Raw genomic sequence first — 141,974 nt, forward strand, 5'->3', positions numbered from 1 at the left:
ACCTAAGCAAGTGCTGGTAGAATACGACAATTACCCTCCGAACAAAACCATTGGACCGGAGATGAAAGTGGTGATCCCTCCCATCCCAACCCAGCTTTTCAGGAGATCTTCGCCAAAGATCCAACATCCTCAAGTGATGGCCAAAGCAGACAATTTTGGCCACTTCTCCCCGATCCATGCCAGTGAGGCACAGGAGTTTTCTGACTCCGATTCTGATTGGGAAACCATGGCGCCCATGGCCGGATTCGGTTACATGTGACATGTTACTTTTGTTGATACCACTTTGTACAAGTTGTTAGATAGCTTATAAAGTTTTAGTTTGTTCCCAGAAAAACGCTTATTTATTGTAAACATGTTAATAAACATTTCATTGCTTTAAAAATATAATTTGTAGTTCTGGTTTATTAATTCAGCTGTAGCATACAGCTGTTAATGATGAGGACCAAAACTACTTATCCAAAACTTGCTTTGCCATGTTTAATATAAAAAGACTGCAACACTTATGTACATGTGCCCTGGCACTTTCATATACAATTTTACAAAACTGAAAATGAAATTGAGATTCTCTTGGAGAAATTTCTTGTTTTAAATTTACGTTACATCAGTGATGTAGGCTTACAGTGAAGTGCAGCAATAGCCATGCCAAATTTTTAAAGGTAAATCCTAGGGAGTCAAAAGACATCGAAACCCAGAGTTCTCCTTTATAAAAAATACCAAAATCTCTTTTCAGTGCACACAAAATTACAAAAGCCATTTCTGGATACATAGCAGAAATGTTGATGATAAATCCTAGCAATCAGAGGTATTGTACAAATATCTACAATAAACAATTTTACAAAACATTCTGTCGTCTCCCCCGTGCTTACCAACAGTGGAGTCAAGAAACACAACACTTACAGATGAAAACCTTAGAAATAGTAAAATATCACTTTAGAACCTCACACCTCCTACTCGAAAAATAAATAAGTATATAAAAACTGCAAGAAGTACTGTTTGGCACATGAAACCAAATGATAATCGCCAGGAGCTTGGAGAGGTGAATTGTAGCAACAGCTGTTTGACTGGGCACGTGAAACATTTTCCTAACACAGAAATGGATGGGTAAAAACAGATCAGATCCTCCTCACTATTTCTGCATCCTCACAGCTGCAGGAAGGTGGACAGAATTACTGGCCTTCTTTCTACTGGATGTCAGAACAGCATCCCACACAGTCATGTTGTGTTCTTTTTGCAGCCATAAGTTAGTGTAGGTGAAATCACTGTTTCAAAGGTATTTTCATGGATGCTGCCACTGTTGTGCATCATTGTGCCTGGTTATGGTGCGGATGCAGGTGTTTTTAGATTGTGTTGGTGTTGTTGGCAGCGAAGGCGTGCAGGTTGCCCAGCTGACTAAGGCCACTCTGGATGTGGGCCACGTGGATTTCTACGTTGTTCTGGAAGGAACTGCGAATACAGGGAAGATACATTTCGGTCAGTATAGCACATAGACATGTGCCATATATGTATATAATCATATTCGACAAATTATATTGTTTATTATATTGTTATAATGTATATTCACTGAGGGAGACACTTGAGGAGCAGGGGTATCAAATTAGGATTTCCATTACGGAAAGAACACAATAATTCACAACCATTAGGCTATGCTATGGTCTACTCTGTATGACAGCTGATCTCAGGCCGTTCTCTCGCTGCTGTCACTCACTGGTGTTGTAGACTAGCAACACACACGTTTGTTTTTTGCACCCGACATGGGTTAAAAGATTGGGAGTTGTGTGCCGAGCTAGCCGTTACAGTCATCAGAGGGGAAAACAAGTGCAATTGTGTAGCCTACATTTACAATTTGTTCTGTTATTTCTACATTACACATTCTTTTAACTACAGATGCAGGGTATCTCTGGCTCTGCTTAATTGGTTTAGATCCTATGTCAGGCAGATCTATCCAAAGCGCTTTACAATGTGCTTATGTGCATTACATTCACCCTTCCATGCACACACCGATGGCAGAGGAAACCATCTAAGGCACCAACCTGCTCATCGGGAGCAGTTAGAGGTTCAGTGTCTTGCTCAAGGACAGTTCAACAATAACCCATTCCCAAGCAGCTGCTCCCCTACCTGAGCCACGGCCGCCTGCCCCTCTGTAATGCTTGTAATCCTCATCCTCCACTGCCCACATTACATGTGGTGAACCACAAGGTTCAATTTGGCGTCAAATTCTCTTCTCTGTAAATATGCTCCCACTAGGTCACATAATACCTAATTATCATTTCCATTGTCACACATGATGTGCAGCTATATGTGCCCATTACTCCCAATTATCCTCATAGACTAGCCTCCCTTCACAACTGCCTAAAAGACATTAAACGTATGTCCCTCACTATTTATTTACATCATACAAATGATAATGGGTGTGATATACTGCTTCTAGATCAAATTAGATCGAGTATTTGCTGTCATGAACCCTGGACTATTGAATGCGCTTCCCAAAGAGCTCAGATAAGGTAATTCTGTATTGACTTTAAAAACACATTTTAATGCCCACTTTTTAGACTGACTGTTCTGTAACAAAATTGCTTTATCCACTTTAAGTTACCATTTTATTACTTTTATTGTTTTACTGTTGTATTGTTTACTGTGTTCTATTAATACTTTTTAATTGTGTGAAGCACTTTCTAACATCCGTTTTGAAAGGTGTCATTATATTGAAAGGTGCCATCATTATATTATTACTATACACAATGATTCCAAACATCACATAAGAATTGTAAAACAGTAACTAAACAGGATATGCCATGCAAGGTCTCTTCACCTGAGGTTGGAGGGGTCTAGCGAACTCTTGATGTCATTAAGGGAGTCCGTTAAAGATTTGAACTCAAATGAATTCAGGTCGCCTCCCTCTGCCAGACTCTGCAACCAAAGCAGAGGACATGGACAAAGATGAGTATCAGTCATATCGATTGTTGTGTGAGTGTATGTTTATCTGTTGCATAATATAGTATATAACAGTCATAGTACAGTATAACAGTTTAGTCTCTATTATTTCACCCCGCTTAGACCAGGCATTACAATGCATCCTGGGTGACCTGGGTGATCTGAAAATGAACAGACAGAACGCACTAAAGACGTCCTCAAGACATCTTGAGACCTTGATGCTAGGCCACCTTTGGAGGGGGCTATGTACACATACTGTATTATGGATGGAAAAAGATGCTGGGTGTAGAAAGAAAGTTACCTGTTCCTGCAGTACCAGAGGCTGTAGTTTTAGAACCGCAACCATTTCTTATTCATAAGTTATTTATAATGGCTAAATTCCCAGTGAATTCCTGGTAAAGTTTACAATTTCTGTACTATTTCAAAGTTTGTTACACTGTAAAATATCCTGCATCCATAGCATACCATGTTGTCAAAATGTTAAGAAATAAGCAGGAGTGAAGCAGGTACCCCAGACATCTTTGTTTACCTTGATCTGTAGCAGCAAGGCTGTGAGGCGTGAGACAAGCTGTGTGAGGCCGGGGTTGGTCACATTCTGCTGTCCGTCCCGGAGAGAGTTGGTCTGCTGTACCATCTCCTGGGCCTCCTCATCACAGCGTCGCCGGAGCTCTGTAGGCTGATCAGCTGGAGCCATGCCCTGGTCTGGAGCCAGCTGGGAGGGACACAAATACAAAGCTGACTTAAGGTCAATTTATGCTTTGCGCGAGAACTGTTGAAGGACGTGTCGCACGTAGAAAGTGACGTCGAAACTACAAAAATGTTCTCTGGATTCGTTTGGAAGACAAAGAAAGCTCCCTTATCACAGGAGGTGCATGAGACTACATCCACTTCCTTCTTTACATTTCATGGCGACGGTCGGTGAGTCGCAGATACTATGAATGTTCAAAACTCAAAGAACGTTTTCAGACACGTAGTGAGACATGTCGCTTGACACTCACAAATCATAAAATGACGTTTAGACACAAATCATAAAATGACGTTTAGATGGACTAGAAAAAATGAAAGCTAGACAGGAAAAGTGTTATCATCTACTGAGCTGCTGGTCAGCCATGAATGACTATACGTTGTTGATGTTTAGCTACCCATCTAATCTAATCTAATCTAATTGGATTTCAAAACATATTGATAAGGGGTAGAATATTCAACTAGAATAAGTGCTCCTCGGAGCACAGGTCTCCGTCAGGTCAGGTAGGTTATTGTGGGCTAGCAATGTTGGGAATGCACTAATCAGGATGGAATATGGAAAATCGGACAGAGCCGTCTTGATCACTTGACTATCAAGATAATGTGTACCGATTTGCGTGATGTTTGGAAAAAAATTGTAGGAGTAATATAGAAAAAAGCAAAAGCAAAAATCGGCTTCCTGGTGGCGCTGTAATAGGGAAATGTTAAATGGGTGGCATTTCTTCCTACTGTAAGTGTAGTGCGAATGTGTTTCACAGCAATCGGAGGCAGCCTTCATGATTTGCGCATGCACTCCTGCAAACTTTGGATGTCAATCTTAGCCAATCATGATGGAATATGAAGAATCAAACAGATTCGTCTTGATCAAATGACTATAGAGATCATGTGTACCGATTTGCGTGAAATTTGGATAAAATCTGAAGGAGTAATATATTTTTTACATAAGTTGGCCTCCTAACGGTGCTATAAAAGGCAGATGTGAAAAAAGTAGGGCAACGGTTTGTCCTTGGCCTCTAGGGAGTGCGCATACAAAGTTTTACACAGTTCGGTGCAGTTATAGGTAAAACACAAATCGGCCTGTTATAGCGCCACCATGAGGCTGATTTGAGGCATTTTGTTCAAAACGGAGCAGTCCTGCAAACTTTGGAAGCCAATCTTAGCCAATCAGGATGTAATATGAAAAATCTGAAAGACCCGTTTTGTTTACTGCGTGATGTTTGGACAAAATCTGTAGCAGGCATGCAAACAGCCCCGAGGTGAAAAAGGTGACAACATGTTGTTTTCTTTCGGGTCAGGTGTCACACAATTGCCCTATTTGGGTTCAAAAAGGTGACTGTAGCTGAAAAGTCACACTTTTGCATGTCTGTGTAGGAGTACTATCAAAAAATGTGTTTTGCAAAAATCGGCCTCGTGGTGGTGCTATACCAGGCCCATGTGAAAAATAGAGGTTCTGCTCTGGCATTCAGGGAGCGTGTGCACAGTTTTGCTGCGATCAAGCCAACGGTGCCGGAGATTAGCTGTTCAAAGACGGAACCACACACACGGACGGACAGGGTTCAAAACATAGTCTCGGCCATGCCTTTCGGCCTGGCGGAGTAAATGAACAGGAAAGTGCGCAAGTGCATGCCCATCCCCTTACCTCACAGCAGAACTGCTGCACTTCATGCAGCACTTTGTTGAGGTCTTTATTGAGTTGCTCAAGTTCCAGCACTGTGGTGGCATAGCGCTTCTGGAAGTCCAGACCAACGGGCAAGGAATATGACTTCTGAACACGAACACACAAAATTTATGTTTAGCCAACATTTTGACAATTGCACATTAGTAAAATTCCCTGTGTTATGGAGCTAAAGTGAATATTTTATTCTGTTGAAGACTGTACCTGTTTTTCAGCCTCTGTGTTCATATCTTTCAAATGCCTGATGTGCTCCTTCTTGCTCATAAGAATCTTAGACAACCTTGTCTATGAAACAAAGCACCATAAACAAGAGTCAGTTATTATTTTAAGACGTGAAAAAGTGAAAAGAAAAGTGGAAAAAAATCTGACTGGGGTATTCCACTTAGAGAGGAAGTACTTACCACTTGGATTAGGAACTTTACAGGAAAACCTCCAAGTGTCTCCCCCTCTGCGCCGGGCAGTTTATTCTTCCATGGAGAGCTGATGAGAGGGTCATTGTCCTGATGAAATTGCAGACAGTTATATACGACAGCTTTGTTATAGTAGAACAGTAAAAGATGTGTACATTTGTATGGGCTGTAAACAGAAAAACATTTACATTATGATACATTGTGCAAGCTGAAATATTGACTTTTTAACTACCAAGTGAAATGACGTTTAATTGATTGATGCAGGTTTATCAAATATATGATCCAGGCTGTGTGTATGTAGTATAAAGTAAAGTACCATGAGGACAGGAGTGGTAGCGGACGGGTAAGGCCCTCTGGGTGGAGTCATTAAGTTCTGTAGATAGCGTGCTGGCCGGTGCTTCTGGGCAAAAGCTGAGATGGGCATGGTCTCATTGGGCTCATTACTCTGAAAATACGAAAATAATCATTAGACATGTCCTCGAAACCAAACAGCCAAGTGTGTGCAGGGCGAAGCAGGGCTCTCAAACGCTTACAGTTGGCAGGTCTTACCAGTACTTCATAGTCAGGTACAGTGTGCGTGCCCAGCCCGTTGCGGTCAAAGGTGACACGGTAGGTTGCAGCAGTGGTGTCCACTGCATCAATCTGTCCAGTAAATAGACCATCGTGGACACCTCGTAGTCGAGCTGCAAAACAGTGTTTGTACCATCTGGTCATTTATAATGTGCCCATCTCAATTGCATACAAGGATGTCAAAGAAAATGCAATTTGTCTTAAGAATTTAAGTTTGGTTCAAAACATCACTAATAAACAAGGAAGCTTTCATTTCAGTGTGTGGATATGCCTTCTCATCCTTTCATGTATTGTTTTTTATCAAGCACCCGGCCAACTGAGGTTTTTGCACACGGCTGTTCTTTATACAAATACAACTGTGACACAGTTCTGGCACTGCATTGTGCTTGGCTGAGAAGCATTGTAATATTATTAATATGATATTGGTGTGCTGGTCTATGAACACAGCACACCAGTCCCAATACAGAATTCCCTCTCATGTGCTATTGTATAATGAAGACTATAATACAAGGCATTGACTGAACCAAGTCCATGTCAAAGTTACACCATGGCTCCATGCCATCAGCACCATAGTACCATTTAAGAGTTCGCCAGGAACATTGTACCTTTCCTGATGTGTAAAAGTCAGCGGAGAATCAGACATTCAGACACCAAGTACAATACTGTGCATGTAATCTGGTTGTTATAAGACTACAAAATGTAGTCACTGGTCATCTCACCAGTGACTTTGGTTCCTATGATGAGTGGCAGAGGGATCTCGTCAGGAAGGTCTTTGCAGTGCGATACATCAGAAAGTTTCCTTTGCTGCAACAGCCTCATTTTGTGCCTTTTTTGTTTCAATGCTGTCCGCTCTTCAGAGAAAAACGCAGATGAACACCTGGAACAGACATCACCCGAATATCAAAATCTGACAGAGGCATTGTCTTCATTTAATGGAAAACACAACATAACTAGATACTATAGCTGTATTTAAAAAAAACTCAAAGATGTACCAATAACAAGGCAAAGTATTGCAAGGCAATCCAATATACCACACAATGTACTCTGTGTTCACAGAAAGCGCTTTATGATATTTGGATTATCATGTCCACAGCACCTGCCGGCAGTGTTTATTGGCACCTGTCATCTGCGTTATTAGCGCACATAACTTCGCTGAAACCAGGTTAACATGGACTTGTGATATGGTTGTGATAACGATTCAACGTCAGGTCGTAAATTACCGGGTTGTCAGACATGGCGATCAAAAGAGCAGCGCTCGACTCCAAAAGTTGAAAAAGTCTCTACTTGAAGTGCCCAGGGCGCCGAGCCAAAAATGGTAGACACAGAGCAGTGAAGTGCGATGTTTGGGCGCTTGGAAGAGGAGCGCTCCAGTGCTTCGTCACTATAGAAATGCATGGCAGACAGGTGCTGGCAGCTCAAAAAAACGCTGTTGAGTGTGGACACGGCCCCTAATGTAGTTGTATTTTCTATTATGTACGTGACATCAACCCACCTCACACACCTATGTACCTACTCACAGGAGACTATGTTTGGAAAAGGGCCATTAGCTGAAACCACCATATACAAAGTTTGGTCATCCCAGGCCTTATGGTATAGGAGATATGCTCTGTACGGCCGAACAGATGGCAGGGCGGACGGATGAAGAGTGAATCTATAGTTCTCCCTGGAGGTTTAGTGGGGGCTAAAACACAAAGTTAGAAAAGCAGTAGAAAGTCTGCTGTGATGTGGCATACCGTCGTGGTTTGCCCATTAGTCTCCTGATGGTGCCCCACTCCACACGAGTTAACTTCCTGGTTTTCAAGTTGGGGAAAGACTCCTTCAGACACAGGCAGAAGTCATTGTCACCCTCAAAGAGCGGCCTAAAAGTCAAAAGAAATAAAAAACATTTTGTAAGGGTAAAGACATCTGTCCATAAGGATTATGGACAGATAATCCTTATGGTATTGATAATCAGAATTCAATGCATCATCTTTGAGTTCAAAGTAAACAGAGCTTTACCTGTCAATATTGGAATAAAACCATTCATAGATGCACCATTTGTGAGCTTTGGGGAGTTTAAGGAGGTTTCTTAATCTCAACCCAATTTTCTGCGAGGCTTTCTTATCTGGGGTCGTCACACTGGTAAACTTCTGCAAAACCAATACATGAAACAAAAATATAATCAGCATTGCATGTGCTCTGAATTATTTTTTTAAACACATTTCTTTACCAATCGTTAAAATAAAAGTACTAAATGTATATTATTATCCAAGCCAAAGGTATATGCAGGTATCTGCACTTTCAATGTAAGACTTTAAGACCACAAAGTTTGCACTGAAATAAGTAATCATTAGTCATCATCTGCAATCCATTTCACTCATAGCAATTGGTTGCCAATTTTCTGGGATTTGGTGAAGGGGGAACAGTTGCACACAGTGTATTGCTGTCGCAGAAACCTCTCCATGTTTGTTTTTTTGTAAATTAATGCCCTACTTTGTCATACTACAGTGTCACACAAAAGTCGCCAAAACAGCCCATCGACAAGCTCAAAATGTGCCATGATGCGTTGTGCGCTTGTAGATGTTATTTTCACCCCATTTGAAACATTTTGAGTGAAAGTGATTAATTCTGTCAGTGGGTTTTATAAATATAAGAGCTAAGTTGTGACTAAATAATAACTACTTAAAAATCAGAAGGAGGAAGCGCTGTCTGTGTTCAGTCACTGTAACACTAACGTGTTTCGACACTGGAGACCAAAGACTTTGTTGAAGACAAGAAGTGTCGTAATGTGTCAGTCATCCTCCAAGTTATTATTTTTCACCAACAGCCTGAGTGCCTCAGGGCTTACAGTCTGCCTCACCACAAGCAGAACTTCCAGTTTTTTTTTATATTCTAAATAATAACATCATTAGATCCATTGGAACACAGGTTATTTTCCCCCCATTTCCTGAAAAGTAACAATTAAGATTTCCACCCGGCAGAGATGATATGTATTATGTTAAAAAGGTCATTTGTACCATTTAGTATTTTATCCAAATTTAAGTCTGCTTTGCGGTTTTGTTTATAGAACAACGTGTTATAAACTGTGAGTGACCAGCTGTGTGTTCCTTTGAAAAAGCTGGACCGATGAACTCCCTTCCAGGTCGCAGCTAAATATATAACAAGCACAGCATGTGTTGATCATCATTTCAAGTTTTACTGAAAAGATTCATATTATATGCGAGTCACATGTTTTAATTAGAGATACGCATCTATACGTTTCTAAATAATGGTGCTGTTCAATGGAGGAATGGCATTTGCCTGCTGCTTTCCTCGTCTCTCCATTCTCGCTATGTTTATCTGTGTTGTCCTTCAGTCTCTCAGAATTAATCTGTTTCCCCATTAATTGACTCCCATTAGATCGTGAATCAGCTGCCGTTCTTGCACCTTCTCCTTTAATCCTTCTTTAGAGTCTCTGTTCCCTCTTTCCACAACGTTCCTCATCTCTTCCTCCATTGTTTATAAGCATCATATAAGCCGCACTGTTAAAATCTGACACAATCACTTTATATTTTGTGTGTGTGTGTCTCTTTCTGCGTCCGTATGAGTCTATTTGTATCCATGTGTGTGCGCACACGCTGTGCGTAAAGCTGCGTTCCATAGTGGCCCTGGTTTAATCCCGACCAGAGAAGTGTAACTCGTAGAATTTCTGAGCTTTCTTTTACTAGTATTAGCTTAGTTCATTATAATAGATTACTGACATATGACCTTGTTATCCTGTGGTATTATCCTGTGGTATATTAGAGTAAGCTGAAAACTGCAATAATTTGGTTTAACTAGTAAAATGGATCTGAAATATCCATGGCGGCTCATACAGGCCGATTCTCGTTCTAAAAGGTATCATTTGGTGCAGCATGTTTCAATTATTGCTGTCAAGCTTTGCTCAAGTAGGCTATCCGTCTTGCCTGTCTGCCAGGCACAGTCAGCGCTTGTGCTGAAAGCAGCAACAAAAAAGGGGAGGGAGAGCTTGTGTTTCACCCTGCCTATCAAGAGTGGGTGGTGACTGCTCACAATATGATCCATGACCAAAATCTGTCCATAGCTGAAGATTAAAACAAGCAACTCTGAGTTCCCAAAAGATACAGTGCAAATGGAAATCCAGCTAGCACAAACTATAAGCACTCAATAAGCAGTTTAAACACTACTTCTGAATTAAAGAGGTAAATTCCTTCCCGTTTAGCTACTGTCTAGTCCAGTCAAGGCTGTATTTGCTGGCATTACTTTCAGATTTTTTAAAACTATCTGTGTATACCCTGCAAGACAATTATCAAACCTATAAGCCTTTATTATCAGTTTTTAATTCAACATGACCATCATTAGTGCTCAAGAAAACCTTCAGTTTGCAGTCAGACAACATTGCAGAAACCAAGAACATAACTTGTACTGATTTAGAAGCAAAACATGGGCAAACTACCTGTTCAGTCGATTTCATTGTTTCATTGCAATGTGAATTTTCCCCACCATACAGCCATGTGTAAATAAAGTGGAGGTGGTTTACCTGTGGGGTTGTTGAAACCCTCTGACTCCTCCTGGGGGATCTGGAAGAAACTCGTGGTGGTGGCTGCTCCTCCTCCTCCCGGAACAGACGGCTCCGCTTGGAGCTCCGCGTGGGCTGGTCAACAAACATATACGTCAGATGGTTATTATATCGTCACCTTTACATGTACTAAGACCAGAACACTGTGCTTAACTTTCTAGGCATGACAACTAGGCCTGTCACAACTACTACATAATCGCCTAATCACAATAATTTGAGATAATTGCAATTATTTTGCATAATCGTCTACATGTAAAAAAAATGTTCATACATTTCAAGAAATAGTGGAAATAGCTGATCTACAAGCTCACAACGGGTCCCGCTGCGAGTTTGTAGATTGGCTATTTCCACTGTTTTTATGATTAAATATGGCCTACTTTGACCATAGTACATTATTTAGATTATTGGTATTGGTCATTGTCATTTCTTTGTATATTTGAGTATTTGCAATATCTCCGCAGTGCAATTCTTGTTTACAAAGCCGAAAAGCCAAGCAGAAATAGAATTTATATTCTAATGTTCAATGGAAAAACAATGAAATCAAACATTAATCGCAATTATTTGTATGACAATTAATCATCACAGTGACAAACTGGCTGAGCTAAATGAAGAGGGGTAAGATAATCACAACAAATACAAGGAAAATTAAAATAAATTAAACTATCAGAAGACTTTATAAGGCAAGCAAACTTAATTTCTCTCACCGTGTCCATCGTCAGGGACGAGTGACGTCCTCGCGTATTGTGAGCTCTTGGGAAACTGTTCTTCTCATTCAGAGAGTTGGACAAACTGCCCTCTGGAGGAACAGCAGTGGCCATTTATTCAACACATCCATTAAGAAACAAAACAAGATAGACCTCAAGTCAGTACAAATTGTCTGTACTGACTCAAACGTCATACTAAACAACTTGTGAAAAGATACTATGTACATGACACCCGTTTTCCTTACATGCGAAGCTGGAAGAAAGCAAGTAAAATGTTCAAACAAACATGAACCTAACCCTTGCTGTCTCACATAGTACATAATAAGTCAATAGGACAGAAAACAGAGTGAATAATCAATTTCTACTATATCACATTAGATGTTAACCATCAGATGTTAATAAAAACTCAAGATATTATAAATTCAATTTAGCACTGTGTATGAAATAACATGTGCTGTCGGAGTAAGCCCTTCACTTTGGAGGTCAATAATAGAGAGGCACTTAATCCAAAGAAGTGAATATCCAACCAGGTGAAATAATGCCAATCAAGGTGGATGTCTGCCAGTGCAAACAAACACACAAACATTGCATGCTTTGGACAATACCTTTCAGACTGACAAGAGCCTCTGCCGAAGAGCCTGCAACAAAGGGAGAGTAAAGTCATTTAAATGTTACTGTAAGCAACACCACCAAACTGATTTCTAAACCTTTCACTTGTGATGAAAGGGAAACACTGCCTTGTTGTTATATTGCAGATGTGATAAAATGTACTGTTTATAGGTGCAAAAGCCTGATCGTTATGAAACCGTGTATTAGACCAGGAGTCTTCAACAGGGGGTCCTCAGAGTTACTACACTGGGGCCACCAAATGCTTGTGTGATAGGAACTACATTAACCACTTGATCCCTAGAATTCCTTTTCTGAGGGGAACATTAGCCGAAAATAGCAGATCTACAAGTGTGAGCTTGTAGATCTGCTTTTTTCTGCAAAGGTTTGGTGTAGGGGAAAAAAATAGCAGATCAAGTACACGTTTTCTAAGTATTGGGGGTTTAAGTGGTTAACTGTCTGAAAATACACATTCTTTTTAGAGTAGACAATTATTTTTTACCCCTTTTTCTCCCCAATTTGGTCGTTATGCCAATTGATTCCTCCCCACACATATTTCTGTGTTGTCACTGCTGTCGTATCCTACTGACTCACTTTCCAGTGAGGAGCCCCCACCGGGATGAAAATACACATTAACATGAATCCAACACTGATGATAGTGCTGTCAAACAAGTCTATGAAGCCATTTATGAAATCTATGAAAAGGTGTAATCTGCAACACAATTTTATACAATATGTAGTGGGGAGGTCCCTGCAACACAATTGTATACAATATGTAGTGGGGAGGTCCCTGCTTCATCCCTTTCTCAGCTAGGGGGTCCTTGGCCTGTTGAAGACCCTAGTATTAGACAATCATAGCAGGTGACTTCATGTTATCGCAGTTGGGCCTAAACCCCACTGAGCTGTCAAGTACGGAGATAAAAACCTGATCAAATAAAGACAGTTCCGACTCAAGGAAATAAGCTAATAAGCTGACTTTATCTTGCCAACATTAGTCACATTCACCACCACTGAGGACAGACGTAAGAGAGACTAAACCAGCTCATTTAGCATGTCATTCATTACTACCCTGTCAAACTGGCAGAATAAGCGTTACGTACTTAACGTAAGACATAACGTTATAACTAAACCTACGTTATAACCAATCAAGGTGTCATCATGCGAGCTTAAAAATAACACGCCACGCTAAATAGTGAGTGTTTTGTGCATGTTGTTCAGTCAATAATTGTTCACACTGACACATTCGTGTCATATTTCTTGTTAGAACTATACTTAGTAAACGTTAGCTTCTTGGCTAAGCTAACCTTATTTGTTTACCCAGCTAGGCTAGCGACGCGACACTCGCTTTAACTCCAGCGTTAGCTATCGTCGTTAGCTCAACTTGCTAAGCTGTTAGCTGTCTTGGGGTAGACCGGTAGCGCTTTATATATATATATAAACACAATGTAAACTCTCAACGAAAACTTGCGCTATCGGTCTAGTAACTAATGTAAACTCCCGCACATGTCTTTTAAAGGGACCGGAACGAGCGGTAGTTGTTGTTGAAAACTACTATAATTGTGTCGCTACTCACTCTCGTCTAACAGCTGGTCCATCTCCGCCATCTTGAATTAGCCGCGCCGCTTTTTCAAAGACCTTGTCAGTGTTGCCATATTTTGTGAGAGAAGTAAGCAACCAGGGTCTAAGATAACAAGCCCAAAAGAAGCAACTTATTAGGCCACATGAGCACTTTAAACCTATTATGCGTCGGCTATTTGAAAATAGCCAATCTACAAGCTCACAACGCATCGCAGCTTGTAGATCAGCTATTTTCACTCTTGAAATAAAATGCTTGAAATATATATTTTTTACATTCTAACAACACAAATGCTCCCCTGGCCCTGGGCACAACATTTTCATAAAAATATTTGAGAACAATTGGTTTAAATAATAAATAAATACAAATTTGGAAGCAAGCCTAAACAAGCAAGTACCTACACTTTGGAAACAAGCCCACAAAATCGCTAACTATCAATTTTTGCAAGCAACTTTACAGAAAAACAAGCCCAAAGTCGCTTATAATAAGCCGACATGGCAACACTGAGACCTTGTCAGAATGCATTCTGGGTCGGGACAGTACCTGGAGGCAATTTGATTAAATCAATGTACTACGTTTTAACAAATCAAAATATATATTTTTGTATCACCTTGTTTTACAGTCATCTGTACTTATTATGCTTAATTCATTGAATACTAATACAACCTTTAATTATGTGCATACACTTTAAGTCCTAGGACAATATCTCACATAAAACAAAAGCATATGGGCTTTGCTTCACTAACAGGACTTCCCAATTATAATTACAAAAATATTTAATATAATAAGTAGAATATTTTAAGTCATATGGTCATATTTCCAATTACGTGTATTGTATTTATATTGTAGTACCCCTTCATTCTGCCTCAGGAAACATGTCTAAAAAGCTGTATGAAATACACTTTATTAGGAAAAGAATATATAGAATACAATACATCATTATCTACGATCAAATGAGAACAGAATACAATTGGATAAACTTGCTCAAGGTTTCTCAAATGTTTCTTTATTCTATTTGTGATAACAAACTCAAGGGAAATGAACCACATCTTTTAATGTGAAATATTTTTGAGAATGTCTAACCATAAAAGAAATATTTTTAATGGAATCAACCAAGTGACTGAAGGAAAACATTCAGGCGAACATTAAACAGATATACAGTATCTGTCAAACCAACAGAATATTTGAATGGAACTGTCTTCAAAATGTTCATAACAGTTCTACAACTAGGACGTTCTAGTACACTGTTCATGTATGTCCACAAATAATGGTTCATTTACCAACACCTGTCACCTCGTAATTGTCCGTTTAACTTGAACTTTCTAAACGTAGTGTAGGCTATGCCTTATCAATGGCACAGAATCAAAGAATGAAGAAATAATATCACTCATATGAAATACTACCTAGAGGCAGAAAGCCACTTGCCATACGCCTTTTTCAATCGAACATCTTTCCTTTTTATGTGCCTCCCTTCAACAACTGTATTGAGCAATAAATTCAAGCCTTAAGAACGAGTCTGAAATAGCTAACGAAGTGCTTGCCACAATATAGCAATACTAAGGAAGGATGCCAGCTATGAAACAAACCTGACGTGTACAGTGATAAAGTGACCAATATATAGCATTAGTCCACTGCCAACCATCTTCTGTTGCAGAGAATGAGTTCTGAAGCCCTGTTGATTGCAGGCAGCTGTTCTTTGTTATCCATTTGGGAGAGTTGATCACAGACTCTTTCACCACAAGGAAGTTTGGTAGTTGAACTTGAGCTTCAGCAGGTATTTCAGGTTCACCTGTGCCACATCGTACACAATGTATCTGGAAAAACATAGCTTAAGGACAACTAACAGAAACAACAGCATAGTGAAAAGCCAAATAATGGATTAATAATAATTACATAAAAACATAGTCAAATAGCCTTTAGTTTACAGAAAAGCAAATGAAACAAAACAAAAACATTTGGAATAACTTCTGATAAATTCATAAACCCAATGGTGAATAAAAAAAGGATACTCATTGTACAGAAGACTTGTGTCATCAATGTTGGTGTTGCTTCCTTTTCCAATTGGCACTTGCACCCCATCTAAAGTGACAGTGCCACTTGGGTCTGGGGCAGTTCTACCCAAACCTAAGAGTAAAAAGATAAAGACACCAAGGTAAATATAAACACTGGTTTACAAACCGTTGAAACTACTTTTTTTTATTATCATGATTAAAATCTAAAAGAAGTAAAAAATAACAACTTTATCACCTTTAACACTGTGCTTGCCCTTAGGTAGCTTCGAAATGTGAGTGGCCTTTTTCAGTTCATGCCTGTTCATTAAAAAAAAGATACCGTTAAACACTTATTCATGGATTTATACTTTGGTTAAGAAACAAAAAAATCCAACAGCATTCATATTTCAGCAGAGAGACCGTAATGATACTCACACGTTGCCGAGGGCGACCTCTCCCAACAGCAAAAGACCAGTAGGATCGGACTGGGAAGTGTGGCAGTAGTTTGCACTCTTGGACACCATGTCGGCAAAGTACACACCTTTGCCGAACATGTAACCAGTCTAGAGAGAACAGAATGAGAGAGAACAGAATGCAAATGAAACAAAATAAAATGTGTGCATGCATTGTCAAATTCTAGAAGAAGACCTATATACGTATATAAAAATAGGCCCCCCAAGCACCCCATCATCCTGTTTCATGAGCGCAGGTTGCCCCCTGTGTCTTGTAGCAAACTAACCGTGACCATTACTAGAAAAAGCTAGTCCATTATACACGCTCCAACCAGCATTTGGTGCTGTAGTGCAGGAGGCGTACTCACCACTGGGGCTTCAGGAGGTGCAATGCGAAGACCCTGAGACAAGATACCAGCGTAGTTGGTGACGCGTGAGCCGTGCCACAAAAGCTGACGGTTGGGCAGGTCCTGGAATGGACGGTACCGTTGGTACTCTCCCTCCCGAACAATTTTGAAGATCTGAGAAGGAGAGGGGGGGGGGGGGGGGGGGTGGTCAGGAGGTTGGTCACAAGAATTTATGACCAACACTAGAGTGTTCCAGAGACATTTCTGGAATTAATTTGTGGCTGTCAATGTAAAAGGGGGGGGGGGGCATTATTAATCACCTACCTCTTGCACTTCCAGTGTGTAAGTATTATGGGTAGCAGCGTGTGTATTCTTCACGTATTCCGTGAGAATCTTTGCCTCTTCTGAGCTTTTATCAACAACCTGTGAGTTAAATAAACAAAATTTTTTTTACAAATCTCCCCTAAACTATGATTATAAGATGATACAAAATAAAAAAGTTAAATATAAAAGATTCTTATAATATTTTTATTACATGTTACTACAAATCAAAAACAATGGACAGGTATATGACCCTCACCTCAATCTTGGTATTGAGTTTCTCATAGTTGATGTCGATAGGGTCTTTCTTGTTGTCATCAGCACCTCCTCTCAGCAGGCTGTAGGCCACCTCTATATCCAAGAGGTTGTCCAGCATCTGAACTTTAGCCTGCACACACAGCAGAACAGACATGGTTCAACACACTCCCCACTTGAGTCAAGACAACCAATGAAAATATACTTGGGTGGCCGTGAGCATACTAGACAAGCCTTTGTGAAAAAGACCTCACAAGTATGCTCACGTTAACTCTTGCAGAACAAAATATTTTTACAGACAAGGCTGTGAAAGGAGTGCTCTTACCTGAATATAGTCCAAGTTGCTGAGAAGTGGAGGTTTCTTCATGCCGAAGTCATGAGGTATGAGGGTGTAGAAGCGGTTAGACAGGTCAAGGACTTGAGACTCTGGGACAGCATCTGCCACAGCCTAAGATGGTGAGAGAAGGCAACATATAAGTCTTTACACTGTAAAAGGTCTGCTGGTTTACAAACCAAGGTGTACCATGCACACCTTGGAATAAGTTTGAATACTGGTTCATGATTCTTCATTGTGTGCTCTGGCTATGTACAATATATTTTATGCTGCTGAGAATTATTTGTTGTGCAATATATTTTAAACTTTATATTTACAATTATGTGGATTTATATTGTTGTCACCTATATTGTTATTAGCAGAATTTAGTATTTTAGTGTCTTAAATTTCATTAGGTACTTAATCTCAAGCCAGTGGAACAAAATCTTATCTATCCTATTATTATTATTCCGTCAGTACCATATTTCTGTTCCATGTCAACTGCATAATCTAATGTAGCTGGGATGCCTACAAACATAATCTGTGTCCGACTGATGTTTTGGGGAACTACGGATGAGAAGTGGTGACAGATCAAAAGAATTGCTTGTGTAAACATTTCCACACATAATAGTATTGAAAAAGTATTGAATTAGTCACATGAAGAGAGAAGAGTCGCTGGAAAGCTCCATATTAGGATGTCCCCATATTAGGATGGGAGCACTGATGGTTACTGACCTGCTGAACCTCACTAAGGAGAGCATAGGCACTCTGGATCTGCCTCTTGCTCAGCTTTCCCAGGGGCATCTTCTGGAGGTCAATCTGAAGATCGAGACATATAGTACATCTCATTTATTAAGGAAATAGTTTCAACAGACACAAGGAGGGCATCTCATGCACACTGTCTGTCTGTCTCACGTGTGTGTGTGTGTGTGTGTGTGTGTGTGTGTGTGTGTGTGTGTGTGTGTGTGTGTGTGTGTGTGTGTGTGTGTGTGTGTGTGTGTGTGTGTGTGTGTGTAATCTCTTGGTCTCATACATCTGCACACATCACACAATGTTACATACCTCAAACTCCACCATGGCTTTTTTCATGCTCTCTACATCAAAGATCAACTTGATGAGATCCTGGACAGGTTTAGCCAGCAGAGAATTGGTTCCGGCGCTGGCTGTAAGCTTCTTCACTGCCTCCTCATCCTGCACAGCAACACCACCACAGGCACAAATCAGGTAAATTAAGCAGACAAAAAGGGCAGACAAAAGATCCACAGACAGGACACACTAATGGCCTACTTTACAAATACTGTATACTTGTGCATTTGCAAAAAAATGATGTATTCACCTCTCCACAGTATGCACTTTAAAATATTTACGCATACACAAAGTACATGTTTGTACCTGTCCATAGTCGATCTCCAGTGGGTAGAACTTATTGGGGTACTTGGTGAAGTTGGAAGATGCCCAGGCGTTGCCCGTCTTCTCCTCATACAAGCCCTGGAAGTTATCCATGGCAGAGTTCTTGTCATGAAAATTGTCCTTCTTATTGCCTCCGATGGTGGTTCCCACTCTGCCCCATGATCTGAATACCCAGTACCTACCCATGGTAAGAGATGGAAGAATGGGTTAAACAACATGACATATTACCGTAAATGGTCTGATGGATCAATTGTAGAAATCGAGTCAATGAGCAAGCAAGTTAAACCTATGGGAAAGAGGAAAAAATATAGTAAATGTTTCTAGAGAAGAAAAACAAGTCTAGACTTTTAGCCTACGAGTCTAACAACCTTGCTCATGTACATTGCTCTTACACCCAACATGAAAATGTTGGTCAAAGTGTGGGTCTAGATAAAAGGCCATGGGGTCACCAAAATGTTTAGGGTTCATGCTGATTATGACATATATTGTACGTTAAGTTGGCATTTTGGACTGAGGAGGGCGCTATAAGACAGATCATGGTGTCACTCAAATAGTTGGGTCAAAATCACACTGAAGTGTGTGGCTTTACCATCATTATCGGCACTCCAGTGATGCTCGTGGAACTCTACACAAGCACCTTGTTCCCAACCACATCACTGTCTTGTCAATAATAATGGTAGAGCACACTCTCATGTAATATTGCTTAATAAAATTGCAGAACTTGATCTGGGAAGTACCGTCTGGTGGTAGATATTGTATGAATTATGTTGTATGAATTCATTAGTTGTAGTAGTAGTATTTTGATGTATATATTCTCCATTATTATTATGAATTAGTTTTTTTTTTCGTTTTTCATTCATTTTCTTTTATTTCTTCTTTTTTTGTCTTAAGTTTGGGGACAAATACAATTATTGGAAATAATACAACAATATCAAAATGCATCTCAAATCACTTCTCTGCTAAGACGGTTATAAATCTAGGTACAAATTCCCTGCAGTGACACTGACCGTTTGTGATGATCATCCTCCAGCAGCTGGAGTTTGTAATAGGAGTTGGTTCCCCTGACAATGTCCACCAGGCCCAAAGTAGCACTGTAGATCTTCCCGTTCTGGTCCAGAACATGGGCACTGTTTTCCAGACCTAAGTATGTCAGGTTAGAAACAAAAGAACAATCATAGTATTAGGCTACAAAACTTTAAACAGATATGAGACACACACACACACACACACACACACACACACACACACACACACACACACACACACACCTGAGTCTGGATCAACAGCTGCTCCTCCTTTGACTGTGAGCTTCACCTTCTTGGTCTTGCTGCCACCTGCAACAGAGCATATTAGATCATATACCAATCACCACAAGGTCTTATCATTCCATCTATACTATTGGCCATATCACAAAATCAAACCTCAAAATCTTTAACACAAGTCATTCGCAACAACCCCTTGCCTTTACCTTCTTCCTCCTTCACCTTGCCTGAGCTCTTGGAGGCCATAGTCCCAGACTTGGACACAGTGGGAGCCTGGGACTCAACCTTGACCTCTGCCCCCCATGGAGCGATGGCATGCAGGGCGACAAGCTCCTGGAGGGCCTTGCCTGACGACTTGATGTCTGTGAGGAAATCCTCAGACACCACGCGTACACCGGCCCCCTTCGCCTCCTCCATCTTCTTACTCATCTTCTCCACCTCCTCTGTGAAGACATGAACCAGACAGATAGAGGAGAGTAATTAGTCTTAACCTGCCTCGACACACCAAACTGACTTACATCCAGTGTAAAGGTGTTACAAATTAGCTGTGTGTGCATGCAGAGTACACACCTCGCAGACAGTAGGTTGACGGCACACTTGTGCGCCTGCTTGAGTAAATAACACCATGCTAGGAGGTGGCAGTAGTCTGCAGGGATCTGCAGTGTAACGGTTGTATTTATACTCGACTGCGTTGTGAACTTGCACGTTCATGCGTCTGTCTCACTCTCTCGCGCACACACACACACTTGCTTTGTGCCTAGCTCGACATTAAACCTGCAAGTTCATGCGTCTCCGTCGCTCAATCCCTCACACACACACAACCAGTGAGCTCATCTTATCGATGCCGACAGCAATTGTGCTTGAGTGTCAGGTGAACGACCACCAACAGCCGTGTACACACCAGATATCCTACAACAGATTTTCGGCCACACACATATATACTCTGACGTTGGCTTGGTGTGTCTTTACTACTCAAATGCATTCCATTATCTTTTGTTCAAAGACACAAGCTATTGATACCATTTGGTAGTTCTCACTGTCCCATCTCAATGTCTTTCTTGTTGATTGGCTACTCACTCTTGGTGCTGAGGCAGAGAGAAGCCTTACTGGCCGTGCCTGTTATCTTCCCACCCAGTTCCTCCACAACATCTTTTAATTCATCCTTGTTCTTGGTCAGCTTCCCCACAGCAAACAGCTTCATACCTGTCAGAGGTTTGTCTGCAAGCACAGAAAAATACCCCAAAGCTGTTGTCAATGGGAGTTCCCTGTATAGGAGAACAGTATAAAATAATAATAATATGTGGTTTCTATATTTTTGTGTAGTACAGTACTTTCCCCGACCAATGTTAATCCATTGACCTTGTTGTCATGCAGTAGGTGCCAACATTCTCTCTAGTGCAGCGGTTCTCAAACTATGGGTCACGACCCAAAGTGGGGTCGCGTGAAGGTGCCGTTGGGGTCGCACATTGGCAATCAAAAAAAAGGAGAAATATTTTATTTGATCAAGAAACGGGTTGTGATGGGGTCGCCAAAAACATTCCCTCATAATATGGGGTTGTGGTTGGTATAAAAATGTTTGAGAACCCCTGCTCTAGTGTACTTATAGAGGTTTGCTCACTAACCTGCTGGGGCTCCCTCTGGGAGGGGTTTCATGGGGGCGCTAGAGGCACTAGGGACAGTAGCAGTGGTGGCCGTGGAAGGGGCAGGGGCTTCATTGGGGAAAACCCTGTCCTGGCGCTTAAACTTGAATTTTTTCAGGAAGGGAACCTCATGGAATTCCTGAAAGGACAGCCATTGGATGTTAGTTCAAATACAACATACTCATGATGTACTATGCTTCTGTTCTATTTACTTCCACTATGACACATTGCCATAAACGATACATCTGGTGACATCTAAATTCCTACCTTTGGTGTTATCCAGTCTTTACGGGTGGGGCACTTGGTTTTGAACACACACTTGGTCCAGGCAGATATATCTCCGTTGCAACAGTATGCATCACTTTTGAACACCAGCTGACCTGTGCACTCCTTACAGGGCTGAAGAGCCCCAAAGGCCATGCAGTCCGCCAGGCAGTCCACCAACTGTCAATCAAACAACAAGTGAATGCATCTTAAACCTGCAACTTAAGATTCTGCAAAGACAACGTAAACAACTTTGCCACTGATAAAAAATAGGTCCGAAAATGGTGTTGGTTGACACAAAAATGTACCACGTCCGACATGGATTTGATCCCGTCGCTAGATACTACCACTTAAACCCTATATATAATTAGTTGACTGAGGTCCCCCACAGCTCTATAGACGAATCCACAGAGCGCTGCAGTGTCAGACTCCTGCTGCGGTTTGATTCTGACACCACAGTTATGATTGCGCCAGGGGAGCGCTCTGTGGATTCGTCTACACTAGGCCTGCTGTCCCTAATACTCACAAGAACAAGACCCAAGATTTGTGGACAACTTACAGACAAATTTCATGTGGGGCCCCAATTACATTATGATTTAAAAAGGCTATGGACAGCATTTAATTTGAATTCATTTTAGACAGATGTGCAGGCGTATTCACATCCAGATCAGGAACGACTGCTATACACTAACCAACGATAATACAGGCCAACTACCCACAATGTGCAAACCACCTACAACATTATCCATTATATCCATAGAAAATGGAAGGACTAGATAGAGACAGCCTCCTCACATTGGTCTCCCCAGAGGGAACATCCTGGCCATTTGCTATAAGCAGCTCTTTCATGTCGTTGGTGGAGCAGTGGTTTCTCAGCTTGTCCTTGATTCCCCATATCACTTTATTTTGTTCCTAGAGAGAGAGACACACACACGTTATTTCACAAAACTTGGATGGATTTAAAGACAAATATACAGAAATAAATAACAAGACAGGTTTTCAAAAAAAGATGAGTGTAAGGTGATACACAAAAAAAAAGCTAATTACTGAAGCATTTAAGTAAGGCTTTTTTAATAGAGGCTTCATAGCTGTTTGCAGTAAATCTGTCACTAACACTCAATTCACACAAGCAGCGTCGACGCTGGTCCACGAAGGTAAAATGCAATAAATTGGGCATGTGCGATGGTTTTGTGGTATTGGCCTTAAATTAAGTAATTTGTGTGTGTTCAGTTTTTTGTTGATGGCTTGGTGGAGAGGAGTTCAGCGGCTATCAGTGGTGAGGGGTTTGTCAGTCTTTCAACAGCAGCAAATACGTTATTTTTGGTAATTATGTTTACGAGAGTTTATAATTATAGTAAAACAAGAGGGCAAACCTTCAACTGATCTTCAAGTTTCTTGGTCTCCTCTGCCTCCTCTTTCTTCTGCTTCTTTGATACTCCATCTAGTTCATCACCCTTCCTCTTTCTATAAGGGCAAAGAAAACGTTCACAACAGTTCTCATGAAGTTTGCCTTGTCAAAAAGGTCCATGAGGAGGAAAACATAAATTAACTTTCTAAATTAGGTCTGATGGAACCACAGAACCCTAATCTGACAGCTTTTTTCCATTAGGACAATAGAGACCCATCAGATGATGGTACACACAAGTCTCCATATCCCCAAGGGTTGTTACTATTACCCATTCTGCCATAAAGATGGCAAGAAGAAACAAATCTGCACCTCATGAGATTACAATGCTCCCTTAGTTTGTACCCATGATTTTTCCTCTCTCTTTCTCTCTCTCTCTCTGTCTGATCATTTGGATCATTTGGATCCTTCAACATCCATCTTCAAAAAACAGCTGACACCCAGAGGGAGGCCAGGAATTACATTAAAAAAAATACAATATCCTTCTCCAGCCTCACTCAGATAAATTAGTTTGTGTCTGTTTACTTGTGGTGAAGGCAGCATGACTTGGCCAGTTCAGCTGCTTTCAGAGATAGTGATGCATTCCCTCTAGAGTCTAGAGAAACAATCCGCTCCAAGCATTAGAAGAGCATTTCCATTTATGCGAGTGCTTTTGGGTGAGTGATTCTACTGACTTCACAGCACTTGCATTTCATTATAATTTTTCAAAAAGTGAAAAAACACAGCAAAATAGAGAACTTCTGACTGGTCTCATTTCTATCTTTGGGGTAATTTTGAAGAATACCAATGTGTTGCTACACTTCTATTGATATCAAGCGTTTTAGGGCAATCCAGAACATTTATTTACCATAAATGTGTGTGATGCACTGTTGGCACTACAGCTCTGCAAGAAGATCTAAATAGCTGATCATTACAACATTATTCTCTGGCACTGTTCCTTCATGTCCGAGGCAAAGATACCAACTTAAACCATGTTACGGATGTGCACAACTAAAAATGTCATGGTAAAACAACAAATAAACCATTATTCGATGTGCAAGATTCACAGACAGCCATTAATCATTAGAAAGATATCACTTAATATCCTAAACGTGACAAAATAAGCGTAACAGTTAGAAATCTCCTTTTTGGTATAAATCCTCATGAATGTCTTCTTATAAATACTACAACAGGCTAACATAACAATACAGCAGAATAAACAAAAAAACATATTGGTGCATCCCTGGTGATGATGTATAACCTGGCAGCTCTCTAATCTAGACATATAATCCTGTATGGAACTTTTATATTTCCACTATACAATGAAGCAGTGCTACTGTGACACAGCATAATGGCACCACTACTAAAAACCATAGCAGCACCTCCCGTATCTCTTGCTCACCCTTCAGATTTGATAGCTGGAAGCCTCTTCTTCAGGTCCTCCTTGTCTTCAGCCCGCAGTAGGTTGAAACCCTTCAACTGGGCAGCATTGAACTCTGGCTTGAAGACCAATTCTTCCCTGCGGCTAACAAAACAGGGTGTGTGGTACCAGCGATCTATCAAGCCCAACTGGGGCTTCTCCGGGTCCACTGTCTTTTTTGAAACACGGATCTGGTCCTGGAGAAGATGGAACGTAAAATGGTGAGAGTGGTCAATATGAGCACAGTGGATTAATTCTGTTGAATTTCGTGTTGATAAAATGTTATGGATAGTGTCTATTCACAGTGACAGGATGTCCTAAACCTTTATTTTATAGACAGAGGGTATTAATCTATATTTATACTTTTAGTTCCTACTCTGACTGTATAAATATCTCAATAGAGATACAGTATGACTATGGGTTCTCTCTTATTTTATATTTTAAGAGTAGCAATAGCGAAAACTAAACATTCTTCAAAAAACAGCACAATACAGGGCCATAGTGGTATGTTTTTCTGACATTTAGCCTAGACTGAACCAACCGGTCTGGTGGAATCCCTGGTATGTAAAGTACTCAGTCATGGAAAAGTGGTATTGATTTGGTGCGCCCCTAGACACTGTAGACTACTATACTGTATGTGAAACAGGTTTCAAGAGACACCATATATTGTGACATATTATCCAAAATGCAGGTTAGCTGTGTGTGCAAATAAAAGTCTTCTCTCACCTTCTCTATTTTCAGCTCACAGCCTTTGCAAGTACTGCGGTTAGACTTGGCATACTCCACTGCAAATTCATTCAGAGTTTTCTCTCCTTTGGCTGCACCTTTCTGGCCCGCTTTACCTTCAGAAAAGAACAAGTTATTCTCATACAATTCAGTCAAATTGGTGACATAGGTGTCAAGTGCGGTCAACAATGTTATGACATATATATGGTTCAGCAAGTATCCAAATAATTCAATAGACTGTGATGCGGCTGATAACAATTCCCAATAAAATGATCAGCCGGCAGGCTAAGCCTGGGAGATAAAACTGTCTGTATGACGTGCATATAAAAAGACCAAACGAATGCCCAAGTTAAAAATGCTTTACTTTCGAGTTCAGTGTCACCAATCATTACAATTTACAATAAATAAATAATGTAAAAAATATGTGCCAAGAAATCGAATAAGTTAAACAGTGAGCAATAACCAATAATACAAATGCGGTCAACAAAATATAGCTCTCCCAGCTCACCCTACCTCCATGGTCAAACCAGCCTTAGGGTGAGCAGGTGAATGCCATTACTTTATAGACGCTGAGGCCACCCACAGCGACACTCCCACCACCAAGGTGCCTACATCAATCGCATACCAATAACCCAATCCAGTGCACATTTGGCTCCTACAGACTGTATGATCTTTGTTTGTGTGCAACAGTTACACTGTGGTGTGGTATTTACAGATGCTTGGAGAAAATGGACATGTCGAGAGTTAAGGTTGAATACTGACCCGCCACGGCTCCTCCACTTTCAATGGCTTTCTTGACTTTTTCTTGGTCATCCCAGCGGAGGTCTGAGAAGCCACTGATGTCAGCGGTGGACTGAGCTGCTGCTCGTAGCCAGAAACAAGAGAAGTGGTGCCAGTGGGGGACCTTTCCATCAAACATAGGTGACTGAGGAAACAGGACAGAATGACCATAAGGGAGGCAGTTTAAACTACTGAACTGTAAGAAAAAAAATAAAAAATAACACATTTTATAACTAAGTGAGGGTTTTAGATCAACATTGGGGCTCATGTCCTCATCCAAATGCACAGACACACAGACACACACACACACAATGATTAGCACAATAACACAGGCTAAATTGTTCTGGCGCTGGATGCCACACAGAAAACTGGACAATAAGTCCACTGTTTTATATCAACATGGCAACAACATTGCAGGCAGACAGTATGACCACTATAACAATACAATAAACATAAAATACAAAAAGGCAACAACGAAACTGTGCAAATAGCATGTGGCTGCAAAAAAAGAATAAAATAAAGAAAATAGAATCACACACAACCATAGATTCATTAGATTGTGATGCCGTCGTCCTGTACAATCTATAACGTCTCGAGTATTAAGGAAAATTATTCTCTCTCTCACACATACACACACACAGCCTATAGAAACGTATTAGTGTATTTATGTATACACTAATATATGTGTGTGTGTGTGTGTGTGTGTGTGTGTGTGTGTGTGTGTGTGTGTGTGTGTATATATATTTTTTGTTTCGACATTTAATAATGGGCTGTATCAGAGCCACAATTATTGTATGGGGGGTATGCTGCACCCAGTACAGCGAACACGTTTGGTGGATGTGACCAATGACTGCAAAGAAGTAATTAACCAAAACATTTAAAATTGATAATAATATTCATCTAGATTCTGTGTGCCTACTACTTTGTGTCGTCACTTTTAATTTCACTTATTTATCCTGTATGAGTTCTCTCTCCTGATTGGATACAATTGGTATCTCGGCCTGAAAACGCCTTTTCTGTTTATTAAAGAGCTGGAGAGACATTGAGACCCCTACTGAACAAACATAAATAATGAATAGCAATGAGTACTATCAGAATATACAGCTATTTAACACTTATTTTAAATTGTATCCTAATATATGATCTACGGACCAGCTCTAGTTTTATATTTCTTTATCGAGTCTGACTTTTAGTTTAGTATCTATGATATGCAAATGTAAAAATCTATAAAATACATCTATGGTAGTCTTGTTACAAGGCTAATCAAGCCGGCTCTTCTGATATCTTTGTAATTATTCACCATACACACTCTGAACTGTACTAGACAATAGAACACTTCATGTGGCTCTGGCTCATTCAATCCAACGGCCGATGCATGCATCGTCTTCTTGCAGCGCCGTTGAGTCAGCAGCAATAACGTTATAATTTGCAATGGCACCACAATCACTTCATCATAGAAGATAAGATCAGAAGAATCGACATGCAAGACAAGACAGAAGAATCCAGAAGCAATGGTCAATGAATCACCCATCCTTTGTCGTTAGCCATTCAGATGCTAGCTCAAGGGCCTGCCATCTTCAACACAGCTCATTTAGAACACGACAAATGATCAGTTTACACCAGCTTCATGCTGAATGAACAAGCAGACCCTCTGCGGCTGAATTCATACTAAAGCACATGTTTTATTAGGTTGATCATGGATAGTGCTACAGTAGCCGTTAGCTCAGCTGCAGAGCAGAGAGCAGACAGACAACAAGACGTCGTCAAACCCACCTGCACCATGATAGCCATCCGCAGCGAGTCTTTAGCAATGTTTTCCTTGCACTTCTTGCACGACGCGCGGCCGCTTTTCGCGTATTCCGCCTTGTAGAGCTTGTCTTCCTGAGACTCTGCCATTGTTATTCTTTAATTGTGATACTAATGAAGCACAATGGATAAATAACAATGACCCGAGCGAGCACAACTTTTTTCCCAGACGTGGTGAAAACAATCCCTGCAGCAGCAGCTCGCTCATCAACCCGCATGCGTTCTCTGTGGTTCACACAGGAGTTGGCGCGCTGCTGGCAGCCAGGCAGGAGCAATCGAGTGTCGTTCGTGACTAGTGGTTCTCAAACTTTAAGATTTCAAGGACCCGCCCCTTAACTCTGTCTCTGACAGTGTACAAATGGAACCAAATGGACCCGTTAGGGTTCATTTGGTTCCATTTGTATACTGTCAGAGTGACAGACTTGTACGGCCAGTACGGGTCAATTTAGAACCCCCTATAAAGAACCCAGAGAGTCCCTGGAAATCCACGCTTGAGAACCACTGCCATAGGCCATACTGAGGAGACGGATAAATCAATCAATCACCCCTACATCAAGGGTTCCCAAACCTTTCAGGCTGTGACACCCCAAAATATTCATATTTTGAACTGGGGACCCTCCAAAATATTCATATTTTGAACTGGGGACCCTCCAAAATATTCATATTTGAACTGGAGACCGCCTCACCCTGACAAGCTCAAGCATATTTTCATTCTTATTGATACAGTCAGTGGTGGGAAAAGTACTCAGTTTTCCCTACAATTTTTTGCTTAAGTAAAAGTATCAATACTGCAATGTTGAAATTACAAGTAAAAGTGTGGAATTCAAAATGTATCTGAGTAAAAGTACAAAAGTAGAAAGTCATTATGCAGAATGTCCCAGATCACAAGTTTTCTAATGTATAAAATGTACAAAAAATTTTAAGATGTGAGCTTGTAGATCGGCTTTGTTAATGTATGTTTTGTAATAATAATCAAAATCTACAAAGTAACTAATAACTAAAGTTTTCAAATAATTGTAGAGGAGTATAAGTACAGTATTTCCCTCAGAGATGTAGTGGAGTAGAAGTAAAAGTATTGAACATTGGAAATACTCCAGTAAAGTACAAGTACCTCATAATTGTACTTCAGTACATGTACTTAGTTACTTTCCACCACTGGATACAGTAAACTATTAACTGTTGGTAGACTCAGACTGTACTACTACAGACTCAGAGGCTACCTGATCAATCATGTACGGTCTCACTTCAGGGATCATGCCTCTAGATGGCAGAATTGGTACAATGCAACATTAGGCATAAGGCATATTGGCCATTCCATAGGTCTCGTTCAGGAATTTTATTTCAATCAGTTACATAAATGTGATGCAATGGGAATCTGTATTTCAAAAACCGGTAATGTTTTCCTTCTGTCCTAAAAAAAAAAAACTTGAAATAAACAACCTCTTATTCCAGTAATTACTGTGACAAAACATATAGACAGATTTATTTTCATAAACTGGTTTTATTAGCAGAAAATGAGAACATCAAATATGTTGTAGAAATTGTGGAAAAAAACACAGTTAACCACCTAAAAATAGCATAGTTTTTCTAAAATATGTACAACAGACCTAAAAAGACATACAATATCATCTTTACATTGAGGTAAAAGTGTTTAGCCTCCTTTCGTTTTAGGCTATAAATGACATGTCATGAGTATGAAGTGAGATCAGTGTCACTGTCAGATTATGACTGTGTTTTTGGCAATCAGATGGGGTTCAATTAAGGTCAGGTTTTTAGCCATTAACCACTAGACAAAAGCAACATGGTTAACTGCTGAATGTGTCACTAGTCTGAAGAAGAGCGTGCTCGAAACGTCACTCAACCCACTCAGGTGGTACCATAAATAAATATGCAAAAGGGGAGCTACAGAGTGAGAACTTTGATTTTTTTCTCTAAGTTTGTGGTTTGAAGTTCAGCACCCTTTAAATAGAAAATGGATGTGCGCCTCTTCTGATCCTCAACTGCTGAATGTGGAAAGCTGTATGGATATGGATGTCTACCAGAACAGACCGTGTTGACTCTGGCATAGACAGTTGCCATTATAGACTTAGGATCACAGCTAAATGTGTGTACATTTAATTGTATATGGATCTATATAAGGGTCGGTTTTTAAACTAACTTACACTGAGAATCTTGCTGTGTAAGTTGTATTTGTATTCACTGTCTCTGACTAATTATGCGCAGTGAGAGAACACAAACTATGTTGCTGTAGATAAAGTAGCAGTTTTTCTTATATTGACCTTTTGTAACATCAATAATACAGTGGAAAAAGCAGAATCTAAGAATCAATAATTGTTTGAAATAATGAGTTAGAATATACAATAGTAATAATGATACTGTAATTTACAGTACAGAATAGGTATTCTGTAAGCCATTGGAGAGCTGTCATGCAAACAAGGTTGCACAGGATGTGAGGTACTGTGTTTGGCTTAGAGGTACACGGGCTTAGTGGTAACATATAATCACAGTATTGTCGCAGTATTATACAGTACATGTTGGCCTTTGTTATAATTGTATAAAATGAAACTCCAATATTCATGGAAACAAGACTCATAGCGTGTAGATACAATACATACAGGTTCTATACTGTGTTCATATGGGAACCAGAAACGGATTCTTCAAAGTTGGTGAAGCTCAAGAGGTCCATTAGGTCCTTTCAATGGAAAGAGGCATAACATATAGTACTCCAGAGGCCGTCAATCTCTGACACCGTTTTTGATCCTGTATAGTTTTAGTTCGGCACTGTGAATCAAAAAAGTTCCACTTGGGCAGTCCACTCTCTTGATTTAGTCTTTCTGTCTTAAAAAAACTGTAAACAGACAGGTGTGAAGCTTCTGATGGGCTTCAATAGCCCGTTGCAACTCTGAACAGGTCTCTGTAATCTCTGAAGCATGTTGATCCCAATGTGTTTAGAAGTCACTTTTGTGTACACAAACAATGACAATGTGTCATACCAAAGGAATGCGAGGGGGCTGAATCCTGCACCACTGTTTTGTCACATGTCCCACCTCAGCAATGAGTAGAGTATGAGGACAGATTGAACCCCTTGATCTCCCTCAGTTTTTCTTTGTTTCGGGCCTGCACCAGACCAAATACAACACCGGCTAGCGTGTTGCGGCCTCCTGATTTCCTGTGGCCGTTCCTCTCGAGGTTGGCTTTCTTACTCCGCACGTTGCTGATGAAATATGTACGGACTTTTCCCTGGCGCTCACTCACCTAGGATAACACAAGGTAGTGGTTAGACAGATAATGGCACGATTTCCTTGTGTTCACTTCACTTTGGGATCATGCACATGCAACCCAAACCTATTATCAGAACTTCTGAAAGGATATGAATTATAACGCTTTTCTGTGCAATATTTAGTGCATCATTCTATGCTGGACAGGATGGTTAGTTCAACATCATGTTTACACCGTCTTGATTCTGTATATATTCATGCTACAAGCTGTAATAGTGACATGTGCGTACAGTATAATTCACTGTCATTTACATTTCTTATTCTTTATAAATATTTTCTTTCTATTTTAGGCTACTTGATTGTAGAACCTCTATCTGTTGGCTGCACAACTTTTGAGCAACTCACCCCTTTGACGAAGATCTCACCACGCAGATCCAGGACAAAGCCCCATTCTGTCAGGACCTTGCGCGTGGCCTCAGGAACCTGGATACGGCCAGTCACCCCTGTGCTGTCCATGCGACTAGCCAGGTTCACGGTTGTCCCCCAGATGTCGTACTGTGGCTTCGTGGCACCGATCACTCCGGCTACCACTGGTCCATGGGCAATGCCTTTTTTTCAGTCCAGAGAAGAAGTTAATGAGGTTATTAAGAGGGATTAGTACTCAATTGCTCGAAGTTATCTTTATCTATAGGAAAAATGTGAGTCTTCTCATAGAGCTCTATAGTGTTTTAGATTTGTAAGTGGATGTGTGTAACTGTAGGCTATGTGAAAGGATTGTCTACTTACCAATACGCAGTTGAAACTTTTTGGATAATTGCCTATTAATCTCTTTCAAGGTCTCCTGCATGGCCAGTGCAAACAGGACCATCTCACTCAGGTGGTTCCACTGATCCATATGCCCCTGTGTGTGTAAGAAAGTGTTTGAATAGCCAAGATTGATGAAGTACCGAATAATGTTACTGGAAAAAAGGTCTATTTCTATGTGATTCTGACAGAATTTCTGTAAATACTCCACCATCTCTACAATGTACATAACTCACTAGCATCAGATTTCTTATTCCTTTGTTCGTATTGTATTTTTATTTTCACTTAATACACATTTTTATTTCAATGTGTATTTATGCTTCTCACCCTGTTGTGTTATTGTGAGAACACAGAGACCAACCAATCAAGTCAAATTTCGATAAACTGTCACTGATTCAGATTGTTTCATGTTTGCTGTCCCACCTGTCTGTCTGGGTCTGCCAGGCCAGACGCTGCCATGTAACAGCCGCCAATGGTCTTGATTTTCTCCACCTCGTGAAAATATGACTCCTCTAGCAACTGGTGAGAAGAAATTTATTTTTAGATGTTCAATAAATGTATACATATGGAGTATATATGGAGTTGGTTTGCGTTCATTTCCAAAATGGAAATTAATGTTTTGGAAAAAACACAACAACTGAAATGTATATGGACCATTCATAATCCTATGCTCACCTCATCAAAGCCAGCAATGATCTCATTCAACATTCTGAGGCAGTCCACCCCTTCGTGTTTGATCTCCTTCTGTTCTTGGAACTCATTGAACCCAGCGATGGAGGCAAACATGACTCCAACTTCATCATAGGACTGAGCGTAAAGCTCCTACAGCAAAGACAGGAAACCATTTCAAAATTCATGCATGTTAGGACAGTAAATATTATGCGTCAAATGGTTAACATTAGTTGTTGGTCCAGCAAATGTAGTTCCAATAAGGCATGGTATCTGAAGGATCCAAGGGGGCACAGTTATCTAGAGGTCAAACAAAGGTGAGCTAATATGTCATAGTCTAGGTAAAAAAGCAAGACACTGCATTTTCCGCACATTATTATTCCTGCTCCTCTGCAGGAAGTGTCGTGCTACGTGTGCAGGCAGGATGTTGTGCAGCAGACATTCATTGTGTTCCCGGAGCTCCCTCATGTCTTCTACTTCCTGTTGAGCTTGTAGACGCCACAGGAAGTCCAGCCTGGCTGTGGCCTCCCACTGGATTTAATGAGGCAGTATGTCATTATCACACATAAACAACTGAAATGACTAGCATGTCTGCCTGCCATACAACTACCTTCTTGACTCAGTTACACTCAAACAGATTACGAGAAGATTGATAAAATTATGTCAAACTATTGCTATTGAGGTATGGAAGTACGCACTAATACAAAATTAAACTGAACAACTTTCAAGTACAACAAAACCACAACAAAGTCAAAGCAAAGAATGCCAAACCCATGCAGTGCCTATTGCCTCAACTGTTTATAGGAAGAAGTATAGGAATAGTTTAGGCTACAGTACCTGCCGTCCATTGTAGAACACAGCCACAAGAAACATGGCCATGACAAGTATGGAGATTCCTTTTCTCCTCAGATAGTGAGACCTGTGTACATTATGTGATTAAATAGATGTTCAGAATGTGAATAACAGATGACACTAGAAACTGTGTATGGTGAGTATAACAGTTTATGTGTGCTGGAGCTCTCATGTGGACGTGTGTGTATTTAAAGTATACAGAATAGACAGTACAGACCTGTGCAGCGTGTCGTGGCTCAGTGTGTAGAAGGCTAGGTGGATGAGGTAGGAATAGACAACCACCACCATCAGCAGCACCACCAGCTTCAGCAGAGAGCTGAGACGCAGGAACACTGCACATGTCACCATGGCGATCACCACGCTCAACACAAAGAACTACACCAAGGGGGGCAGACAGAGAACAGCGGATGAGAGGTTTTATTGAAGAATATTGAAGTAATAATGATTACATTAGTCATGGTGTAGCCAGTGTAAACGTTGTGAAGTTGTAAAGTTGTAAAGTTGTGTTATATATTGCCTTTTTGTCTCTGTGTTATGGTTGGAGACTGCACTATGCAGACTAACTGACTGATCCAAATGATTGTTTCACAGAGAAATGGTGACTGATAGAGGGTGGTCCAGCCACTGTGGTCCTTACCTCAGGGTATGTGCAGGCTGTGAGGGGCCTGTGGTTTGGTGAATCTGTAATGAGCTTGTCCTTAACGTCAGGCACTCCTGTGTCAGTGTCCATAAGAATGCACCACAGCTGGACCCAGTCCACAAAACATCACATATAAATGACATGAGAAAAAGAAAAACCCTCTTAACTTAAAGGAGTGCACCACTGTCAAAGTTGTAGATGTTTAGACAATTTGCGATATTACCTGTGTCAATTGATGCAAAAAACAAAACAAAAAAACGTTTAATACAGAACATGCAACACCGGCTAAGAAAACAAAATAATCGGTCCCGTTCTAAACATGATACTTCGCTGTTTGATCCTACAATACCCAGAATTCACAGCGAAGGCTTGGTTGGCACAACTGTGGTCCCGGGTTTCCTGTTCTGGTTAATTAAACCTATCCTAAAGCCTTGTTTGATTGGCACAGCAGCAGATTTGAACTGAAACACATGAAGGTGTCATATGTCTTTCCAATTCAAATCTGTTGCAGAGCCAATCAAATTAATCCATGGGAAAGTGAATCCGAACAGGAAATCGGTATGCCACCTTCTGGAAACCTGGTCGGGTCTACAGTGATGCACTGAGCTCATTAGTGGCAGAGGGGAAAATGCCTGTAGTTTTTCTGCCTCGATGACACAGAGAGTGTTGACAGACTTGTATTGATCATAACTACGCCTATTGATAAAGACATAGAGATACACTTAAAAAACAGTGGAGCATTCCTTGAAGTGCACAGGCGTAGAAGTGTAGAGGGTCATAGAGCATATTAATTAATTTAACCTCTCCCGAGTACGCTGGCTCTAGATTAGATGTCAGAACAACAGTAGGCTACTGGCTGCCTCAGATGACACCGGCAAGCACCACCTCCACTACTGAGCTTTTGCATTTCTCACCATGTCGGCGGAGGCGAGGCCAAAGTTGAGGGCGATGGCGGTTAGGGTGAGGAGGTTGCGGGCACTGTTGTTCTCGTGGATCCAGCAGCAGAAGTGCTGCAGCACCAGAGGCACTTGCTTGAACTCCTCGGCCAAGGCCAGAAGTAACAGTATCATGTAGGCAAGCAGGAAGATGGTAAATTGGACCACCACCGGGTATGGCCTGGCAGAGAAAAGACAAGGTGGGAAAGTTGTTGCAAAATGTGAATTGAAGGAGGAATTGAGAAAAAAGACAAAGACAAAGGAAGAAATGAATAAAAGGAAAGAAGAAAATGAAGAAATTAAAGTTTTTGAACTAAGTTAAAACAGTAACCCACCCCTTTTTCTGCTGGTCCTTCACTATCATCACCATGTGTGTGTGTGTGTGTGTGTGTGTGTGTGTGTGTGTGTGTGTGTGTGTGTGTGTGTGTGTGTGTGTGTGTGTGTGTGTGTGTGTGTGTGTGTGTGTGTGTGTGTGTGTGTGTGTGTGTGTGTGTGTGTGTGTGTGTGTGTGTGTGTGTGTGTGTGTGTGTGTGTGTGTGTGTGTAAGCAAGGCAAACAGCTGTGTTTTTAACCACATTAAACCTGGCTTCTATGGTTTGGGGAAATTGTCAAAAATGACTATCTGTTGTACAACAAAGTATATAGAGCCTAATTTGGATAGGATGTTAGCCAAAGGAATGTAGACATGGGACAAAGCAGTCTTCTCTACCTGGGGGCAGGGATGAGGGCCTGGGCAGCCATGAGGAAGAGGAGCATGATGAAGGAGCAGACCAGGTTGGAGTTGAACATCTCATCTCTCACTTGGGAGAACTGGGACAACAAAAGGAAGATATTGTATGTGATACTGATGTGCATCGCAACACAGACACAGTTTACTCTACTGCATATACAGTACCTGTAAATGAACTACCATGAATTTGTTTTAATATTTAGATACAACGTTATCTATAGCAATGGTTCTCAATGCGAGGTCCAGGCACCCTCTCAGGGTTCATTGAGAGGGTTCCAAATGGACCCTTACAGGTCTGTCACTCTGAGAGTGTGTAAATGGAACCAAAGAGACCCTTATAGGTACACTCTCAGAGTTATAGGAGTACTTGAAACTAAAAAGTTTGAGAACCACTGGTCTAACAGTATACCTCTGTGCACCCAATCTACTCTAATCTTAATCACACAACACCATCTAAAACTAGTTCTCCCATCTCACCTTGGTCTCAATGTGTGTGTCCTTGAACACCAGTGTCACAGCAGTGATGTGCTCCCTGTGCATGCGCTGACTGCTGCGCACCGCAATAGCATGCTCAATGCGCTTGTTAATCTCCTTGGAGGTGGACTGCCGTTCGTTAGGTAGCTGTGGCATGGAGCCGTTAGTAAAAGAGGCCAGTATCTGTGAGTATAGATAACAGGAGGTATGGTTAAAAGGGTCTGCAGGGCATAATGTAAGCATTAACCACATGAACCCTGGCGGTCATATTCTGGGGGCAAACATTCAGTGAAAATAGAAGATCTACAAGCAACTAAGTATATATACGGTTTAAGGTGTTAAAACCTTCATGTCAGGATTATACTAAACTGTGGTCTGTCTAATTACTGCATATTCCTCATATGTTGTTTTGAAACTTTTCCTAAAGTCGTGTTTATATCACAAGCTTACATTTCATATCACACACACCATATGCACTCCTGAATTTAGATACAAAAAATATATATATTTTGGGAAATCAATGAATCACCACAAAGAATGATGCCACAGATACACAGAATGGTACAACGTATGCTTCCCACCCAGTCCACTTACACAGTTCATATCAATGATGTTGCCAAATGGTAAATCTGGGTTCCAGGTGCGGATTTTCTGGGTTTTAGGGGGCGTCTGGGTTTTAGGGGGCGAAACATGATCAGCAATGTTCCCCTCCTCCAGGGGGCAGATGAGGAAGGTGTCCATCTTGTGGTTCCGTAGAAACTCGCTCCTGTCACAGCCACGACCATCCTCAGTCTTATAGACGCCTTGCAGGCAGTCCCGAGTGGCCCTGGAGATGTGTATCCGTCTGGATGACACAGAGGGAGACGAAGAGAGGCTTTTTGTTGATAAAAGACAAAAGACAGGTCAGACTCAGCACACACGCACACACACACACACACACGCACGCACGCACGCACGCACGCACACACACACACACACACACACACACACACACACACACACACACACACACACACACACACACACACACACACACACACACACACACACACACACACACACACACACACACACACACACACCCTGTACTGTACCTTTTGGTAGAAAATATAATCTTGCAATATACTATATATTGTTTTGCGTTTACACTAGCATACTCTATAATCCAAAGTGATTTAAGAAGTGCAGTATAAACTATAGTGAACAAACACCGTAGAAGCAGTCAAGCAAATAAGTGCCAGCAAAACAATTGCTACAAATAGGATAGCAGGTACGGTAGATGTCAAACACAGCCTATATGTCTAATAATACAAGTAAGACGCGCGAACGCTGGAAGCGAACGCAGCTCGAAAATATTGTGTATTTACGGACTTGTAATCCGTGTTATTTCACCGTGATGTGGAGAGAACATTGTGTGTGTGTGTGTGTGTGTGTGTGTGTGTGTGTGTGTGTGTGTGTGTGTGTGTGTGTGTGTGTGTGTGTGTGTCCGCGTTCGCAAATAACCCAGATAGTCACCATAAGGAAAGAGTGCCATTTCCTAACAGAAATATGTTCTATTGCAATGGTTCTCCAACTTTTTCATGTCATGTATTTGGCCGAGGACCCCCATCAGACAATATTTTGTGCCAGGGACCCCCATACAAGATGTGTGTTGTTAAAATGTTTTGGCACTGGGGCGCCTGCTGGCCTAGCGGTCCAGGCGCATACCACATATGCTGGTAATCCATCTTGACAGCGTCTCGTGAGTTCGACACCTTCGATCCCGACGAAGTTTGCTGTGTGTCACCCCCCCATCTCTCTCCCATTTCCTGTCAGCCTACTATCCTATCAAATAAAGGCCCAAAAATATATTTAAAAAAAAAAATATTGGCACATCTACAAGCCCACTTAAGTCAAATAGACGAATTACAGTAGGCCTAATAGGTTTACAGTAGTAATACCGATTTTTATGCTATATTAACTTATTTCCCTGGGGACCCCTTGGAACCCACTCAAGAAACCACTTTGAGAACCACTGCTCTACTGGAGAGACGTCTGGTCCACTAGCAGTGCACTTACCCAGGTATGCCCCCTGCCTCCAGCATGTTGGCGATGCCTACATCCCAGGACCAGACATCAAACTGCCACTTCTGGAGGCCCAGCACTCCACACAGGACCGAGCCTGAGTGAATTCCAATCCGCATGTCCACGTCGTAGTGCAACTGCTTTCTCACATATCTAATTTTGGCAGGACAGCAGAACATCCAAATTAACATCTGTCCACGGGTCTGTTGGCCCTCCCACACCCAAACTTTCTGAACTCTGATATGAACAACAAAGCCATCACACGCCTAGCTCACAATAGCAAATCACAGTGATCATCCCCTCAACCGTCACTTTACAATTATGCCATTTGGACGGAGATGAAAAACTTTGAGATGGGAAAAAGGTTGCTTAAGTAAGAGTTTTGTCCAATCAGCCATTGCAGCATTAAACAAACTGCCACGCTGACATGTTGTTTGTGTGTTAGGAGGTATGTACGGATGTACTCTGGAGATTCTATGTATTGTCTTTATGTTGTGTTGTAGCTATTGTTCTTATGTGTTTGATGTTGAATAGGCTGTGAAACCGAATATCCCTCTGGGACAATAGAGGTTAATCTAATCTAACATTGAGAAGGGGAAAAAGGTACAGTTTGTAGATTCATAAATAATACTACAAATCTCTGTAAAAGCAAGGATTCCAGCAGCCATATTGAAAATAATTGGGCCTCTTCCTTGCTTCCTTCACATGTCTCACCAATTATACTAATTAATGCTCTGTTACATTATGTAGCACAGTGGTTCTCAAACATTTTGATTTCAAGGACCCCCATAACTCTGAGAGTGTACAAATGGAACCAAATGGACCCGTAAGGGTTACACACCCATAAGGAGCCATTTGGGTCCCTCACTTTGGTGTAGCAGAGGTTTCCAGTGAGCAGACATGCACAATATCAGCACTCTGACTCTGTTTGACCAGAATGGAACAGAGCCTAATTAGCATCATTGGTAAGACCTATGAAGGAAGTAAGGAAGAGGCCCAATTTCTTTCCAATATTGCTGCCACGGCTCCAGTAGATGGACTAACCGTATGGTGTTAATCATAGCCAGACCCATCTCAACACAGTAGCGTGCATGTGCTTGCTGCGGCTCAGGGACTCCTGACACACAATAGTAACAGTCTCCTAGTATCTTTATCCGCAGACAGTTGTGTTCCTGTTAGGAGAAAGAGAAGAGGGACCACTAGAGACATTGTTCAGGAAATGGATGAAAAGAGAGAAGGCAAATGAACACAATATGAAACTAATAGCCTTGAGAAATTGTAGTTCATTATAACTTATGGTGTGCTGTGGTTCATAAAGGTACTCGCATATTTAAGCGATAACTGAAGAAGCAAGGGCAGAAATAATGTCTAATGTGTAGATGGGTGTTCACAGTGGAATCCTGATGGTTTCATTTTGCTTATTTTTTTATTTAACCTTTATTTAACCAGGTAGACCTCATTGAGATATAAAATCTCTTTCACAAGAGGGACGGGGACCTATACAGTATACCAGTAACATCATATTACACATAATACTGTGTGTAGAGAACTAGCAACTGCCTTTTTAACAAGTCACGTAAGAACAATTGTTCTTTCACAAATTGTGGTGCACTGAGTACGGTAACAACACTCACATTTGAAATGAATGACAAGAAAATGGGATCCGGGAATTTCCCTATACTTGTCCTGGGTCAGAATGTATACAGTATATTCCATGTACAACATGTACCAACAATATGTAAGTACTATGTAAGTATATATTCTAAGAATATGATTTTCATTACTGCTAAACAAAGTTTTGGGGTGAAATTTATGGCAGAAAGGTATATATTTTTTTTTTAAAGCTGATATTAAGTCAAACTGTGCATGCTGTCACCTCTGCCAAGCGGTCAAAGCGTCCAAAGAGTTCATTAAGGGTTTGAACAAGCTCCTGGGCCGACATGTTCATAGACAGCAGAGTAAAGCCTTTGATGTCGGCAAAAAGTATACTATAAATATAAAAAAGAAGAAAAGAGCAGGTAAGAGAAGGAGCATTTAAGAAAACAGTTACAAAAACAACAACCTATTCTGTACTGTATGTATTGCACGATAGTTCAATGAAATTCCTGTTAGACACAGCTTTGCAAAAGCTGTTTCAGCAATCATATGCAAGACTGGTTGGACATATAATTACTGAAGGCGCTCAGCAATTTATCTACATACAGTATCAATACTGATATACTAGACCCTCACCCACACGATTATGCGCATTATATGCGATTACGCACATAATTATGCAGGGGTAATTTTTTTCAAAAAGGGCGCATCGCATAATATGCGTATCGCATTGCATAATATGTGCATCGCATCGCATAATATTTCGCAACTTTCCGCATATTTCGCGACTTTCCGCATATTTTGTAAATTTCACCGCATAAAATCACATAAAAACCCCGCATATTTCATCACAAAATCTAGGATTTTAGCCTGCATAATCAAGGATTTTAGCCCGCATATTCAAGGATTTTTGCCTGCGTTTTTCTGGAGGGTCTATATATATACAGTAAGAAATAGTATGGTCATACTGTAGGTAGAACAAAAAAAGAAACGTTAAAAACAATTAACGTAGCGGCAACACTTTTAAGGGCTGTGTCTTTTGCTATAGTCACACCCCCACTAAGCTCTGAATCCAAATGCCTGAAAACATTGTTTTTCAACTCATTATTTCTAAACTTATGCTATGCAGTGCTCTGTGTGCGTGCATGCGTGTACCTGACATTCTTGTACTCTTGAATATAAATCTTGTGAAACTCTTGGGGACTGAGACTGAGACTTTCATCATCGAAAGAGCTCATGTCAGCGATCATCTCCAAGGCAACAAAGCGAGGCAGGATAGACAGCACCAGCCGCTCCTGCTCAGAGACACAACAAGCTCTCATTAAAGACACTTAGGTACAATACATATCGCATAATGATCACAGAAGGACATAACTAAATTCAGCATAACACTTGGACACAGACAATTTGCAACCCACAGATAATGTCACACACTTTGAATTTTGATGAAGTATTACTTGAAATTGAAGTAGTTCATTTGAAAGCAACACATGCCAGAGTTCCCCTTTAGATTTTACACTGAACCATACTGGATTAATATACGCTATAGTGTCTGTGTGGGTAGTATTTATATTTTATTTTACGTATTTTCAAAACTGCCCTGTCTCTTAAAGATTCTGGGATCCTTAGTAAATAACCAGCTAAAACCATTCCTCTGACAAGTCACAACAGTCTATTCTAAGTGCTCATCAGTCTGGCTTTAGAGCTAATCATAGCACTACCTCAGCTGTCACCCTAGTTCTGGATCATTTAATTAATTAGACAATAACAAACTTGCTGCAGCTATTTTTATTGACCTGGCCAAAGCATTTCATACTGTATACCACTCCTTACTCTTACTCAACTCATCTCAGGCTTTGATAAGGATGCTTGCAGCTGGTTTAGGAACTATTTGCATATGGCAGATGTCAATGTGTGTGAAGATGGGAGGTGGGCAGTCTAGGCATTCTAGGCCCTGTCCTGTTCACTATATACATTAACGAAATAGTTTCTTCTCTATGTGGCTGTCAAATGCATCTCTATGCCGACGACACAATCTTAAATTGTACCACTGACTCCACTCTATTGGCCATCCAAAAACTGCAACACTCCTTTAACTCACTACAGCACTGCTTTAACAACCTTAAATTAACACTTAACGAAAAAACTAAATTCATGGTCTTCTCTAAATCCCAAAACATAGATCACTCCAATCTCCTTATCACCACCACCAATGGATCAGCTATAGAAAGAAAGAGTCTCAGAATACAAGAATGCTCTGTAGGAAAAGGATTATCGAAGCCACATCTTTATCTGTACTGAACTATAGGGACATAATCTATCGTCATGCAGCTGCCTCCACACTCAAGACCCTGGACTCAGTTTACCACTTAGCTCTGAGGTTATTACTGGTGACAACTAAAATACTCATCACTGTGTCCTGTATGATAAGGTGGACTGGTCTTCTCTAACTGAGAGACGCAATTGGCACCTCATCATTTATAAAACCCTGGTTGGAAAATTACCACCATATATTTCAGCCATGTTATGTCAGAAACCTTGTAGCATTCTAACTCGCTCTAGTGAATGGCAGGTGCCTCTAGTTCCTTTTGCCAAATCTGAACTGGGAAAGACTGCTTTCAGCATTGGTGCACCTGGTTCTTGGAACCTCTTGCAACAAGATCTTCAACTAAATACCCTAGCATCTATTGGCCATTTTAGGAATTTACTTAATAACCGTTTATTATCTGTATGCAACTGTTTTAACTGATTTGCTGTCAATCATGCAACTGTTTTAAGTGATTGTTGTCAACATATTGTCTTTCTTTGTTGTTCTTATGTTATGTGTAATCTCTGCATCATTGTAAATGAGGGTCTCCCTCAATGATCTTTTTTGAATTTTAAATAAAGGTTGAATGAATGAATGAATTTTATTTTGTAATGTCAATGAAATAGATACTTTACGGCCTGAAACTCACACACACAGCCGTGAAACTGAATAAAACAACTAACGTATTAATTACTTTCAGAGGGAACCTACAGTATATGTGGGTGACAAAATCTTAGGCATAAAAAAACATGGGGATGGTCAGTGTTCACCAGGAAGGTCAGAATTATGTAATAACCTTTGACCTCTTGTCAACCTTGGTATACCTCAGTATCCTACACACACACACACACACACACACACACACACACACACACACACACACACACACACACACACACACACACACACACACACACACACACACACACACACACACACACCTGTCTCTGGTTCTCTTGCTCCAGCTTGAGGCGTCCCTCGATGCAGCGGCGCGTCTCCAGGAACGCCTGCCTCTGGGCACGGTCAGTCAAGTAATGAATGAACAGGCCTGCTGTGTTCATACCCAGGTATAGCAGGCCTTTGGCAAACACCTGTAGCAAACACAAACGACTTTATACATTCATTCACTTCCAGTCCCTGGAAAAACGTTTGTGAAATTCAAACATCTGTCACATTAATTGCACAGTGAGGTTTACCCATCATTGACAAGATTATTCAGGCAAGTTTAGTAACGTTTTAATGTCAGTGGAGGAAATGCAAACAAACACGAAATATAAAAATGAATCCATTAATAGGTTAATGGTGTATGTATGATATTATGGTCAAAGCTGTGAAAAGACATCACAGTCTTGGTTCTCTCACCTTCCTCAACAGCACAGCATCATTGTAGTGGCGCAGCATCTCCAGTATAAGGTGTAGCACTGAGGTGAGGGAGCCTGCGCACATGGCCCAGAGCAGGGGCAACGGGAGCAGTGTGTACGTGGCGAACAACGTGAACAGCACATACCACGACGGATCCTTCTCCAGCCCGTATGCCAGCCCGCCAAGCACCTGCGTGGTCTGAGACAGCCAGCTGACCAGGCCAGCATAACGAAGCCAGCGAGGTGAGTCTCTGCACATCAATACGAAGGCACACACTGCTAGCGCTAATGCCATGAAGATGCCTGTCAAGCAGCCACGCAGGGTGTCCGTGGCTGCATCAGGAGCCACTGCTAGGTACAGCACCAGTATGTGTAGCTTAGCAACGGCATCAATAATATTGGTGACGGCTAGCGAGGTGCGCCGTTGGTGACAGGAATGTTTCTGGTACAGTTTCTCCAGGTCACGAGACTTAAAGGTGTGTCCCAGCGTGGGCATGTAGACGCCATGCACAGTGTGGCCCCAGCGGACGAAGAAGTCTGCATCAGTAACATAGTCACTTAGGCCCCCGACACTGCTGCTGTGTGATGTGCTGGTGGAACCTCGCTCGTGACTGGGGTGGATGCGGGTTGAGGAGCTCCGCCGCTTGGTGAACCCACGCGAGGCCTTGTTGCGTATTTCCTTGTTGATCTCCTCAATGTAGGCATCCGTCACAAACATTTTACGTGCTGGCTCCACACCCACCTGTCAAAGCAAGACAGAAGAATTAATGTATACACACCATACCGTTCACTGTGACGTCATGCTCTGTTCCATTTCTGATCTCTGTCATTACAGCTAATTTATTATTATAACCAAAAGCAACACAATCCTTCGGTTAAGTTCAACTTAACATAAGTTAATATTAACATAAATGACCTGACAAGTTTTCTGCCAAGTGCGCTTAATTTGCAAAATATATTTTTTGCTACTACTATTCCAATTGACTACAATTGGCTTTCAATGTTTGCTGGAGGGGCCGTTTTGCATGTCATGCTACAAGCACCACTGGACTCATCGGCGAGAAACTTTGCATGCCCAGTAGACCAAGGAAGAATCTCCTTTTCTTCTTCTCTAACTCCACCCATTTTTCTTTTTCAAATTGGCCAGTTATAGCGCTACCAAGAGACAGATTTTTGTGAAACTAATTTTTCGTTACTACTTCTGCAGATTTTGTCCAAACCTCACACAAATCGGTATACGTTATCTCTGTAGTCATGTGATCAAGACATATGTGTCACATTTCTCACATTCTATTCCAATTGGCTATGATTGGCTTCCAACGTTTTTGGGGGTGGCCGTTTTGCACAAAATGCCACAAATAATGAATGCAGCACCCGATTGCTAGGAAACTTTGCAAGCACATACCCACTAAGCCAAGGAATAACCTCCAGCCCAAATGTTTCAAATGTCCTCATGGTGGCACTACAACAGCCCACTTCACGTTTTGGCCTATAACTATTGAACCGTAGATCGTACACTCAACATCTTTTTCCAGATGACATTTTCTGCCATAGTGTGTTTTCTTCAAAACACACTTTTTGCTACTACTCCTACAGATTCTGTCCAAAACTCACACAAATCGGTACACATTATCTCTGGGGTCATGTGATCAACATGTATATTTCTCAGATCCCATTCCAAGTGGCTATGAGGAAAGCTTGGCTGGGCAACCCGGCCTGGAGAAGACCTGTGCTCTGAGGAGCACACTTTTTTAGTTAAGTTCATGGGTCAATTATGTATCACCAGTAAATCAAAGGTGGGAATTCAATGCCTCGCCATGGCTGAATAAAAAAACAATACTTTAAATTTAACTTTAATTAGGGTCCGAGCACTGGATCAGTTTCGTGCTGGTCCAGTGCTAGGACCCTCCCTGTACCCAATTAAAGTTCAATTTAAAGTCCATAGCCTTGCAGAACGAGGTCTTTGGCCTACTGGCAGCACACTCAAAAAGTATGACGCTGATCGGCCTACTCGTATACAAGATTAGCTGCAGACTCAGAGACATCAGACACATGTATGTACAGTACTATGCATGCGCACACTCATGCACTGTACAGGGGCAAATGCATGAATCTCCAGACAGATGAATTATGTCACTCCATAGCTGTAAGAAACATATTCGTATCTCACTTGTTCACTGAAGCTCCAGAACAATGAGATGTGTGGTCTTGACTATAGTGTTTATTCACCTGCTCACTCAGCTCCTGCTGGATGATGATGTGTTTAACAGCATTTTGCCACATCATTTTTTTGCGTCGCAGCCCAGGGGAGAGGGGTGTCACGTAGCAGGAGGGCTCACGCAACTCATTTGGACTGATGTCCGACGTCTCAGCAAAAGTCACCATGATGATGACCTTAGTCGATCTTTGCTTGTTTCAGCTTACGAGAGGACAGGAACGGGAATACAGCAGGGCCACATTGTCGATGGTGGCTGAAGAAAAATGATGACGTTAGAGGTAGTAAATTTCAGTTGTTTTGCATTTCAGTGGGCCAGACCATGCTTTTCAACAACACCATAAACAGAGGGATCTTATAATAAACAACTACTACGACAACAATATTATTGTCACAAACTTACATCTCAGAATGATGATCTCCTAACACTATCATGCTGCTATATTATTACCACGGTCTGCTAATAAATAACAGCCATGATTACTACCGTAATTTCAAGTTCCTCTTTCACCTACGCTTTTTTTTTTCTCTCTACCAAGATGATTGATTATGCTATAAGCCATTGTGCTTAATGAGTATTAAGACAAAGAAGCCAAGTCGTTTGGATTTACAAACTGAGCAAACATCGGACCCTCTCGTTTTCACAGTCACAAATAAAAAATTAATTCACAAATGATTTGTCCAGTGCAAGGAAACATACTTTTTTAAATTGGGGAACTTAAAACGCATCAGTGTCATATAATCAATAAATGTTTTAGAGGGGGCTAAAGAAATACTATTGGTCCATTGATCCCAAAAGACTATAAAAACCCTTGGATGATATTATATGCCGTCAGCTTCTTTTTTAGCTTCTCAGCAGAAGTTTACACCAGGCATTTTTTCCTTTTGTGCAAGCTTACCACAAATTGCAGTTCTTTATACATTCTTATTCTTATTATATTATAATATGATGTTACTCTCTTATTCTTACTATATTATAATAAGAATAACATCAAATATCAAAACAAACATGTTTACTTTGTTTACGTTTATTTAACAGTGCTGAAGTTCTTCATACAGCCTTTTTTCAGTTATGATCTCTCCATTTCTTGTAGTGATGTGCCAAAGTAATTGTTCACAGCACAAAAAGATGCCCGTATATAGTGTTTAGCGCCGGCGTTACCTATGCTATAACAAACAAACGGCCATGCCCCCCTAATTTATGACCAAGTGGTATTCATCATTCAGCATGTGAGTAAGAGCATGTTAAAACCGTTTGGTGCATCAGTTGACTTCTCTTATTTTTTCTCTTAACAGTAAATTAAGAAAAGATATAAGAGAAATTTAAGAGAATGTTGCTGGTACTACATAGGTGAGTATTGAGAGACAGGAAACCAAAGCTAGAGAGCGAGGGAAGACGTACAAGACAAGACGGTAGTCGTATAAGAACTTGGATCCTTGCAACCCACAAGAAGTGTGTGGTCAGTGCAAAGCCACATGGTACCCCAAAATAATCTTTTATATATGTGAAGTGATACATTATCTCTGTGTTCAAATGTTTTGGAGAAGTTCCCACGTGTTGGACAATATACACAACCTTTGACAGACTCCACTCTACCTAGCCTGTTGCCATATTTAGACATGAGCTGGTTAATGCCCAGAGATAAACTCCTCATGGCTTGCACTTAGAGTCACAACTCAACATACAGTAGATCTATAGCAGGCAGACTGGATATCATTCTAAGATGTTTGAAGACAATGTTTGCAGGTCGTTTGTTAGCAAAGATTTAATTAATTGAATTATCTCCCCACCTGTAACTATAGTAGTGAATGTTAGGACGATAGGAATATTCTTACAGAGTTGTGCTTGTGAAGCTCTCTCAAGTCTATTTCTATGGCAAGATCAGTAGATTACAAACCCATTTCAGCAACTGAGAGTAAACATTATTGCAGTCGCATCAAGTAACAAACACTGATTTCCTAAAATGAATAATGAATTGTTTATAACTAAAATGTCAGAACTATATGCAGATTACTCAGACTTCGTCATTTATATTTCTCCCGATTGTACACACCGATACTTAACTACAAAACTGACCTGCATTGACTTGCACACTGTATGTCCCGTCCTCACTTGTCGAAAGGTAAATTGCCATAGCAGATACTCAAGTTGGGTACTCTTAACCTCCCCATAATCCCCTTTTGCTTGTTTCTTTGTACTTGAAAACAAGATAAAAAATAATGTAAAAAATAATAATCCACAATAGAAAAGATATGTGTCCAACAATTATGAAAAATAAAACAAAAATAAAACAAAACAAAACAAAAACATAGAAATATCCAGGAAATATGTATCAGGTTGCTTTGGCAGGGCTATGGCTCACCACCAGCATAGAGTCAGGGGATTGGTACGGAGCAAAGCTTCAAGAGTGATTCAAAGAGGATTACTTAGTTAGCAACCATTGCCATTGTGCCTTAAAGGCAGAGCTGTTTTTAAGTCTTTTGGTGCACGTCCAAGTCTTAGTCATTTGACACAAGTCTCAAGTAAATCAAGACAAGTTCAAGTCAAGTCATTTGAGACAAGAACAATCAAGTCTCAAGTCACGTCCAAGTCAAACCTCAAGTTTGTCAAAGCAAGTCTCAAGTCAAGTATGTCTTGAGTCACGTCGTTCCATGTAATCTTGGCGAACACACGTATATACCCAATGATGCAAAACGATGCGTTTGATGTCATCGTTTTACGATGTCAACATTTCATGGAGAAATATGTAGAAGACATATGGTATTTTGTTACTACATTATTGATCTCCTCAAACAACACTGGAATTTAGAGTCTTTAAAGTTTCCCTTCATGTCTCAAATGTATTGGCTACAAGACAAAACCCACCCTGCAGACCAGTCTCTAACTTTAGTGTAGTAGGACACCTTACCCTACTATAAATGAGCGAAATCTCTGTATGCATCTCAAGAACCGTCTGACCGACTGACTTCAAACTCGGCATGTGCGGCGCCGACGACCGAGCGTGCCCGCCATTGAGTCGGTCAGATAGGTGGGGTTGTCCAGAACCACCGATCTGACTGATACGCCCATATGGCTATCCGGTTGCCCAGAACCACCGATCCGACCTCTACGCCCATATAGGCATGCCCATACATGGATCAGTCCTGACTGCCCGTATATGGGTCCGACTGACTTCAACACGGCACACACTCACACATCACAGAGGAAACCCAGGGAGTGATGCGCCAAGTGAGAAGTTGGTCAGATCAGCCGATCTCCAAAAATATCGATAAAACCACAAATCCCCATATATGGAGTATACCTGATGTCATGATGTCATCAATATGACGTCATAGTACTGGTGCCATCGACTCCTGGACTCCATATTTGGGCATGCCTGACATGGAACTTCATACATGGGCATAAAAGGGACACAGAGAGACAGATACAGAAATCGCCATATGGGTAATCTGACACGGGTACAACAGGTATTGCATAACCGGGTGGGGCACGCATTCCCAACTTGCATCGTTCCCGAGTAGACTGGTGCTCAACGGGCACCAGTCTAGTAAGTAATTAAGTAAGCAAGAAAAATGGTTCTCATGACAATACATATATAAACAACTGTGATTTAGTCATACAGTATGCTGTTTGTCAATGATACAACTAGAATGTTGGTGGTGGTGGTGATTTTATACTGCACAACATGCCCATATATGGAGTCATGTGCCCAATGTAATAATTATGTTTTACTTTTTTCTCATCCCCATGCTGGGAGAAAATACTCTATCAATGATGTCATCACGTGTACCACTACCCATGTCATATATTTAATGAAATGCCCATGCAGGCTGGTCTATGTGGGAGCATAAAAGCACCATAAGGAGTGCACCTTAAGTGTCTCTAAGAGAGAGAGGTGGGAACATTGATGAAATTCTTAACAGAAGAGAAGTCTATTGGATTTATAGTCTACAAACTTTATTCCCGAAAGGATTGAATGATGAGATTCCATGGCATGTTATGCTGTAAGGAAATGTGGGATTACAAAATTGAAATTAAGGTGGTGCATATAAGATACACTTTGTACACTATGCACATGTTGGAATGACTTATGAAAGCTGCAAAGCCGATGTTTACATTTCTTAGTTGTGCATTTTTTGTAAATAATGTAATTTATACTATGTGTTGGGTTGGGCCTATAGACCATATTCACACAGCGGCCATGTTTCTATGAAGTCAATGAAAGTAGCCACCCCGGGTGGCGGCACTTTCAATGTTAAATTCCAATATGGCCGCCGTGTGAATATGGTCTATAGGCCATGATGTCACAGAATCATGTCCTGGTCTGATTGGTGTGATTAGCCACACACAGGTCACAGACAATCACTGAGAGACACTATACAGAGGAGTGTGATTGTCTCACACCTGTGAACATGAAGGGGTGTAATTTTGCTGTAAGACACTCTTGATGAAGGTCTTTTTGTTCATGAGAATAGTTTTTCATGTTTGCTTCAGTTTTCACTGTCCAAAGCACCTGCATCCAAAAGAAGTGGATGTGCAAATACTTCCTTTACATAAATGGAGTCAACCATGTGTGCCCGGATTATGCCTATATACAGTATGGATGACCCTGCCATTTCAGTGCAAATTGACATATTAGACATTGGCTTCTGTTTGTGAATGATGTCAAAGAGACAGAAAAGGAGAGGGGAAAGAATGGAAAAGGGAGGGGAAAGAGGGAAGAAAGGGGGGAGGGAGGGAGAGACTAGAGCCTATTTCAACCACACAATAACCCAACCATTGCTGGGTACGGGAAGCTGAACACGCTAATCGCTTTACAATACATTGTCAGTGGAAGAATGAAGTACCAAAGAGGTTTTTTATAACAACCCCAACAGAGAAGAAACCAAGAGAAAAGTGTGTAGGAACAACAGATACGGTGAAACTAAATCTGAAGAGATAGATAATGATGGAGACAGAAGGATGTGGTGGACTGATGGCAGCCAGGTTGTGGTCCTGGTGGGTGTAAGCTGGCTAAAGCCTCTGAGACTAATAATTAGTCTTAGGGGCTTTGTGAGTTGAGTTGCCTGTTCTGTGTTCACAATTATTGTGAACACAGAACAGGCAACTCATAAAGCCCCTAAGACTGACCTAATGAGTACCCATCTGTCTCATATGATGGTGTGTGGACTCGACTATTCCTGTTGTTTACAGTATCCACAAAGATTACTCTCTCAGTTAGTGCTAATTGATATCATAATATTGAAAGTCACAATAACTTTAATGAGATGTCAAATTATTGTGTGGCTCTATCCTGTGAATAATAATAGTTATAAAATAACAATAATTATTATTGTTATTATTATAATTATTTAATAATAAGAATAATATAATTTCCTGTACACCATCTTAGAATAATCATTGTCTTGGAAGTTCATCTCTGCATGAGGTATTTAATCAATTAGTATTCAGCTAATTTGTGAGTATTTGCTTGAGTGTACACATTCAAACTATTATTAGCAATTCCCTTACAGGCAACACCCCAGAAGCTAATTAGTATTAAGACTAAATGCTTTGGCTGTGTGCACTAATCAGCTGATTCCCACACAAGCCTCTGACACAATCACTACTGGCAAAACAGCACCAGGCTATATCGTATTAATCTCACTAATTGAGTCAGAATAAAAGCTCTATTGCCTGATTTATACTTTGTGGCATGACAGAGTCGCCGAAAACATCTAACCTACAAGAGCTTGTAGATTTGCTATTTTTGGTATGCAAAAATAATAATATATATTAAATGAACACTTCACCCATTTTCATATAGTTGGTCCTCCTCACTAATGCTCGTTATAAAACTCTACTCTTTTGGGCAGGCACCTAGGCTCCAAAGTAGCCTGACAGTGCATCGCAGGTTCGAGTCCCGTTCCAGATGATCTTTACTGCATGTCTCTCCCCATCTCTCTCTCCCTGTTGCCTGTCCATCTCTACTATATCTATAAATAAAGGCAGAAAAGCCCTAAAACATATTAAAAAAATGAAAAACTACTCTTTTTGTCCACATAATCTGTGTTTTAAAGGCTGGCTGTGGACAGTTCAGAAACCTGCCTACCAATGACATCAATGGTAGGCAGGTTTGGTAATTTCAAACAAGGTTTCAAATTATTATTTTTATTCATGCAAGATCAATCAATGGCTTCTAATTCAGCATGCACTTTTTCAGGAAGAGAAACACTGTAGTTTCTATTAGCTTGGAATCCCAATCAATGATGTCATTGGTAGGCAGGTTTCTGAACTGTCCACAACCCATCTCTGAAACACAGAGTGAATAGACAAAAATGGTACCATCTTATAATCAACATTACTAAGGACTAATTATAAAAATATGAGGTTCAACATGGGTGAAGTGCTACTTTAAACATATTTCTGACACTCTTTTTGTTATCAATAGTACTTTTTGTGTGTACGTTTATGGGGAAAGGTTGAGGGAGGGCAGTAAACATGCACATTGTTGTTGGCAGAGGCGCACACAAATATTCCACACACACGTACACATACTCAAACAGACAAGCATTTGAATATGTACTGTAAGCCCACACAGGAAGGACGAAGGGATATTATGCGTGATGGTTATATTTTACTTTCACACTACACTTTCATTCTTCACTCCACCATCCCCTATTCATTACACATAATATAAATATGTAATAAACATGCTAAAACTAAAGAAAATGTATTTTTGGTATGGCAACCAAGTCTAAGTCACACATTAAAATAAATCAGTCAATTACCAGCATTTCTGACAATGTAACAGTAATTTACAATGTAACAGTGCACACCGGTGCACCCACATCCACAGCTGGGCTTAGTGGTTGTGGGTTGTACAGTAAAAGGTGTGACAGGGACAAAAATACTACGACATAATAGACTCTCAGGGTTCATGATGGCTAAGCTGGGTTAATAAGAGACAAGGCAGAAACTGGCTGAGCAGCATGCTACGGAATATAATGAGAAGCACCTTGCTAAATACCTCAAACAAAAGAGATGTTTCAAAAACATGTCATCTGAATTGTCCATGATTTTCTTTTTACAATTAAAATGTTCTACAAGTAAAATGCTACATGTTAATAAGGAATACTGGAACTCAGGTGGCACAAAGTTAAAGTAATGTACCTGGTCACCAACGTGGTGACTACGGGTGTGAATCCTCCATGGTGCCTCCGGCTTGGCTGAGCATCCATAGAAAAACACAGTTGGCCATATTCACAGAAGGAAAGCCGGGACGGGGAGGGCAATCTTTGTCGCTGCACCTACAGGCTGGGGAGGCGACTGTCAGCAGTGGGTGTTGAATGGGATGAGTACGGAGGTGATATGTCCTCCTGGTGGAGGCTCTTCACTGTGAGGTGAGCCAGTATGGATAAAGAGCAATAACATTAAACATTAACGTCTGGGGAATTGGCATAATGAATAAATGACCTCCTAAACAAACAAACAAACAAACCTGAAAACATTTCTTCATTCAAACTACACCTGCAATAAAAACACTATTCTCATTGAAATTCTGAATGACCACATCATTTTACGAGAACTTCAAATGTGTGTTATTTTCGAGTTTTTTATGATTATATTTCATTTGCCTAAGCTATAGAGCTATAGGTCAGGGTAGGGTTAGGGCGGCCTAAACCTACCCTGACCAAGGTCTATAGCCCAACCCCACCCTTTGCTCTTACTCAAACTATTATTGTAAAACAGGTTAACCCAACAACACCTCTCAACTCTCAATCATCCCCATTACTGTATGGTTTGTATCCCACGCCCTTATAGGTTCTCATTCAACCACATGCAGGATACTCTCCTGTTTTCTCTGATTTATGTTATGTTGGGCCTTTAAGCTGCAGTAAAACTGTCAAGAAGCAACTTTTTATTTTGTCTGTCTGTCTGTCTTTTTATCTATCCACACACACGCGCACACACACACACACATATCATAAATAATATTAATAAATATATATTTGTTGCAAAGCACGTCAAGGGGGCATGTAACTTTTACATATTAAGTAGGATATTCCTTTCTGTGATCTATTATGGTAAAAGTTTATATATATCAAGGTTGAACATGGTGGATGTTAATTGTTGTGAGTTGATGGTGGCCACACAGTGACTAACCTTGAGTCATCACCAGGCTTCCCACACATTGGCCACCAACTTGCTTCTCTCCAGTGTCATGTCATGTCATGCTGTGTGACTGTGGGCTGCATTTCAGTGATAAACCTATTTATAGTGGTAGATAGCAGTGGTGGGAAAGGTACTTAAATGTTTTAAGTAAAAGTATCAATACTGCAATGTAGAAATACTCTGTTACAAGTAAAAGTCCGGAATAAAAAATGTAGGCTACTTGAGTAAAAGTAAAAGTATTGGTATCAAAATGTACTTAAAGTACCAAAAGTAGAAAGTACTCGTTATGAAAGAATGTCCCATTTCCCATATCAAGTTTTCAAATGTATAAAAATCTTTTGAAAACAGAAGCTCACAATGCATCGCAAAGCATTGTGAGCTTGTAGATCGGCTATTTTCAAATGGCCGAAATAAGGCTGAAGTGGTTAATGTGTATTTTTTTCTAATAATAATCAAAATCTACAGTTTTCAAATAATTGTAGAGGAGTGATTAAAAGTACAATATTTGCCTCTGAGAATACAGAAGTGGAGTGGTCAGTAAAAGCACAGAAAATTGGAAATACTCCAGTAAAGTAAAAGTACCTCAAAATTGTTGAGTACTTGAGTAAATGTACTCAGTTACTTTCCAGTTTCCACCGCTGCATGTCATGTCATGCTGTGTGAATGTGGGCTGCATTTCAGCAGCAATAAAGCTATTTATAGTGGTAGTTAGCAACAACACCTATAGCCTTTAGCAATAGCTTAATTGAGTCAAGTGACAACACCTGCCACCCTGTAACCTGGAATTTGAATGAATGAATGGAACTATAGCCTCCTGTCGTTCTGCTACATTATGATGGGCTTTTTACTTTAAATCTCTGGTGAGTATAATATGTAGATATTATAACCCACTAACACTACTCTGCTTCTGTCAGCTGGCTAACACAGATAGCTAGAATTAGCCTAAGTGCTCCCATGGATGGCACTATAGGCTTTATATTTGTTATCAAATGTACCTATTCCACACAGACAATGTTTAGAAATGCGTCTGAAAAGCCGCTATGAAAACCCAGTAAATGTTTAGATACCAGGAATGTGTTTACTGTTTACGTTAACGATACCAACTGAGCACTGCTGGCTTTAGTTTCCCCCCATGATGCGTTAAAACGTTAAATTAGAACATTTCAAATGACCTTTTTTGCTTCTTAGTTATGGCCATTTGTTGAAATGTAATTTCACCTACGACTGACTTCAGGGTCACGCATGTCCTTAGTGTATTTAATAATGATCTAACGTTGACTAGGATCTGAGTAGCATGTTAGCTCACCAGTGGTGGAAAAAGTACTCGCATGTTTTACTTAAGTAAAAGTATCAATACTGCTATGTAGACAACATACTCTGGTTTCACCCACCACTTATTTACTTCTGCAAACCTGTGACGTGATAATAAAGCTGATTTCTGATTCTCTGTTACGAGTAAAAGTCCGAGATTCTAAATGTACTTGAATAAAAAAAATATAAAAGTATTGTTATCAAAATGTACTTTAAGTACCAAAAGTAGAAAGTACTCATAATGCAGAATGTCCCATTTCACAAGTTTTCAAATGTATAAAATGCATTTAAAAAAAATTGAAAATAGCACATCGGCTATTTTCAAATGGCCAAAATATAATAATTTAATGTTAATAATGCATATTTTGTAATAATAAATCATACATAAATAATAATAATCAAAATATACAAAATAACTAGTAAGTTTTCAAATAATTGTAGTTACTCCACTGGAGTAAAAAGTACAATATTTGCCTCTGAGATTTATGTGTATTAGAAGTAAAAAAAAATACCTTAAAATTGTACTTAAGTACAGTACATGAGTAAATGTACTTAGTTACTCTACACCACTGTAGCTCACTGAGTTCTACCCGGGATGTTCCACAGGCCCATTGGCTATCCTGCGGGTTTCCTCATTGTGAGTCCGCCAGGAGGAGAGCCAGTTTGGGGCTGAGCAGCAGCTCTCAGCCAGCACCCAGCCTTTACTGAAGAAGAGTGAACAACACCGCCACCTTGTGACCACCATTCAACATGTCAGGTCTGTTATAGTAAACATTGTCTGAATAACCATTATCACTACCATCATGCACCTGCCACCACTTCATATAGATCAGTGGGGGGGGGGGGGGGGTGACAGTGAAAAATGTACAAGAAATAATGTGTACCAAAAAAGACCAGAAAGAGGCAAACATTATGAAAATAGCAGATCTACAAGCTCACAACGCCTCGCAACACGAGGCGTTGTGATTGTAGATCAGCTATTTTTTTTCTTTCTTGGGTACTTGTTTTATTCAATTATCTTATTAGTCCCTCTGGGGAAATTCAGTTTTCAGCTTCACCCAGCTGATGGCTGCTCGGATGGTTATGATGAGCACTCGGAGTGGGGTGGAGTAGTTGAGGGTTAAGTGTCTTGTCCAGGGACACTTAAGGGTCGGGAGGCGAAGCAATAACCCTCTGATTACCAGTCCGCCCTAAATATTATATAAGAGAGCAGCTCTTACATGTACTATGTATTCAAAGCTTTTCCGACAACATTTCTGATTTTGTGTGTGAGAGATAATGCATTCACATTATCTACTTTTGTGTGTGCTTGTTGGGTCAACGACAACATACTGTATACAGAAATGATTGTCCAGATGTTTTGCCTGTGTTGGCGTCCATTGGTTACTGAACTCCTTGAACCGTTGGCCAAGTGGCTGCATGGCTGCCACTCAATTCCCTTTAGTCATTTGCCCGCTCTCCCTCTGTTTCTCTCGTGCCCCCCCTCTCTCCTTCTCCCAGCAAGAGGGAGGGTGGATAGTGAGGTCCATTGTGTTAGTGAGATGTTTATTAATGAGCAAGAGGGACAGAGAGAGCAGAGCTGCTATAGAAGGGGTAATCGCTAATCTCTTAGTTAATGCAGCTCACCCAGCCTTCGGAGTTGGTCTTCAGCAGGGGCAGCAGAGTTTGTGTGTGAGTTTGTGCTTGTGTGAGTTTCTTTCCTCCCGCAAGTTTGACTTCGTTTCGCTGGACAGAGGACGACCAGCATGTGTGTCTATTTGTAGTTGTGTAGAATGTGTTGTTACAGCCAAACCCTATCGTGCAGAATGTACTGTATGCAAGTGAGTGAGGGAGAGGTGCAGAGTGGGTCATTTGTAATGCATTTGTGAAATTGCATCTGTCCGACTGGCAGAAGATCTTGTCAGTCTCACTTCTTAATGGGCTTTCTTGTCTGCAGAAGTGCAGCTGTGTGAAGGTCTACTTGGATTACTTTGTGTATAGCATAATACAATAGCCTCACTGATAGATGAATTTCTCTTTTTCTAGTCGTAGTCTAGTCCAAGTGACTGTGTATGTATTTTGAAATACGTGTGGGAAACCTTTTGTATGAGAGGGTTGGTGTATGTTTGAGAGAGTGTGTGTGCCTGCCATGCCCCTGCCTGCGCCTGACATCCCAGCCTCTCGCCGCCTGGCACTGGACTGCCGTACCCTCCTAGATCATCGTGTTGGCAAGGGTAGGTTCCATCGCTACCATCGCTGTTGACTCTCACTGATGTTTCTCTCTCGCTGTCTCTCTCTCTCTGTGTGTGTGTATGGTTCTGATCCATATGAACATTTAATTCTGAGCATTTGTGTTCTCTTTCCTCTCTCTTATCTCAGATGTAAAAATATCTAATAGATGGCTTGTAATTTTTGTAAGTGGAATAGAGATTTGGGTGTTCATATTTCTCTGAAGATCTTGTGTGCTTTCGAACTGCCTTGTCTCCATAAGATGGATTTGGCTTGTCCCAAGGCCATTAGGTCAATGGAGTGTATGTGATCTAAAAACGTCTGTAGCCTAACCGTTCAAATCATCTGGGTCAGTGGTGCAACAAACTGGTTTTAATTATGTGTTGTTTTTTCTCCTGTTGAGTGAATTTTCACGGCCATTGATAAATATTATGTGATGATACTGTATATATGTATGCCTTGCCCCCTGAATGTACATTATGATTCATGTAGGTTGGTTGACGCACATTTTTATTTGCTTTGTTACTGCACTACTGTAGTATGTGCCGTCCAGCTCTAGTATCTTGTGTTAGCAGACTTGGCACAAAATATCTACTGTAGTTTTCAGGAAAGGGAAGAGGAATAGAGATGGAAGGAAAGAACAGAGAAAACAGGTCACACACATTCTAAAATATTCCTGATATGAAATTGTCCTATTGTAGTAGAGTAGTATAAAATATATATATACATACATACATACATACATACATACATACATACATACATAAGGTGCATGGTTAGAAGAAGTGACAATGTAAAATATATGGTACATGCTAGCATAAAGTGCATTTTTAGAGCAAATGCCAATGGAATGAGGCAGTTATAACTTAAAATAGCAGCAGATGTAGTAGTAACAGATACATACATGTATCAATAGAATTTCAGCAGATATAGAACATAGACCTTTGTGCATATAGTCTGTCGCAGATGAGACATCATTTGGCATCATATATCAGTCATGTCAAATCAATGTAAGCATTAGGTGGCAGTTCAAGTATAGCCACAGTAGAGCGCCCGGGGGCTGTCTACACCACCCTCTGTAGGGCTTTCTGTTCGAGGGCGGTACAGTTCCCATACCAGGCGGTAACACGATGCTCTCAATGGTGCCGTTGTAGAACAATCTGAGGATGCTTTTAGTTTTTTTTTTCAGGCGGCAGAGACTGTACAGGCACTGCTGAGCCTTTTTCATCACATTAGTGGTGGGTGTATCCCATTTAAGATCATCAGTGATGTGTACCGTACGCCTAAGTCTCGGACTCTTTCCACTGCAACGTGAGGAAGAATCTAGGCCTGGGAGCTATTGTTTTGGTGCAGCCTGTCTTGTTATCGTTCATGTTATCGTTCAATCTGTGAGGATAGGGGCGTGAAATTAAATGACACCATGATGGAATACCTCGGGGGCCCCATAATCTCCATTATTTCAAAATCTGTTCCTTAATCTGTGAAAAATCTGTGGACATTTTATGTAGAATAGCAGAAAGAATTTAGTGTGGGTGAAAGGGAGCCAGAGTTGAGGAATCTGAGATGGCCATGTGATTTACAAAACAATTTGGTACTGTTAAAGTGAACAGAAAAGAGTTGACTGAAGCAACGGCAATGGTGCACAATGGCCTATTAGTGGATGAATAGGCTACAGTTTGTTTGCTGAGACTGTGTACCAGGCTGCAGCCTAGAGACCAGCCGTAGCTCTCAGTTTCAAATATTGCATTTCGCTAGGCTGTCTGAGAACAAGTTTCCACTAATCATGTCATGAAGTAGCTTAACATCTCTGAGCCTAACCTCTGAGGAAATTAAAGCTGGGAGGCTATGGCTCATTGAAAAACCTAGTTTGATGCTGGCATCTAATGCAACACACCTTTTCCATGATGTTTCTTACAATCTTATTCAAACAGATCCTGATATACACTTGGTGGGTGGGCACCAGAGCATGTGAGCGGAGCTGAGCAGGGGGAAATGCTGCTCCACGCTCCAGGGGTCTATTGTCGCGCTCGCTATCCGCTTATGTTGATCCCCCCCCCCCTGTTCCGCCCCCCCCCCCCCGCTACGCCGCTCACCTTGATTTGCACATGGCTTGCTCTGCTCAGGCCCATCCACTCAGCAGCCCCCCCCCCAAAAAACTGGTATTTTGCTGCATGTCTGAAACACTTATTTTGGCACAAATGCGTCCCCATCAGTGTAGAGAGCCTAGATGGACAGAAACTATGATGCAAAACACGCCATCCAAGTTTCCTTTTTATTGCTAGGCATTGTCTTTTTTTAATAAGACGGACAATATTAAATCCTGTGGGTTAATGATTAATCCCCAGGTTAATGTTGAGGTTGAGGATTTATTTGTCTGTCTCAAACATGTGGTGTGAGGCCCCGACTGGAGTGGCTTGGAGCGGCGGGTGGTCTGTCCCGCGCCGCTCCAGCTCCGCTCCGTTCAAATGCTCTGGTGGGCAATTGCAGGAGCTGAACCCATAATCCAATTACAAAATTGCCTTGCCAGTAAGATCAGCCATAACTATAACTATTGCCTAATAACACTGTGCATACAGGCAACCACAATATTGTTCTTGCTCAGCATTATATAGTATAGTAGCAACCCCAAAGGTTTGCTGCGCTACTCCCACAGCTTTTGCGGCAGACGCATGAATAGTATGTCAAAATCGTCCAGCTTCATCGGGAATGGTGTGCTTGTATTCTGTTACCTATCAGTGTGTTAGAAAGTCAGCTTTTGTTTGTGCTGGTTGTTAGTACTTAAGACAGAAGGGGAAGGATGCAGTGGTTTGTTTGTGATTTCTTAATGTAAATTAAAGGTATGGTAGGTTGAAGGTTTGTGTAGAAAAATGGGGCATCTCGGGGACATCTCGGGAGTAAGATTTATTATTGAAAGAGTTAGGTCTACAGTATGTACAATAAAAGAAAAGAAAACATGTTTAAATTTCCCCCCCTTTTTCTCCCAATGTAGTCGTTATGCTAATTCCCAGTTTTCCCATCACCTATAGTCCCTATCACTGCCAGTGCCAACCCGTACAGTTGTTCATGTGGGTGGGTGTAGAGTAGACAACCCTGTGTCCCCTCTGATACACATGAAGTTGCCAGCCGCTTCTTTTCACCTGATGGTGACGAGTTTCACCGGGAGGACATAAAGCATACAGAGAAAAACACACTATTCCTTTCAGTTCTAAACCCTGGTAAACAGACGCCCTGACCAACCTGTAGGAGTTGCTCCTGCCCGCCCACGAACACAGCCAATTGTGTCCGTTGGAGCGCCATGCCAAGCTGGAGGCACTGCGGAGGATTTGAGCCGCAGCCGCCAGCCGCTGCGGTGGTGAGCAGGTACTTTACCCCTGCGTCACCTGGATACCCAGAGTATGGACAGTACATACACAGATTTATGATTATAGTACTGCTGCTTCTGTGCAACTCATGTTTATTTGTATTAATATTTCTATCAGTAGTGTTTCCTCTGTAATTTGAAGAAATCGTTAATTCAACACCTGGACTACCCTTACTGTACAGTAGTAGTTTAGTTATAGATAACATTAAGGCTAAATTACAATGTTTATGTTTACAGTCATGGCAAATGTCCTTGCTGTGGTGGTGCATCACTGCTAAATGAATACAGAGGAAACACAGATCAGACCGTACATAAAACTATAATGCCTGATTTATACTTGGTTGCGCATCATGTCCTGCACGGTAAATATCTGCTACAAGCTCATAATATGTGACACATTGTGAGCTTGTAGATCTGCTATTTTCAATGCGTGACTCTGGCGCACAACCAAGTATAAATCAGGGGTAAACCTGTAAAGCCAGAAAAATAATGATGATTAATAGGAGGGAATGGGGGGCGTTGGTGAATGGATGGATAGAGAAACACGAGAGGCATGGAAAGACTGAGGAGGGAAAGTGTGATGCAGGCAGGGGGCGGGGAGATGGAGAGATGGAGAGAGAGGAAGATTGCGTGGGTGGGAGGGAGGGTTTGTCCCTCTCTACCACTCTGGTGCACGGGTTCTCTGCCTCTCTGTCTTTGATCCGGGGGAGGATTTTGCGCGCCTGCATCTCTGTGTGAAACAGCGCTACAATCTTGAGAAGGAGCGCTATTGCAGAACGCACACGGGGGAGAAGCCAAGGTCATCACATCACACTTTGCGCGTCCTTGCATCCGCGTGCGCATGTGTGTATGTAGCTCATCGCGTCAAGCCAGCCTCTGCACCAATCACGACATGTGTTTGCGTGGCTTTTAGCTTGCACATGTGCAGGCTTTCAAACCCAGAGTAGGCAGTGTGTGTGTTTGAGAAATTTTCAGTGCCCCTCTTGGATCAGTGGTGCATGCATCTGTATGAGTGTCTTCATCAGTGAGGCTGCAGGCGTCTATAGTCAGACAATTCAACATCAGGACCGATGTACGGTAAGAATGACAATTATTTCACTCTGTGTGGGTGTGCCTGTTGTGTATATATGTGTGGTTGGGTGTCTGTGGTGTCTGTCTTGGCCATTTTTGAAAGCAATGTGAGGCATCTGCTGTAGAGCGAGTTTCCCTACATTCTATAGTTGGTCCTGTGACACACTGAGGGGAACGTCTCTCTCTCATGTTGCCACATATTGTGACTTGGTCTCTCATGAGGAGATTACCGCCCTGCTGAATTGCGGTGTTATGAAGAGCAGGCTTTTATTTTGGACATGTATGTTTTCGGTGATGGTGGATTACTTAATATAGGTACACTTTTTTTTTTGTTGCTCAAATTACTGTTACTAGAGTGTGCTTGGATCTCAGCGTGTTTGTGCGTGGTGTGCTCCACTCAGACTGGGTGTTATGGTACACCTACATGTGTGATAGTGACGCTCCGTGCTGTTCTGGAAAGCTTATACAGTAGCTCTTGTGTTTTCGTACTTCATTCAGTGATCTGCAGGATTCAAGCAGTACTACAATTTCAGTTGTGTGTATTTGCGTACGTTTTGATAAAGGAGCCCATATGCTGTATGCAATAAAGGATTGGATGCTCTCTCCTTGGAAGTGGAGGTGGGTATTGGCAAATATACACTGCTGAATTTGTTTACTGCGCTCCATGGTCAAGAATATTACTAAGGGTTCTGACAGAATAGGTATTTGTCAACAGCTTGTTAATTGAATAGCTCTGATTTAATACAAAAGTTGGTCTGTGAGCTGCTCTGTGCTTGTGGATTGTTGGTGGGAAGAGCCTGTGTTCATACTTACTGTAGTAGTGACTCAACATGCGTATACTGCATGTTGCCAGATGAAGTTCAGTCATGCTTTCCACTGCAATTGCGCTATGGTCCTGGGTCCTTCACACCCAATCTGGGCGCCTGTCTGACAGTGATTCATAGCACAGTGGATTGGCCTTGCATCATGAAGATTTGTTGACAGGTGGAACTATATATCAGTGACAGTGTGGTGGTCGCCACCCACGCTGGATCTGAACAGACTTGTGTTTTGGATCCCACGCAGCCTATAGATGTGGGAATAATGTGGGAATTCTTGTCATACCCACTTGAACGCTCACTACAAGTGTAATGTGCATTTGTTTGGCTGCCTGATTCCATGCGAACAAGACGGATGGAGTAAATTCATGGCACCTTTTTTATGCAATGTTTTTGTAGGCTGGTATTCCCTGCACACCATTGACAGACAGGACAATCTATCAGTTGGAGCGTCTGTCATTCTAGCTTAAATTACTTTAGCATCCTCTTCCTCTCTCTTAACAGTCATGTCACACTGGGTGTTTTTCATCTGTTCGTATAGGTGGGCTGTTCTAATGTGCCATACCTGTTATTTATTGCACAGTGACATTTTGTAGTCCCATTGATTGCCTCTGTCTGGTAGCACATACGTATGTGAGTATCAATGCTCTGAGTCCACTTGCCATTCAGTCTACAAATCACAAGTTACCCTCTTTGGCTGCAAAATATCTGCCTCTTTCTGCTTTTCTTTATCTCCTTTTCTCCATAATATTCAGTGCCTTTATTCATCACTAGGAGCATAATGCAGGCAGTCTGCACAGGTGTGTGTGTGTGTGTGGGTGGGGGGGGGGGGGGGTGTTTGTATCATGTACAGGTACATGTATTCCTATGACTGAGCTCTTTGCTTGCTGAATTACAGTGTTATGTGGCTTTTCCGTTGGTAGGGTTATTTTTAGTGTGAGCTCACCTACCCAGCAATACAAGACCCCAGCTGTAGGTTGTGTCTCTCTCTTTATATATATATATTCTCTTATTGGATTAACTTGTTGTGAGTGAAACAATAGTGGAAATGTACTGTTCCTCATTTTACTGAGGACCCCCTGTAACCCCCTCAAGGACCCCTGGGGATCGCTGGAACCCACTTCACTAACACATACAAGATCTGAAATGTGTTTAATAATGTCCCTCTCTCTCCGCATACACTAACACATACAAACACAGATCCAAAATGTGTTTAATAATGTCCCTCTCTCTCCGCATACACTAACACATACAAACACAGATCCAAAATGTGTTTAATAATGTCCCTCTCTCTCCGCATACACTAACGCATACAAACACAGATCCAAAATGTGTTTAATAATGTCCCTCTCTCTCCGCATACACTAACACATACAAACACAGATCCAAAATGTGTTTAATAATGTCATTGTGGGGTGTCTAGGCTGTGATTTATTCACATTTGTCCGCCACATGTCTGTGTGAGCATTAGCAACAGAACAGCTTTGTGACAGCAGGTGCAGATATAACACAGCGAGTGTTATGTCCCGGGCTGGTGCGTTCTCTAGGTCTTCCATTTGACCGTCTTCCTCTGCCGTTCTCCTTTCTCTGCTGTTCGTCTGTGTCACTCGGCCTAATGTGGAAAGTTCAAGCAGGAAGGGTACCTGGGGGAACTGGAGAATGTAATCTGTTAATGCACCTGTTGTTATAGGGCTAAAAATAGCTTCTTTATTAGCTGCCTGGTTGCTGTGGTGATTGGTTGAGGGTTGAGCTGGACCCCATGTACATATTGAGAGAGAGAGAGACACACACGCACACACGCACGCACGCACGCACGCACGCGCGCGCAGAGCAATTAAATTAAACAGACAGAAAATGGTTACAAAGTTCTTAAAAGGTCACTGACTCCCATGTCAGCATGCAGGACGCAGCAATCTCTTAAGAGCAAACTCTGCGGGAGCCAAACTAAAGTGCAAGATGCTAACGGGAAATCATTTATGGCCATTCTCCATTGCATTCATTTGATGCTTGTTGCATCGAATGTGGGATTATAAAGCATTTGATGCTTTCTGTGTCAAATGGATGATTATATAACTTAATTGTCAGGAGAGATGCATTTTAACTGTAGCCTTTTAGAAATATTTGCAATTGCACTGTGAATTTGATTGAGCATGAAAAGACGTGTTGGCACTGACTGCAGGCATTGCAACTGACTCGTCCAGTGGATGTCTTATGAAATTACGTTGGTGTGTACTCGCCTGTCTGCCTGAGTTGCACCGAAACTGACACCCAAATTATCATTTCAAAGGAGCAGCTCAATAAAGCATTAGTGCACACTAGCTCTACCAATCGTTCCCTACAATTTATTGTAACCCCCTCGTAGTCAATGTTTCATTGTACAGTACTTCAGTCTGACTGTCTAATAAGGCTAATAATTGCATGATCTTATCACTGAACAGTGGCCTTCATTCATACTAATTGTCACTTTCCAGACACAATTACTAATTAGGAGTTATTAACAAGATTACTTTTGAGTGGAGCGGAGGATAGGCTCGCAAAATGCCGTGTTCTGCAGCTTTTATAGACATCAACCTACAATGCAGGGACCACAGTAGGTCAGAATTGCTTCCTTCCTAACAAACTTAAAAAAGCAAAGGGATTTTCTATAATTTCGTATTTTATGTTTAATATCTGTTCTCTTCAAGTTATCACCTCCCCCACACCCTCTGAAGGTCTCCGTGTCCTCCTGTGCAGAGGGAGAAGGGGCAGACCTTCATGTTATTCTCCTTGATGGTGACTCTACACCATGCAGTACTGTAGCACTCATCTGTGACTCACCCAACACACGGCACGACGTCTCCCCCCCTGTTCTGTCTTCTAGCTCTCTCTTTCAGTTCCTCTCTCCCCCTCTCTGTGACTCTCTCTCTTTCTCCATCATGCACCTCCCTCCCCAGCTGGGGGGTGTTGGGGCTGCTGTGTTGTCATTAATTTATCAGTGACCCCTACAGCCGGGCTCCGGGCCAATACATAGAGGGAGGGAGGAGTACGTAGAGGATGGGGGGTGATATGCATGTGTGTAGGGGGGCTCATTATCGTTTGAAGTGATGGAGGACAGAGGCTATGAATAGACCCAGAGACTATCGGAGAGCAGGCGGAGCGCGTTGTGTGGAGTTGAGCACCGGTAGAACTTTGGGGGAAACGGAGGCCTTGAGGCACACTTCGCCCTCTCCTTGTGGACACCGACGCACGCACGCACGCACGCACGCACGCACGCACGCACGCGCGCGCGCGCGCGCGCGCGCGCACGCACACACCCCTTCACCCAAAGCTGTTTTAGTCAAAACAGCGCAGATGGCTTGCTTTTCCCTCTGTTCAAAGGCTTTTATAGGGCATCCTGCCTATCGTTCGTCCTCCAACACGAAGGCCACTGATGATTTATCAGGAGACAAGTAGAAAAGAGCGTCCTTCTGATCTGTAACACACACAGTATGTTTACTCCAATGGAGAAAAGGAAGGGAATGGGGAGGAGAGGAGGAATTATTAAAGGAAGTCATGTCATTGCAGCTTTTTTTCCCTTTTTCTATGTAAGCTAACCTAGTTAGTTATTGTATAGACTTGAAGGTGCTTGAAAAACAGTGTAGCTGTTTGTTCAGGCTCCCCTGTGGGGGTGTGGGTTTGAAGGGTCAAGTTCGATTCATACTTCATATATTCTTACTGTGCATAGTCGACCTGCAATGTCGTCACAATGTGTCATGGTTGTGAGCTTGTACTGTAGGTCTGCTATTTTCGACGCACAACATCCATTAGGATTTATTCTCCTCCAGTTTCAGCTCTCCCTGGGACCCCCTATGACTCACCACTGCTGAAGATCTTAGACCAATTAGATTCCAGCTCTCGGTCAGTACAGTAGCGGTGTGGCCAGCATTATCCTCACTGCAAACTCAACAGAGCAGTTGTTACACTGCTCTCCTCAGTATATGTTTGTGTGCAAGGCCGGATTAACCCCTCGTGGTGCCCGGTGCTTCGACCATTTCCGTTGCCCCCCGGGAACTTTTTGTCAGCGGGGGGGGGGGGGGGAGGTTGGTGCGGCACGGAGAATTTATGGGACAACGGCGACTGAGGGAGAGTATGAGTGAACACGTGTGTGTAGCTATATTCATCATCTGAGCATTTTTCTTTTTGTGACTGACTGTAATTACGACAGCAATTCTTTTCTGCGTGTGACCCATCCTCTGACGTCTTTGTGTGGGATTTACCTTTTCTCAGCCTGGCTTTTCTATGTCTTCAGTGAACACTATCTTTCAGGAACAGCTTAGACTATGCCAGGGATTCACTCCTCAGACAGATTCTTTCCAGAGTCTCTCAGCAGTGCTGTGGTGATGAATATGCCTGCCCCCATTGTTCTTATTCTCAGAAGCCTCTGTCTGGGTTGTCTGGATCGGCATGCAAATAACAATCCTCTTTAGTGTGCTCCTTAGTCAACGAGGGGCTCAAAACGCAAGGTGTACTTGTTCTTCCACACCAGGTTTTCTTTTTTCACACCAACTCAAATTTTGCTTGTTTCCATCACATTTAGGCTAATCCTATTATCAGCATTTTATAGATTTTGACTTTCTCTCTCTCTGCACCCCTCCTTCCCCTTCCCCCCAACCCTCTGGTAATTTTTCCCACAGGTGTGTGTGGATGTTGCGGGGCGCTGAGGCCTCGGTACAAGAGGCTGGTAGACAACATCTTTCCAGAGGACCCAGAGGTGAGAATTTCGACTGACACTTCCTCTTCTGAGTGACTTCCCCCACTCCACGGTATTTGAGGGATTTTCTCCCCACAAGTGAACTTTCCTCCCTCTCTCTCTCTCTCTCTCTCTCTCTCTCTCTCTCTCTCTCTCTCTCTCATATACACACACACACACACACACACACACACACACACACACACACACACACACACACACACACACACACACACACACACACACACACACACACACACAGACAGAGGAAACTTCAGCCCTTTACTGCTTACGGATAAAAAGAATAACTTAAACATTATTCACTTAAACACGGTGCTTGCTGTTGGAGCTCTGCAGAATTGAGGAGGGGAGAAGGCGAGGAAGACGGCTTCACAAAGCCTCTAATCTACGCCAACCTCCTCCCTAGCTAGTGCTGCCAGCCACTGGCTTGTCACCCTTGGCTGTCGTTATCAATTATCAACTCACAAGCCAGTATGGATGAGTCACAAAGGCAGTTGGTTTTGCGCACAAAGAGGAAAACGGAGGGAGAGGGGATTTATTCCATTGGATTTACTAGTGTTGTGCAGATATAGCACATTTGACATGCTAGCACAGGCACATGCAGATCTGTGTGTGTGTGTGTGTGTGTGTGTGTGTGTGTGTGTGTGTGTGTGTGTGTGTGTGTGTGTGTGTGTGGACATGCTCATCTTGTTCCCCCCAAAAAAAGGTGTGCTAATTTGGGCTCTAAGCCGCAGACATGGAGACTGTAACTAACCTAATCCTATCAGCTGGGGAATAATAGCATTCACTCACTAACACACAGTGTGTCACAGTGTGTGTGTGTGTGTGTGTGTGTGTGTGTGTGAGAGTGACATGCATACATGCATTGCTTGTGTGAACCCAACACTCACATAATCACAGGAGACATTTACAGTAAATTCAGTATAGGCCTAGAACTGTGTGGAAACAAGTCAGAGATTTAAAAACATACTGTATTGCAGAACCAATGCAATGACTAATAGGGTGGTCCTTCATACTGGGACTGTGTCAGGATTGATTTTCAAAGCAGTGTAGATGTAGGGTTGTTGGTGCTGATTCTTTCCATTGTTCCCATTTAATTTAGATTTCCTCAGACATTTAGTAGGCGGAAATCTCCGATCATCTGTCTACGCGAGACTACTTAATATTGGCGTCTGGGCCATAAATATGCACACTTTAAAGTCACATCATCCTGCTCTGTTTAAAGGCAATACAATCATTATAAATCTGTGTGAGTTCCCTCTGTCTGCATTTCTCATTTCTGTGTGAATGTATGCGAGTATCTGTACTTGACTCTATCTCTGTCTGAATGTTAAAACGGGATCTCGGTGGACCCTAGATGTTTTTAGCTCATATCACCTTTCCCCAGTCTGCACTACAGGGAAGTGGGTCATGGCTGGGGGGGGAGTTTGAGAGTGAACTCAGTGATCTGGTTATGTTTCCAGTTGAACAACAATAATATACAGCATGAGCTACTGAGATTCATTGTTCACTACATCACAGTGCTGCTAGTAATTTACAATTACACAAACACCTTGACCCCCTCTTTGTCAGGATGGGCTGGTGAAGGCCAACATGGAGAAGCTGACATTCTACGCCCTGTCTGCTCCGGAGAAGCTGGACCGCATTGGAGCCTACCTGTCTGAGAGGCTGTCGAGGGACGTCGCCCGACACAGATATGGGTACGCATCGCCTGGTTGCTCTGCTGCCCTTCCATACACCCAACACCCACAGAAAACCGTCTATCATTTTTTTTCTTTCTTTTTTTCTTTCTTTTGGGGCTTTTATGGCTTTATTGACTGGACAGTAGGCTGACAGGAAATGGAGAGTGACATGCAGCAAAGGCCATCGGGATCGGGACTCGAACCCGCAACGTGCTGTCAGGCTACACTGAGCCTAGGTGCCTGGACCGCTACGCCAGCGATCCAGGCCACCGCCTATCATCTTTAATCTCGGCCATCTCTGTCCATGACAAATAACGTGCCCTTCACGCACAACTCATTATCTGAAGTGCCACAGTCATAAGCCAAACACATAAGCTTGATTGAATTGAATGAAGCCCAGGTGAAGGTGATACTTAGATTAGGAGTTTCATTGAATGAAAGGACACCTAGGTAATACCTAGGTAGAGGAGATATTGGGACAATTATTTCATGTTGGCTTTGGCTTGAGTCATACGATCCATGGCTGCTGTAGGGTGTATTATACTAAACATAAACATGTTATGTAATGCAATAGATGTGCTGTTAAATATGTCATTGTCTCTTCCTGACCCTTATGTTTCAGATATGTGTGCATAGCCATGGAGGCCCTGGACCAGCTGCTGATGGCCTGTCACTGTCAGAGCATCAACCTGTTTGTGGAGAGCTTCTTAAAGATGGTCCGTAAGCTGCTGGAGTCGGACAAACCCAATCTGCAGATCTTGGGAACCAACTCAGTGAGTGTTCACACTTCAGGCAAATTTTCAGGCCTCTTTGGGGAAGCCGATGCATACAATCTCTCGAACACTCAGGGCCCTATTCTGGGCGCCGCCTTACCCATTATCCCTAAACTTCTTTGCCATTTTTTACTATTTTGAAAAACATTTTCAAATAGTTCAAAAAGCCAATCTACAAGCTCACAACGTGTCAATGTAGATCTGCTAGTTGAACTATTTGAAAATGTTTTTCAAAATAGTAAAAAATGGCAAAGAAGTTTAGGGATAATGGGTAAGGCGACGCCCAGAATAGGGCCCTGTCAGTGTTTCTGCCTCTTTTTCGGACCCGGGGCCAACAGATAGGCCTATAGATATTTTCCTGTCTCGCAAACCATTGATCCGTCCGAATTACTATTCGGCTCTGTACCCCTCGGGGGTTATATGAAACACATGCCAAGTATGAGACCGAACGGTTGTACGCTGTCAGAATAATGCCATGGACAAATTGTGTGTGTAACACACACACACACACACACACATTCCATGAATTATAGTATATATAGCATGTGACGGCTTGCAATTTTGCCCGCAATCCCAGCAATATTTCAGCGCCTTGCACAAGCAAGGACAAACTTGACATCTTTGACAAGCGTGTATGATTACTTCTGTTCTTCCTTATTATACATCTTCTTTTCTCTGCTTATCTTTATTTCTTATTTATTCGTTACTGTTAACATTTGTAATGCTACAAAAATGTGTGAGGACCCAAAACAAAATAATGTTTACATTTATGTACGTACTCTTTACTTATGTAAGATGTTGAAAATCTTGAACCAAAGTAAATTTACACAAAAAGCATTTTCACACAGGAAAGGAATTCTTTCCCCTTCAAAATCCGAATTGTTTCCAAAAGATCTCCTGGGACATCAGGTGGATTCATGGCACGAAGCAACGTCGACGGGCAAGGGAAGAGACTAATATCTGTGTTTGAGAAATGAAGCCCGAGAGAGGGGGAACATCTGTCATTGTGATGTTGCAAGCTGCTGTCAGCTAGTTCAGTGGAGGACACCGGATACAAATCAGATTAGAGTCCACACTACTAGCATCACCCTGTAGTCATATACAGAGATTGAGCGTGCATCCCTCTCCAGACTCGTAATCTCCTCTCTAATATCAATCTCTCTAACAGACACACTTGTCTCTCTGTCAGACTCGGATGTGTGCTAGCAGGCCCAGTCAAGGTCAATGTAAAGTTAAGGATTTGAATGTAAATGTGTAACTAAAAAGCTTTTGTTGATAGGAATGAGTTGAATCAGCTCTCCTGTTTTGTTTTGTCAGGTTGCTCAAAGAAGATTTTGATCCCCTTTTTTCAGACTGAACTTCAGTCGTTCAGTTGTGCTGTGGCGTAATTAGATTCAAGAGCTTCAAAGACTTAATTTGTCACATACTCATATGTGTGTACATGTATCATGCCTGGATTAACAATGGTGCTAAGAGGGACTAGAGCCACAGTTAAGTGACCCTACATTGTTCCAGTACCCTATACATCTGTTGTTCATGTTTATGGTATTATCATGGATTAAAGTCCTCAGTCGCCATGATTGATTTCAGTCATTTGGACTCTATAGAAGTCTTCAATGGAAGCATGTCGCACAGAGAAAGATGGCCGATCTCACAATGGGTCGCAGTGCGACGCGTTGTGAGCTTGTAGATCGGCTATTTTCGGTTACAAGTTATTTTTAAAAAAGTGCTCAAACTATCAATAGGGTGCATGTTCCGAAGCGTCTTCCATAAAACCATAATGGTCTTGGATATGTCATGAAAGCAAAGGTTAAAGCCTCAATCTGTCATTTCTTCATTCTGCATGTAGAACACCAGGAACATGGATTTAGCACAATATTACCAAAACATTCTACATATTGTGCTAATCGTTTAGGAAACAGAGTGCTTGTGTGTGGGTGGGGGGGGTGGGTTCACAAGTTGAGACTTGTCCTAACAAACACACACACACACACACACACACACACAGCACGAGCGTGTCCCATCACGTCGCGAACCACACACACACACACACACAGCACGCGTCGCGAACACCCCTCCCCCCACACAAACCGCACGTGCTCCTCCTGTCGCCGTGTCCTGGACCCACAGTGCACACACAGACACACAACCAGAAATGTACTCGGCCCGTAAATGAAAGTCCTTTAAGTTTAAGCACGTTGTCTGTGTGTGCTTGTGCCAGACGGCAACAGTCTAACAGAGTGGTTCTGTGGATTCGACGCATGCGCAGTTTGATCATTCATCCTTATAGATCGGGGGGAATATCATAATACTGTATACAATTTTGGATTTGCACCATCCTTGGGTTACTGAGGTAGGATCTACTGTATATCTATACAGTATGTTGTATACTGTATATCTATACAGTATGTTGTATACTGTATATCTATATGTTGCAACCAAAAACTAAATATAGGCCTACAGAATATAGAATAATAGAGTTGTTTTCTCCCCATCACCCACACAAAGTACCATATACTTGTATAACGAGGCAATAAGGAAAAACCAGACTCAGAAGACAGGCAGCCATGGATGTAACGAAAGATCTTGTATTCAGGCAGAGAGAAAATAGAAGGTTACAGTATCACAGGTATAGGCATCATCGGTCGTCCGTCTCTCTGTAGTGTAACAGAGAAAGCACCAGGCTTTAACAGTGTCCAGTAACATAAACATATGACATCATAGGATGTGACATAGATGAGGTTCCGGGCGAAGGTGGACTTCTCGGATTGGATGAGAGCGATGATTACGTCGTCGTCTGATGAGGATGATGATGGTAGATGATGATGATGGTGTGACAGTTTATCTAAGGAAAAACAGCGTCCCCATGTCTGGGTCAACACGTTGACATCGGCTGACCTGTCACTGGTCAGTGGAGATTTGGGTGACACTGAAGGAAGGGATTAGCGTGGAAAAGAACACCGATATAGTGTTCTCAAAACATAGATAACCACAGAAAAAGCCTGCAGCATGGGTTTGACCTTGGCTTCCACAGACACAGAGACTGGGAATAAGAGTACATTTAACATGACTGTATTACAGGCCCAAATGGAACCATTATATTAAATTGATATTTAAAGCAGGTTTATGACACTAGACAAATTAGGATCAATCAAGATAAGAGATTAACTCTATCAACAGGATATAAATGGGTGAATGAATTAACAGACAGTAACTGTGACCGAACACTCAACACACAGGTTCATTTCAGTGTACCGCCAGTGGTGGACAGTAACGGACTAAATGTACTTGAGTACTGTACTTGAGTACAGATTCTGAGGATCTGTACTTTACTTGAGTATTAGATCTGTTTGATACTTATTACTCTTTCTTGAGTACATTTCCAAGACAAATATTTTACTTTTACTTAAGATACATTTCTAGGAAGGCTGTAAAGTACTGAGTACGGTACTTTTAAGCCCACTCCACATCCACAACTCCTTGCAACATGCAACTACTTGCAACCATTATCCCCAAGCAGTTGCAAGGAGTTGCATTGGTACTTTTGAATACTTAAGTATATTTAAAAGAAATTACTTTTTTTACTCTTCCTTGAGTAACATTTTGACTGAGCTACTTTTACTTGTAGTGGAGTAAATTTGTCCAGGAGTATCTGTACTCTTACTCAAGTACTGGGGTCGAGTACTTCGTCCACCTCTGTGTACCGCCCTGTCTCGTTTTTGCAGAGATGAGCACTTGTTAATTTATTAATTGGGAGAGTGCTGTGAAGCTAAATGTCAGTGTGTTTAAAGGATGACATTTTCTTCCCCAGTGGGACAGTGGTCTTCCCAGGGGGGGTTTTCTAAAAGGCTACGCTTTCCATTTTGTTAAATTAATACAAGGTATTCATCATGTATCTGTACGGCCCTATTAGATTGAAAATTATAACCATGTGTCCTATACATAAATATATACGTATATATTGTTGTATATTTTGTTGGTCCTTTGAGTAGCAGACTTTAAACATGGTTCTGGTGTTGATGTTCTAGAGGTGAGGTATTGATTGATTGATGTACTTTTATTTAGTAGGACATGAGAACAACAGTACAAATTCACAATATAAGGTCTACTAAACTGGAAGATTCATTAAGCGCTGAGCTTGTTTAAAATGAGATCCCCACGCACACAAATCATGATGACATATAAGAGACAGACAGATATACACACTACTATACAGAACGTCTTACAGGTTACTGGTATGAAAAAAATGTGTACAAGATAAAAAATCTTGCAGCCTCCTGAAGGTGTTTCTTTAGCCCATTAAGACCTGAGAAGATTCTAGAAATGTCTTCTAAATCCTAACAATTTTTTGAAAAAAAAAACCCAAATTTTTTTTCCTCGATTTTTCAAAAATAGCAGATCTACAAGCTCGTAGCGCGGCACTCGGTGCCGCGCTATGAGCTTGTATATCTGCTATTTTTGAATAGCCAAAGACATCTAAAGTGACACAGATGCGTTCCAGGTATCAATGGGTTAGGGCAGTTTTGAAAGTGAGTATGGTTTTACACTTCTTTATTCCTTTTGGTAGGCCATTCCACTCCTACTGTGAGCGATGAAAGATGAAAGTTCTCACTCTCTCCTTTCCTCCCCATCTTTGTCTTTCTCTCTGCCTCCCGCCTCCAGTTTGTGAAGTTTGCCAACATAGAAGAGGACACACCCTCCTACCACCGCAGCTATGACTTCTTTGTGTCACGCTTTAGTGAGATGTGCCACTCCAGCTTTGAGGACCCTGATATCCGCACCAAGTAAGTGAATGGATCAATGGATGGATTGTTGGACGGACGTATGGCTAGAGGGGATAGATGAATGGAAGGAGGGTTGGATGGAGAGGTAGCTGGATGAATGGAAGGATGGATGTATCGAAGGAAGGATGGATGGATATATGAATGAATGGGTGGCTGAGCAGGGATCTTATTAGACTACTTTTATGAGTCTGTTTTTAGCTATTCCGTGACCTGTTTTTTTATGTACTCTTTAACAAAGCAAAGTGAATGCTTTTTATAGCAGTGCAAGCAAGCAAGTGTGCAGAAATAGACCAAGTGAAGTGACAACCTTTCAACAATTAAATATAGCAGGAGCAAAACGTAGATTTTATTTTTATTTTACCCTCATGATGACGGCCGAGAGCTGATAATAAAGTAAGCGGGTACTGGCGGATATCAAACTTTACCACTCTGTAAAAGGCATTTCATTAAAAAAAACAAAAACAAAATGGCTGGTGAATGTGTGCCATTCATGTGGTATGACGATGAACGTCACATGTATCGTCTTTTCCAGGATTCGCATGGCGGGCATCAAGGGTCTGCAGGGCGTGGTGAGGAAGACGGTGAATGATGAGCTGCAGGCAAACATCTGGGACCCCCAGCACATGGATAAAATCGTCCCCTCCTTGCTCTTCAACCTGCAGACCGTAGAGGGAACAGAGAGGTGAGGGCTCTCTGCTCTTAGGTCTGTAAATTAGGCCTTGACGGTGGACTGTGTGGATGTGTGTGTGCAGTGGTGGAAAAAATACTCTCATTTCTTAATACTGCAATGTGGAAATACTCTAATAGTACTTAAAGCACCAAAAGTAAAAGTACTCATTATGCAGAAGGTCCGATTTCACAAGTTTTCAAATGTAAAAAATCATTTGAAAATAGCAAGTCCACAAGCTTTTTTCAAATGGCCGAAATGTATATAGCGCTGAAGTGGTTAATGTATGTTTTGTAATAATACAAATTTAGTATTAACTAGTAACTAAAGTTTTCAAATAATTGTAATGGACAAAAGGACAATATTTGCCTTTGAGATGTAGTGGAGTAGAAGTAAAAGTACAGAAAATTGGAAATACTCAACAAAAATTTTGAGGTATTTTTACACCTGAAGATGCATCAGATGGTTTGAGGTTTACTTCAAGTCAGATTGATAAAATATTTACTCGTATTATAATCTCTCAAGAACAGATTCTGCACTGCGTTGGAATCTGTCGGGGAGGTTCGTCATAACGTGTGCGCATTGGCTACAAGTGGGCGTGCCTTCAGATCAGGAAGCAGGCCGCGCTTTACCCAATCAAATGTAGTGGGCGGGATTCACATGTCCGTCGATCTTTCCCCCTCGAAACAAACCCAAACTAATTTAACAATAGCGTCCGCGGAGCAGACAAAACCACGGAAAGATATTCACATTTAACTTACTCTTTCATCATAGAAACAAGTGGGCTTATAACCAAAACGATCCATGTTCTCTGGGAGAAGTGGTGTTAGTGTTCCGTGTAGAAATATTGTTAGTGGGAATGAAAACATAGTGGCACCCACCGGAAGTGAAAGCTGAAGGCAGACCTAAACCCCGGTTTCCTTGCGCACTGGTGTTACGTTTTCTTCCGCCCAGAGCCAACAGACATAGAACAAACAGCAGAGGTCGCTGTTTTTCATTTTCAGTTGGATCTGGGTTCCCAGATTGCTTGTATTACAACCCCAACCTGCAGTTTGCCTGAAAATGCTGCAGGGTATCACGTTGCATAAACCCTAATTTATACTCCATCATACCTGGGTGCCCCACACCCAAAAAAGGAGATCTGTAAGCTCACAAAGAAAACAAAACAAATCAGTAAACCCAACGATTAGAATTAGCAGTCCTTGGTCAAACCTTGCCTCACCACCAGACCTGCCAACCAGTACACATTCTGTGTACCAGGTTAGATGTATGCATTTTGAAAGTATGCTGGTACGATTTGTCCCTCTAAAGTATGCAAAAAGCCTGGTGACGCCTTGAGATTTAGTGCAGTACTCAAGTCTACACTCTCAGTGCTAGGTGGCTTGCCCCAATACTGTCTGACGAAGTAAAGTCAAACAACTCAAGCTGCAACTTTCTGTATGTATATCTCCGCCAGCTTAGTGTGGTACACAAAACATTTTCCCAAGGTTGGCTGGTCTACTTCACCACGCCTCAGACACCACAGGGTCACAGAGACCTGCGATTCAGCTTTTTGTTGCAATCACTGTGTATTTTTTAGGTTAGGCCATGGCTGTTGTTGTGTATGTACAGCAGTATCTTTGTTTAGATAGTGTAGAGAGACAGGAAATCTAGGGCAGGGAGAGGAGAGACACACGAGACATTATGGGAGTTGGATTCGAACTCTGGTCCTTGCGATTCACATTACAAGGAGCATAATGATCAGTGCACTAACTGGCTGGAACACCAGGCACCCCTTGATTAGACCATGTTTGTCCTGGTAATTTTTATCCCAACTGTCAACCCCATGCCAATGCTCATCACCATCATTAGCACATCATCCCACTGACAGGCCTGCTCTACTCAGGGAGCCATGTGTCCACCCACCAGAGAGGGAGGGAGAGCGAGAGAGAGAGAAAGGAGAAAGAAATGGGGCACAGCTTTAAATGATCGGGATAAAAAGAGATGGAGAGCGAGCATTGAATGAAGAGTAAATAATCGAGAGAGAGAGGAATAAATGAGGGACAGCATAAACTATCCTGATCAAAAGAGATGGAGAGAGAGCATTGAATGATGAATAATCAGAAAATGGGTTTGAGAATTACAGAAAAAAAAGGAGCGTGCCAATGCCAGGAAGGAATGCAGTGTAAGGAAACAAATTACAGAGAGTGAGAGGGTAAATTAGAGTCTACACAGCCACCCACTCTGGGTAAGGCTGCATATGCTAAAATCCACATTGACGTCAGTGCAGAGAAGTGGAGGGGGTGGGGTGGGGGCTTTGCTGGCAGAAGGACTAAGACGTGGACAGACACAGTTCCGTAGATGGACGGACAGATAGACGGCTCCACGTAATGGCTCCACTCCTCTGTACATCTGTTATGAGTTCATCAGTAGAGGATGGTTTGTCCCCCTAACCCTCCACCCCCCTGCTATGTGTCCTCAATCATGTATCTCCTCACTCTGAACTCGGTGCCAATTAAGACTGGCCACAGCAGTTGGTACAGGGTCCAATTAAACTCTAACTTCCCCTTATTATTAAGCATCTTGTGAAAGTACAATTCCTTTTATTCAAAGATGACCTTGAATGTCTCTTTCAATTAAACAAACATTCATTTTCTTGAATGTTTTCTTCTAGAGTGACTAAAGTCTTATTCTCTTCCCTGACTGTGAAAAGATCATCGGTATTATGGAGTCAACCCCCCCCCTCGCCTCATTGCTAGTGGCTATCAAATGACATTTGAATCCCCTGGGAACGTTACTTCCATTTATTGCTTCAATCATATTTTGAAGAAAATGAAATGTATTGAAGTAGATAGTAGCCCCTTTGCATTTATGAACTCCAAACACTTATTATGTGCTTTATCGTATTATTGACCAAAATGTGTCTCGTAATTATTAACCAAAACGTGTCTCGTCTACACACCATTTCGTAAAACTAAATTGGTGTTCCCCAAAAACATTCCAGAAATAATCACACTCTGATGTTTTGCCATCTCACCCCAAGTATTAGAAACTGATATCCAGTCGGCCTTAATGGTGCTATAAGTGAAATTTTTTATTGGTTAAGACCGCTCAAGTTCCCAAATTGCTCTATTTGGTTTTGAGTTATGCAAGGTCATGAGGTCATGTGACCTCGCCACAAACTGCAAGCCTTCTTTGGGGGAAATACTAAGTTCAACCATTGGGCGTGCATACCCAGGGTGCATCAGCGCTCTAACAGTAAGTACTCTAAAATATGTTTCTGAAAACATTTGAGATGAGAAATGAGCACCAGATTCATCACAGGGTCATGGAAGTCCCCAATGCCCAAAATATGTCCTCATTGCCGGATAACAGGTGCTCAACTGCACGCTGTCTGGAAGTCCGAGGTTGATAGCTCCGGTGGTTCACATGGATATGCATCACGATACAGAAATTAAATACTTAATTCCCCTTGCGGGAATCGAACCTAGAATAATGTGTACTGGAAGCATTCACTTTAACACCACACTAAACTGAACCAGTTGTAGCTGCTAAAGCTAGCGCAATGCATTCTGGGTATGCATTTGTTATTTCCCCTTCTTCGGCCGGTGAGTGGGGGAATGGTAGGTAGGTTGTGAATAAATAATATCACTGGACGACCACCTGAGGCCAGGCTTGCTGACGTGGAGTTATAGCACACACTTTAATTATGCATGAGAGCAAAGAAAGGCTGGGCCCAGTGAATCAGAATCAGCTTTATTGTCACATCACAGGTTTACAGAAGTAAAAAAGTGGGTGAAATTCGTTTTCGTGCATAGTTCCCATCGTATCGTTATATCCATAGAAAAAAAAGAAAGAGGAGGGGGGGGGGGGGCAAAGAAGATCAAATAGGGGAACAAAAAAGAAAAAAATCTACATATTTACTCATGGTACCTGAGGTGTGTGAGCATAGCAGCAGATGTATACTGTTTAGGGATGGGACGATAATAACGATTATCGTTTATCGTGATAAAAAAAGCTCACAATAATCGTATTGTGGAGATTTTAAGTTATCGTGAAATTGTCCTCCATCATACAATAGAATGAATTAGCTTTTGTTGAGCAGCAAATTCAGTACAACTTCCAAAAATAGCAGATCCACAAGCTGTGTGTGTGTGTGTGTGTGTGTGTGTGTGTGTGTGTGTGTGTGTGTGTGTGTGTGTGTGTGTGTGTGTGTGTCATTTATTCGTGTGCGTATACAACGTGTTGGACCTAGACACACAAATATACGTAGTACAAAAACATTTATACAATATACGACAGTACTTTATTATCCGCTCTCACGGAAATGTGTCTGGTGACACAGCAGCAGCAGCGTTGTACAGTATGCAACACATAATGCACACATTTGACATAACGCAAAGAAAACAAAAAACGATTGAATTGCATCAATAAAAACATGAAGACAAGAGCTCCACCGTTAAGTCTACCCATGGCCAGATTCTAAATTAAGCCTCAAAATCCTCTGATGAACAAAGGACTTCTGTAGTCTGACCGTATTGAATTTTGGAAATGTGTATATCTCTTTGTATCTTCATGTTACCTCTGCTACTGCTACACTCGCAACACACCAATTATCCAGCCAGCAGCAGCCCTCTGTATTCACCACAAACATGTCAACTCCCACGAAAATCACTTCAAGCAAACGGAAAACAAGCACAGAGGATGAAGTCGCCCCTGGCTAAGACGCTGTGTCGTGTCGACTCGACACAGCAGTCCAGCCGCTGTGTTGGGCCACAAACAAACAAAGCTCAAATGATAGTGATATGTATTGAACAGATTTTCAACCCTGTTTTTCTCTCTCTCTCTCTCTCTCCCTCCCCCAGTCGCTCCCCCTCTCCTCTGCAGGCATCTGAGAAGGAGAAGGAGAGTCCTGTGGAGCTGACGGAGCGTTGCTTCAGGGAGCTGCTGGGTCGCGCCGCCTACGGCAACATCAAGAATGCTGTCACGCCTGTGCTCATGTGAGAAGCAAACACACAGTAGCCGCACCCCCTTCTGTTCTGCGCATACGAGCCAGCCTCTCTCCTTCTGTGCATATGACCTTCCATGTCTGCCTTTCTAGACTCCTTCGCTTCCTTCAGTGCTTATTTACTTTTTCATTTTCTGTAAGCTCTGTGCTTATAATGTCAGATTAACTACTTCTGTTCAGCCATCTGTCTCTGCGTCTCTGCGTCTCTGTCTCTGCGTCTCTTAGTTGGACATGTTCTGACACTGCAGTTTGTCCTTGTATTTGTTCACAAGGACACGTTCCTCTGTCCGAACCTCCACATTCTGCTTTTCCACATCTATCCATCTCTCTCCTCCCTTTTTATGTTTCCATATCTCTCCATACCTGTGGAGACTTTGCACCCCTGCAGCCCGGTCTGTTTAATACGATTGCCGGGTTCTTAATACTTTGATCTGTATCTGTTTCTGCAGATATTTCTGTATTTGTTGAAGTCATTTAATTCTGTGTCAAAGCAGAATGGTTTCACAGCGTGAGGTGTGTTGCACCCATCTGGACATGTTGACAGAAGTTAATGTCACACATACCCATGGGACATCTAGCTGGGTATTTGTGGGATTGTGCCACCAGTCTCCCTGTATGCCTCTTAAAATGTCTTATAATAGTTGTTTATTATGACATGTTTAGCCAGTTCCCATCTTATTTGACCGTATTAGACTATCAAATAAGTCAGAATTGTTCAAATCACAACCATTAAATAAAATGCCAAATGATTGTTATGATGTGGTTTGACAGAAAAACTAAAACTAGTGAATTCCCTTTCCTTTTACAGTTGTATATTGAAGCGCTTCTCTTTCTCTTTTGAACACTGCATCTGTCTGCTCTCTCGCTTCCTCTTCTCCCCGGTCATTTCATCCAACTGGTTCTCTTGATGAGACCTGTTCTGTTCTTTCAGCGCCCTCACTCCCTGCCAATCCATCTCCTGTCTCAGTTCTTCCTCCCTGCAGTTTCTCTCCCTACATCGTCCATCATCCCCCTTCACATCTGTGTGTATGCAGGATTGTACCATCTTTAGAAAACCTGCAAAAACTAGTGTAATTACGCTGTGAGCGCCCCTAAAATGTTTCCATTTACTGCCGCAGTTGTTGAAAGTGTTATTATAGAGTCGTTTAGGGTTCTACTCGCTTTCTCCTCTCGGTCTGTGTCTTTATCAAGCACAAATGACGTCACAATCGACCCCGTGTCTAATGACATCTGATGCCCCTCCCCTCTCTCTTTCTATCTCTGTCCTCCTGTCTGCCTCTTTCCTTCCAGGCACTTAGACAACCACTCTCTATGGGAGGGTAAGACCTTTGCAGTGCGCTGCTTCAAGATCGTGATGTACTCCATCCAGGTAAGAGAACATGAAATGCTGCTGCTTCTCTCTCTCTCTCTGTTTCTTTCTTTCTTTTCTACCCCCCAGACATGTCACAAGTATTACATGATCGCCTAATTGCAATTATGTTGCATAATTGTTTGTGTTGAAAAAATGTCATACATTCTCAAACATTTAAAAAAAAATGTGGAAATGGCAGATCACGACACGATTTTGTGTATAAAGGGATTAAATATGGCCTATTTTGGCCATTGTACATTATTTATTTTGATTATTGGTATCGGTCATTGTCTTCATTTCTTCATATCTGCCCTGTGCAATTTTTGTTTACAAAGCCTAAAAGCCAAACGGAAATAAAAGCTGTATGTTCCAATGTTCAATGGAAAAATTATAATTAATCAATCGTTAATCCCAGTTATTTGTAAGACAATTAATCGTCAAGTAAAATTCCATGATCCTGACTGCCCCGCCACCCTTCTGTTTACATATGTGAAGTACCAGTAAAATGCGAGCAGTTTACCTGTGAACTCCTGACGTCTGTGTTCTGACAGCCACACGCACACCGCTCCTGTATGTTGTGACGTCTGTGAGTGAAGATTGCACACAGCGGAAAATTGCAGATGCACTGCAAAGCTAATAGGTCTTCTCGTGGCCATTCTCAGCCAATGGAACAATGTGCACAGCTTCCATTAAGGTGGCTGTGCTGAGCTCTCTTCTCAGGGCCTTATCTCAGAAACGCAAGTCACCAAGTGCTTTATTTCCAGCCTCTACAGTAGCTTTTAGATCACTGACTGGTCGAATGGCTTAAGCCCTATTTTATACTTTGTCAAATGACTGTGTTGTACATCTGCTATAAAAAATAAATGATAACAATTTTGCCTATAATTACATTTCCAAAATGGGGACGACAGGTGGAAAGTGGATAACACACAACTTCCTGCACTGTCTGTTCTGTTTCTCTCTCTATCGATCTATCTATCACTTACTTACTTACTTACTTAAAATTAATTTATTGTTATGTCGTAATTACATTTTGTATATCTTGTTTTTGCCATGTTTCCTGCAGATCGTTAATTAATAGTAATCTTACCTGGTTAAACGTTTGCTCTTTCTGTCTGTCTTTCTATATTGTTCTGCTCTTCTACAAAAAATCTGTTTGTTCCTATTCTCTTTATTTATTCATGTCATCTACTTGCTTGTTTGTCTTCTCCCACTCCCTCCCTTCCCCTCTCTCTCTCTCTCTCTCTCTCAGTCTCAGCACTCTCATCTAGTGATTCAACAGCTGCTTAGTCACCTGGATGCCAACAGTAAGAACTCAGCCACAGTGAGAGCTGGGATTGTGGAGGTCCTGCTGGAGGCAGCTGCCATTGCGTCCAGTGGGTCCGTGGGTGAGTCTGCACGCACGCACGCACGCACGCACGCACGCACGCACGCACGCACGCACACACACACACACACACACACACACACAGGCCAGGTACCTGAAGTACTGTAAATATATACAATTTCCACATTTCATGCTGTTTGTTTCCTTTTAGTCTCAATTCATTCATTATTCTTCTTTCATCGTGTGTGCGTGCGTATGTCCAGGCCCCACGGTGTTGGAGGTATTCAACACTCTACTGCGTCAGTTGCGTTTGAGTGTGGACTATGAGCTGACGGGTTCCTACGACCACAGCAGCAACATCGGCACCAAGCCCATCAAAACACACGAGGAGAGACAGCTGCAGGAAGCAGTCATCCGGACCATAGGTATGTTTCTGTGCATTGCAGTGGTTGGAAGAAGTATTTGCAGTGGTGGAAGGCAAGGCAGTTTGAATTGCCTTGTTAAAATGTGCTATACAAATAAATGTGCTTTACACAGAACATCAAGCAAAGGGAACACGATTATAAAATGACATTAGGATACATAAAACAAAAGAAGTAAAAACTAGAAAAGGTGCTCCTCGGAGCACAGGTCTCCGCCAGGTCAGGTAAGTTATTGTGGCCTCCTGGTGGCGCTATAATAGGCCAATGTGAAAAGGCTGCCATTTATTCTTAGGCCTTTCACAGCAATCGGACACTGCATTCATGATTTGAGGCATTTTGTTCCAAAAATGTCTTTTGCAAAATTATACCTGCTGGTGGCGCTATAACAGGCCAATGTGAAAAGGGTGCCATTTCTTCCTCGGGCTAGCTAGTGGGAATGTGCGTGTGAAATTTCACGGAAATTGCAAGCTGTGTGCATAATTTGAGGCCTTTTGTTCAAAACGGACCAATCCTGCAAACTTTGGAAGCAAACCTTAGCCAATGAGGATGGAATATGGGAAATCGGACAGATCCGTGTTGATCACATGACTATAGAGATACTGTGTACCGATTTGCATGACATTTGGATAAAATCTGTAGGAGTAATGTCAAAAAATGGGTTTTGCACAAATCGACCTCCTGGTGGCGCTATAACAGACCCATGTGAAAAATTAGGGGCAGAGTTTCTGAATTGGCATCCAGGGAGTGTGTGTGCACAGTTTCGCAGCGACCGGGCCAACGGTGCCGGAGATTAGCTGCTAACGGACGGACAGGACACACACACGGACGGACGTGGGGTAAAACATACTCTCTCGCCATGCCTTTCGGCAATTGGCGGAGACAATTAATAGATACAGTTACAGTGCAAAAGAGAAAAGAAAGAACTCAATCTAAGGCATCTAAGAAATAAGAGTGGCAGCAGACCTACAGTTTTCTGGGAGTTTGTTCCAGATATGTGGTGCATGAAAACTAAATGCTGCTTCCCCACGTTTATTTTTGGTTACAGTAGGGACAGAAAGCAGGCCTTTCCCAGATGCCCTGAGAGGTCTGGATGGATCAGAAATGTATTTTGGCCCAACAGTAGTATTGATATGCTCCACTTTCTTGGTATTAGTAAGGAGTCGAGTAACAGCGTTCTGGACTGCAGTCGTCTGATTGCTTTTTTTAAGGCAGAAGATCTTTGACTGAAGTAAAAGTAGCAATACCACAGTGTAAAAATCACACACCCAGCATGAAGTAAGCACTAAGCAGTGCATTGGAATGAACTTGATATTGGCCAGTGTGTTTTTAATCAGTGGCTAATTAGTTGCAGGTGTTTTTGCTACAAACGGACAGACACACACACACACACACACACACACACACACACACACACAGAGAGACACGCACAGACACAAAGTACAAAGAAGTGGTTACCGCTTAAAAAGTACTTGGTTACAAGTGAAGGTTCTGCATTCAAAATCTTACAATAGTATTGGCATCAAAATTATACTTACAAAAAGAAAAAGTAGTCATTATGCAGAATGTCCATTTCATAATCATATATGGCATGTTATTGAATTGGACTATAATTATTGATCATTAATGTGTTTATCACTTCATCACTTTAATGTTGCAGCTGGTGAAGGTGGAGCTCATTTTAATTATAGACCCACTGACAAATTGCTGGGTAGCTTAACCTACAAAACAATATATCGTAATTTATTAGTTGCTTTATAATTTGTATTGAATATAGAAAATAAGCAAAAATAATTAGTAACTACCAAGTGGGGTAAAAAGTATTGTTCATCTTCTCCTTGCCTTCATAGATCTCCTTATCTCTCCTTGCCTTTTTCCTTCCCTCTATTTCCCCCCCACTGTCCTCTTCTTCTTGCTTCCCTTCATCCCTCAGGTTCGTTTGCCAACACCCTGCCTACGTACCAGCGTTCAGAAGTTATGCTGTTTATCATGGGCAAGACCCCTATCCCTGGACTCCACCCTGCACTGGCCTCCACGGGCTCTGGGTGAGACACACACACACACACACACACACACACACACACACACACACATCTGTTGGTTGCTTAATCTCATCTTGTGGTTAGCATGTTTTTAATATAAAATTAGCTAACGATGAAAAGGGTCAGGGAGAGAGAAGCCCTCAAGACATTTTCTTGATGTGTTTCTTCTAACCATAATAACCAGTGGACAGAATGGTAGCTCAAATGGTTTGGAACGTTCACTGTTGTCTGCTTGAAACTGTCTATACACCTCCACATGCTCCCTTTTCTTTCTGTTTTTGTCTCTCTCTCCGTCTCTCTCTTTCTCGCACGCACGCACGCGCGCACACACACACGCACAGAGACACACACTTTAATAATTTATTTGAATACACAAATTTAAATTAATTTACAGGGAAACAAATGTAACGGGGTTGACAGTTCATGGGCACCAAGGATACATATGGCACCTGTAATGGCAGCTTTTTATGTTACTTTAAGTAAGTTAAACATATCAGGAAGATGCAGGACTGCAATGTCAGAAATCAAACTTCATACTTTATTGTAGATCTCATCACAGCAGAGAGAGACTGGTGTCTCCCTCCAGAGCTTCCCCCAGCACCCCCAACACCAATGTCCCACACACATTTATGCTGGCAGGATGGTACACAGGGGTGACAACAGATGGTCACTCCTTACATGGGCTTCATTCTATAGCTGACTCAAAGACACAGTCGGCATCTTTGAAATAGGTTTGCGTGAGTCATCTGTTTGTAAGGAATTTGTCAGGGAGAAGAGTTTGACAGGGAAGAACAGGTGATGATTGTTGCATCTTTAATACATTAAATTAATCAATACCTGTTATATGAATTTTGTCCACCACACACCTTCTCCTCCACACAGACAAACTGCCTATAACAGCTGAAACAGAGCAATATTTAGCAAGTCGTTTGGCTTTGCTCTTTGTCATGCCAGAGATTGTCAGGCCACTCGTGGTCAGTTTATATACATGGCCCAGGCTTCCAAATATGAGTATGCAGAATCTACATCTGTACCCAAAGTTTGTTATGATTGTAAGTAACTGTTGGTACTTAAAATGTTTATCTTGGAAAGGCTGGTCCATGTACAAATCAAAAACACAGCCCACCTCCAGAATCAGGACCTCCTTCCTTGTGACTGGTGTCAACAAAAACAATGTTGGGTGTATTCGGTGTGCTAGCAAAGACATCACAAGCATAACTAAACCAATCTGGTAACACTCTTGAATATTGCTGCACTGAATGGCATACATTTTTGAACTGCATCCGACAGTATGTCAACAATACGGTCGTGGCGAGTACCGGTAATGTACAAGTTTTAATATGCACTACATCCATTTGTGATGTGCGCAATGGATTCTAGATGTTGCTCAGAATCATGATGGTTTACACACACACACACACACACACACACACACACACACACACACACACACACACACACACACACACACTGCATCATCCCTTTGAAGCTAGTTCTCGGCATTAGATCAGTTCTGTTGGAAGTTGCTGTCTGTAGATCTTCTCACTGCCTTGCTGAATTCTATTCTGAAGACATTTATTCTGGTTACTTTTGTATACTTTTTAACCTTTTTTTTATTGAAGTTGTACGAGAAGCTCAAGGGTCAAGCATTTTGAAGATCTGATTGAAGTCAGTCAGTGACTGACTTATTGTTTCACCCCTCTTTCCCGACAGGCCTGAAGGCACCAGGATGATCCAAGTGATGCTGCTCAAGTCCTTGGTCCAGGTGAGCCTTTGGCCCTGAATTATTAGACAGTTCACAGACTCCTGGCAAGGTCCACTTACGTAGAGAGAGCAGGTGTTTTACTGAATTAGGTGGTAGTAGAGTATCACATTACACTGCCCTTTTTATAGGCCATTTTCCAAAAGGGATTTCCCACAATGGGATCAATAAAACACTACAAGTACCGGCTACCTGCTTCTCTCACGTTATCTACAGCCCCAAGCGTAGCTGATCTGTCCTGGAATGTTGCCTCTGCAACACTGGTTCCCTAAAGTGATAGAAATTTGGCTGCAGACCTGCATCTGAAATGATTTTGTGCCAGGAAGAGAAGATGTGTGTTAAAAAAAAAATCAAAACCTTTCACAATTATTATTATTATTATTTTTTAAATCTCTCACAACGGGGCGCATCGCGACGCGTTGTGAGCTTGTAGATCAGCTATTTTTGAATTAGCTGAAGCATTAATAGATGATAAAGATGCTACAGTATATTAGCTAATTTTCCTGGACCCCACTTTGAGAACCACCGCTCTACAACACTATTTCCTCTTCCTTTCTCTTACAGGTAACGGTAGGCTTCCAGACCACCAACATGTTAACGGCTCTTCCCAGCTCCTTCCTGGAGCCTTTGCTGTCCTTCTCTCTGACCGAAGACCCAGAGGTTCGTCTGCTGGTGCTCACCATCCTCATCAGCCTGATAGACCGACATGACAACAGGCCCCAGGTCTCCACCATAAGGTGTGTGTGTGTGTGTGTGTGTATATAAGACATTACCCGAATCCGTGTGTACAAATAAATCATCCGTCCAAATTAATTATTTCTCCAAGATGTTGATCCGCCACCTGGCCTTCACCCACACAAACGTAACTTATTAATCAGTACTATGAGAAGCCAACATTTTATGTGGGTGCTTGTATTGGCTGTATCTTAAGTGTTAGGTGTTATGGAATTAATTGTTCTCTCAGAGTTGACACTCAGGATTGTACATTGTAAGGACTCAGGGAAACTGTGCGTGTTGTCTCTCTGTTAGTATGCAGCATTGAACCTCAGTGAAACTCACTCTGTGTATGTCATCTCTCTGTGCAGCATTATCTCTGACATCTCAGTGCTCAAGCTCAAAGTTGACAAGTGTTCCAGGCAAGACAACCTGTTCATGAAGAAGGTATGTCCTCTTCCTACCTTTCTCTCCCTCTTCCACTGTCTCTGCTAGAGCCGGGCTTCATCAGAATTTGTTTAATGTCAATAATGTACTTCTGATACCTTTACAGCTACTTATATTACTTTTATTCTGTGTATTTCTTCATTAAATATTCACATATTTCACTATGCAACTTCAATAATTTTCTCTGGATAATATTGGGTCATGTTATTAGCTTTTGTGAATAAGGTCAAACGTTTTGCTGATCATTGCCCGCAACATTGGTCTCATTGATACCATCTTCTCCTGGCCTAGTTACTGTAGATAGAAAGGGACATTGTTTTTTTTTCTTTTACTTTTGAAAACAAAAGCAATTCCAACAGTCCACTGTTAGTCACTGACGTGCACTTAAAGCTACAACTTGAGAAAAAAAGCACAGTGCTTCAAACTAAATTCTGTGGGGCACTTACAAGTAACATTTCTCGGAACAGACTCAACAATATCGCCTAAAATGAAAAAAAAATTAATAGACGCAGTCAAGTCTTCCTCACTTCATATGTCATATATTCAACTTTTTCATTATCTATGGTAGCCCTTTTCTCTAAAATTTTAGCAATTTAGAAATTGGCCTGTAATAGTTACAATGATAAAAAATGATAAACATTCAAATCAATTAACTCTCTCTCGCTATGTCGCTATCTATCCTTCAGCATGGTCAACAGCTGTACAGACACATATACCTGGGCTGCAAGGAGCCCAGCAGCGGCCAGCTGCACTATGAGACACTCTTCACCCTGCTGGCTCTTCTCAGCATGGAGCTGGCCAATGAGGAGGTTGTGGTGGACCTCATCCGCCTGGCGCTCGCCCTGCAGGTATCCACGCATGTGCATTGACACTTGAGAGACTTATATTTAGAAACAGACGAACACATGAACACTCACATTTTATTGTTATGTATTTCCTTCTGTAGACCTAAGGGTTAAAGAAGTAAACATGTCATCTATTATTACACTTTTGTTTTTCTTATATTGTTTAAGGCAATTATACTGTAGCTTTATTTATTCTTGTTTTATTCAGTGATTATGGCTTTATTTAGATTATAGAGATTTATTTATATTTAAAGTATAGAGACGGGAAGGTGAAAGTAGAGGTGGAAAGATGTACAAAACATTGCTCCATCTGGGTTTGAACCAGAGCCCATAGATGAGACTTACGCACACATGCACACCTGGACTAAGATGGCTGATGTCCGCTCTCTTTCTGCCTTGCAGGACATGGCCCTGTCCACTGAGGAGTCCCTGCCCGTGTACAACCGTTGTGCTGTGCACGCCCTCGCCGCTGCCTACCTCAACCTCATCTGCCAGCTCACCACTGTACCTGCCTTCTGCCAGCACATACAGGAGGTCAGAGCGTGTGCGTGTGCGTGTGTGTGTGTGTGTGTATGTGTGCGCGCCAGCCTGACTACTGTCAATATCATGAATCCTTGTTTTGCTAACGTCCTCTCCCCATCATCAGGTGATCGAGGTTAGACAGAAAGAGACGGCCTACCTTCTTCCAGAGGACGTTTTCATAGAGGGCCCCAAGTATGTACCAGCGAATCAGTCCATCCCCGCAACCCCCCCCCACACATTTAATTCACCTCAAATGTGATGCACTAGTGCTGTTTATGGCTGTTGTGAACAAAAGGCAAGATAATTCACGCTAGCGAGAGATTGAAAGAGGAAGCGCAATATTAATTGAGTTTGGGATTTGTAAAGCAGCTCTTCAAACTCTGCCAGTTTTTCCATACTTCACAGTAGAGATTGCCCCAAAAAATAAAATGTATGAATTAAATTTGCGTGAGAAGTGACATATTTTTTTTATCTGCATTTTTTACTTTGTCTTGCCTTTGCCGTTCTTTCTTCTTATGGTTCTTTCCTTCCTTTCCTCGTTCCTCCCCACGCTCCAGGCTTCCGTCCTCTCTGGAGAAGGTGGAGGGAGAGGTGCTGTTCCTACAGTCAAAGATCACAGAGGTGTTGGGAGGCAGTGGCTATAACACGGAGAGACTGGCCACGCCCTACGTCCCACAGTACACAGGTGAGAGGAACTCCACAGCAGCTACGGAACATCTCAATGTGACGTGAGATGGTGAACGCTGGTTGGCGACTAGCTGCCCTGTGGTGAAGTGGGGAGGTTTTATTTATTCATATTTTGATGTACTTAAATAAATTATTTATTTATGTTGGAGCTGTTATGTCTTTGTCAGGGGGATGTACAATACAGAAAGAAAGGAGGGAATAAAGAAATGTGCACTTTGATTGTTTTAATTATTACGAGATTTTTATCAAGAACCCTGAGAAAGATTACAGCTTAATTGAGGATTCAGGAAAGGATCAAGGCAATTAAATATACATTTAATATTGCTAAAACTAATGTTAATTTGCACACAGGTATTATTTCCTTTTGACATGATGAATGTTTACCCAGCTGCAGTAGTCAAACAGCATGAAAAGGGTTCTTGCTTTACTTTGTAGTATAAGCTTTAAAGCTTACATTCACCTCCACAGTCTGTACAGCTTTCAATGAGTGTGCCTGCCTGTGCTGAATGAGGTGATGTGTCATTTTCAGATGACGACCGCCTGTCCAAGAGAAAGAGCATTGGAGAGACCATCTCACTGCAGGTGGAGGTGGAGTCCAGGAACAGCCCGGAGAAAGAGGAGGTAAGGTGTTCAAAGCACCCGCACGATTGCCGCTGATGCTATAACTCAGACACTGAATTTCACCTCATGTCATCAAGAAAACATGTTTGTTTTTCTGTGCTTGGGTAATTTCTGAACGTCCAATAGCTTTGAACAGTGTTGAGTGGGAGTTGTTTTCCCTCACTATCATATACCGTAATAATACTTATGTTTACACATATTGTTTTATAACTGCTTGCACGTATTATTTCATTGCTCTACAGAGGACACCGGCAGAGGAGATTACATTTGAAACCCTGAAAAATGCCATTGGTAGGTCAACCCACTTATATGCTTTGTGGTTTTAAGCATTTAATGCATTGTAGAAATCGTGGTATCAAAATGTTTGCTGTGTGTATGTTGCCCCCCAGTGGACACTGTCGGTATGGAGGAGCAGGAGAGGGAGCGTAGGAGACAGGTGGTGGAGAAGTTCCAGAAGGCACCCTTTGAGGAGATAGCTGCCCATTGCGGTGCCAGGGTACAACGCTTACTTCTCATTAGTCTGCAACATTATTTTGTGAAAACAGTTCTCTTCTTTCAACTGTCAGTCCGACATAGAGGGATAGTTATTACTTAACTCCATTATCACCGTTTTTATCATTGTCTGATGCTATTCTACCCATGTCGTTGCAGGCCACATTACTGCAGAGCAAACTGAATCAGATCTTTGAGATTACAATCAGGTAAGAGGCAATGCTATCAGTGCTATGGACATAGTTTGAATATAAAGTCTAAATGCTCAAATCAAATGAGTGTCTGTGGGGGGAAATGGTAACAATAGCAGTGCTAATATTATGCTGAAGAAGTGGCTGATATTTACAATGATGATAGTCTGGAGGGAAACTGACACAGCAATGCCAACCATTATGCTGATGAAAAAGCACCTGATAATTACGATGTTGATGGTGTCTGGAAGTTAACCATGACAACAGAAATGTTAATCGTTATGCGATAAAGAATAGCCTGATGATGATGATGATGATGGTGTTCTTGTCCTCCCCAGACCTCCACCCAGCCCCTCTGGCACCATCTCATCAGGTTACGGCCAAACCCAGAGCAGATCTGTACCAGTCTACGAGATGAAGTTCCCCGACCTCTGTGTGTACTAGTCCAAAGACGTCACAGGTCACTGTGCGGTCAAGGAACTGTTCAAAGGTGAAAGTTGCCCATAGAATACTGATCAAGGGTCAGTTTGTGCCACTTCCCGACCAATGGTTGAAGTTTGTTAAAAGGGATGGGGTAAGCTGGTCCTGGGTCAGTACTCGAAGGCAACTTTATCCTGAAAGAAATCTAAGGGCCATGGGGAAAGGGGGGTCAACTCAGTGTTTAAAGCCAACTTCAAAGCAAGCTACTGTATGTTTTCACAGACCGTGTAAAGAACAGACACTGGGCTGAGAAAAGGGAATATTGTTACAACACATTAAGTACCTTCCATATCAACTGACTTGCAGCATGACCACTAACTTGAATACACTACAATTCACAAACCTTTTGACATAAGTTTTTTTTTATTTTAGGATTTCGCCCCCCCCTTGTAGGTTGCCATAGTAAGCTATAACACAAACTCGGATTGAACATCAAACAGGATATTTTAAATGGATTTTTTTATTATTTTTTATTGTCTGGTTGGGATTCGAGGAAGAAAGTGTGGAAGTAGAGATGTTATTTTCATGACACACTGTACTGCTGATATTGATGTACATGTTTTGAGGGGGTTTATTATGTGGAACTCACTGCCCTGTTCCATTCTCACCCAAATATTTGAGCTCTACATGAGTTGTTTAGTGCTCAATTCATAATTGTACTGTAGCTTTTTATTTTGCCATTTTAGTGTACTTTGCCGTAAGTGCTATTTTGTTATTTTATTGGTGGGACATTTTCCAGTTTTTATTGCCATTCTTATTATAATTTTATTTATTATTACATTAGTGTTTAGTGTTTTTGACCTTTTGGCTTAGGAGAAATCTAGTGGATGGCTTGGGTGTGTGCGTGCGTGTGTGATTTCCTCCCAAAGTGAGTGTGCCTTACAAGGTGACTCAAGCTAAAGGTGAAGCGGTGTTGTTCAGCCGAAGCCACTTGGCCAGCCACAGTCCATAGAACCATTCAAATCACCCCACTATCCCAGGTGTTTACATTCTAGTTGAATACCACATCCAATGCAAACAGAAAATTAACAATTTCTCTTCCCCTCCTTGCCATATACATGTGTATATAGACAGAAATATAGTACAAATCTATAAGCTGATGTAAAAACAAAACCCAACGGTTTTGTGTGTATATATAGAAAAGTGATGACGTCACTGACTGCACTGATTTTGGCCGTAAAGAAAAATAAGTATTTGGGTAGTATCAGATTTGTTTGTTTGTTGTTGACGTTCTCCTCAAACAACAACCAGCATGACATCAAATGGAGGTTGATGCTAGATCGTGACTTGTAACAGCCTGCAGGCTCTGTAGAGTTCACGTCATTGCCAGACTGCAAGGCGAGTTCGAGTTGGGTCTGACCGTACTCTCACTCCAATCCATTTGATTATCGTGAGGAGACAACAAGCTTAACTGCCATTTTCAGCTCGATGACACTAGCCGAAAGCTTCTTTTTATAGACCTGCTTTTAGTATCGTTGTCTGTACTTTGATGATCCCCCCCACCCCCCACACCTTAATTGTTGTAACTTCTTGCTGCAGCTGGCTTCTAAGAGTGCATTTGTTTCTTTCCAGTACATATGAACGAATGTCAAAAGCCATTACACACACACACACACACACACACACACACACACACACACACACACACACACACACAGACACACACACACACACACACACACACACACACACACGTATAAAACAAAAAGTATAATGGCAATAATTTAGCATAAGCGTGATATTTTTCATTGCTCTGGAAGGACATTGCAAGGCCTAGTGAGGACAATGCAGAGTGTTAGAAAGAGATTGGCACTCTGACTAACAAGGCCAAAGTTTAGGTAGCATGTCTCTTGTCTGTTTTGATACTTTCCTGCTTCAAGTTCTATGACATTGTAAAGAGACCCATCCCATCTTGTGCTTCAGTGAATTGACTTGTCTGACTGGGCATGCAATGTTCTGTTACTGTCCAGTTCGCTCTATGTTTGTTGTTGCCATTTAGAGTCCTGAATGTGTGTATATTTGTCCATACATGCCAGTGTATCAGATTGGCCATTAACCAGTGTTCATGTTTACTCACTTCGTCTATGTGCATTTTTGTGTTTGTAAACTGTGTCTGTGTGTGTGTGTGTGTGTGTGTGTGTGTGTGAGAGAGAGAGAGTGCGTGTGTGAGTGCATGCGTGCGTGTGCACGTCTTTACCCAAGACCAAATTCATGCCCTGTTTACAAAACAAGTTCAATGGCTCTTTCCTACGATTTGATGGAGAACATGTTAACTACTGTAACAACAGTGTGCAACCTTCCAGTTACACTCACATTATGCCACTATTGTAAAATCCTCTTTGTAGTGGCTCCTGAACTGCCATACCAACGATGCATTGTGTGAACAGCAAGTGCCGACCTAACTATTTATAACCTTAAAAACGGTTGTTCTTAGGCATTAGGTTAGAGATTGTTAAATGTGGTAAATTATGGGTTTGGAGACCTCAAACACCAGGATTCAGAGCATGTAGAAAGTTGGTATCAGTACGGTTTCAGGAGCCATGACTAATCATTTTTACAGCACCTTGCGACTTTGCAGTGAAGACTTTTAAAACTACTGAGCAGCTTGTTGTCATCACATACTGTAGTATAATGTAACCTTAACTTACAGTAATCCACTCATTTGTCATTTACATGTCTGGTAAATATATCTGTTTACATCATAGTGCCGTAGGTCAAATCTGTCAATTCTGTGAACTTTGCACTTTAAAACTGGATAACCTAGTGACAAAGGCAGCTTTTACATGGAGAAAATGCCTTACGAGCGCCAGACCTGACTTTGCATGCTAGTGATGTAGCTGTGCTGTACAGTCCTTTGACCTTCTGTGAAATTAAACTCATCTGTAAGCATTTCATTCTGATCCAGTTGGCTGTAAATTAATATTTGTTCATGATACTGGAATTCTGGCAGGAAAAATAAGCCGGAATTTGATGTTGTTCAGAAGCAAAAACACCACTCCTAATCAAAAATGGACTGTAGGTTAGCTGCATGAGCTACAGAATGCTGAAAACATTGGCGTCCATTTGTGTAGATTTTCTTCCAGATTCCAGGACAACTCATTGTCGCACAGGTCACTCAACAAGGTCAGAGACCTACACACATACCAGGCTTGTCTCTTGAGGGAAAACTGCATGTGACATTGGTTATTCTTAAAATCTTCATAACGGTTGCAGTGTCGCTCACCACAGTATTCACAGCAGCTGTCAATTTCCTCAACAGTAAATAAGTGTTATCAATATCTTGCTATGTACGGTATGAGACCTTTTCAAACTGGTATTCTCTGTGTAGTGGAGACTACAATGTATGACATGGTGTTTTTGTCAGACCATACTCTGGGGTGATACAGGGCTGTATTGTATTCTCATTTTACCATCTGTTGCTACAAATGGTTTTTATTTCTCTGTCAGATTGGATGTTTGATCAGAATAAAATTCTACATATGGATCTGAGTGGTCTACTTTCTCCTTTACAATCAACCATTTTTATTGGTGCAGTATACACTAAGAATATAGCTCAAAACTATTTTGCACTCCAATCTCTAAGCCACATGCTATTGGGATTTTCCGGATGTCACATGATTTGAAAATCTCAACAATTGATGAAGACATGCATAGAAAATAGATGGGGTAAGATGTTTAATTTAGCTTTTTTATGACTAATACCTCACAGAGTGGGTTTACTTGTCCAGTCTCTTTAGTCTCACACAGCTCATAGCCACGATGCACCTTTTTAAAAAGTACCTTTTTTATTTGAAGGCACACAAACCAACACTTGACTTTTTGTTTTATCTCTCACCTCAGCATTCATGACAAGTCATGACAATCACCATTATTCTTTGCCACAAATCCATATGATCTTTAATACATTTTGTACATAATTTCTACATGAAAATAAAATTGGAAAAAATAATTATTCTCTTGCTCCCACCCACCTCCTACCCTTGAATGGCATCCGTCCGTTATGACGTTCTACAGTATGTTGCCCACATGAAATTATATTCCCCAGCATTCAAACCAAGGCCAGGCAGATCAAGGCAGTAGGTGAGTTCAAACGGAGAACATTTTTCCCAGTTGGTGTTTAGCTAGGGCTGTTGTGTCAGAAAAATTACTATTGGTCCAAAAGATTAACTATAGCATGCTCCTGATATTGTAAAATCCCTGTCATTTTAAATGAAGTGGTGTGGGCTTCAATGGCATGCATTTTTCTCTTTAACCTTACTGTTCCCCTCTCCACATTCTGCTACTCCTTCTGTCTTTGAAACCTTTTTCACCTCTACTCTGAATCCTTGATGATTATGTTCCTCAACTGCTTGGGCACAGGCTTTAGAGATCCCTCCTCCCACGGCTTCGCAAAGCCAGCATATCTCTTGGTGGCTATTGGGCTGCCCCACCGGAAGTGATTCATCCGGTAGGTTCCATAGTTTCTCTCCTGTGGGCTCAGCAGGGAAGCTGGTTTTGGAGTGATACTTCCCTGAAGATCCACGTCCCCGTTGCCCTCATCCTCCACGCTGCCCAGTTGCCTGCGTACCTGCAGGACATAGCTGTCCTTGGAAGAGTCCTCGACATCGAGAGGGAGGGAGTAGACTTTGATAGGCCGGCGTTTGCGGCCGGCCGGTTTCCCCCAGCGGAAATGCTCCATGGAGTAGCTAGAACGCCGCTCCTCACTTCGGGCACTCGGATTTGACTCCAGGATCTTCTCTTTAGAGGTCAAACTGGCCAGCAGGACACCCATTGAGAGGCTTTCATCATCAGATGACTGCACCAAGGCACTTAGCCCCGGGTACTCATTCAGGAACACAGATGGGCACAGGTGAAAGCAGATCTGTGAGACGGTACACAAAGACACCTTTGAATACAGGTGAGTCCATTGCTACTGTGCATAAGACATTAATGGTAGTGATAATCAGTGATGGATGACGTACTCACATTTGTTACTTAAGTAAAAGAATCAATACCCTATTGTAGAAATAGTCTGTTTACAAGTTTGGTATTAAAAATGTACTTGGAAAAAAAGCACAATTACAAGTCCGGTATTCAAAATTTTCTTGAGAAAAAGTACAAAAGTATTTGCGTCAAAATGTACTTAAAGTAACAAAAGTAAAAGGGCTCATTATGCACAATGTCCCATTTCAGTTTTTCGACGTATAAAAATCGTTTGAAAATAGCCGATCTACAAGCTCACAACACGCCACGATGCGGCACGTTGTGAGCTTGTAGATCGGCTATTTTCAAATAATTATATTTAGGGCTGAAGTGATTAATGTTTTGTTAATTAATGTATTAAGGTTTTGTAATAATAATCAAAACCTACAAAGTAGCAACTAAAGTTTTCTAATAATTGTAGTAAAAAGTACAATATTTGCCTCTGAAAAGTAGTGCAGTAGAAGTAAAAGTACTGAAAATTGGAAAACACCCAGTAAAGTAAAAAATACCTCAAAAGTGTACAGTACTTGAGCACATGTACTTAGTTACTTTATACCACTGGTGATAATTGATTAATAGTAGTCCTTGCGGCTGCGATATGACTTAAGGTTCATGCATCTTATGTCAACGTTAATGAAGACAGTAATGCTGCCATTTGTTGCTGTAATTTAAAAAATGGTGATGACGTACAGGTACCAGTAGGCTGTCCTTGGAGCTCAGATCACTGCAGACAGAGTCGTTCCAGCACAGCTCCCCAACTGCTGGACTGCACACGTACACCACAACCACTGCCAACAACCAGATTGCACACAACATCTTCTGCCTGGCACAGCATAAAAGACACGCAAACAAACGTTAACTGCACATGGGATGTGAATTATTTGACAAAATCATAGAAATAAATGTATAGAACGAATATATACACTTAATTGCAATACTGTGCTTCCATTTAAAGTACAGGGGAGGAAGTAATGAATCTATGGGATCTCTACAGGATCTCTAGACGCGTTGGGTGTCATCGGTTATCCCAGCAAAGTAGGAGGCTGTGAACATGGAAGTTGGACACTTATGACCTTTCTATAGGCTACTATTATCCTTTTCTATACTAGTATAACTGTGGAAGAAATGCAACAGTCCTAGGGTTGATTCAGGATCAGTCTTGATGTGGCTAGTGGGCAGTGGTGGAAAAAGTACTTGCATCTTTTTACTAGGTAAAAGTATCAATACTGCAGTGTAGAAATACTCTGTTACAAGTAAAAGTCCGGTAATCAAAATGTACTTGAGTAAAAGTACAAAAGTATTGGCATGAAAATATACTTAAAGTACCAAAAGTAAAAGTACTCATTGTGCAGAATGTCCCATTTCACAAGTTCATAATGTATACAAATCTTTAGAAAATAGCAGATCTACAAGCTTAAATCTATTAGCAACTAATTAAATGTTTTGGTGCATTTTCAGGCTACAAGGTAAATGACACCAAATCCAATATTCTTTTCCTAAAAGAATCGGAGAGACTTAGTCCACCAGTTAATACGGTTTTTCACAATTCACCACAAGGATTTACGTATTTGGGAATAAAGATAGCCCCCAATATAGAAGACCTGATTCCATCGAATTATGATCCTATTATGACCTCAGTTACAGCATCTATTAATAGATGGGCACTACTAGGGCATTCACAACTAATGATTTGTGTGAGTCGACTGTTTTGACCAATTAGTAGTCGACTAGTCGAAATTAACATTAAAAAAAAAAAATTAAAAAAGGGGGGGGCATTGTTTTAATGCCATCCTACTACTATATTACTATTATTATTATCCTCCTGCCCTTATTTTTATTGCGTTTTAAGGGAAGCGCTTCTGGCACAGCAGCACAGCACCACAGCAGCGTCTCCAAGGATCCCCCTGCCCCATTGCCCAATAATAGGCTTTTATTGGGCATACTTTTGACCCCCTTTTGATAAAAAATAAAGTCAGGAGGATAATAATAATAGTAAGACGGGCCATTACTATGGCATTAAAAAAACAAAACAAAAAAAAAAACTTTTTTTTTTTTCAACTATTCGACTAGTACCAACAGAGTCGACTAGTGGTTATACTAGTCGACTAGTCGACTAGTTGGTGAAAGCCCTAGGCACTACTTCCCTTATCATTAATTGGCCGTATCCTGCTACCATAATTGGCGGCCACACTCATGGAGTGTACACGAGTGTATGAGGCTCATGGCCGAGCAGACACATGGCCCAACTAACTCCACATTTTCCCCCAAAATTCCTCAATATTCTGCCTGTGTTTACAGCTGCTTCCCATACTGTTACTGTACTTGCAGGATGTACAATCAATAACAAACGCATTATGCCCCAATACTTATGCAAATCACTTCGCCAGCTGCAATTTACTTCCTGAGGGTTCTTTTAACAGCCAATCATCATCATCTGCCACAAAACCTCAGCACCTTCGTTCCCCTGCAGAGCACACAGAAACAAGCGCTGCCCAGTACAGTACGTACAGTACAGTACAGGTAGAGGTACAGGACAGTACAGTACAGTACAGTACAGGTACAGTACAGGTACAGTACAGGTACAGTACGTACAGTACAGTACAGTACAGGTACAGTACTGGTACAGGTACAGTACAGTACGTACAGTACAGGTACAGTACGTACAGTACAGTACAGTACAGGTACAGTACGTGCAGGTACAGTACAGTACGTACAGTACAGGTTCAGTACAGGTACAGTACAGTGCAGTACGTGCAGGTACAGTACAGGTACAGTACAGGTACAGTACGTACAGTACAGTACAGTACGGGTACAGTACAGGTACAGTGCAGGTACAGTGCAGGTACAGTTCAGGTACAGTACAGTACAGTACGTACAGTACGTACAGTACGTACAGTACGTACAGTACAGTACAGTACAGTACAGGTACAGTACGTACAGTACAGTACAGTGCAGTACTGCAGGTACAGTACGTTCAGTACAGTACGTACAGTACAGGTACAGTACAGTACGTACAGTACAGTACAGTGCAGGTACAGTACAGTACAGCACAGTACAGTACATATAGGTACAGTACAGTACGTACAGTACAGTGCATGTACAGTACAGTACGTACAGGTACAGTACAGTACGTACAGTACAGTACAGGTACAGTACAGTACGTACAGTACAGTGCAGGTACAGTGCAGGTACAGTACAGTACGTACAGGTACAGTACAGTACGTACAGTACAGTACAGTACGTACAGTACAGTACGTACAGTACAGTACGTACAGTACAGTACGTACAGGTACAGTACAGTACGTACAGTACAGTACAGTACAGTGCAGGTACAGTACAGTACGTACAGTGCAGGTACAGTACAGTACAGTGCAGGTACAGTACGTACAGTACGTACAGTACGTACAGTACAGTACGTACAGTACAGTACAGTACAGTACAGTACGTACAGTACCGTACAGTACGTACAGTACAGTGCAGGTACAGCACAGACAGTACAGTACAGTACGTACAGTACAGTACAGTACGTACAGTACAGTGCAGGTACAGCACAGTACAGTACGTACAGGTACAGGTACAGTACAGGTACAGTACAGTACAGTGCAGTACGTGCAGGTACAGTGCAGGTACAGTACAGAACAGTACGTACGTACAGTACAGTACAGGTACAGTACAGTACGTACAGTACCGTACAGGTACAGTACAGTATGTACAGTACAGTATGTACAGTACAGTACGTACAGTACAGTGCAGGTACAGTACGTACAGTACAGTGCAGGTACAGTACAGTACGTACAGGTACAGTACAGTACAGTGCATGTACAGTACAGTACGTACAGTACAGTACGTACAGGTACAGTACAGTGCAGGTACAGTACAGTGCAGGTACAGTACGTACAGTGCAGGTACAGTACAGTACGTACAGTGCAGGTACAGTACAGTACAGCACAGTACAGTAGGTACAGTACAGTACGTACAGTACAGTGCATGTACAGTACAGTACGTACAGTATAGGTACAGTACATACAGTACAGTACAGTACAGTACGTACAGGTACAGTACAGTACGTACAGTACAGTGCATGTACAGTACAGTACGTACAGTACAGTACAGTACAGTACAGTATGTACAGGTACAGTGCAAGTACAGTACAGTACAGTACGTACAGTACAGTACAGTACGTACAGTGCAGGTACAGTACAGTACGTACGTACAGTACAGTGCAGGTACAGTACAGTACGTACAGTACAGGTACAGGTACAGTACAGTACAGGTACAGTACGTACAGTACAGGTACAGTACGTACAGTACAGGTACAGTACAGTACGTACAGTACAGTACAGTGCAGTACGTACAGTACAGTGCAGGTACAGTACAGGTACAGCACAGTACAGTACGTATAGGTACAGTACAGTACTTGCTGTACTGTACTGTACATACAGTATTTACACAATACTACCTACATAGGAAAATAAAGTCTCTTCTTCACCAGATGCAATTTAAACACTGTGATGCCTGCTCAGAGTCATATTGTGTCTAACATACACATCTCCTCTCTCATATCAGCTGTACCTGGGTAACATGGGTAACATAATTAAAATGAATATTCTACCCAAATTTTTATATTTATTTCAATCATTACCGCTGAGTCCACCCCCCTCATTCTTTACTAAAATGAAAAAACTCATTACTAACTTTATTTGGAACGAAAAGAAACCCAGATTACGATTGTCCCTACTTTTCTTGCCATATGAAAGAGGGGGGTTAAAGCTCCCCAATCTCTACTGGTATTATATGGCCACTCAAATAAGAGCAGCAATGGTTTTCTGACGAAGCAGGCACTTGGGTACAAATGGAGCGTAACACAACATCCTCCCTGCCTTTGAACCTTTATTTATATTCTGACTCTCTTAAGAATTTAAAAAGTAAGACAAAGAACCCCTTTGTTAAGAACACGATTGAAATTTGGTTTAAGGCACAGAAATACTTTGGTTCAGATTCTAAATTCTCACGTTTTTCCCCCCTGTGGGGCAACCAGAAGTTTAAACCAGGGAGCCATGACAGGGGGTTTAAATCATGGGCAGACAAGGGTGTTGCCAAGATCTCAGATATGTATGAAGTTGATGTGCTTCTGTCTTTTGAAGGACTTTGCAGGAAATATAATATCCCATTAAATAATTTTTTAAAGTACTTACAGATAAGAAGTTTTATCTTAAAAACCCAAAATAACTAAACTCAACTGCCATCTCTATCGGTTTTGGAAAAAATTATAGTAGATTATTCTGGTGGTCATGGTCAAGTATCTTTGATTTATAATGTGTTTGTTAGGATGTCTGGGGAATCCTCGGAGGGTAGAAGATTGGCCTGGTGCAGTGATTTAAATGTAGAAATAAGCGTTGAAGATTGGCAGAGGGTTTGCTATAAAGCTCAAACGCAGACAATCAATACCAGATACAAGTTATTACAGTACTGGCTGATGCGAAAGTATATTACTCCCTCTCTACTTCATCATTCTGATCCTAATACACCAGACGAATGTGTAAAGTGCAATGTGGAAAAGGGTACATTATTTCACTGTTTATGGCAATGCCCAGAGATCATGAAGTTTTGGAAAGAGGTACTTGGTATATTATCCCAGATAGTCTCAGAAGATATTCCTATCTGCCCACAGCTGTGCATTCTGGGCATATTTCCTGATAATCTCAAAATTAACAGTAATGATTATATACTCTCTTCTCCAGGCTAAACATACAATTGCGCTCTTTTGGAAAAACCCAGATAAACCAGACATCAGACAATGGTATAGAGAATTATCAAATTGTCTTGCACTTGAGAAGCTCACCTTTGCCATTAAAAAGAAATCTGCCATCTTTCAAGAAATTTGGGGACAGTAGATACAGTTTATGGAAGGTAAGGTAATCCTTTGGGTGTAAATAGATGGTTCTGCTACTTCGTACTGTGGGAAGAAAAATCATGACCATATCCGTTTTTTTTGTTGATGTTTTTTGTATTTGTTTTTTTCTGATGTTTTTGTAATGTATTTTTCTGTTTTTGGTTGTCATAATATGACAACCAAAATAATAATAACAATATTATTGTTATTATGTATGTGTATGATTTCTATGTGATGTCTTTTTGCTCTGTTTTTGTTTGATTATTTATAGACATTTAATACAAGAGCCATATTGTTATGTTATATAATTGAAAATGCCAATGAATATATTGTTTAAAAAAAAAGATCTACAAGCTTACAATGCGTCGCATTGCAACGCATTGTGAGCTTGTAGATCGTCTATTTTCAAATGGCCGAAATATATATATGTATAGGGCTGAAGTGATTAATGGATGTTTTGTGATAATAATCTGAATCTGCAAAGTAGGCTAACTAGTAACTAAAGCTGTCAAATAATTGTAATAATAAGAGTAAAAGTACAATATTTGCCACTGAGAAGTAGTGGAGTAAAAGTATTGAAAATGGGAAATACTCCAGTAAAGTAAGAATTCCTCAAAAGTGTACTTAAGTACAGTACTTGAGTAAATGTACTTAGTTACTTTACACCACTGCTAGTGGGTGGACTCCATGTATGAGACTCGATCACTTTTTCATTCATGTTTCTGCTGGTAGTACTGTACATATCGTCGTATGTTGTATGTCCCTTTAGGGTGTTTTAGGGGCGGCAGTGGCTCAGGGGTAGTGCAGGGTAGAGCCACCGGACGGGAACCGCAACGTCCCAGTTCGATCCCCGGCTCCCCCCGGATTAGTGTCGAAGTGTCCTTGAGCAAGACGCTGAACCCATAATTGCTCCAGATGAGCAGGTTGGTGCCTTGCTTGGTTTCCTCCGCCATCGGTGTATGAATGTGTGTGTGAATGGGTGAATGTAATGCACAATCTATGTAAAGCGCTTTGGATAAAAGCGCTATATAAATGCACCATTTATAGTACATCTTGCAAGGTGTACAGTACATCTTACAGTACAGGTTGTCACTGGCAAGTGAAGAAACCAGTTGTGACCTGTACCATACACCTGAAACAGCACAGACCTCTGCGGTCATCTACCCCTTGCCTTCCATTATCTTTTCATTATCTATTGTTGATTATCGACTGATGATGTACACTAGAAAGGAGATGGTTTTCTTGGAAAGGCCATCTCTGTCACTGATGTGCTTTTCACCCCAACAAATCAATAAGAACACACCCACGCAAACATAGTTAAGTCGAAACAAAGTCATGTGTGGTGAGATGAATACACACACACACACACACACACACACACACACACACACACACACACACACACACACACACACACACACACACACACTGTCGTCTATATTAAGTAATTTGTTTGCAACTTAATTACTTAATTTTAGTCTAGACTAGCACTTATCTTTTTATTGTTTTTCGTTTTTTTTCTTGAAGTTAGTTCCTTCCTTTTCTTTTATGTGAAGTGACTTTGGGTACTTAGAAGAGTGTTATATAAAACAGAAATATTATTGTTATTATTAACCGTCTCTGTGGGTGTTTTATGAAGTGTTTTTTTTATCAGCTATACTGTACAGTAAGACCTCTGCATTCATAGGTCAATCTGTCTGCATTCTGTACTATATCGGCTTCAACACCAAAAAAGCTGCTATTTTTACTATCGCCTCCGGTGAATGAATCTATGCTGGGCCGAATTGTTTTAGTTATCGCTTTTTAATGTTGTTGTACTACTGGGGATGGAGGATAAATTCATTAACTTCCCTTTGTGGAGGAGTTACATTGCATTGTACCCACTTTGCCCTGCACTAGCCTACACTTTCTACACAGTCAGTATGACTCATTCAGCTCAGCCTTGCTCAGTCTGCACACATTGACAGCCTTCTGAGTAGGAATTAAAACAGAATGACATTCATTGATTTAGCAGATGCTTTTATCCAAAGCAACTTACAATAAGTGCATTCAACATATTGTAGGTAGGCAAGGAAACTACTAATCACCAGAAGTCTTAAGTGCATACAATGACAATTGTATCATGCATCACTGACATATGTGGAATATACTGTATGGGTTAGGGTTAGATTGTAAATATGAATGTTGAGCAATGTTACTTGACTTATGAGAATTAAATTAAATTAAATACAACAAAACTGCTAATGTTGTGCATATGTAAACTGGGTGAAATGCAATGCTGTTTGAGTCTGATCACATCAGAATATATCACTTGACTGCGAACATAATAATTTAGAGCCAGACATTGATCAAATCAATCAACCAATTGTCAAACTATCAACAAAGAGGGTCAACAATGACCCCAGGCAGTGACGACGAGAGGAATTTACAACATTCACAACATTTCTTACCTTTTTTCAAACACGACTTCTCTTGTCCTGTTCCTAATGTTTCTGCTTTCCACAGGACTGTCTGCTTGCAGCCGACAGCACTGTTGAATCTCTCCCTCTCTCTCTCGTGCTCTCTTTGTCTCTTCTCCCTGCTCTCTGGTGAGTTGTTCTGTGGCTGAAGGTCTGCTGTAGCATCCTCTGTGCTGGCTCTTTTTATAGACACTAGAAGTTCAGTGCAAAGAGTCTCAAGGGCTCCTGTTGTGATTGGGGAGGGTGTGTGTGTGTGTGTGTGTGTGTGTGTGTGTGTGTGTGTGTGTGTGTGTGTGTGTGTGTGTGTGTGTGTGTATGGTACTAGGTGATGAGCTGATGACGATCTCACACACACTTTCTCTTATCAATGAACCTGTTCACATCACCAAATGTGAGCTGAGGTGTTAGTGGATTACTGTAAGTGTGTGTGTGTGGGAGGTACTAGGTGATGAGCTGATGACGATCTCACACACACTTTCTCTTATCAATTCAATTCAAAGGGCTTTATTGGCATGAGAAAACATACGTATCAATGAACCTGTTCACATCACCAAATGTGAGCTGAGGTGTTAGTGGATTACTGTAACTGCGACATCATCTTACGATGGAGTATAAATTAGGGTTATACTGTGAAATCCGGAGCATTAAAGGTAGGGTAAGTGATATTTTGGGGTTAAAACAAAAAGTATTTTGTTAAAAGGTTAAAGCACTATATTCTGATAGTAATCATTGCTATAGAGTGTTTGTTCAGTAACAGGAGTCTCACCGTCTCTCCACCTCTTTAATAAACAGAAAATACATTTTCCGGTAGGTGTCAAAATCTCAGCCAAGAACCCATTTTTAAGCTTCATTTTATAGTGTTCCAGTTCCAATTTTGCCTGCTCATTTCTTAGTGTCATCACTTCCAATTTCACTTGTTTAATCTATATCCTGATTGAGTTCTCTATCCTGATTGGATAAAATTGGAAAATGCATTTTCTGTTTTATAAAGAGCTGGAGAGACAAGGAGACTCCTTTTAGTGAACAAAACACTCTATAACAATGAGTACTATCAGAATATAGAGCTATTTAACACTTATTTTAACAAAAGAAAATCACTTACCCTACCTTTAATTTAACACTGATTTAAATGTATTATGTAATTATTATTATTTTTTGCCCAATCTGTATGGTAGAGTATGTTAATACAATATAACTCATACAATTGGGGCGGTTGTATTTGGTCTTCCTGCTCTTCTATTCAGACATATAGATCCTTGTCTGGTTGACACGGTCCTCTTTTGCCCTGAAGATCAAAATACAATTTCTCCCCAGAGCAAGCAGGCAGTTCTATTGGCTCAGTGGCTCACCACTTGCGCAGGAGACCTGGGTTCAAATCAGGATTAGAACAGGGAAGTTCGTTACCTAGTGCAGCTTCAAGTTCAATCATGACGTCTAAATGAGTGAGTCATGTCTAAACCAGTGAGTCAGAGTTAAATCGATGCTCAAGAGTTTGAAGTGTACTCAGGCTGGGAAATCAAACGTTGGAACAGCCAAGGGACTGTTGAAATGGGGCTTGTTGAGCATCTGTGTCTCATCGATCGTGATCATGGGCAATTTCTTAAAAGGATCCCTGGCTAATAAGCCTTATATGCCTTAATACACTATAATTAAGAACACCTCACCAATATTGTATTTATTTTAGAAATAGTTCTTCTTTTTCTCAAGGGGGACAACTCCCGTCACAAGTTGATGATATAATTGTTTCCATGTATGTGGTCCAGCCCTATGGAATGTATGGAATGCATGCGCTAATAAAAAAGTTTAAAAAATATTGTTTTGATGCTCACATTAACCTTTCAAGTATTACATAGTTTTTTATTAGCAGAATGTATTCCATACATTCCATAGGGCTGGACCACACACATCTTACATATCAACTTAATAACGATAATAATAATAATACATGGAATTGATATGCTTTTCTAAGTACTCAAAGATGCTTTACATGTTTGTGTGTGTTTGTGTGTGTGTGTGTGGGGGGGCCAGGGGAGAGGATAAAAAAGAGAGAACAACTTTATTAGGAGAAAAACTCTTAAAAGCATTTTACATTTTTGTTATAGAGGGCAATCATAAGTACGTAAATCCCCTAAATTAACCACTTAAACCCTATATTGTTGAGCGGAGTCCCTCAGGGCTCTATGCTAGTGTCTTTTCTGTTTTTGCTCTACATTAAATATCTTCGCGACGTTTGTAAGCTTGTAGATCTGCTATTTTCTGTGAATGTTTTCCCTCCGAACATGGATCCTGGGTTTAAGTGGTTAATGTGAATTAATCGCACAAAATAAATGCTCCTGGTGTGTAAGGACGTTTACTTGAGGTCAATGGAGGGGAAAATGACTCCATGCGGAAGCCATGCCGTTATTACACCATGCGGCATGGTCCATGCCGTTGTTATGGCGTGGCTAGGAGACGACACGTCTACAAACGGGTCTGTCTGTCAGGAGGCTGCACACTGCCAGTATAGGCCATACCTCCCACGCATTCTTTTTTTTCACATATGTTTTGTATTTTTTGAAATATTTTAACTGTCATCATTTTCTAATGGAAGTGAATGGCCATCAGATGGAGCTCAAACTTTGTCCAAGTATGGAGAGTCATACGTCAGAGATATGTAATGGATGACTTGAAATCACAGACTGACCACATTGTGTCCAAGATCCACATGGAAGCTATGCTGTTATTATTAGACCCAGTCTTGTTTTTGTTCAAACTAATAATAATAATAATTGTCATTCTGTATATAGAACAACTTATTCCGTTTTGTAGGAGATATTCCGTACAATGCATTGTAATGCACTTATAAGGCTTCATAACACTCGTGTTATACATGGTTATAATCATGCATGACAACTTATAACAAGGTTTATGAAGTATTATAAGTGCTGACCATAATGCCATTATAAGCTCAGCTGAACAGCACATTGTAACTACCATAATGTAGTCAGATATAAAGACCCTTACTGGTTGGTCTTTGGACTGGTTCGTCAGGGATGGTATTGAAACCACATGCCTTCTCCGATTTCACCTGCCAGTGAGGAGCCTCACTGGAGGAGAATGTAATCCATAAGGAGGACCACTTCTTTCCTCAACACTCCTGCTGACAGGTGCCCTGACCAACCTGTAGGGGTCCCTATAGTGCAGTAACAAAGAACACCCTCTCCATCCGCCTTACCTTGCACAAAAACAATGTCCCACCACAGAGGATTCCAACCCCTAGTCTCCTTGGTGTATGAGATGCAGTTGTATGATGTACCTCCCCCTTCATGCAGACAAAGTTTCATGTTATGGAAGGGTCTGGGTTTACCCATAGTAGTCACAAAGCACCATAAGGATCTGCATGCGTATGGCTTTTGGCGTGCGTGCATGTTCTCATATACTCCGACTCATACACTCTTTAGACTTTAGTGTCACTAACGAGAGTTAGTGACACTGTGTGTTTGTGTGTTTCCCCACAGAAAAGGAAGACTGGTGGTTGGGAAGGCCATTGCTGTCGTGATTAGATACTGTGTGTGTAGGCCTACTGCATGCTGTCCATGGCATGGTTGAGCATTGAAGGTCGTAAGTCTGAAGTAGCCTTGGTAAACAAAGGTTCCCAATCTATGTGGCCGATAGGTCAGGAATGTTTAGTGTACATGACGATTGAATGATTCATGCTGTCTTGTTGTGCAACAGATGAGTCTTTTAGCCCACACTAACGGTCTATGGAAGATCAACTATGTTATAGCCACAGCAGCCAGGATAAAGGCAATAGTGGGTGTGCTTGAAAATATGTATTTTATTTTATCGACCACTAGTTGAGAAACAGTGCAGTAAATGACCTGGTGACGTCATAGAGTTCAAAATAATAGAGAGGGCAACCGAAATCCCCTGCCATCCACTTGCATTGAGTTGCTCACTCAGCGCATGAAGCGAATTCACCCCTTCTTCCGGGTTAGAAACATAGAGTTAAAAATAATAGAGAGGGCACCGGATATCGCCTCCCATCCACTTGCATTGAGTTGCTCACCCAGCGCATGGGCTCAATTGAACCCTTCTTCCGGGTTGGAAACGTATTGGAAAATGTGATGGGCGCGGCCTATTTGGGGCTCCAGTGACGTCACTGAAGCCCCATGGGCTCGTTCACATACATTGGCCACACCTGCAATACCTCAAATGGCCAGCATGTTCAATTGGCTTCAATGAAACCACTGGGTTCTGGGGGCTTGGTTAGAAAGTGTGATGGGCGTAGCCTATTTGGGGCCACTGTGATACGTTCTGCGTCACAGAAGTGACGCGTTTTACGTCACAGAGGTGCGCGGCCCCGTGCGCAAGCTTGTGCGCAAGCTCGTGAGTCGAGCCCATTGGTCGAAACAGTTTTCGCTCGTACATTGTGCAGTGGCCCCGTCCGTTTAAGCTGCAGTACCTACGAATGGCCAGCATGTCCATTTCGCTTCAATACAACCACTGGGTTCTGGGGGCTTGGGTGACGTATAATGACGCGTCAATGTTGTCAGTTACTGGGAAGTCGGACGTCAACAACTTCCACAGAGTTAGAATCTCAAGGGAAATTGTTGCCTGGTTGATTCACCATTATTAGGAAATGTGCCCATAATCAATCGCATGTGTCTGCTCGCTCATACATCAGTTAACATTTTAGTTTAATGTGGAAGGTTAAGAGAACAGAATAAGGGCAACCATGGGAAAGGAATAGATCAGTGGTTCTCAATCTTTTTTGAGCTCTGGACCACTAGCCTATCTCAGTTAAATAATGACTGTTAAGGGCTTGATTTAATTCACCTCGAATTAACAAATTCATTGAATTATGCCCTTAACAGTCATTATTGAATTTCAAGCTTTTCCCCCAACACCATGTATCCCCCCTCCAAACACAACAGTGGTCCCCAGGTTGATTCTCAGTCAGGGTGATGGTCCCTGGTTCATAATTAGTTGAAAACCCCTGATGTAGATGATCAGCCCTGGCAAGGCAACCCGGCCTGGTGGACTTGTGAGCGCACTTTTCTAGGCGATTTTTTTGTGTGTGTGCAAATAAATAAAAAAGGGAAGTTAAAATATTCTTCTGTTGAAGAGGTGTGTGTGTGCGCGTGTGTGCGTGTGTGCGTGTGCGCATGTGCGCGCCTCACAAGCCATTACTTGAGCATAAGTACACCAGTACTTGAACTCAAGTACAAATTTGACTGAGCAACTTTCACTTGTACTGTAGTTGCATAATATTTGAGGAGTATTATCTGTACTTTGACTCAAGTGGGGTTGAGTACTTTGTCCACCACTGGTTGTTAGGCATGGCAACGGTTTGTCTTGTGTGTGATGTCAGGTCAGAGCTCTGGTCAGCCTATGTAGCCTAAGTGTTGTAGGGTGAAGATGTCTTTAGGCATAGACTCCATTTGTTATCCACTATGTGGGAATGAATGAGAGAGAGACAGATAGACATGCCGATATACTCCGGAGCATTAAGACGATTAGTAAACATGTATACGTGGGTCTTCAGTAGCAAGTTCAGTCCAAAGAAGACTCCTCCTCGCTGGTCTGCCGCCCCGTCCAATTATGAGTATCGACCCCCTGAGTTGAATGTTGGGGGGCAGAGCTTCAAATTTGAGGAGGGACATTGGATACCATCAGAGTCTGGGGATATCTTTCCCGGTAAGGAGGTACAGAGATTGAAGAAAATAAATATTCTAGAAGAGAATAATGTGGCCACCGTCAAGCCGGAATGTGAGCATGAGCCACTGGACCAAACCACGGAGGTGGAAGAGCTGCGAAAACAGTTGATGGCCCCTCAACGACTGCAGCTCCTTGGGGCCCAGGTGAAGCAGGAGATGGAGGAGCAACCAGTAGTTAGAGAACAGCTCAAGAAGTACAGGTCAGAACTGCAACGACTGGCGGCGTCGCTGAAAGGCAAGGTTACTGGGCTGAGGGACAACTTAAGCCAACAGGTGGATCGCACACAGAAGCTGTCAAAAGGGCCGGGAGAGAGAGATACGCTAAAGATGCAAATTGACAGTCTGCAGCATGATGTTGAGGTTGTGAAGGGAATTGTGGAAATGCAGAAAGCGGTACTGCCTGAGAAAGACAGGGAACTCCTCCACATGGTGCAGGCCACCTGTGAGGAGTTAAAAAAAACTACCAGTTTGCACAAGGATAACCTTGAGTTGGAGAACTGCATGGCAACACTGGAACAGGAGCAGGTGATGCAGCGTGCCACAGGCAAGGCCCAAAAGGTAGAGTTGGACTCGGCCTCCAAGGAAGTGCTGGGCTTGAAGATCAAACTACAACAGCAAGAAGGCTCACACCTCAAGGAGCTTAAAAGACAGGATGCAAAGATGGCTGAACTGAAACAGCAGAACCAGGACCTGGGTGTCCAGCTGGGGTCGATATCCCACTCTGAGAGTGATCTGTCGGAGACCAACCAGCGTCTGAAGGAGGCGTTGGACTGTGTCCGTGATGAGCTGACTACAACCAGGTCACAAGCTGAGAAGATCCAAAATGAGGCCGAGAGGCTTGTGGAGCACCGCCGTGAGGAGTGGCAAGAGGAGAAACACAGGCTTCAGCAGAGGAATGCAGAGCTGCAGAAGGAGAACTGTGATCTCAGCAGACGACTTAATAGTCATGAGCAACAACACAAACAATTCCGTCGCCTCCTACACTGCAATCCTGTTCCTGCTGATGTAACGGTTACCTAACACTTCCACTTATACACACATGCTATGAAAGATTAAATTTTACGCCATTGACCTACTGGCAGAATGCACAAGGAACTTGGTGCTGGTCGGCCCAGTGGTATGCGAGATTAGCCGTGGACAAGACAACAGACACACTTAGGGTTTCAAACACTGGCTGACCCAAATGCAAACACACTGCTGTTTATTCAAACACCCTTGAATCACCTTGAGGTAATAAGGGAAGGCAAGGTGGCATGAAGTGCTCAGCTCATGAGCACAAGGCGAGCAGGAAGGTGAGTGACAGGGCAAGGCAGCAGGCATGCAATAAAGCAAGTAGGCAGGCAGGCAGGGGAGTGTGATACCTAAAGCACAGGAGAAGAGGTGGACAGTTACAGTAAACGTAAACTGATGGAACCAAAGAGACTGGAAACTGGTACGCCATGCTGGTTAACTGGAGCCAAGCCTACGGCCCCACACACACGCCCACTCAAAACCCAGTCACAGACAAGAACACGAAGACAGACACATAGACAAACATAAGGCACTGCCAGGGACTGTGACAGAGGTGTGAAAACATAATCTCCCCTTTGCCTTCGGCCCATCATAGGTAAATATAAAGACTGAGTGGCCGACATGTAACCTGACTCCGCCAAATGGAAGAAGCTTGCGACACACATTTTGTTTCACAGCCTACTTCCATCTGAGACTCCGGTAGCAGAATCGATGCCAGACGGCGTTTAATTTTTTCAAGCTACTTGGCAGTTGATTGGATGATCCCGCCCCTAGCAGCCGCTGATTGGTTCGTACACGCAGCGACCGGGCAGATTTACTCCCTGAGCGATCCCAGATCAGGGTGTATTGTGAAACTCAATACCGCCCTCATCTGGCTGAGTCAGGTTAGCCGACATGTCCACTACAATGCCAAATTCAGAATGCTTGTGGACGAACAAAGTGTGTCTTCGCAGATCCCTGTTGTGTTGTTAGGCATGTGTGGCAACGATTTGTTATGTGTGACGTCAGAGCAGAGAGCCCTGGTCAGCCTTTATAAGGTGTTGTAGATGCTGATTTTGCTTTGAGTAGAGTAGGTGATAGTGAATGAGAAACAGATAAGTAGGTGATAGTGAACGAGAGATAGATCGTAATTGAAGGTTCGAGACATAGTATCACAGTAGTAGACACAGTATCCTCAGGAATACCTTGCCAGAGAAGAGAGAACAGCTTGAGGGGGAACGGGTGAGTTTGCCTTCACTGTCTACAAGCAGTTTACATTAGAATGGCAGATCCAAAGGGCACTCAAGATGTCCATGACACTTCCACAGACGTGGAACCTGTTGAGCCCATCGTGTCCACTCAAGATCACCATGGCACTTTGACAGAACCTGATGCGAACCACGACCCACAATTTGAGCCCATTGTGTCCCTTCCAGAGCAGGTGGTGAAAACGCTAGAGGAGGACGAGGAGGAGCTTTTCAAAATGCGGGCCAAGCTCTACCGCTTTGCCTCTGAGAATGACCCTCCCGAGTGGAAGGAGCGTGGCACTGGTGATGTGAAGTTAATGAAACACAAAGAGAAGGGCACCATCCGCCTATTGATGAGGAGAGAGCGTACCCTGAAGATCTGTGCCAATCATCACATCCATCCCACAATGGAGTTGAAGCCCAACATCGGCAGTGATAGGGCCTGGGTATGGAACGCACCGGCAGACTTCGTTGACGAAAGTCCCAAACCTGAACGCCTGGCAATACGTTTCGTCAATGCAGAAAGCGCTCAAAGGTTCAAGGTGAAGTTTGACGAGTGCAAGGAAGAAGTCAGAAAGTCTCAAAGGAACAAGGAGGTGACGCAGACAAAGGTGAACAAAGTTGTAGCGGAGCTGGAGGTGCTTTCCATAAAGGAGGACAAGGCGTCCTTAGACGGAACAAACAAGGAGAAAGGAGAAGGGTTATGCCCCAGGGTTACACCAAACAAGGAGAAAGTAGAAGGGTTATGCCCCAGTGTTACACCAAACAAGGAGACAGGAGAAGGGTTATGCCCCAGTGTTACACCAAACAAGGAGAAAGGAGAAGGGTTACGCCCCAGTGTTACACCAAACAAGGAGAAGGGAGAAGGGTTACGCCCCGGTGTTACACCAAACAAGGAGAAAGGGGAAGGGTTATGCCCCAGTATTACACCAAGAAAGAGGACCATATAAGATGCTGGGACAATAACCACATTACCGCAATATTGTCGCACATTATGCATACTTTGGGGCCTTTTTATTTATTTATTTATTTTGCTGGTAATGTTACGAGAGTGGATATAGTTTTATGAAATGTGAACTTTCAGTTTTATATAAACATAACTATTGTTTTAGTTCATCATTGACTGTCTTCCATCCTATGTGATTGTTTCTTCACCTTTGCGTGAGGGGGGAGGGGGAGGGAGGGAGGGCATCGTGCCGTCATGTCACAAAGCTGAGATTCATTGACTGATGGCACTGTCACAACAACTTCCAAAAATAAGCTAAATAAAACAATTTTAAAAATGGCAAAAATAAGTACAAAAGAGAAAGGAGGTGGTGATGTTTGAGAAGATTTGAGAACAGAGACATTGCTTCTACGGCGCGGCGTGGAGGATAGGAGGCTAATAGGATACGTAGGTCCCTTTCCTCTGGCAGGAGGATGGCTCCGGTAGGACACGAACTACAGGGGCTTCATCCTAGCTGTGGAGCTATGTCTGTCTTCATTATTGGTGTGTTGAATTCAATAAATATTCACACCAAATCCCAAGTCAACGGTGAATGGTTCATCTAATTTTGGTGTAGGTTCTGGCTGGAATACCAACTCGATGGTGGAAATTATTTTGAGTTATTCTGGTTATGAAGGGTAATGCAATGTCTCCCACTCCCTAGTGATAACACAAACACTTTGAGCACTTCAGTATAATGCATGAAGACCATTCCAACCATCCCTGTGCATGGGATCCAATCACCAGGCAGCACAAGAGTGGGCATGTGTCACCTACTTTGACACAGGTATCCACTACTGAGACTGGAGCAGGGGGGCTTCATCATGGACATCTTTGGATGACCTTTTGATCTGATGGCAGCTAGATTATTGCCAGTAGCTGAGCAATAGCAGAACACCTTGCCAACAAGATCACTGAGGTCCCCAGTGGATGAGATGACACCGAGGGCTAGCTAGGTACTCTGCACAAACACACGGTCACACGGTTTACTGGATAGTTCTTGGGACTTTTGCGTGTCTACATACATTTCCCCGTCACCTTTCCTGCTCTGCTCCCTCACTACTGTCTACTATTTCTCCATAAAGGCTAAAAGAGCAGCATAAGAGCAGCGCAAGAACCAAAACCATATCACATACCCAGCCTGGGTGTGTATCTCAAGTTCTGTTCCACTGTAGACTCCAATAAAATTATTATTATGCCTTAGACAATCAAGGAAATGCTGTTTTAGATCAGAAGAAATGTCATTATTGTTTGACCCTGGAATCTGAGTCCATAATATACAGTAGTTGTAAAACAGTCTCTCAAAATTTGATCTAAATTCAGAAAGAACTTTTATCTAAAGTGATTCTAAACCAAATAAGCAATTTCCCCCCATTAAAGTCGAATCATCTTTTCCTGCATCACAAACGTCTCGGCTCTGGAAGAGCTCTATTCTTTTTATTATATTCTCCACCCTTATAGATAACATTCCCAATACTCTTTTTTTTAAATATATCTTCAGATGTGCAGTTTCGCAATACAACACTCATTCCCATTTTGTGTACTTCCCACTGAATGCAAACGTACAGATAAATGCCATAGCATTTGCTTCATTTCTAATCCAATGCCTCATTCTTTCTAACTGGAAGTATGCAACACCTCCTTCCCCTTTTCATGGTTTGAGGAGATGATGAAATTACTGCCACTTGAGAAGATTAGATACTTGGGGGTACAAAAGATATCATGTGTGGATTCCTTTTATAAGTTATTTCGAGAATCTGAAGTTACATACATGTATAAAGAGATGCAAATAATGACACTGTGTATTTCATGGATGTGTGCGCATGGATCTTGGGCCGGTGGTCATGCTGGGAAGTTGGGACTGTGCCTTGGGATGGTTATGTTCAACATTACAATGATTACTACGGTTATATGTATGTAAATGCTGTATATATGTGTGTATACTGTGCCACTTCGCATTTTGTGTTTGCTCAGGTGCTGTGCCTTGGACGGGTTTCATAATGGGGACGGTCACTATAATGATTGTAATCCCCATGATATATTTGAAAACAAAACAAACATCCAAACAGACAAAAGATAAAGTTGTTTAAAAAGAAAAAAGAAACCCACGGTTAAGTTTATGCTTCAGTGAAAAGGGTCTCTTGACAAAAAGGACATTTTATTCTTAAGAAATGTACAGGATCAATAATGTCCTCTGTACATTGTTAAACTCATCATCCTCCATTTTAACCGTATTGCCTTTTTGAGCCATAATCACATTTCAACCAATCAGCAAAGCCAACTGAGGGACTCACAGACACACAGGTACACAGAGATATCTGGAATATATGGAAAGATATGATAAAGATAGGATGTACAGCACATGTAACAAGATGCATGTAGAGAGGGGATGAATTTCTCGTATGTGCAAATGTATAGTGAAAATAAACCAGCATGAATTTGGTATGACTTTCATGTTCTCACTATTCCTGTTTTGTTTTGGGAAAAACAGGAAAGGTTAAAAGAGGAGAACGGGCTTTATTAATTAAAATGCCAACATGTCTCGACCATCAGGTCTACATTAAAGCAGGAAGACCTGATGAAGACCTGATGGTCGAAACATGTTGGCATTTTAATTAATAAAGGCCGTTCTCTTTTAACTATCTGAGTGCCCGAATCTTCAGTTTTTTTCATGTTTTGCATCCCGCTGGATCCAGGAGCACCACCGACACTTTTATGTAACTCTGTGAGCACCTGGTCATTCTGCTTTTATCATTTTAAAAGTTTTTGTTTTTAAATATAGAGTAGCCAATAATTTGTACCCCCTTTTTTTTCTCTCAATTTGGTCATTGTGTAAATGAATCCTCCCCACGCAATTCTTTTTTTGCCATTGGTTTTGTACCTTACTGCTACTTCTGTTTATATCCCCCACTGACAGGTGCCGCCCCAGCCCATAGGAGTCACTAACACAGGGACAAAGATCGCCCTCCCCGTGGATTCAGGGGTGGATTCAGGCCCTAGACTCCATGGTGGTGGCGGACAGGTACTTTACCTCTTTTCCACCTGTGCACCAAACATTTTTTTTAATGAAGTTTCTAGCTTTATTCTAGCTTTAAAATGTTTGTTGCTTTTACCTAGAATCTAGGTGAAAGTATGAGAGTCTGAGAGCTACTGAGGAGCGAGCCAAAGCTTTGGGGAGAATAATAATGACGTGGCTTCCATGTGGTTCTCGTACTTCAGAAAGAAATTTGGCAATGATCGGTTCAGCGATATGCAAGACTTGTATTGTGAAATTGTACTTCCATGTACTGTTGTTCTCATGTCTTACTAAATAAAGTACATCAATCAATCAAATTAGCCCTGGATAAACAAACACGAATGCATCCACGCAAGCACATGTGTGCGTGTGTGCGCGCACACACACACACACACACACACACACACACACACACACACACATGTGCTTGCGTGGATGCATGTGTGCGCGCGCACACACACACACACACACACACACACACACACACACACACACACACACACACACACACACACACACACACACACACACACACACACACACACACATAGACCCATTGACGGAGTCATTCATCTATCACATACTGTATCTAAGATATATGACTCCAAATTTGGGCAATCAAGGTTCAGAAAGATATTTGGCACTGATCGGTTCAGTGATTTGCAAGATTAGCCCTGGACAAACACACACACACACACACACACACACACACACACACACACACACACACACACACACACACACACACACACACCCCCCCCCCCCCCGCCTTCCCTTCTCCCAATCAACTGTGTGAGGCGTACACATGTAATGTGTGCTTTAAGGGTGGTGGCCGCTTACGTTGTATCTAGTGCTGCAGGCAGGGCAGGAAGGCCCCCTTGTTAACGGTGAGATTCATCCATTCATTCCCTTTCATCTCCCAGTCTGAGGAGGTTGTCCTGAGATCCTTCCGTTCATTACAGTTGATTACCACTGACTGTCATGAGGCCATTTAACCGAGACACACACACACACGCACACACACACACACACACACACACACACACACACACACACACACACACACACACACACACACACACACAGACAGAGAGAGCGCTTGGCCCAGCTAGGTCCCATGTCGTAAAAAGTCAATGGGATCTTTTAATGGGAAATTGTCTTTATGACCTAGAGCGCATGGCTTTGATGTCAGACTTTGGTACGCCACTCTATTGGACCGCTTTAAAAGATGACTTTGCCAGTCTCCTCCAGCAAAAGTTTAATTCTATTTTAGATACAACATGGAGATCCTGTCATATGAGAATGGCTGTCTGGCTTGGGGCTGGCACACATACATTTAGTCTGAAGAAAATGACACATTGCAGATACATCCTACAGAATATTGCTTTAATGCACTACATTTCCTACCAGTCAAACAGATTAAAAAAATTGTCAAATTATAGGAGGATGACTACTCTAGTCTAGGAGTAGTGTCTACATTTGGTATTAGCTGCACCCTGCTTTTTCAGTAATAACTATTACTTGAACAGTAGGCAGTGTAATTGTTTTTTTGGGCGGTGAAACCGCCCCTATATGTGAGGTTTGGATATTTGCACACCAAATCCTGCGCTGTGATTGGCCACCAGTGTACCCCCCTAACCCTGCACCGTGATTGGCCAACCACAGTCTATTCAGGACTGTGATTGGCTAGGGAAACATGACACATGTGCATAGCCCTATAAATAGGACTATGCACTTTTTGCACATTTATGTTTTTTTTTAAGTGAATCACACATTGTTGACTCCATTCAGTATTGTGATTAGCTAGCAAGACACCGCCCACTTCACACTGGGTGTGATTTTTCTCTTCCTATGACTGTTCTCAGACTAGGACAAAGACATAATATGCAAATTGGTGTTGTTAGGCATACATGACAACGGTTTATGTTGTGTGACATCAGACCAGAGTTGGTCTATATAAGGTGCTGATTCAAGGTGATCGGAGTTCTTTTTAAAACTATATGTTCAGTTTGTATTCAACCTGGAGAAATCAACAGATAGCAGAAAGATTCAAATTTTATTGCATCTAAGGAATAACATGGCTTCCAATGAGCACAGCTGGAATGAGGAGAGAAATGAACTGCTCAGAGAAAAGGAGGCTTTGGCTGGATGGTTCCTCTCTGCAGAGCAGAAACTTAAAGCCACAGAAGAGGAGCTGAGAACTGCGGCAAACCAGTTGCAAGCGAGAGATGAGACCATCCTACAACTCCATAAGACATTGGAGACGAAGGAAAAAGAGATCTGCGGCCTTCAAGAGAGACTCTGCTGCCTTCAGACGGAGGTGAAAGGGAAAGCCTGGAAAGAGCAAAGTGAACTACTGGACGACGCTGTTGTTGATCTGAAGGACCAGCTAGAGCGCAAGCTCGAAATAAACATTGATTCAGTTGAGAATGAGAGTGCCATGGTGGAAAAGAAAGCCCATATATCCGCCGGCGATAGCAATTTGAATTTGGTCGACCATGAAGGTGGTGAGGATGACTTAGACGCAGAGTCCTACCCGGGTGGCCGGAGTGAAGAGGTTGACAGGGAGACGAAGGCCAAGGCGTTTTTGTGGTGCCAGGACTTCCTGTCTGGTTCATGGAAGACCATTCCCGAAGCACATTTCCAGATCACCATTGTCAGTGGTGGACTGAGTAATCTGCTATACATGTGCAGTTTGTCTGACCATGTTCAGTGTGTGGGGGAGGAACCTTGCAGGGTCCTGCTCCGAATTTATGGAGCTATTCGACACAACAGGGCGGGCAGCAGGTGCCTTGCAGTTGAGGCTGGGGGAGGAGAGGACTCCTCGCTGGTGACGTTTGACTCCTTGATGGAGAATGTGATGTTTGCTATCCTGGCAGAGCGTACTCTAGGGCCAAAGCTTTATGGCACTTTTCCTCAGGGACGCCTAGAACAGCACATACCGAATAGCCTTATGCGCACAGAGCAATTCTCAGACTCCTCCATCTCTGCGGAGATCGCTACCCAGATGGCTCGTTTCCATACAATGGTGATGCCCTTCAACAAAGAACCAAAGTGGCTGTTTGAGACCCTTGATACATACATGGACAAAGTGATGAAGCTGAAGTTTGAGCGAGAAGCGCAAGTGAAGAAGTTCAAGAAGTTGCTGAAGTTTGACCTGCCTGCAGAGCTGGAGAGACTCCGCGAGTTGCTGGCAGCTACCCCATCCCCAGTGGTATTTTGTCACAATGATATGAATTCAGGCAATATTCTGTGTTTGGACGGCCAGGACCCAGCCTCAACAGAGAGACTCAGGCTCATAGACTTTGAATACAGCAGCTACAACTACAGGGGCTTCGACTTTGGGAACCACTTCTGTGAGTGGATGTATGATTACACATACAACCAGTGGCCTTTCTACAAGGCCACACCAGATAACTACCCAACCAGAGAGCAGCAGCTTAATTTCATTCGTAGTTATTTGGCAGAGCACGGGGGATACCCTGATAATACTACACAGGAGGACCAGACACGCATCCAGGAGGAAATGTTAATTGAGGCTAACCGGTATGCATTAGCATCACACTTTTTCTGGGGTCTGTGGTCCATTATTCAGGCCAGGATCTCAAAGATTGAGTTTGGATACCTGAACTACGCCTTGAGTCGGTTCTACAGCTACGTCAAACTAAAAAAGCTCTTTACCTAAGTTCCACCTGCATGTACTGTATACATGACCTTTTGTAAGGATCCTCATAGTGTACTTCAACTCTGTGTTGAACACAATCCAAAAGCAATCGAGTGATCCAGAACCTACCTAATCAACCCCCCAAACACTATTTGTGTAACTCTCTGGGTGTGAACCTGGGTCTCCCACATGGGAAGGGACACTAAAGCCAAACATCTTAACCACTGGCCTAAAATTAGCCTAAAGGAGGAGTTTCCTTGACAAGGGGAGATAGGCTTTTGTCATGCAGAGGCTCTGAGTCACTTTGCTACAAGACTCACCCTAACCCTAACGGCCGGGATTCTAACCCGGGTCTCCCACACGGGAATTGACACTAAAGCCAAACATCTAGGCTTTTGGTCTTCAGGCAGAGCGCTGGGCCACTCTGCTACACTTGTACTCACTAATAACAACCAGAGCACTGCAGGGAATGTGTACACAACTTTACACCAATGACTGCCCAGGTACTGTACCTACCCCGGATTGTGCTGAATCCTTGCCCCATATGGTGTCATATGTCATAAATATGTCATAAGATGACTGATGGCATACTGTAGAATGCTGGTGGATGTTCTTCACAGTGCGTCACAGGTTATTAAGTAATTTATTTAGTAAAAAACTAAACTAAATAATTACATCTATAGGCCTACATGTATACACTGCAAAACTAACTAAAACAAAATAGAATTGATTTGATTTATTTTTATTTGGTTTATTTATTTAGCACAATTTTAAAAACAGTACAAAATGCGTGCTCAAAACCTGAACACAGTATACATTAATTTAGGACCTGATTACATAACAAATGACAATTTTAGTTGATTACCTGATTGAGTTCCTGGTGGAAAGGAACACAATGAACAGTAAAGAACTAGTTCCTCAAGGGGCAGTAATGCAGTGAATTTAGTGAAAAGTCTATTCCAGCTTTCGCCACAAGAGGGCCATTCCTGTAACCTAGGTCAGAGGTCAGGTTAGTTCTGTATTCAGACTGACAGGAGGCCAGAGAACACCTAACATGAACCTGATTATTCTAGGTTCTTATAAGATCACACATGTACTCAAAATGACTACATTATGATAAGTGATAATTTATTTCCCTGTGTTCATCCCAGAAGGCTGTGCAGGCTACAGGTTTTCTGTCAAAAAGGCCTTAAGTTTAAACCATTAAGCTTAATGATAGCTCACCATAGCTCTGCAGTATTTAATGTCTCCCCAGTAAATATATTTAGCCTATAAAGCTTGAGTTAGGTTAAGATGTTTACTAACTTTGGAATTTAGCTCTGCCTTGTAAATGTTGCTTTGTTTTCCAATTTGTTTATTTAGTGTGAGGCTACTTTTCGCTAGCAGTACCGGTCCTATGGAAATAAATTACCTTTATATTAAGAGCCATGTTGTTAGAATTCTGCACACTGGTTAGCATCCAATACCAGGGGTGCAATGCTCACTGGACGGCCTTGCACGCCATGCCGGAACCTATTTGACGAGGAGCACACGCAGGCACACGCATAGATTTAAAACTACTTTAAATTCTCACCTCAAAGGCTCCCGACTCACACCTAGCGAATTAACATAGGAATAAGCCTAGATGCATATCAATTGTCCATTGTGTGACTTGCAGTGTAGGTGTTAAGCGACGTGCACGTCACGTCATTGAAATAGAGTGCAAGAACATACCAAATGAGCATTGCATGCCTGTCCAATACCAAGCAGAGGACATGTTCTGTATTTTTCAACCTCAAATGCAAAGAAATGAACAGAATGTCCAGGAACATCCTCAGATGTACAAACGGGTCCATTTGGTTACATTTGTACACTCTCTGAGTTACAAATGGATAAATAAACACAGGAATAGACTGTGTATGTAACTGTGGTATGTGGATCTAGGTCAGCACAGAGAATTTGATAAACAACTGTAAATCTGCTGCTGGTGATTTAACAGTCAGCAGAGTGAATTTAAACTTTAACGAAATCATGCACTTTTCTGAACATGCTTTTAGCATTATAGTTTCACTGAGGTAAGGTTATTAATCATCCTCCATGTACACCAGCACTGTATCGATATCCATAAGTTGTAGGGAAACGACATACAACAATGTACAATATAATAAAAAGAAAAAACAAAAGGTCACACTCAGACACACACCACCTTGCTCTCCATGCTGGTGACTTTCCAGTTTTAATAGATTCAGCAGTTCTAATTATTAGACATGGCACTGTTATTTATTATTATCATATATTTTTTTGTATTATTCAAATTAATATATCACTTCAGAATAGGATATTTAACTATCATTATTAAGAGTGCATTCTTGTTATACCTGTGTCACCTTTAACACTAGCAGTCATCAGCATTTTTGTGCTCTATATTTACAGGTCCAGTGCATCGTGGTAAGCTTATCACCGGAAATGACCCCTTTCCCAACTGTTTACTGTACATATTTTTCCTTTTAAAACTACTTGTATATATATATGATGTTTTGTATATTATTTAAATGTCTCGATGAATTGAATACACAGGACCTCAATGGAAATAAGCCCTGGGCTTTTTGGGTTATCCTTTTTAGTATTCTTTTGTATAAATCTGTGCCTTTTTTGCAAACTGTTAATAAAGTATGCAATCAACCAATCAATCAATGCACAGTATCAGGGAACACTTACACTTACTGGACATGTATACATACACACATTACATAAACAAGACCAGGAGACCTGGTTCTGCCAGACCCAGACTTCACATGACGTGTCAGCCTGTGTCTATGCCCATGTATGGACGAAAGGGGGACAGACTTTTATGGCTGGGACACCGCACGACGTGTGTTTCTTCTATGCCCATGTATGGACAGACTTTTTTGGGGGGCAGATTTTTTTTTGGCTGGGGCCGGAGGACAAAGTGACAGACTTTTTTTTGGCTGGGGCCGGAGGACAAAGTGACCATGCCCATGTATGGACGAAACAGGTACAAAGCCTCATGTAAGCCTGACCCCTTGGGTCTGGCAATAAAACTAATACACATCAGGCAGCATCTGATGGCACTTGTCATACTTTGTAAAACATCAGCAAAAAAAGCAATTTGGTGATCACAACTTTGAAGTTCAGTAACTCAAGTTGGGGAACAATGATGACACCATCTCCCATAGCAATTTCCAATCCAAGTGTTCTCTCTCTCTCTCTCTCTCTCTCTCTCTCTCTCTCTCTCTCTCTCTCTCTCTCTCTCTCTCTCTCTCTCTCTCTCTCTCTCTCTCTCTCTAAGGAGTCCCACACTGATGTCATCAATATGTTGTTAGTTTTGCCCAACTATGGAGTAGTGTTTGTGTGGCTGCACCAATATAAGTAGCATGTGGAACATCACTGCATTGTTTTACAGAGACTTGAAGACTTCACTTTCATCCACTTTGTTGTTGTTGTCCAAGATGTTGCACTGGACCTTGGATCTGAACAGAGGAACAAAGAGATCCTTCGATGATGCTGTAGCAGTGGAACACAATCTGTACTCCTTTGGAGGGTACTGTAACTTGAATGACAGTGACCAGATTGCAGTGCATGTCTTCAATACAGTATCTTTGAGATGGATTCAGTTGCCTCCTGTGACAACTGGAAGAGAAGAACTTCCACCTGAGGTTCCCTCCAACTGTGTGTGCCACACAGCTGTGCTCATAGAAGATATCGTCTACATCTGGGGGGGTCTAGTGAACTTTCAGGTGGAGGAGGCTGCCGACGGCATATATGTCAAGGGGGACGACTCCAACATTCTTTATGCATTTGATGTCGACACCCACAGATGGTTAAGGCCCAGTGTTTCTGGGACAGTTCCAGAGGGGAGGAGCGGCCACTCAGCCTGTGTCTTTGGGAAGGTCATGTATATCTATGGAGGATACAACCAGCTGACTGGACGCACTAATGACATCTACAAGTTGGACACCAACACAATGGTCTGGGCTTTAGTTAACACCACAGGCACTCCACCACCTGTTTCATCAGAACACTCTGCCACCATCATTGGGACAAAGATGTTTGTATTTGGGGGCTTTCAGGACGGTCACGACAACAACATCAGAGTGTTTGACACAGAGACCAACTGCTGGCTGAACACCCCTTCTGCACAGCTTCTTCCAGAAGAACATTGTGGTCATTCAGCCTTTACCTACAATGGAGAGCTGTACATATTGGGTGGATACTCTTTTCATTTGAAGCAGGATTTAAACACTCTTTGGAAATTTAATCTAGAGACCTTTTCCTGGAAGAAGGTTGAGCCGAAGGGGATGACTCAGATGACTGAGTCATTTATGTCCTGTTGCATGGTGGGAGATCGTATCATCCTCTTTAGAGGATACAGAGACGAACCCAGTGTCCTGTACATGCTAGATCTGAATCCTGGTTTGAAGATGTTATGTAAGCTAGAAGTTATTCAGTATGGTCTGGATCAGTCAGAACTCCCACACGATATCAGGTGGGAACTGGCAGCTATGACAGCAACAGAGTAAACTAGAAAATGTGCTCCTCGGAGCACAAGTCTCCGCCAGTCCTCGGCGCCAGTCCTCGGCGGAGTCCTCGGCGGAGTCCTCGTAATTGACTGGTTTGTTCAAATGCTTTTCTGTCTTCTTCATCTTCATTGTCTTGAACAGTTTCAGCAGTTGATTGGTGTGTTTGATCTATGTCAGTTTTCTCTAGTGCTACATAATGTATTTGATCAAGGTGGCCAATTGTTACAGTATTAAGACTTCGGCCTTGTTGTGGGATCAATTCAACTCTATAGTCCTCTTCTGTGTTGCTGTTGTAGATGAGTATGCTTTCTTAGCTTTGGCCTTCAGCGCCTTTGCTTGACCAATGTTAGGTGTTCTCAGAGGAACACACACACGCACGGACGGGTGATTTGTACTGGAAGGTACTGTTCCAATCAAGACTGATTGATCCTGTCCTCACTTCAAAAGACATAAATGGCCTTTTGAAGTGACACACCTATTTATACGGTTTTATGCCCCAACCCCCACCCCCCTCCTCCCATTACTGGTTATTACCAAAGCAGACAAAACAGAATAAATACAAATACGAATACAAAATAAACTAGAAAATGTGCTCCTCGGAGCACAAGTCTCCGCCAGTCCTCGGCGCCAGTCCTTAGCGGAGTCCTCGTAATTGACTGGTTTGTTCAAATGCTTTTCTGTCTTCTTCATCTTCATTGTCTTGAACAGTTTCAGCAGTTGATTGGTGTGTTGATCTATGTCAGTTTTCTCTAGTGCTACATAATGTATTTGATCAAGGTGGCCAATTGTTACAGTATTAAGACTTCGGCCTTGTTGTGGGATCAATTCAACTCTATAGTCCTCTTCTGTGTTACTGTTGTAGATGAGTATGCTTTCTTAGCTTTGGCCTTCTGCGCCTTTGCTTGACCAATGTTAGGTGTTCTCAGAGGAACACACACACGCACGGACGGGTGATTTGTACTGGAAGGTACTGTTCCAATCAAGACTGATTGATCCTGTCTTACCTCACTTCAAAAGCCTAAAATGGGCTTTTGAAGTGACACACCTATTTATAGGGTTTTATTTCGTCATACGTCCCTCTAGCCAATCAAAGGCATTGGTGTCAACATATTGACACGTGTCACGTGGAGCTTGACCAATGTTAGCTTGGCTAGGGGCCATGCTAACACACGGCGGGACGAAGCGAAAACATACTCTCCACCTCCGGCGGAGACAATAATAAATTCACCAATGACAACCATGTTGTCTTTTCTGAATTATAAACTCAGAATGTTTCCTCGTCCATCCAGACTATAGGATCAGATCAGATCCTATGGACCATCAGATGAGTTGTAACAGGTTCCATTTACTGTACCCATGTATTGTTATTTGACTTTTCTAGCACGTTGTCCAGTACACTGACATTGAATTAATGTGTTTATTGTTGATTTCTGCTACCCAAAAAAGCACATGGCACTCAGTTTATTTATACATTACTAAATAAATGTAGTGTATTTTAAGCCAGGCCTACATCAAAATCTTTACAATAACATGCAGATATATATTTTTTTCAGCTTTTCTTTTTGTTGCCAGACCCAAGGGGTCGGCCTACATGAGGCTTTGTCGGTCGGTCGGTCGGTCTGTCCCTCTTTTCCTCTGCACACACGTCATGCGAAGTCCGGCCATTCAGATTTCAACCACTAGGGGTCTGGCAGTACCAGGTCTCCTGGTTCCCTTGTTTCTTTACAAAATACCATTTCTTTTTAAACATGCAGAAACATCCAAGTAGAATGGGGTATATCCATGGTACATACATATACTTACAATACATACACATATGGTATAGAAATACAAATATATATACATACTACATAACAAGACCAGGAGACCTGGTTCTGCCAGACCCAGAATAAGTACTTTATAAGATCAGAGCACTACGTCACCGGACTTCACATGACGTGTCAGCCTGTGTCTATGCCCATGTATGGACAGACTTTTTTGGCTGGGGCCGGAGGACAAAGTGACCATGCCCATGTATGGACGAAACAGGTACAAAGCCTCATGTAAGTCCCATTTAATGGTATTAAGAGGTTGCCATGGCACCATGGGCTAAAAATGAACGATGGTGATCATTTCAATGTTACGGCGGTTTTGGTATTTAAATGCATTTTGATAACATTTATATTGTCACATATATATGTTTTTTTTATTTTACCTTCCGTGAATTTATATGATTTTTGTCTCCGCCGGAGGCGGAGAGTATGTTTTCGCTTCGTCCCGCTGTGTGTTCACCTCCCTCCTAGCCAAGCTAACATTGGTCTAACATTGGACTTCACGTGACACGTGACAATATGTTGTCACCAATGCTTTTGATTGACAATCAGTCTTGATTGGAACAGTACACACCAATCAACTGCTGAAACTGTTCAAGACAATGAAGATGAAGAAGACAGACAAGCATTTGAACAAACCAGTCAATTACGAGGACTCCCATATGACACATTGCTTCAAGAAGATTTTTTTTTAGATGCAGACACTACATATTCAGTCGCCCCTGCAGAACACCAAAAACCACGCGCATTCTAACAAGACGACCCGTTCTACCAAGACGACCCGTGCTATTAAAATAGCACGGGTCTGCTGGTGGAGACTTGTGCTCCGAGGAGCACATTTTCTAGTTTTTTTAATGTATTTATTTATTTAATCATTCATTCATTTATTTTGTGTCGACCGAAATTGCGTTGCCATTGTGTTTAATTATTAATTATTTATATATATAGATATTGATAATGTAATTTGGGCCTATCCTATCAATAAAGGCCCCAAAAAAAGGAAACCCCAAACGCAAACTTCATTCTGGCGTTTGTGAACGGCGCTCTCTCACAAATGCAAAATATAAGGTGCTTACCCACTTGCCCCAAATGTTAACTAGGTGTCCGAAGTATTTGTGCAATGGATTAGTCCACGCTTTTCAATAAAGAAGTGTTTTAATCCCGTCTGTGGCCGAACGCCATTTTTCCCCCTCTTTTACTTTCTGTTTACATTAAGTGTAATTTCGGCGGGTGAACCCCCCCATTCCTAAACCCCCCCACTCCTACACCCCCCCATTCCGAACCTTGGCTGTCGCGATGCCCAGCGCGAGGCTCCGTCTCGGGTGGCGGCGCGGGCCCCCTCCTCCTGGATCTCCGCGTCGTACCTCCCTGTCCCCTCCCCCCCTCCTGACATTCCACCAGCATGTCGCCTGCAGTACCCGTGGTGACAATATTCTTGACCACTGCTACACGCCCTTCAAGGATGGATACAAAGCTCTCCGCCGCCCACCGCTAGGAAGCTCTGACCACGACGCCATCCAGCTGCTACCTGCCTACAAACAGAGGCTAAAAAGGGAGCCGGTCGTTGAGAAGGAAATCCGAATCTGGTCTGAGGACACAGACGCTATGCTACAATCCTGCTTCTACCAGACTGACTGGGGGATGTTTAAGAACGCCGCTGGGAATAACATCAACGAACTCTCAGACTCAGTCACTGGCTTTATCAGCAAGTGCATAGTTGACATAGTCCCAAAAAAGACAGTTCGGATCTATCCCAATCTATCCCAATGGATGGACAGCGGAGTACGTGCACATCTGCATGAACGGGATGCTGGTTTCAAATCTGGCGACGTGGAAACGCGCAACACGACGCGCGCGGCCCTAAACAGCGCCATCAGGAAGGCGAAAAAGGCCTACACAAAAAAGATGCAAGACAAACTCAGCAATGGCGACATCAGGAGCACATGGCAGGCAGTACACACCTTGACAGACTGCAAAACAAGAACCAGAAGCGAGGTGAACCCGCCTGCCTCCCTCCCCAATGAACTGAACACTTTCTACGGCCGGTTTGAGATCAGCTCCAACCGCGGCAGCCAAGCGGGGCCATCAGCAGCACCAGCAGAGGGGAACCCTCTAACCATCTCGGAGAGAGAAGTGCGTACAGCCTTCACACGGGTCAACATCCACAAGGCAGCCGGACCTGATGGGATTCCAGGCCGGGTCCTTAAGACATGTGCAGACCAGCTGGCGGGTGTCTTCGCTGACATCTTTAACCTCTCCCTCTCCCTGGCTGTGGTCCCTGCAGGGTTCAAAATGTCAACCATTGTGCCCATTCCCAAAAAGGCCAAAGTGACATGCCTGAACGACTGGAGACCTGTTGCTCTCACCCCGATCGTCAGCAAGTGTTTCGAGAAACTGGTGAGGGAATACATCAGCTCCACGCTACCTGCCTCGCTGGATCCGTGGAGAGAACCATGAAATCGGAGGCCTCTTGCCATCGGGCTTATGGGAAGAGAGAGGCCTCCGGTCGGGGCACGGCCGGGCGGTGTTAGGAAAATTAGATTTAAAGTCTATAAGTATGATAAATGTGTCTGTAGAAAACTGCATAATTGTAAGAGTAAAAAGGGGGAACTAACACATCTAGAATAGAAGACCTTTGATTTATAGCAATGATAGTCATATGATGTTTTGACATTTTGTATAGTGGCTCATGTTAATATCCTGGTATTTACACATATAACTGCTCTAAGTTCAAATATTCTGATCACTTAAGCCACACATTGATATATAGACCTTTATACTGTGCGTATATTTTAATCACTGGTATGACTAATAGTAGAGAATAAAGTACCCACAACCTGTCAGATTGACCCATCAAATGACGTCACAGCTAAGTCCCGCCCCTTCTTAACCGGAAGTCCCGCCCCCTTTTAACCGGAAGTCCCGCCCTCTATTTGAGACCACGCCCAGCGGGAAAATTTGAATTTTGAAAAAGGGCGCTAAAAAAAAAGGGCGTTAAAAAAAAGAGCGGGGAGGATTTTTTAATTGGGCGTGGTAAATTAATAATTAACAATAATTAATATTACAATTAATACGTAATTAAACTAATTACTTTTTAAATGGCGTGTATTGACAACAAAGTAGGCCTGGGTGAGAGATGAGGTCTGAGGGCTGTTGCATAATTATGAACACACAGCGTCTGTGGACGTCTGGGGTCAGCTGGAGGGGTGGGTCTGCAGCAGCATGCTGAATGTGTTTGTGATTGGGTCATCTCAGAGAACACGAAGTATGACAACACCCTTTCCAAGTCATATGGTGTTCAAACAAGAGAGCGGTAGATGTGATAAGAAACCGATAGTTAGGCCTGAGCCTATTTTAAGAAACAAACAGTTGACACACTTATCTCATCCACACACACACACACACACACACACGCACACGCGCACACACACACACACACACACACACACACACACACACACACACAGTTCTGCATCCTAACCAGAGAGTTCTAGTGCGTAACCTAATTTGTGACAGTAAAACATACATCACAAGTTACTGACAGATGGACTCATAGGAGCAAAAAAACATAATCTGTCGCTTTTAGCCGTTCCAGGCTCCTGTTAGGGATCCAAAGTGTGTGTGACTATGAAATAAGAATATCATGTTATGGTCACGTACCACAGAGAGAATCCGTTCAACTGTTACACTTCCAGGTGACCGACATGTGCTCTACAATTAAATGAAGTTATAACAAAGAATAAAATGAATTAAATTAAATAAATCCTGAACATGTATGTATTTTAGTCGCTGTTATTTCTATTGACAGAAATGTATACATATAGAATTATATTTGTATACAGTATACCTGTTAAAAGTACAAAACATCAGGAGGGTGGAAAAAAGCAGCTTATTTCCATTACATACTATAATGATCCAAAAGCAAAAACTCAGAATGTTTGTAGCTTGGCTATGTTTGCTCCAATTTGTTTGCTTGTTTATTTGTTTGTTTGTTTGTTTGTTTGTTTACGACCCAGCATCATCCTGTCTGTTCAACCTATGTAGCAGTAGGACAATGCTTCGCACATACAGTAGTCACATGGTCATGGTTTGATTTCCTGTCCTAGGGGCTAGACCCATATGTCAATACCGAGATAATGATATAATACCATTACAACCTTTACACAACTATACAACGCCAACACAATTCAACACACATCAACGTAACTACACAGCCACTCAACTACACAGCACCCATTGTACTACTACTACTACCACTACTACTACTACACCAGTACTAGCACTACATGCACTTGTATCGGAATTTGTTGACATTGCTTTGGTGGAAACATCATTGTGTTGCCTGTCAGTAAAACACCATTGAACTGGATTGAATTAACTCAAAGCACTGTGCAGCATACAGCTTGTGCTAGTAATATAATTTGTAATGTGCTAAAAAAGACTAATGATCACACTGGTCATATTCTAGGTTGTAGGCTATACTGGCCATATCCACAGACAACAGGCCATATTCGGCTATTTTGAGTGATAAGAACATCGGCTTGCTGTGTTGCTCTGCTTGATGACAGTGCAGTGTATGTCTGTGTATGTGTGTGTATGAGAGTGAAAGTGAATTAAAAAGAAAAAGACTATAGAGGAAAACAGAAGAGATAATTAAACAATATTAAATAAAATGCATGTCTGACAGAAAATGTAGCAACAGACAAATGATCCGTCATGACAGTAATGCCATACATATGATCACATGTATCTCTTATGATGAGATTGAAGTGCTGGGTCTGGGAAGGTTGAATAGTTCTAGGCAAGTGGACACCTGTCACATTTGAATCATGTTGTGTATCCTGACTCTCAAATTTAATTGATATTGTAAATTATGTCATTTAGGGTAAACCTGATATGATAGGCTAATGTAAACCGTTGTCACACACTCTGACAAGGCGGAAAGTATATACTGACTGACACAAATTAATATATATTTCTTTCTGTGTTCACTTAACCGTATACACTAAATTCCTGCAGAGGGCTATTTTGATAAGCTTGTAGTTTTACCCTGCACATGACGTCCCATCTCAATAGTAGCCTAGAAATGCGGTGATGCATCTGTTTTGTATTTCTTTCTTCATAATTGTCAATCTCTATCACAAGTTATCTTATATGTGGGAACAATTTGAAAATTATTGACTGCAATGGTGGTACAGTGTATGACATAGGTGCCTAATGGTGGATCAACTATATAATTCAAATACACTGGCAATTTTTCTGTCTGTATAGTCCCGGAGATACAACTCAAACACAACATCATCCCAGCTACATAATACCATCACAAAATTAACCCTATTGCAACTACATTACACAAATTCAAACCAGGACCACACCATATCAACACAACTACACAACATCAACACAACTGCTATCTCATCAACACACTACTGCTGCAACACTACGACAGCAACACAAAAACTAAAAGCACATGATACACAACACATAAAAACATAAGACATATTATAAACAACCAAAGACCAAAATATGAAAACATGGAAACTTCATCAAACACCAAAAAACACAAGATACAAATCATAAAACACCTACAAACTTGACAAGATAAAATACACACGTGTCCAGATGTACATATTCACATTAAAAATACATTTACAATTATAAGCCTGATACTTGACTATTAAGATGTGTATGTACTGTATGTAAATGTCTTCAATGTAATATTTTTTATCATAGGAAATCATAGATGTTATAGATTGTCTGTTGCATAGACGCCTGGTGCATGGAGGATCAGCTATGCAATGCATCATGCCTTGTGTCTATTGTCCCATGCAATTTTAAACCCACACAAATATATAGCAGCAGGACTAAACATCAACCAACATCAGCAATACTATGCAATACCTACACAACGGTAATTGTTCACCACCGCTATGCATGTCCAATAAAAAACTAAACTGACCCAATACCAAAACAACTCCCCATATTCACCACAACAGCATCAACACCATACACAAGTCATCTATCACCTTATTTTTGTTTTTTGTGCTAAAATACACTGGACTCTATAATAAGGCATATGTATCATCACATTACAAAGGACAGATAACATTAAATAGTCAACAAATAGCTAGAAATGCTGTTAGTCTAAAACACTGTCTAGATAATAATACCTAATAAAGGTATGCTTAAACACAGTTCAACTATTGTATAGTTAAAAAGGTCTTGTCATGCTAATACGTATCTAAATATTTTGATATCCACATAGAAAAAACATACGCGGTCCTATAAAACACCAATAACATCAACACATCAAAATAATTACGACATTTAACATGGCCATATAACAGTAGTTTACGTTTACATACGTTTTAGAAACGTCTGTAAACATAAACTATTGAAACCGAACCATATAGATTAAATCCTATACCAATTAGTGTTGCACGGTCAGCATATTATGTTATTGATGCTGTTACATTATGTTTACTGTGATCGTTGCAGATACTTTTGTCAAAACACATTTCTAGTGGTCAGTGCTATTTTTTCTAGCATCTCTCTCTCTCTCTCTCTCTCTCTCTCTCTCTCTCTCTCTCTCTCTCTCTCTCTCTCTCTCTCTCTCTCTCTCTCTCTCTCTCTCTCTCTCTCTCTCTCTCTCTCTCTCTCTCTCTCTCTTTCTCTCTCCCTCTCTCAATCGCTCTCCACACTGCACACTCAATTTTAAATATTATTATTATTATTTATCTCAAAAGCATATAGCATGTAAACCATCCAGTAATAGGGTATGGTTAGTACATCATTCACCTACTTATGTTTTAATCATATATAAACAGAAAACCATTACCAACCATTTAATAATTCTGTGATTCAGCAATACTGAAATTACTAGTAGTAAGAAGTAGTAATCTTGCACTGTTTGCTATACCATATAAATGATGGTCAATGGCATTTTGTAAAAAATCCAGCTAATGCTAAATTATTGTAGTATGTAGGGCTATAGCTGTCATTAATTCACACTGTGTATTCTTAACATTACCAGTGTACATATTACTACACCAAATGTTAAGGCAATTACCCCCATCTGGACTAACATTTAAGTTTGTTAGTGTCCATTGTAAAGAATAAACACTATCACAATATTAAAAAAAGAAAAGAAAAACACAGCTGCCTCAAAGATGTCCAAATACTTTGAGCATAGTGCTTCATCTTTCTCAATCATGTGTTGTATCATGTACAATTTGTACCCACATATACCCCTAGCCACTAGTTTAAACATGCATAACTAGATGAAGTTCTACATTACCTACATCACGGGTATATTATAAGTACATAGACACATTAAATTAAATGCTCCTAAATCCTTATTGCCTGTACTACCATCACAACCTTGTTGTTGTTGTTGTTGTTATTGTTGGTGATTATAAATAATATACATTGCGACATTATCATGACAAAACTCAAAACAGTGTGTTTGTATACTGATCAATTACTTATATGTATATGTAAATTATTCCTGGATGTTTTGGCTACCTCTACAAAAAGCGGATCGCTTCTATTGTTATTATTATCAACTTTATCATGTAAGAAATTATTATATCGATTATACCATGTATGAAACTAACTCTTCTTTTTAGCAAGCAATATGTTTGGTCACATTATATTCGAGCTAGTACACTATATAGCCCCTCTAGTAGAAAGAAGTTAAAACTGCTATGGGTGTCCTATATTTTTATTTGACAAGAAAACATTACTATTATTATATTTTACATACATATACAACATTATAACACATTATACAATTTGCCATTACACATATTCAAGAATGAACACAATACTTAGACTGTACAATATCACTGTAATATATTTTTCTCAATACAGTACATACAATGTATGACTGCTGGTTGTGGGGTATTTTAGTTTTTTTCTCAAATAATTCCTGGTCAGAAACTGTGGCATTAGTTATCTCTTAGATTTTTCGTGATATATAGGGTGGGGGGGTCATCGTGCCATGGGTCGTATCCTACACTGGAGGTCACTTCTCCCACTGAAAAAGTAGAATCCTCCATGATGAGTGGTGATAGCACATTTTTCATTATGCCTAAAATGTTACCATGTACGCAAAAATTACCCCAAAACACCAAAAAGAGGGTCAAACAATGAATCTGGAATAAGTCTAATGAAAGATCGACTGACTTGAAACAATACAGTCCCAATGGTCCACCAGCCAGTCAACGCTAAAATATAAATCATCGCCTCCTGCTCCTCGTCCTCAGAATACCTGGTGCTCCAAGGCTTCTGTAGGTGATATATATAATTAAAATATTCCTCGTCCGTGATGATTAGTCTGTTCTTATTATCCTCGTCACCTCTAGCCTTATGCCTGTTTGACAGGTCATTGTCCATAACCCCTTCTGCACCCCCCTCCCAGAAGATGACTCCTTAAGGGTTTGTCCTTTACCCAAAATATCCTTGGCAAATTGAATATTGGGGCTGAAAAATGTCTTGTTTTCGGGAGATATACGTTCTGGTGCAGGGTAGATGTCCTCCTGTTGTGGATAAGCATCCTCGCCTATGTGTATAGATCTAGGTTTAAACAGGTTCCTCTACTTCATCCTGAGTGATACCATCACCACACCCCTCCATTCCGGGCTCAGACATGTCAGAGGGACATGCCCCCCTGACACAGTTAAGACACTACAGTATCTCTCTCTGACACTCCACCCCCCTAAACCACAACCTACAATAACCAAGCAACTTAGATTCCAATCATGCATGCGGTTTTTCAGAGAAGTACCAGTAGTTAGATATTAGATAGAAGCTATTTGTGAGCATAGAATATATCATCATAAAATGTTTTTGAAGATCATTCAAATTGTCATATTATAAGCAGAATCAAGCAAGAATAAGATAGAGAGACATACGTAAGATACTGTCAGACAGAGTTCAATACATATCTCATAGTTGAGAAACAATGTTTAACTAACTTCTGCAGCAATAAACGAAAAGCTTAAAATTGTATCACTATGCATCCCCTTCAATAAAATGAACTTGAAACTCATTACAACCACCATCATTCATTTCCTTTATGATCACAGTTGTTAGATCTGATATAACTATAACTTTAATTCGAGAAGGCCATTGTTAAGTCTGTGTATCAGCTCTGTCATTTTTTGGTAACAGCCCTGCACATGATCCCCGGGTGAACGTCCACATAAGTAACACCACTCCTGGGTAGCCAGCGTCACATATATCCTGTTTGTTAATTTCACTTCAGATAGTTTCCGCGCATCCGGGGCAGTGATCACGTTTGGATGTGCAATAAACCCTCTGCGAAACCTTTCCTGTCCAATTTCAATTTCTAGCCGCTCTGGTGTATAGTTAGCTTTGAGATACGGACATTCTCCTCTGGTGAAGTAAGCATGTTGATTTAAAAGTGTATCACCCGGCAAAAACTTTGAAAGGACAAGTTTGCAAGCTGCACACCTGTGATTATCATCAACCCCAGTGTGTTCCATGTTACAGGGGTCACCTAACCACGCAAAATGTGACGATTTCGATTTAAAACCAGTATCAATGTTTGATTTGCTGCTGGGCTCATTGTGCTGTGAAGGTAGCCCACACAATGCGGCTTCACGGGCATAAAATGAATGGTCATCAGGTGGAATATATTTGCCTCCGTCTGTATCGTTCATCCATTTAATTCGACCTTCCATAAGTGTATCAAAATAGGGATCTAGGCCAGTGGCCACGTATTGTCCATCTTTAAAAATTATTCTGTCAAAGATGGTGGGCTTGCCACCTTCCTCGCTATAGTGGAAGGATTTGACATCTTTAGTGAAGGGGGAAAATGCATTGGCTGTTGGTTTAACAGAATCCTGTTCTTGTAGTCCTACTTGTATGTTATCCATTTGAAAAGGTAAGTTGTCTGCTTTTCTAAACAGTAATGAGTCTCTTATACTGTATCATAAAAAAGAGGTGGAGTCATGAAAAAGCCATGTACGATGGCCCCCCTTATCACCGTAAGTATAACCCCCTAACCCCCACCCCCTCTCCACCCCCTCTCCCCCTCCCCCTTAGGACCCGCCTGCCTGGGTCAGCGGGAAGATTAGAATTTAAATTAGGCGGTAAATTGTATGTTTAAAAAGCAGGAATATGGAGGTCACTTCTCCCACTGAAAAATGTGCTATCACCACTCATCATGGAGGATTCTACTTTTTCAGTGGGAGAAGTGACCTCCATATTCCTGCTTTTTAAACATACAATTTACCGCCTAATTTAAATTCTAATCTTCCCGCTGACCCAGGCAGGCGGGTCCTAAGGGGGAGGGGGAGAGGGGGTGGAGAGGGGGTGGGGGTTAGGGGGTTATACTTACGGTGATAAGGGGGGCCATCGTACATGGCTTTTTCATGACTCCACCTCTTTTTTATGATACAGTATAAGAGACTCATTACTGTTTAGAAAAGCAGACAACTTACCTTTTCAAATGGATAACATACAAGTAGGACTACAAGAACAGGATTCTGTTAAACCAACAGCCAATGCATTTTCCCCCTTCACTAAAGATGTCAAATCCTTCCACTATAGCGAGGAAGGTGGCAAGCCCACCATCTTTGACAGAATAATTTTTAAAGATGGACAATACGTGGCCACTGGCCTAGATCCCTATTTTGATACACTTATGGAAGGTCGAATTAAATGGATGAACGATACAGACGGAGGCAAATATATTCCACCTGATGACCATTCATTTTATGCCCGTGAAGCCGCATTGTGTGGGCTACCTTCACAGCACAATGAGCCCAGCAGCAAATCAAACATTGATACTGGTTTTAAATCGAAATCGTCACATTTTGCGTGGTTAGGTGACCCCTGTAACATGGAACACACTGGGGTTGATGATAATCACAGGTGTGCAGCTTGCAAACTTGTCCTTTCAAAGTTTTTGCCGGGTGATACACTTTTAAATCAACATGCTTACTTCACCAGAGGAGAATGTCCGTATCTCAAAGCTAACTATACACCAGAGCGGCTAGAAATTGAAATTGGACAGGAAAGGTTTCGCAGAGGGTTTATTGCACATCCAAACGTGATCACTGCCCCGGATGCGCGGAAACTATCTGAAGTGAAATTAACAAACAGGATATATGTGACGCTGGCTACCCAGGAGTGGTGTTACTTATGTGGACGTTCACCCGGGGATCATGTGCAGGGCTGTTACCAAAAAATGACAGAGCTGATACACAGACTTAACAATGGCCTTCTCGAATTAAAGTTATAGTTATATCAGATCTAACAACTGTGATCATAAAGGAAATGAATGATGGTGGTTGTAATGAGTTTCAAGTTCATTTTATTGAAGGGGATGCATAGTGATACAATTTTAAGCTTTTCGTTTATTGCTGCAGAAGTTAGTTAAACATTGTTTCTCAACTATGAGATATGTATTGAACTCTGTCTGACAGTATCTTACGTATGTCTCTCTATCTTATTCTTGCTTGATTCTGCTTATAATATGACAATTTGAATGATCTTCAAAAACATTTTATGATGATATATTCTATGCTCACAAATAGCTTCTATCTAATATCTAACTACTGGTACTTCTCTGAAAAACCGCATGCATGATTGGAATCTAAGTTGCTTGGTTATTGTAGGTTGTGGTTTAGGGGGGTGGAGTGTCAGAGAGAGATACTGTAGTGTCTTAACTGTGTCAGGGGGGCATGTCCCTCTGACATGTCTGAGCCCGGAATGGAGGGGTGTGGTGATGGTATCACTCAGGATGAAGTAGAGGAACCTGTTTAAACCTAGATCTATACACATAGGCGAGGATGCTTATCCACAACAGGAGGACATCTACCCTGCACCAGAACGTATATCTCCCGAAAACAAGACATTTTTCAGCCCCAATATTCAATTTGCCAAGGATATTTTGGGTAAAGGACAAACCCTTAAGGAGTCATCTTCTGGGAGGGGGGTGCAGAAGGGGTTATGGACAATGACCTGTCAAACAGGCATAAGGCTAGAGGTGACGAGGATAATAAGAACAGACTAATCATCACGGACGAGGAATATTTTAATTATATATATCACCTACAGAAGCCTTGGAGCACCAGGTATTCTGAGGACGAGGAGCAGGAGGCGATGATTTATATTTTAGCGTTGACTGGCTGGTGGACCATTGGGACTGTATTGTTTCAAGTCAGTCGATCTTTCATTAGACTTATTCCAGATTCATTGTTTGACCCTCTTTTTGGTGTTTTGGGGTAATTTTTGCGTACATGGTAACATTTTAGGCATAATGAAAAATGTGCTATCACCACTCATCATGGAGGATTCTACTTTTTCAGTGGGAGAAGTGACCTCCAGTGTAGGATACGACCCATGGCACGATGACCCCCCCACCCTATATATCACGAAAAATCTAAGAGATAACTAATGCCACAGTTTCTGACCAGGAATTATTTGAGAAAAAAACTAAAATACCCCACAACCAGCAGTCATACATTGTATGTACTGTATTGAGAAAAATATATTACAGTGATATTGTACAGTCTAAGTATTGTGTTCATTCTTGAATATGTGTAATGGCAAATTGTATAATGTGTTATAATGTTGTATATGTATGTAAAATATAATAATAGTAATGTTTTCTTGTCAAATAAAAATATAGGACACCCATAGCAGTTTTAACTTCTTTCTACTAGAGGGGCTATATAGTGTACTAGCTCGAATATAATGTGACCAAACATATTGCTTGCTAAAAAGAAGAGTTAGTTTCATACATGGTATAATCGATATAATAATTTCTTACATGATAAAGTTGATAATAATAACAATAGAAGCGATCCGCTTTTTGTAGAGGTAGCCAAAACATCCAGGAATAATTTACATATACATATAAGTAATTGATCAGTATACAAACACACTGTTTTGAGTTTTGTCATGATAATGTCGCAATGTATATTATTTATAATCACCAACAATAACAACAACAACAACAACAAGGTTGTGATGGTAGTACAGGCAATAAGGATTTAGGAGCATTTAATTTAATGTGTCTATGTACTTATAATATACCCGTGATGTAGGTAATGTAGAACTTCATCTAGTTATGCATGTTTAAACTAGTGGCTAGGGGTATATGTGGGTACAAATTGTACATGATACAACACATGATTGAGAAAGATGAAGCACTATGCTCAAAGTATTTGGACATCTTTGAGGCAGCTGTGTTTTTCTTTTCTTTTTTTAATATTGTGATAGTGTTTTTTCTTTACAATGGACACTAACAAACTTAAATGTTAGTCCAGATGGGGGTAATTGCCTTAACATTTGGTGTAGTAATATGTACACTGGTAATGTTAAGAATACACAGTGTGAATTAATGACAGCTATAGCCCTACATACTACAATAATTTAGCATTAGCTGGATTTTTTACAAAATGCCATTGACCATCATTTATATGGTATAGCAAACAGTGCAAGATTACTACTTCTTACTACTAGTAATTTCAGTATTGCTGAATCACAGAATTATTAAATGGTTGGTAATGGTTTTCTGTTTATATATGATTAAAACATAAGTAGGTGAATGATGTACTAACCATACCCTATTACTGGATGGTTTACATGCTATATGCTTTTGAGATAAATAATAATAATAATATTTAAAATTGAGTGTGCAGTGTGGAGAGCGATTGAGAGAGGGAGAGAGAAAGAGAGAGAGAGAGAGAGAGAGAGAGAGAGAGAGAGAGAGAGAGAGAGAGAGAGAGAGAGAGGAGAGAGAGAGAGAGAGAGATGCTAGAAAAAATAGCACTGACCACTAGAAATGTGTTTTGACAAAAGTATCTGCAACGATCACAGTAAACATAATGTAACAGCATCAATAACTTAATATGCTGACCGTGCAACACTAATTGGTATAGGGATTTAATCTATATGGTTCGGTTTCAATAGTTTATGTTTACAGACGTTTCTAAAACGTATGTAAACGTAAACTACTGTTATATGGCCATGTTAAATGTCGTAATTATTTTGATGTGTTGATGTTATTGGTGTTTTATAGGACCGCGTATGTTTTTTCTATGTGGATATCAAAATATTTAGATACGTATTAGCATGACAAGACCTTTTTAACTATACAATAGTTGAACTGTGTTTAAGCATACCTTTATAGGTATTATTATCTAGACAGTGTTTTAGACTAACAGCATTTCTAGCTATTTGTTGACTATTTAATGTTATCTGTCCTTTGTAATGTGATGATACATATGCCTTATT

General features: G+C 41.6%; 8 protein-coding genes across 9 annotated transcripts in view; 4 read left to right on the plus strand and 4 right to left on the minus strand.

The window, feature by feature from the left end:
• The window catches only part of mixl1 (Mix paired-like homeobox), a gene marked incomplete at both ends in the record, with an annotated part of 5,546 nt that extends 5,287 nt beyond the window's left edge, over nt 1–259 (plus strand). The window contains one exon of the mRNA XM_080452771.1: nt 1–259. This exon is cut by the window's left edge and continues 404 nt beyond it. Within this exon, the coding sequence (XP_080308897.1) occupies nt 1–259 (259 nt within the window).
• Nucleotides 260–448: 189 nt separating this feature from the next.
• Nucleotides 449–13,820, minus strand: lin9 (lin-9 DREAM MuvB core complex component). Its single transcript, XM_080454123.1, has 15 exons — nt 13,769–13,820; nt 12,195–12,227; nt 11,590–11,681; nt 10,847–10,960; nt 8,329–8,459; nt 8,064–8,189; nt 7,050–7,207; nt 6,310–6,443; nt 6,077–6,205; nt 5,752–5,850; nt 5,555–5,635; nt 5,315–5,440; nt 3,461–3,643; nt 2,810–2,907; nt 449–1,443 (listed from the first exon to the last, which is right to left on the minus strand). The coding sequence occupies exons 1-15, from the start codon at nt 13,797–13,799 to the stop codon at nt 1,338–1,340; spliced, it is 1,641 nt and encodes a 546-aa protein (XP_080310249.1). The 5' UTR covers nt 13,800–13,820; the 3' UTR covers nt 449–1,337.
• A 935-nt stretch (nt 13,821–14,755) lies between these two features.
• parp1 (poly (ADP-ribose) polymerase 1) lies at nt 14,756–28,391 on the minus strand. The gene is made up of 23 exons (XM_080453100.1): nt 28,110–28,391; nt 26,319–26,481; nt 25,557–25,672; nt 24,813–25,027; nt 23,400–23,490; nt 22,822–22,938; nt 22,030–22,206; nt 21,745–21,901; nt 21,200–21,340; nt 20,329–20,565; nt 20,129–20,194; nt 19,868–20,000; nt 18,843–19,038; nt 18,513–18,641; nt 18,186–18,269; nt 17,463–17,585; nt 17,142–17,270; nt 16,886–16,984; nt 16,583–16,735; nt 16,198–16,325; nt 16,019–16,080; nt 15,781–15,895; nt 14,756–15,585 (listed from the first exon to the last, which is right to left on the minus strand). The coding sequence occupies exons 1-23, from the start codon at nt 28,230–28,232 to the stop codon at nt 15,504–15,506; spliced, it is 3,036 nt and encodes a 1,011-aa protein (XP_080309226.1). The 5' UTR covers nt 28,233–28,391; the 3' UTR covers nt 14,756–15,503.
• Nucleotides 28,392–30,879: 2,488 nt separating this feature from the next.
• On the minus strand, nt 30,880–46,178 carry LOC308103264 (adenylate cyclase type 8; the record flags this gene model as incomplete). Its single annotated transcript, XM_080453174.1, has 20 exons — nt 30,880–31,397; nt 31,766–31,968; nt 32,147–32,261; nt 32,588–32,683; nt 32,840–32,986; nt 33,206–33,364; nt 33,671–33,752; nt 33,903–34,060; nt 34,323–34,430; nt 35,240–35,441; nt 35,970–36,070; nt 36,468–36,647; nt 37,059–37,308; nt 38,523–38,681; nt 39,573–39,700; nt 40,405–40,516; nt 41,280–41,419; nt 43,374–43,523; nt 43,795–44,535; nt 46,023–46,178. 20 exons carry the CDS (start codon nt 46,176–46,178, stop codon nt 31,191–31,193), a joined length of 3,594 nt encoding a protein of 1,197 aa, XP_080309300.1. The 3' UTR covers nt 30,880–31,190.
• An 8,671-nt stretch (nt 46,179–54,849) lies between these two features.
• LOC308103597 (protein EFR3 homolog B) lies at nt 54,850–95,938 on the plus strand. 2 transcript variants are annotated; one of them, XM_080453660.1, is made up of 24 exons: nt 54,850–55,023; nt 56,081–56,231; nt 67,585–67,661; nt 69,234–69,361; nt 69,966–70,116; nt 74,779–74,900; nt 75,433–75,582; nt 80,412–80,546; nt 81,845–81,923; nt 83,158–83,293; nt 83,496–83,657; nt 85,585–85,696; nt 87,407–87,458; nt 88,020–88,192; nt 88,541–88,616; nt 89,303–89,464; nt 89,864–89,995; nt 90,108–90,175; nt 90,541–90,668; nt 91,200–91,291; nt 91,534–91,582; nt 91,681–91,787; nt 91,943–91,992; nt 92,313–95,938. In XM_080453660.1, the coding sequence occupies exons 2-24, from the start codon at nt 56,225–56,227 to the stop codon at nt 92,416–92,418; spliced, it is 2,454 nt and encodes an 817-aa protein (XP_080309786.1). In that variant the 5' UTR covers nt 54,850–55,023; nt 56,081–56,224; the 3' UTR covers nt 92,419–95,938. The 2 variants fall into 2 exon arrangements, with proteins under 2 accessions (XP_080309786.1, XP_080309785.1); XM_080453659.1 differs by lacking the exons at nt 54,850–55,023; nt 56,081–56,231 and adding an exon at nt 57,567–57,687.
• Nucleotides 95,939–96,446: 508 nt separating this feature from the next.
• Nucleotides 96,447–105,910, minus strand: LOC308103442 (pro-opiomelanocortin-like). The gene is made up of 3 exons (XM_080453409.1): nt 105,760–105,910; nt 98,107–98,239; nt 96,447–97,315 (listed from the first exon to the last, which is right to left on the minus strand). Exons 2-3 carry the CDS (start codon nt 98,230–98,232, stop codon nt 96,767–96,769), a joined length of 675 nt encoding a protein of 224 aa, XP_080309535.1. The 5' UTR covers nt 98,233–98,239; nt 105,760–105,910; the 3' UTR covers nt 96,447–96,766.
• Nucleotides 105,911–113,739: 7,829 nt separating this feature from the next.
• On the plus strand, nt 113,740–119,588 carry LOC308102920 (ran-specific GTPase-activating protein-like; the record flags this gene model as incomplete). The annotated part of the gene is made up of 3 exons (XM_080452772.1): nt 113,740–114,438; nt 117,607–117,711; nt 119,571–119,588. 3 exons carry the CDS (start codon nt 113,740–113,742, stop codon nt 119,586–119,588), a joined length of 822 nt encoding a protein of 273 aa, XP_080308898.1.
• A 194-nt stretch (nt 119,589–119,782) lies between these two features.
• LOC308102921 (choline/ethanolamine kinase-like) lies at nt 119,783–121,390 on the plus strand (the record flags this gene model as incomplete). The annotated part of the gene is made up of 1 exon (XM_080452773.1): nt 119,783–121,390. The coding sequence occupies one exon, from the start codon at nt 119,783–119,785 to the stop codon at nt 121,388–121,390; it is 1,608 nt and encodes a 535-aa protein (XP_080308899.1).
• Between the last annotated feature and the right edge of the window lie 20,584 nt (nt 121,391–141,974).

Source organism: Gymnoscopelus braueri, assembly GCF_963280865.1.
Source record: "Gymnoscopelus braueri genome assembly, chromosome: 16".
Classification (NCBI taxonomy): domain Eukaryota; kingdom Metazoa; phylum Chordata; class Actinopteri; order Myctophiformes; family Myctophidae; genus Gymnoscopelus; species Gymnoscopelus braueri.

Bases quoted from the DNA above. Each gene is read 5' to 3' on its own strand.
- LOC308103597 (XM_080453659.1), top strand. From the start codon at position 57,576: ATGTTTGAGAGAGTGTGTGTGCCTGCCATGCCCCTGCCTGCGCCTGAC. The intron at 75,583-80,411 runs GTGAGGGCTCTC...TCCCTCCCCCAG, and splicing joins ACCGTAGAGGGAACAGAGAG to TCGCTCCCCCTCTCCTCTGC. The intron at 83,294-83,495 runs GTGAGTCTGCAC...GCGTATGTCCAG, and splicing joins TGCGTCCAGTGGGTCCGTGG to GCCCCACGGTGTTGGAGGTA.
- LOC308103442 (XM_080453409.1), bottom strand. From the start codon at position 98,232: ATGTTGTGTGCAATCTGGTTGTTGGCAGTGGTTGTGGTGTACGTGTGC. The intron at 97,316-98,106 runs GTACGTCATCAC...ACCGTCTCACAG, and splicing joins AGGACAGCCTACTGGTACCT to ATCTGCTTTCACCTGTGCCC.
- parp1 (XM_080453100.1), bottom strand. From the start codon at position 28,232: ATGGCAGAGTCTCAGGAAGACAAGCTCTACAAGGCGGAATACGCGAAA. The intron at 18,642-18,842 runs GTACAAACATGT...GTTGCTGTGCAG, and splicing joins TGGAGATCGACTATGGACAG to GATGAGGAGGCAGTGAAGAA. The intron at 16,081-16,197 runs GTGAGTATCATT...TTTAATGAACAG, and splicing joins GAGGTCGCCCTCGGCAACGT to GCATGAACTGAAAAAGGCCA.
- lin9 (XM_080454123.1), bottom strand. From the start codon at position 13,799: ATGGCGGAGATGGACCAGCTGTTAGACGAGA. The intron at 12,228-13,768 runs GTGAGTAGCGAC...CCTTTGTTGCAG, and splicing joins GGACCAGCTGTTAGACGAGA to GCTCTTCGGCAGAGGCTCTT. The intron at 5,851-6,076 runs GTACTTTACTTT...CAATTTCATCAG, and splicing joins CTACCACTCCTGTCCTCATG to GACAATGACCCTCTCATCAG.